The sequence below is a fragment of the Lytechinus pictus genome, chromosome 15 (assembly GCF_037042905.1).
Source record: "Lytechinus pictus isolate F3 Inbred chromosome 15, Lp3.0, whole genome shotgun sequence".
In the NCBI taxonomy this organism is placed as follows: Eukaryota; Metazoa; Echinodermata; class Echinoidea; order Temnopleuroida; family Toxopneustidae; genus Lytechinus; species Lytechinus pictus.
Genome location: NC_087259.1, coordinates 6,241,428 through 6,385,606, shown reverse-complemented (window position 1 = coordinate 6,385,606; position 144,179 = coordinate 6,241,428). Strand labels below are relative to the sequence as shown.

Genomic DNA, 144,179 nt, shown 5'->3' with positions numbered 1-144,179 from the left:
ATGATAATTTTCCTTCTACGAAGCAACTGAAGTTTCAAGCCGGTCGTTACTGACCTTAAGAGAGCCGCGATCAAGGTAAGCGTTTTCGTCATGTTCATTATTGGCTAATGATTAGTCCATGATACATTTTTAATGAAGAAATGACGCATCCAATCAAAACAACTTTAAAGGGTATTAGATGCATTTAAACGGTGAAGGTTAATAAACACTCGTCAGTGGCGGATCTAGTTTTTGGCTATAAGAGGGGGGGGGGGTGACAAGTTGGTTTGACTCAATAACGATGAACTTCCCCGTAATGCGCCCCCCCCCCCCCGTAGATCTGACATTGTTCTACTTGCGCGACTCTCGTACACACACAGCAAAAACTGTGGTGTTAACCGGTGTACATAGAGGACCACACCAGTTATTTTACTCCGGTATTAAATTGATGGTGTTAGTTTAACACATATAGGTGTTATTACAACACCTTTGGTTGTTACATTTACACTCTTTAGTGTTATGTTCAATCTCTAGGGTGTAATTTTAACACCTCGGGGTGTGGTCCTCTATTAACACCAACTGGTGTCAGTTTTAACACCACAGTTTTTACAGTGCAGGAAAGGGGTGTCGGAGTTTGATCCCATGCTCTCTCTTTTTTTTTTAATTATATTTAGGGAGCCCGAGTTGGGTGTGTTTACTGACCCCCTCCTAGATCCGCCACGGCTCGTACACCATTTAAAATATCATTCTTCTGATGTTGGATCAGTCCACCGACATTCAAAAATATTTAATACAATGATAATAAATATTATACATTATTATAATTACTATTATTAGTATTATTGTTATTATTACTATTATTTTATTATTATTATTATTATTATTACTATTATTATTATAATTAATATTATTATCATATTATTATTTTTATTATTATTTTTATCATCATCATCATCATTATTACTATCATTATTATTATTATCATCATATCGCTATTGTTGTTGTTGTTATTCGTTTATTAACATTGTTAGTTTTTTAAGGGATCCATGAATAGAAACTACAGTCCCCTACAAAAAAAACTACATAGTCATACACAATCCCCCTCTTTCTCTTTATGTATATGTTCATGAAATGACGGACGATTCATTTCCGAAAACAGTCCGGAGGCTGTCCCAAGGAAGGATGAACACTGTTATTTTTATTTCATGGCCTGATCTTTGTTTCATCGACAAATATCGCATTTACTATTAAATTTCATATTTCTTCCCGAAGGTCAGTCTACCGTAAGTGATCTCCCTACAGATTACCTTGACGTATCTCAAAACAATCACCAAAAAATATATATTTTCGTTGCTATGGTGATAATTGTTTTGTCGGTATATAACGATGCTCATTTCTCATGCTAAACGGCAAATTTAATATCATTCATCTAAAACGATTGGCCTTCAAAGGAAATTGTCCAATCAATTCATTTCAATAAAGAGCAAACAATATTTTTCTGTGTTTTATATTTTGATCCGTTTCACTGAAAGCACTTGCATTTTTAGTATTGGATGTGCTTAGAAAATTAAATCTATTAAACCAATTTCTGATTTTGTTTTTTCATTTCTAACGAAAGCCCTTCTTAAAGATACAAATGCTGCTATAGTATCCTCTTGTCCTCTTCTTTTACACCTTCTTCTTGTTCTCCTTCTTTTTTCATCTGATTTTCCTTTTTCCTCTTCTTCTTCTACTTCTACTACTCCACCTCCTCCTCATCCTTCTTTTTCTTTCTGTCTTTCTTTTTCTTCTTCTTGTTCTCCTTGTTCTTCTTCTTTTTCCTTTTCAACATAACAACATAAAGAAAAAAAGGGGAAGAAGAAGACAACACGAAGGATAATAATAAGAAAACAGAAGAAAAAGAAGTTTTCCTTCTTGTAGTCTTCCTCTTCTTTTTGTTCTTTATGTTGTTGTTATCATCATCACCATCATCACCATCATCAAAACCATCACCATCATCACCTCCACCATCATCACCATCATCATCATTATCATCATTATCATCATCACCATCATCATCACTATCATCATCATCATTGTCATCATCATCACCATCATCAACATCATCATCATTATCATCATCACCATCATCATCACTATCATCATCATCATTGTCATCATCATCACCATCATCATCACCATCATCACCATCATCATCATCAACAACATTATCATCATATTCATAATTTTATTCATCATCACCACTATGATGATGAAGATGAACGACAACCCGATTATCTCCGACGAAAATAGGCCTTTTTGTTCACCTTCGGTGTACTTTTAAAGAGCTGGGCCCGGATTAATGTATGAGGTTGGGAATTTTGTGCACACACCTGAACAAAAATCACTGTTAAACACACGTCTCGCCTCCCCTATGACATGCATGATGTGGCAACACACGTGCGTACGACACACCTTAAACACTGGCGCCTCATTTTGCTTTTGGCGCCTTATGATAGGCATCACGTGATCAATCCACCTTTTTTCCGGCGCCACGCACGTGGAAGCAACATACCGAGCGACGTGCTCCATTAACATTCACTAATGTCGCACGTGCTGAAGATATTACATGGATAATATCACAAATTCAGCAATTAAAAATAGGCCTAGTTGACTGTAAGGGTAAAGTAGTGGGCTCGTATCCACCCCCGTTTTCACTTTGAACATGACCAGTCTTGAAACTGGGCTTATGTCTTCAATTTGTTTTTCTTTGATGATGAAAACAATATCAGACTGAAAATGCCGCGATAAAAATAATTTATGTGTACAATTGTGTACCTCCTTTCTTATTACTTAGGAGTAAATGCAAAGTGTAAAACATATCTATAAATTCTTTGAGGGAGAGAGGCAGAGAGAAAGAGAGAGAGGGAGTGGTGAAGCGAGGGGAGGTAGAAGTTAGAGAGGTGCGGTTAGAGAATACAAGAAAGAGAGATAGACACACAGACAGACAAACAAACAGACAGACAGACAGTGAGTGACGCCTTGATGCGGGATTAGAGGAACATAGTTGGACACTAAATGTGAACACTAAATGCACATACCCATGAACAAATAAAGTACGAAGGAGACAAGAATGGAATATGGGATGACCCGGGGGAGGAGGAAGGAAGAAAATGGGGAACCGAGAGAAAAGACAGAAAGGAGAGCAAAAAAAATCTAGGTAAAAAAATACAAAGAAGAGAATGGAATACAATGATGATGAGACTGAGAAAGAATGAAGAAAAAGGGGAACAAGCAAAAGGACGCAAAATGCAAAAGAGAAAAATAAATAAATAGGGCCTGAAGAATGAAAGAAAGAAAGAAAGAAAGAAAGAAAGAAAGAAAGAAAGAAAGAAAGAAAGAAAGAAAGAAAGAAAGAAAGAAAGAAAGAAAGAGAGAGAGAAAGAAAGTAGGAAAGGAAGAAAGAAAGAAAGAAGGAAGGAACAAATGGAAGAAAGAAATAAAGATAAGTAGAAAGAAAAACCAACAAAAAGAAAGTTTAAAAAGAAAGATATATGGGAAGAAAGAAAAAAAGAAAAAAAGAAAGAAAAAAGGGGAAAAACAAAAGAGAGAAAAAAGGGAACAAAAAAGAAAGAAAGAAAGAAAGAAAGAAAGAAAGAGAGGAAGAAAGAAAGATAGAAAGAAAGAAAGAAAGAAAGAAAGAGGAACGAAAGAAAGAATAAAAGAAAGGAAGGAACTCATGGAACAAAGAAATAAAGATAAGTAGAAAGAAAAACCAACAAAAAGAAAGTTTAAAAAGAAAGATATATGGAAAGATAGAAAGAAAGAAAGAAAAAAAAAAGGAAAAAGGGGAAAAAACAAAAGAGAGAAAAAAAGGGAACGAGAAAGAAAGAAAGAAAGAAAGAAAGAGATGAAGAAAGAAAGATAGAAAGAAAGAAAGAAAGAAAGAGGAACGAAAGAAAGAATAAAAGAAAGGAAGGAACTCATGGAACAAAGAAATAAAGATAAGTAGAAAGAAAAACCAACAAAAAGAAAGTTTAAAAAGAAAGATATATGGAAAGATAGAAAGAAAGAAAGAAAAAAAAAAGGAAAAAGGGGAAAAAACAAAAGAGAGAAAAAAAGGGAACGAGAAAGAAAGAAAGAAAGAAAGAAAGAAAGAAAAAAGACAAAAGAAAGAAAGAAAGCAGAAAAAAAAGAAAAATAGAAAAGGAAAAGAAAGGGAAGTCAAATAAAGAACAAAAGAAAGAAAAGACAGAAACCAAAAAAAATTAGGAGAAATGATGATAGAAAAAATTAGTAAAGAAAGAGAGGGGTAAACTATAAGAGGAAAAAGAATGTAAATAGATATCGTGAAGCTCGTCGTCCAAAGGACAAATGTGGTGGGTTGCGAAAGGATGAGCACGTCTTGTGGTCATTTAATTGAAGCGGGAATTTTCTACCTGAACAATGGTGAGATTGACAGATTCCTGCAGCCGGCCCAGGGGCGGGAAAACTTATCACTCTCTTAAGACCAAATGCAAAAATCGTCTGCTTTGTATCCACTGTCCTCTGTGCATCTAATGACGCAAAAGAAAAACCCATCTCTTTGAGAATTTTGTAAGGGTAAGGGGAAAAAATTGTTGTCTAACAACATATTGTGCGTAGGCCTCCAGCATTTACGACTCGTTTTATCCACTGCTTACATCAAAATGTACATGGTGTTTGCGTCATTATATGTCATTGACCTCGTGCTATTCTCTTGCTCTCAATATATATATATATATATATATATATATATATGTGTGTGTGTGTGTATGTGTGTGTGTGTGTTGTGAGAGGGTGTGCGGGGGTGTGTGTGTATGTGTGTGAGGGGGTGTGTGGGTGTGAGTGTGTGTTTGGGTGTGTGTGTGTGTACATATTTATCTCTCTCCTTCCCTCTGTCTTAAGGCCACCGCACACCTTACGACCCGACCAGTCGCCGACTGGCTTGCGACTGGGTGAGGGGAGATGTGACGTCACAGCGCATGTCAGCTTCAGAGTCGCAGACCGGTCAGAGACAAGTCGCAAGGAAAATCGGAAGGATTTGACATGTCGAATCCTTATGACTGGATCGCAAGCTCAATCCAAATTCCAGCCAATCAGACAGCAGAGTTGCACGACGCGTATATGATAAACAACGCGCATACGCAGTAGTAAACGCATTCTCTTTGTTGTTATGCCAAAAAGCAAAAAGCGCATGCGTGAGTCGCAAATCGGATCGCAAGGTGTGCGGTGTCGAGGCTTATGACTACCTTGCGATTCATTTCCCCTCACCCAGTCGCAAGCCAGTCGCCGACCAGTCGGGTCGTAAAGCCCCTTTCACAATTGACGTACGACCACTTGCGACCTTTTGGTCGTGCGACAGGCTGCAACAGGCATCAATCGCCAGTCATCTCATAATATCGCACAGAGGCTTTCACAGTTGCAACAGCTGTCGTACAACAAAAACAACCAGTAAAACCCGTTGCACGAGTAAGTCGCTTATGATCCTATTGTGCTCGTGCGATCACATGCGAGTGTTGCACGAGGGATTGCGAGGGGAACGGTCCCACACAACGGTAGTGCAATGTTGTAAGCCGTTGCGATCGGTCTTGCAACAGTCTTATGGCCCATCATATTATCGCACCCAGTCGCAAGACAGGTCTCTGAACATGTAGGTCGCTAGCACATGTGCAAGTGTTGTACGACCTCCAGTCGAGTAAATGCGACTACTTAGTTGTGCCACCTCTCGCACCAAGTCGTGCAACGTTGAACAACACTCCCACGATGATCGCCCGACCGATGGTACGACCCCGGATACGAGCTGATGCGAGTGAATCGGTCGTATTTGATCGCGTTCGGATTTTGAACATGTTCAAAGTTCAGATGTGACCAGTCACGACCACCTCGAGTTCGTGCGACCGTCTACAACGACTGCGAGTGCTCGCAAGTCACCAAGAGATCGATCGTGCAACAGCAGGAAAAAACTGTTGCAGGCGGTCGTAAACTAGTCGGATGTCAATTGTGAAAGGGGCTGTACGGTCGCATACATGCGAATGCAACGGTAGTGGAATGTTGTAAGCCGTAATTTCGATCGGTCTTGCAACAGTCTTATATTATCGCAACCAGTCGCAAGACTGGTCTCTGGAGGTATCTAGCGCATGTGCAAGTGTTGTACGACCTCCAGTCGACTAAATGCGACTATACGTAGTTGTGTCACCTCTCGCACCAAGTCGTACAACGTTGAACAACACTCACACGATGATCGCCCGACCGATGGTACGACCTGATGCGAGTAAATCAATCGTATTTGATCGCGTTTGGATTTTGAACATGTTCAAAGTCAGATGCGACCAGTCACGACCACCTCCGACCACCTCAAATTCGTGCGTTCGTCTACAACCACTGCGAGTGCTCGCAAGACACCAAGAGATCGATCGTGCAACAACAAGAAAAAACTGTTGCAGGCGGTCGTAAACAGGTCGTACGTCAATTGTGAAAGGGGCTTTAGGTGTGCGGTGGCCTTTATAGATAAAAAAGGATATTCAATAGATTTGGTAGATGAGAGAAATTATAAAGGTCAAGTTTTCCTCAGAAAAATGTTCATTTGAATCAATAGAGAAAAATCAGACAAACATAATGCTGAAAATTTCATCAAAATTGGATGTAAAATAAGAAAGTTATGACGTTTTAAAGGTTAGCTTGAAATAGTTATATGCACAATTTAGTCACATGTAAATGAGAGAATCGATGATGTCACTTACTCACTGTTTCTTTTGTTTTTGTAAGTTTGAATTATGCAATATTTCAGTTTTCAGATTTGACTATAAGTACCTATTTGACTAAACCAAAACAATGGTAATTCCACATGTTCAGGGAGAAATAGAAGTTTGTTTCATAGGACAAATGGGAGAACATAAGAAAATTTCATATTCCATACAATAAAATACAAAAGAAATGGTGAGTGATTGATGTCGTCAGTTCCCTCATTAATTTTGAATACCGACCGGGATGTGCATAACTATTTTGTGAAGTTAAGCAAAACTTTAAAAATGTAGTAACTTTTTTTTATTTATACATCCGATTTTGATGAAACCTTCAATGCTATGCTTGTTGGATTTTTCGCTTTGTATTCAAATCAACCTTTTTGTTAAAGAGAAAAGATTACTAAGATGAAAAGGTAACTGCATTCTACGATAAATGGTTACATACTTAAAACCACAAATCAAACAGACAAGCCAAAGTATTAATCATAATCTAACCTGAGGCAACATGGAAAGATGGCTACCATAAATTATAGGGACACGCTCTCTATTTTATTCTAAATTGAATTTTAAATTAACTTTTCGAGAGAAAGATCAATTTAAAGAAAAAATGAATGACGACATATGCCCGTATTCTGAAGTCGGGTTTAACTTAAACTCAGGTTTAAAGTTGTGGTTTAAGTATGGATAGCCAAATGTTACATAAATCACTAACAGTAGAGATATCTTATTTCAGCTCATTTGGCTCTCAAATCTATTGTCTAGGAAGTATAAATAGATGATTGTCTTCACCACTGCAGAATCAGGAAAGAGCACGGTAAATATAAGAAACATACAACTTAATAAAATGTTGACACTATTGGCTTCCCATAAATTTTGGACCATAGTCTACGTTAAACCTGACTTCAGAATACGGGCCATAAAGTTTAGGAGATATGGCACCAAATCATTGTCACCCCTCTTTTATTCTCTTTCCCCTCGCAGTTAGCATCTTTGAATGCATGCCGTGCTAGAAATAGAAAGATCACAGTGTCACACACTGTGATCACAGTGTGTTCACATAGTGGACTATGCGAAAATATTATTCACACTGTTGAAATGTTCAAATTCAACAGTGTGAAGATATTTTCACACTGTGGACACCTCGAATGTGTGACTGTTCACAGCGTGTTTACATGGTCGACTGTGCGAAAATCTTATTCGCACTGTTGTAATGCTCAAATTTAACAGTATGAAGATGATTTCGCATTGTGTTCCACACTGTGAACACACTATGGCACACACTGTGGAACACTATGTTCTTTACATTAGGGCAAAGCTCTAGCATGTCTTTAGTTTTTCCTCGAATTATATGATACCAAACTATTTTCAGTATATTGTGCTTTTATATGCCTACATTTTTTTTAAATGTTCAACTGGTAATTCAAGCATGAAATAGCTGAAATAGGGATATTCCTGACTAAGATTTCTTCTTTGTTCATATATAGCTATATAAACTTCGTTCCTACCTATCAATATTAGGGAACACAACTGCGCAAGTTCAGTGACGTGTTCAGACTAATTTATAATACAATGAAAATGATTTCCGTGTGAACCGAGCTTTGAATAGCTCTCGGGGGCTTTCATATCTGTGCTCGCTGCTCAGACCTTTACACGAATTGTTACATGATCGGCTGCCCCCGAGTAGTTGAATGTCGACCTTGAAAACAAGACGATAGAGAGCAGCAGAAAACTCGTATAGGCGGAGAAGATTATAACAAGAGTACAAGGTGAAAAGAATGTAATTACGAAATTTGATGATGGAGTAACCCGGGGCTTTTCAAAAAGCGAACGCCGACATTTATTGCAGTGTTATATCATCTTTATTTTATGACAAAGGGAAGGTATTGAGGGAATAATGAAAGATAGTGAATTACTAAAGAAAATATATAGGCCAGCTAATAGACAATGAACTGTACATCTGTGCCTTGGAGAAACATAGCAGGAGAAAGAATCGTGACCATATTTCAGCTTATCTCGTATTTTATGGGATATGTAGGCTATACAGCCTCTGAAGAGCTCTCAGTTTTGCTAGACACGTTTTTCTCAGCACGATGAAAACAACATCCAATCAAAATAACTTGGGGCATTCCCTTGTATCATGGTCGTGGTCTAGTGGTTCTGACTCTCGCCTTTCAAACAAAGGGTCGTGAGTTCGAATCCTAGCCATGTCGTGTTTTCCTTCAGCAAAGAATTTATCCACACTGTGCTGCACTCGACCCAAGTGAGGTAAATGGGTACCGACAGGAAGTAATTCCTCAAAAAGCTGTGCGCACCAGAATCGGTAGACTAGCTTAGCCGGGGTAATAATAGGAGCGCCTTGAGCACCTAGCAAGGTGGATACGTGCGCTATACAAATCCTATATTATCATTTATTATCATTATTATATTACACTTATCATTGTATTGGACAAGTACTCAGATGTGTAAACTATTGACTACAGACAGAGGCATAATTATATAGCTTACAATGAGGTATTTTACATCCATCTATTTATTCAGTCTGTGATTCATCAATTTCAAATTTCCACGACGAACATCTCAGTTAAAGTATATGGCATCAATTGAGGTATCCATTTACCCATGCAATAAAGGTGATTTGGGGGCTGATTTTTCGTTGCTAATTGCCTTTTTTAATCTCCTTTCTGATGTGCCCGGGAGGCATCAAAAGGTTACCCTCCAAGATCACCTCAGTATTTCCCACATAGTACGGTGCAAGAGGAGTGTTCATATTTATTATCCCTTCTTTTGATTTTTCATTTAGTCAATGGAACTTCCCCCGGTTACAATAGGTCTTTGATGCATAATTACCAACCCTCAAGAAATTTACGATCCTCATCAACTAATCTCTTACAAATTCAAGTTGCTAAGAAATCATGCGGGGGAACGGGCCTTTGCTCATGCAGGGCCTAGCCTTACCTGTGGAATTCTCTCCCACAGAGTTTGAAAACCCAGACTTCAGTGACCACCCTCAAGGGCAACCTGAAAACATACCTGTATAAGAGTGTTTTTTCCCGGGGGGGGGGGGCCACTTACATTGACGAGTGGATACCATGCGCGACCAAAAAAACACGTAAAAAGGATGTCTTTTTCAAGATAGGGCACGTTACGTACGTAACGTGATAAGGGTGTCAAAACACAAAAATATTGAAAAAAGGGTATCTATTTCGCTCGGAAAAATATACGTGTTTAGGGTCAAATATGCGGGGATGATAAAACAAAATCAAAATGTTTTATAAAGGATGTCCTTTTTGCCCCAACACTACGTGTTTAGTATGAGGCGCCGAATGTACCAATATTATATAGAACAATTATTTGTTATATAATCATTATTTATTAAATAATAACTATTATTTATATATAATTTACATTTTATTTGTAAATAACTACTATTATATAAAATATCATTTCTAATTATTTATATATAATTCCAAGTAATACTTCATTATTTGTAAATAATAATAGTTCGACATTCCATTATTTATAAATAATGATTATTTGTTTTTCATTATTTATAAATAATGATTATTTGTTTTTCATTATTTATAAATAATGATTATTTGTTTTTCATTATTTACAAATAATGATTATTTGTTTTTCATTATTTATAAATAATGATTATTTGTTTTTCATTATTTATAAATAATGATTACTTGTTTTTCATTATTTACAAATAATGATTATTTGTTTTTCATTATTTATAAATAATGATTACTTGTTTTTCATTATTTATAAATAATGATTATTTGTTTTTCATTATTTATAAATAATTTGTTGAGTTTTCCATTATTTATAAATAATGATTATTTGTTAAATAATGAAAACGTCTACTTCATTATTTATGAATAATTTTTTCGAGTGCACCATTATTCTCATTATTTATAAATAATCATTATTTAATGTTCGAGTTTTCCATTATTTATAAATAAAGATTATTTGTTAAATAATGAAATATCTACTTCATTATTTATAAATAATAATTTAGTTTCAAAATCCCATTATTTATAAATAATCATTATTTATAAACAATTTTTACAGTTTGCCATTATATACAAATAATCATTACTTATATACAAATAACCATTATTTATTAAATAATGCCATTATTTATTATATAATGCCATTATTTATTAAATAATGGAAAACTCGCTATAACATGCAAATGTGGGACCGCCCATGATATGAATATTCATGATGCGATTTCCTTTTTCGTGATTTTTCTTCACAAATTTTTGTCCATTTCCTCTTCATAATGACATTTCTTGAAGCAATTTTCTAGGGATATGGTCTGATTGTAATATTCTTCATTTTCTATATAACTTCGTCTTCGTAGAAATATCAAAAAGTGTAATTTTATACGATTTTTCCTACAGTTCACAATCCCCATAGGCGCGCGTGTATCGTATAGGGACAACCGGTGAATCGACGGAGTGCTCTTCATCGAAATACTACGTTGGTTGGTCCCCGGAAGTGGCGGGCGGAATTTAGCCTGAATCCTCGATGGAAGTCGATCAAGTGCATATGAGCTGAGAGAGTGAAATATCAGTGTACTTGTACAGGCCCTTCTACTTTTTATAAATATTTCTTGTTGCTTTTTTTGTTAAGTTAATTTTTCCTGGTGTAGAGATAAGTTTCAGTTCTAATAATGCACTTCAAATACATTTTGGAGTGTCTGTTTGAGGCGTTTGGGGCGATTTCACCCTGGCCCCAAAATGCTCGCAACGACAATACGGGGGCATGATGACCCCTAAATTTTTAAAAACTTATTTTTCTATTGAAAATTATCACAAAATTCACCAAAAGTGTGCACGAAAGCCTTCGTATTTCACTTTTAAAACTCCAAAAAGTGCCCAAATGACAAGCTTGGTCGCTTCGCTGTGTCGCTTCAACTTGAGAACGTTTACGTGTCTGCCCCCCCCCCCCCTCCTCCGAAAGAAATTCTGTATACGGCCATGCTCTAAAGAGCATATATGGCACATTGATTTATATGTACTTTTCATTTTCATTATTTTTATCACATTATCATCATGGCCTTACACAGAATTTTTACCGGGGGGGGGGGGGAGCAGCTAGGACGCGCGTAAAGTTTCTCAAAAAAATCTTGGAAGCGAGACAGCGACGCGACCAAGCTCAAATGATAAGCTTGGTCGCTTCGCTTTTTCAAGATTTTTATGAGAAAGTTTACGCGCGTCCTGCTCCCCCCACCCCCCCCCCCCCCCCCTCGGAAAAAATTCTGCGTAAGGCCATGATGATAATATGAGATAAAAATAATGAAAATGAAGTATACATAAATCAATGTGCCAGGCTCTTTAGAGCATGGCCGTATACAGAATTTCTTTCGGAGGAGGGGGGGGGGGGCGGGAAGCAGACGCGTAAACTTTCTCAAGTTGAAAGCGACACAGCGAAGCGACCAAGCTTGTCATTTGGGCACTTTTTGGAGTTTTAAAAGTGAAATACGAAGGCTTTCGTGCACACTTTTGGTGAATTTTGTGATAATTTTCAATAGAAAAATAAGTTTTAAAAAAATTAGGGGTCATCATGCCCCCGTATTGTCGTTGCGAGCATTTTGGGGCCAGGGTGAAATCGCCCCAAACGCCTCAAACAGACACTCCAAAATGTATTTGAAGTGCATTATTAGAACTGAAACTTGTCTCTACACCAGGAAAAATTAACTTAACAAAAAAAGCAACAAGAAATATTTATAAAAAGTAGAAGGGCCTGTACAAGTACACTGATATTTCACTCTCTCAGCTCATAAGCACTTGATCGACTTCCATCGAGGATTCAGGCTAAATTCCGCCCGCCACTTCCGGGGACCAACCAACGTAGTATTTCGATGAAGAGCACTCCGTCGATTCACCAGTTGTCCCTACGATACACGCGCGCCTATGGGGATTGTGAACTGTAGGAAAAATCGTATAAAATTACACTTTTTGATATTTCTACGAAGACGAAGTTATATAGAAAATGAAGAATATTACAATCAGACCATATCCCTAGAAAATTGCTTCAAGAAATGTCATTATGAAGAGGAAATGGACAAAAATTTGTGAAGAAAAATCACGAAAAAGGAAATCGCATCATGAATATTCATATCATGGGCGGTCCCACATTTGCATGTTATAGCGAGTTTTCCATTATTTAATAAATAATGGCATTATTTAATAAATAATGGCATTATTTAATAAATAATGGTTATTTGTATATAAATAATGATTATTTGTATATAATGGCAAACTGTAAAAATTGTTTATAAATAATGATTATTTATAAATAATGGGATATTGAAACTAAATTATTATTTATAAATAATGAAGTAGATATTTCATTATGTAACAAATAATCTTTATTTATAAATAATGGAAAACTCGAACATTAAATAATGATTATTTATAAATAATGAGAATAATGGTGCACTCGAAAAAATTATTTATAAATAATGAAGTAGACGTTTTCATTATTTAACAAATAATCATTATTTATAAATAATGGAAAACTCAACAAATTATTTATAAATAATGGAAAACTCAACAAATTATTTATAAATAATGAAAAACAAATAATCATTATTTATAAATAATGAAAAACAAATAATCATTATTTGTAAATAATGAAAAACAAATAATCATTATTTATGAATAATGAAAAACAAATAATCATTATTTATAAATAATGAAAAACAAATAATCATTATTTGTAAATAATGAAAAACAAATAATCATTATTTATAAATAATGAAAAACAAATAATCATTATTTATAAATAATGAAAAACAAATAATCATTATTTATAAATAATGGAATGTCGAACTATTATTATTTACAAATAATGAAGTATTACTTGGAATTATATATAAATAATTAGAAATGATATTTTATATAATAGTAGTTATTTACAAATTAAATGTAAATTATATATAAATAATAGTTGTTATTTAATAAATAATGATTATATAACAAATAATTGTTCTATATAATATTGGTACATTCGGCGCCTCATAGTTTAGAGTCCGATTTGCGCGAGGTGTGGAAGGTGGGGCCGTACTAAACCAAAATAATGGTGTCTAAAGGTAAAACCGACGACCGACGGACGCGTGACATAACAATAAAATATCTCTGTACTTGTTTAGGGGTTCATTTCAGGGAATACTTGCTAAGAGTATCGTTTTGTTTCCAATACTTGTTAAGGGGTGCATTTTCAGAATATGGAAAATACATCGCTGTACTTGTTTAGGGGCTCAGTTCTGGGAATACTTGCCAATAGTATTTGTTTCCAATACTTGTCAAGGGTAGGGTTTCACACGCCAATACTTGTTAAGGGGTGCATTTTCAGAATATGGAAAATACGTGTTTAGGGTGCTTTTCAAGACCCCGTGGTCGCGCATGGTATCCACTCGTCAATGGAAGTGCCCCCCCCCCCCTGGTTTTTATTTTATTTTATAGACATTGACTTATTGTTCAGACATGTATTATTATGTCAATAGTTTTTTTTTTTGTTCTGCTCTGAAGCGCCTTGAGCATCTAATCAAGATGGAAAGTGCGCTATACAAATCTCATGTATTATTATTTATTATTTCTAAAAAGGAAACTACATTGTCCAGGAGCTGAATTTTGTTATGTACTTTGGACATTGCAATTGTAAAAGTTTGGTTACACGACATTTGCCCCGGTGACAATATTTGCACCGGGCTTTATTTCGTCTACACTGCAAAAACTCCGGTGTTGATTTAACACCAGCCCGGAATCTATATGTCCACACCAGAGAAGTATTGAAACAACACCAGTTTGGAATCAAACCGATGCTGTTTTCATACTAATTGGTGTTGTATAAATACCTATCTGGTATTAGACCAAAACAATACTGGTGTTGTTTAACACTTCTCTGGTGTGGACCTATATAGATTCTGAGCTGGTGTTAAAATAACACCAGAGTTTTTGCAGTGTAAGATTAAGGGTTATGGTTAGGGTTGCAATAGGGTGTTATGTTAGGTTTAGGTTTAGGATAGGGTATAGTGTTAAATCCAGGGTAGAAGTCAATTAATGTGTGGAGTTTGCAGCGGAGCAATTGTCGCCGGAGCAAATGTCATGGAACCAAACATTAATTCATACACATCAGGCTTTCTATCACACATTATTATGTATTATTCAGATTCAGATTTATGTTTTTATTGTCAAATAATGGATATTACACAAATTTAATTCAATTAAAACTTTAAAAAGGATTCATTTTGAGAATTATACCAAAACGTACTTTGAGTAAGCAATACACAGGAAAAAGTCATATTTTCAATACTCTTTAGAAAATGTAATCATGTCAACTATAAATATTTGGCAAGTTTGGCGCGGATCCATGGGGGGGCCGAGGGGGCCTTGGCCCCCCCCCCCCCCTTCGGCTTAAAAAAAAAGAGAGGGAAAGAAAGAGAAAAAAGAGGGGAAAGAAAAGAAAAAAAAAGAAGAAAGAAAGAGGGGGAAGAAGGGAAGAAAAAAGAGAGAGGAAAAGGGGGGGAAGAAAAGAGGAAAGGAGAGAGGGAGAGGGGGAAAGGAAAAAGAGAAAAAAAAAGAGAGGAAGAAGGAGGAAAGAAGAGAAGAGAGAGATAGGGGAAAAGAAGAGGGGAAAAGAGAGAGGAAGAGGGGGAAGGAAAAAGAGGAGAAAAAAGAGAGAGGAAAGGGGGAAAGAAAAGAAGAAAAAGGAAAAAGAGAGGGAAAGGAAAATGAGAAAAAAGAGACCTACATGTAGGGGCGCCGAATTGATATTCGAACTAGGAGGGCGCCGAAAGGATGTTCGAAGGGATGTTAAAATGATGTTCGAACTGGGGGCGCCAGATTGATACTCGAACTAGGGGGGAGGGGGCCGAATCGATGTTTGAACTAGGGGGGCTCCAAATTGATACTCGAACTAGGGGGGCTCTGAATTGATGTTGGAACTAGGGGGCGCCAAATTGATACTCGAACTATGGGGCGCCAAATTGATGTTGGACCTACATGTAGGGGCGCCGAATTGATATTCGATCTAGGAGGGCGCCAAAATGATGTTCGAAGGGATGTTAAAATGATGTTCGAACTGGGGGCGCCAAATTGATACTCGAACTAGGGGGGAGGGCGAATCGATGTTCGAGCTAGGGGGCGCCAAACTGATACTCAAACTAGGGGGGCGCCGAATCGATGTTCGAGCTAGGGGCGCCAAATTGATACTCGAGCTAGGAGGGCGAAATGATATTCGAACTAGGGAAGCCAAATTGAGTTCGAAGGGATGCCAAAATGATGTTCGAACTGGGGGCGAATTGATGTTTGAACGGGGGGGGCGTATTGATGATCGACCTACATGTAGGGGCGCCAATTTGATGTCCCAACTGGGGGCGCCAAATTGATGTTCGACCTAGGGAGGCCAAATAGATGTTCGACGTAGGGGGGGTTGCGCCGAATTGATGTTCGACGTAGGGGCGCAAAATTTATGTTCGACATCGGGGGGCGCCGATTGAATGTTCGAACTAGGGGCGCCAAATTGATGTTCGAACTTGGGGCGCCAAATTGATGTTCGAACGAGGGGGGCGCCAAATTGATGTTAGAACTAGGCGGCGCCAAACTTACGTTCGAACTATGGGGTGCTGAATTGATGTTTGAACAAGGGGGAGGGGGCGAATTAATTTTCGAACTAGATGGGGGCGCCAAATTGATGTTTGAACTGGGAGGGGCGCCAAATTGATGTTCGAACTGGGGGGCGCCGAATTGATGTTCAAACTAGCGGGGCGCCAAATTGATGTTTGAACTAGGGGAGCGCTAATTTGATGTTTGACCATAAGGCGTTTAGAAGGGGGAGGGCAAAGTGATATTTCACATGGCGCCAAATTGACCTTGAACTTAGGGGGCTCCATGCAAATTCATGTTCGACCGGGGGCGCAACATTGCTCGTATTGCCTGTTTATAGTGAAATTTATTTCCTGCCCAAAAAGGTTAAATTAATGCGGCTGATTTAAAATATCCCAGTTTTACGATAATAGACAAAAATCAATGTGCTCGAGTTTGAAGTTTGTTTGGCGAGATAGGTATCCTGTTCCTAGTCAGAAAAGGGTTTAATATCAAATTCAGCTGGCGCTACGCGCTCGCAATATTTGACTAGTGAGGTGTGTATCCTCTCCATCGATCACACGTACATAAGTCCTTAAAATCTTAGTGTTTTTCAAGTCGATATACATAGGCCGATCCAGGGGGCAAAGTTTTTTGCCCCCCCCCCCATGGTGGCGCAAGAAAAAGGAAAGAAAAAGAGACGAAGAGAAAAAGGAAAAACTTTAAGAATAGGAATTATACCTTAAAAGAGTCCTTCTTAAGTCAGTATATAAAAAATTGAGCTCGCGCTTCGCGCTTGCATCACTGTTTAGTTATATACGCATCCTGACCTCACAGTTTTTTTTATGCGAACGAGAAGCTCAAGCTGAAAATATTTTATATTCTAATCTAACAACTGAAAATTTCATTTCATCATTAAAAAAGTTTTCAGCTAGCGCTTCGCACTCGCATTCATTTCTTAAAGGACAAGTCCACCCCCCAAAAAAAATGTTGATTTGAATAAATAGAGAAAAATCAAACAAGCATTATGCTGAAAATTACATCAAAATCGGATGTAAAATAAGAATATTATGACATTTTAAAATTTTGCTTATTTTTCACATAACAGTGATATGCACAACTTAGTGACATGCAAATGAGACAGTCGATGATGTCCCTCACTCACTAATTCCTTTGTTTTTTATTGTTAGAATTATACAATATTTCATTTTTTACAGATTTTACAATATGGACCAACTTGATTGAACCATTTAGTATTAAACAATGCTAATTGCTCATGTTCAGGGAGGAATTAATCGTTGTTTCACACGACAACGGAGAAAAATGGAATATTTCACATTTCATATACTAAAATACAAAAAGAAGTAGTGAGTGAGTGATGTCATCAGTCTCCTCATTTGCATACCGACAAGGATGTGAATATAACTGGTTTGTGAAATATAGCGAAACTTTAAAATGTTGTGGGCCTACCTATTATCTTTGTGTATTTCATATAAGATTCTCAAAATATTCCTTTTCAGGTGTCTCGATTGTCAAAAATGAAGGCCTATGAGCTAGCGCTGTGCGCTCGCATTTTGATTGGTGAGTTCTGTATACCTATACAGTGGCGTAACTAGAAAAAGAGGGAGAAAGGAAGAGAAACGTAATGGGGAAAGAAGAAATTATTGTTTATAATAATGTTATATTATATCATAATTATGTTACATAAGAAGCATTTTTTTTTCATGACTTTATGAAACAGTTTGCTCAGGACCTATGTCTTCATTGTTCCTGGTGCTCGCTAGACTGTTTAACGAGATGTATAATCCTGTTGTACTAAAACCTCCCGTTTTCAAATCAATATACACCAAATATATTTCCTCGCAATTCGAGTTATTATTGTTTTATGTAGTGACATTTGCTTCTTTTTCATGACTACTTAAAGTGATTGCCCAATTTTAAGGTCTAAATATAAAACATTTCCTGTCCGTGCTAACGTTCGCATTTGTTGATTGGTGAGATGTCTGCTCTTCATGAATTCCTAAAATCAGTCCTTAAAATGTCAATTTTTCTTATCTGAATATCACAAATTTTTAGCTCGCGCTTCGCGCTCGCATCATTTGGTTAATGAAATACGTAAGGACTTAGTGAATTCCTACAAACAAGCATTAGAATGCCCCTCTTCAGATCTGAATTTCATAAATTTTCAGCTCCGCAGTATTTGATTAGTGAGATGCGTATGATAATCATGATTACAATGACTACAAAAAGTGCTTCATATGTTTAGATGTAATTCTAACAAAATCAGCAAAGGATGCCACAATTATTAGATGACTATGCTGAGATATTTATACTCTTAATGGATACATAAAATATAGTCCTTAATATGTCCCTGTTTGGGGTCAATATATACAAAAATTTCAGCTCGCGCTTCGCGTTCGCATTGCTTGTTTAGCGAGACAGGTACGTATCACGATTACAAAAAATTTGCCTATAATGGCCCTTTTAGGTCTGAATATCAAAAAATTTCAGCTCGCGCTCGCATTATATAATCAGTGAGATACTTATCCATTTAATGGCATTGCATGTCCTTAAAATTTCTCTATCAGGTCAGCATACCTGGCAACTGAGCGCGCTCCCTAAGTGACACCAAATTTGTGGTGGTGCCCCCCCCCCCATTGCCGTGACCCACGGTACGCCACTGTACCTATTTATTTTATAACAAATACTTGAATCCCCCCCCCCCATTTAAAAATTTCGGATCAAGATTTGCGCTTTCATTATTTGCTATAAATGTATCAACCCATGAATGCTGTTCATGATTACAAAAAATATAAAATATCCAGTTTTTCAGGCCTCATGCACTGTCAACAAATTTCACGCACTCATTAGGCTTATTAGATTAATAATATGAAATAATTTTTTTTTATGAATTCATAACTAAATTGTCCCTTTTTCAGAAAAAAATATCGACAAGTTTTAGAAAGAGGAATAGAAGATAGGCATCATTTTTATATAATGACAAATGTCCTTAGGCCTAAAATTTCTCGATCCTAGTTTAAAATAATAATAAAATATCAGCTCGCGCTTCGCGCTCGCATCATTTATTAAGTGCTTTCCACATCCACTTCACAATTCCCCTATTTACACAGTGCTTTAAATATTGCTTAAATTGACCCATTTCAAATATTATTTCCAGCTTGCGATCCGCGCTCGCATTATTGATTTTCATGATGAAAAATGAAATGTATTCAGAATGCCCAGATTCTGTCTAACTCTAAAACACGTGCACGCATGTTTATTGAGATACGCATCTTGATCTTATTCAAAACGTGCTAAAATTATCCAGTTTCAGATCAGAATATCAAAAATTTTCTGCTCGCGCTTTGCGCTCGCATTATTTATGTAGGAAGATACCAAAAACTACCCATCATTTTTCATGAGCGACAAAACATGAATCGAGTGTCCCGTTGGGGGTTTGAAATCTAATTTTTTAGGTTGGAATATAAAAAATGTTCAGCTCGCGCTTCGCGCTCGCATTATTTAATATAGTTGAAATATGTATCGTCTTAATGGCTAACTGCAAAACTTCCTTAAGAGTTCCCTTTTCGACCAGGCCAGAACGCAAATTAAAAATTTCTGCTTGCGCTTCGCGCTCGTAGTAATTATCTAGTTACATACGCATCTTGTTCAGGTTCACAAACTTTGCCCAGAATGTTAAATTTTCAGGTCAAAATACATGAAATTTAATTTTTTTTTAAATCTCGCATAGGGCTAATGAGATTATTGCACATTAATGTTGTTTATAAAGTAAGGCTAGGAAATGACTGTTAGGACATGGGCGTTTTGCCCCCCCCCCAAAAAAAAAAAAATCACGACCAAGAAAAAAAAGAGAGAAAAGGAAAGGGATTAAGGTGAAATATAATATTATTTTCCAATTATGTCAAATATATCGCGCTTCGCGTTATCATTATTTATTTAGGCCTTGTGAGATACCTCAATGTGTTTTTAGGAACAAAATTTCGGAATTTCTTTAACTTATACCCCCCCCCCCCCCATTTTATTTATATTTTTTTTCTTGGTGCCCTCTACAAAAGGCGATGATAACCTTTTTTTTTTTGCTTGTCAAATTTTCCCGCCCCTTGTCCTCATATCGGATCCAGGGGGCCGAGGGGTCCGCCCCCCCCCCTCCCCTCTTGGCGGAGCAAAAAAAGAAAAAAGGGAAAGAAAGAAGGAAAAAGGAGGTAAAAGAGAGGAGAAAAAGAAGAGAAGGACGAAGAGAGCATAAACTAAGATGAGGGGAAGACTTGGAAAATAAAAAGAATATTTCGTGCCACTATATAAAATTTTCGCTCGCGCTTCGCGCTCGCATTGCCTGTTAGGTGATTTACATATATTGTTCAATATGGAGTTCGAATATCAAGTTTGGAAGTCAATATACAAAACATATTTCACCTCGGAAATCGAACTTTCATTATTTTGTGTAATTTACCAATTGGTTTTTAAAAAGTGCTCTGTAAAAATGTTAGTTTTATGGTCTGAATGTTAACATTTGCTGCTTGCGCTGCGCGCTCGCAAATTTTGATTTATCAGGTACTTATTATTTTCGTGTATTCCATAAAGTTTTCAGGTCTGATTGTCAAGACGTATCAGCTAGCGCGCTGCACGCTCGCATTTTGATTGGCGAGTTATATAAATGTTTCAATATTGATTATACAACAAACTACTTAAAATCATGACAGTATATCAAAAATTTAATTTCGCGATTTGCGCTCGCATTAATGGTTAAAAATATATTACCTGATGCATCCTATTATGAATAGGATCACAAGAGTGAAATGTCCAGTTTTTATGCCATGATATCCTAAGATTTCGCGCCCTCATTAGGCATTAATAAATATATTAATTTAATAATTAAATTGTCCCTTTTGTTTCATCTCGCGCTTAGCAAGAGGAATAAGAGGATAGTCATCATTTTAATGTGATGACATGTCGTAAGGATGTCCCGGTCCTATTTCAAAACTCAAAGTAATAATAATATCAGCTCTTTTTTAAGTGCGATCCATATCCACCTTACAATTTTTCTACAAAGTGCTTGAAATATGAAGCTGAAATTGACTCTTTTTTTCAGATCGGAATATCAAAGTTTCATGATTTTCATGATTAAAGTTGTATTTAGAATGCCTAGACTCTAGGTCTAAATATGAAACACGCTCGCGCATGTTTATTCAGATACTCAACTTGTTCTCTAATTTAAATCATTATCCAGTTTTAGATCACAATATCAAAATTTTTCTGCTCGCACTTTGTGCTCGCATTATTAACCCCATATTACTCATCCTTTTGATGATTTGCAAAACATGAACAGAGTGGCCCATTTTTAGGTCTAAATCTCGAAAAAAAATTCTGCTCGTGCGTCGTTAAATTATATAGCTATCCTGTTCACGATTACAAAAACTGATTAAAATTTTCCATTCTTTCTTTAGAAAGTTCAAAAATTTTCAGCTCGCATTTTTTCATTGTTGAAATATGTAACGCCTTCATGGCTAAGTGCAAGCAGTCCTTAACAGGTACCCTTTCAACAGGTACCAGTTCAAAACGTATATAAAAATTTTCTGCTCGCGCTTTGCGCTCGCATTATTAATATTCATCCTTTTCAGGATTTACAAAACACGAATAGAGTGTCTCGTTAAGTAAATATTATAGGACTAAATCTCGAAATTTTCCACTCGCGCTTCGCGCTCGCATTAATTGTTTACTTATATACCTATTCTGCTTGAGTTACAAAAAGTGCTTAGAATTTCCATTCTTTAGGTGAAAATGTAAAAAAAATTCAGCTCGCGCTTCGCGCTCGCATTATTTGATTTTTAAATGCTACTTGAACAGGTATCTTTTCCATCAGTTCATTTCTGCTCGCGCTTTGCGTTTGTAGTAATTATTAAGTTGCGTACACATCTTTTTTCAGGATAACAAACATTGCCCAGAATCAGTTCAAATTTAGGGAAAAATACATAAAATTTCCCAAAAAATGAACTCGCGCTTCGCGCTCGCATCATATGAATAAGGATTATATATTAATTTATAAGAATAAAGCTAAGAAGTGAATAATGAGGACTACCCCTTCAAAGAAACAAACAAAAATCATCTTCGAGTTGCCGATCGGGGAAAATATGGCTAAAACAAATTTCCGCCCCCCCCCCTATTGGCGAAGGCTGGATCCGCCCCTACCTTTTGGGAGAGATTTCCGCACCTGCATTTAAGTTAGCCTGGCCGGGAGGGAGGGGCGCCATTTTTCGAAAAGTACACATGGGCGCCAAAAATCAGGTCAAATTTGGGCCCCCCTCCCCACGAAATCTTGGATCCGCGCCTGAGTTTGATTCAACTATTTGTAAGATAAGAGCGACTTATTAAAGAACGACTGGTGATCCTTTCTTGTGGTAAATGATATACACCTTTAAATGTTCATTGGTGATTATTTAAGGCATAAGAAAGGTTCACCAGTCGTTCTTTAAGTCACTCTTAACTTCCGAACATCTTTATGAAACACTCCCCAGGGGTGTGTTTTATAAAGTTGTTCGAAAGTTGCGCACAACATTAAAATAATGTTTGTCTCAGTGTTTATTTCCTGATTTTTTTTTTACATTTTGATATAGTTTTCACTATATAACTGCTTTACATCGAATGTGAAAAAGCAACACGTGTTTTACGTTTTTTTGTGTGAAGGGACCCCCCCCCCCCCGAGCCCGAAGCAGCGGCTACACCCCTGGCTGTGTGTAAGCATCTTCAGTCTTTCAATAGAAACCGGTAATCGTTTTCGACTTCCGCGAAACATGATGTATCTTGGCGCGAAAACAAAATCAGATAGGATCAAAATTCCGTTTCAACAATATTCTTGACATTCGATCCCCGGTTCTTTTCCCTTCTAGCCCTTAGATATTTTCTTCCATCAAAATTTGGTGAATTTGGTAAAAGGTGAGTGATGAGGAAATTCATCGAAAGCTAATGAATTTGGTAAAAGGTGAGTGATGAGGAAATTCATCGAAAGCTAACAGAACATCGCTCATCTACAGGAACGGTGCTTGGGAAAAATTACTTTCCTTTGGCTGATATATCTTAAATCTGAATATTTTAAGGTAACATTTTAAAAGATTGACTTTTTAAAGACAATAATAAAGACAAGGTCTATGTTCTCTCCGATCGCCATTCTTCTATTTTCGAAAGACGGCTATAGAGAGTGAAATTAATGTTCTGAATATCATTTTTGTTATATTTTGTACGAAGAGTAACTAAATCGATGTCTAATCTAAAAAAATATTGTTAATTTGAACGAAAACTTGAAAATTATCCAGTCTCCTAGGGAATATTCAAGCAGGTCTTCTTTTGTGGTATGCAAACCAAACACCAAACGCTGAGCAAAGCCCAGCGCAAATTATGTGATCCGATGCGATGCGATTTTTTAATAAATCACATTTTGCATCAAATGTGAAAGTTTTAAGAAGTAAAATTATTTCATTTGAAGTTCAGCATAATGTTAGGAATAGCAAAATCACAATTTTACTTTGCGGCAAGCCCTGTGGTCGGAGCAAAGTCCAAGCTGGCTTCAAGTAGCAGCCGATGATGACGTCATTACGATTGGGATTTAAATTTGCTTTTATTCGTAAAGAGAGGCTCGAAATACATTGAATTTTGTTTTCCATTGTCCCACCACTATTCTGAATTCCGATCGCTTATATTAATTGGTTGGAATGTTCATATCAAATACTACAATTTCTTTTGAAATTCGGATCGCAACGAGTCGCATAGTGTGCGCCGGGCTTAAGTAAATTGGCAAAAGCAATACACTTCGCATCATGGCCCTTTAGGAAGTGGGGTTTGCTGAACCGAGATTTGCCTAGGGGTGCTGCGTGTGTTAGGCCTATATTTTAACAAGTAGAATTTTTTGATGTCTTTGTTTTTGTTGTTTTATTTTTTTTTGTCTGTTGTTGGTCAATTTTTTCTTCAAAGCAAGCACCCCCTACTTAAAAAAAAACGTTTCCAGGGCCCTGCTTTGCATCCTACCGCTTATCAATGTTTTTTTTTACCATAATATATACGAGGAGGCGGAGCGCATTGTAGACTGGCGCTATTGACCGCAGTTGGATTCACACAGGTGAACATCTACACTGGGACCCGCATTCTGAACGCGGATTCGATTTAAATTCTTTGGCCTAAAGTTGTGGCTGAACTCTATGGTAAGCCGATTGTGACATGCGTGTATCTCTATAACAGTACAAATTCAATTTGTCAGCTCGTTTGAACACTCAAATCATTCATATCCGACGGGGAATAATAAATTATTGAAATAATTTCTCTTCATCATTAAAAGATGAGGAAAGAGCCAAGTAAGGATATGAAACATAATTGTAAATGAAATCTTGACATTTTTAGCTTCCCATAATTTTAGGACAGAGTTGTACCATACTTCAGATTGCAGGCCATTCAGGAGCGCTACACCACATCGTCTCTACGTGCTTCTAGACTATCGAAGTCAAGAAACGACCCCGACCCCTGACATTTGCTTGCAAAAACCCTAAAGCATTTTGGGATTTTCCCCGTGACAAATTAAAACAGAGGGATGTCAGGTGGTTGCTCATTGCCACTACCGGTAATTATTCCATGCAGGCCAACCTTTGTCATTCAAAATGTTCAAGCGAGTTCATCTCGTGAAAAGAGCTAGGAGAATTATTTATGGCAAAGTGCATGTAAGAAGTGCTCTAGTAGTGATATTAATGATGATCAGGGGCGGATCCAGGATTTTGCAAAAGGGGAGAAATTTTTCGGAGGAAAATTTTGACAAGCAAAAAAAAATGTAATGTTTTCAACCACAAATTAATGATATTTCGTACCCGAAAAAAATTGACAAGCAAAAAAAAAATAATAAAAAAAAAATAAATAAAAAAGGTCTTCAATTTTAAAAGAGGGGGCACACTACTGTTTTAATGGCATTTTTACATTTCAAATTTTGATTTTGCTTCTCTAAGGGGGGGCACGTGCCCCCTGTGCCCCCCCCCCCCCCCCCTGGATCCGCCAGTGATGATGATCACAATAGCGCGTTTGAAAAAAAATCCATATTTTATTGTTCGGCCCGGCAGCCGCTGTGCAGCGCCAGATCGACGAGGCTCTATCCCTTTAATCGTTGAACGCCAAACAGGGTAGCAGCAACTCCCATCTTTTAACGTCTTTTGGTCTGACGCGGCCGGGATTTGAACCCCTGACCTCCCGGTTGTGAGACGGACGCTCTACCAACTGAGCCAACACACCGGTTTATACAGTATTTGTATGCGCTGCATACTATTAATTGATATTTCATATTCACCATATCGCTGTGTGAAAATGGAAAACAATGATGCCACGAATTTATGATGAAATCAAGTCTAGTCCAATATTTTCAGGCACACGGATTTGCATCATTTTTGTTTGATATTAACATCTCATTCGTATATGTTTCAATCATAATAAATCGCAATTAATGATATTAATGACATATTCTTGCTTAACAGACTTTTCTTTTTAAAAAAAATCAAAATTCCAAGATGCATAAGCTGGAGAGCCATAAGGTGCAAATAATTTTTTTAATGAAACTATCTTATTCTTAAGCTTATTCTGAAGCCGGGGTAATAATAACATTATCATGTCAAGCAGGGCCCGCTGGGGGAACAGTTTTCGAACACTTATCATTATTATTATCAGTGTTATTACATTTAAACTAGTGAAAACCTTTGAAAGATTATTACTTGAAAAAAGGATGATTGATAAAAAGTGAAAAAGAATCCCCCTTTCCCTCTTTTCTAAATTTTTCCTTCTTTCCCCCCTCTTTCCTTCTTTTTGTTTGATATTAGGGTCACCCCAGCCCCCTCCAACACATTACCCTTACTCTTTCACTGTATAAGAAGTTCTTTCAAGTTTAAACAAAAAAATAGCAGTTATTCCGCGTGGCGTTTCTAATAACGGCACCTGGGGCAAGAGCGAACTCTGCTCCCCTTCCAATATTTCACTCTCGAAATCTGAAATATCGCCCAAAATCTTTACACCCCTTACTTACATAATTTTGTTGCCCTGGCGACCGCTGAACTCGCACCCCACCCCATATGAATGCTGTTTTTGCTTCTCGTCGGATTAAAATCTCTCGTTGTTTTATTAATTTTCTCCCATGATCATATTTGCGTTTTTTCGCCCCAAATCATTGCCCAGGGATCATTTCCTTTGCTTTGTAGATAGGTAAACTGCCAATTCGTCTATTGCCAACTCATCCACTCATCACATGGTCTACCTTCATTTAGTCTAAATGCCATTTCGTCCATCAACATTTCGTCTAGCACCCATTTAGTCCAATATCCATTTAGTCCAATCACTAGTTTGTCTATGACCATTTCGTCTCGTAATCACTTGATCTAATATCCATTTTATTTTCATTCATTTCGCCCAATTAGCACTGAGTCTAATTAGACCAAATGATTTATGGACTCAATGGCTATTGGACTAACTGGTTATTAGACGAAATAGTGAGTGGACAAAATGGCAATTAGACCATGTGGATAGTGGACGAATCGATTGTAGACCAAATGATAGTAGACGACTTGGTAAGCCGACGAATTGGTATCAGACTAATTGGAAATAAACCGGTAGATACGCTAGTCAGGATTCTTATTGTAATAAATGTAAAAATAAACAGTATGCTATATCAATCATTGGTAGATATGAAGTTATGAGTGGACGAAAAGGAAGTTAGACCTTGTGGATAGTGGATGAACTGATTGTATACCAAACGATAGTAGACGACTTGGTAAGTCGACGAATTGGTATCAGACCAATTGGAAATAAACCGGTAGATACGCTAGTGAGGATTCTTTTTGTAATAAAAGTAAAACTGAACAGTATGGTACATCAATCATTGGTAGATAATTATGAAGTTATGAGTGGACGAAAAGGAAGTTAGACCTTGTGGATAGTGGACGAACCGATTGTAGACCAAACGATAGTTCGACGACTTGGTAAGTCGACGAATCAGTATCAGACCAATTGGAAATAAACCGGTAGATACGCTAGTGAGCATTCTTTTTGTAATAAATGTAAAACTAAACAGTATGCTATATCAATCATCGGTAGATATGAAGTTACCACTTTAAGAAAAAAAATCGTACACTCTCAAAGTAAATCAGTCAAAATGACTAGTTAATCGGGTCAGCTGGGTACAACTGTTATTTTTAGTCATTTGACTATTTTCTAGTCGTATTTTACTACAACAGAGTTATTTCTGACTAGAATATAAGTTAGAACAGAAATGTGATTAGACATAACAGTTGTACCAAGTCAATTTGACTGATTTGTTTTAAAGTTTTAAGAGGATATTCGTCGTTTAATAATATAATATTCCATTACTATACATGTGTGGATTCTCTTTATGAGTTTCGTTGCGACATTGCTAAGTATTTTGTCTGTTTGTCGCTACCCCCGCCCTCTGAGTGTGTGTGTGTGTGTCTTACTTTAGCTAGCTCTCACTATTTGCGTGTGTGTCCCACCCCCTTGCCTCACCGCTACTTCTCTTTCCTTTTCTTCCCTCTCGTCTCCTCTTACCCACTCGCCACCCTATTTTATCTTCACCATCTCTTGTATTTTGTTTTCGGTTAGCTAAACTTTAAGACAAATTCTCCCATCTTGACCCCCTTGACCTTGATCTATAGTCTTAACCCCCGGAGAATCCCACTTAGAAAAATACTCTTGAGTGGCATTCACATAATTACATGCCATGGGGTCTCAGAAAACCCAATGCAAAAAAGAGTTGAAACGTCGATGATATAAAAAGCAAGCCCCAACCATAAGTGTGCAGTTCCTTTTTGGTTTAAAATCAGGTGCAAGTTGCGTCTCATTTAATTGTGAGAGATGCCCTCCCACCCCTTTCTCGCCCCTCATTGTTCGCCAATTTTGTCAATTGTCTGGAGCGGATGAAAACGGATGGAGCCAACCCGAAATTTTGCTTGTCCGCTGTATCTGTTCTACAAACGTTTTGCGTCCGTCGGCCAGTGGGACCAGGCCTTATGTGGGGGTGGGATGTTTTATGTTGATGAATAATATAAAAAATAGAAACAGCAAGGAGAAATTAGTAGAGAAAATCAGAGACGAAAGCAAAGTAGAGAGGAGAGAAATATAAAGAGAGTGAGGGAGAAGCAGGGATCGTAGTCTGTGCTACAACTAGGGTAAGTGTTTGATGTATAGCAAATGGAAGTGAGAGAGTGGGTGGGTAGAGGTATAAGAGAAAGAGACAGATAAGGAGAGAGAAAAAAGAAATAAAAGAAAGTGGAAGAGCGAGAGGAATAGTGTGATAAACAAAATGGCCCGTATTCTGAAGTCGGGTTTAACTTAAACTCAGGTTTAAAGTTGTGGTTTAAGTATGGATAGCCAATTGTTACATAAATCACTAACAGTAGAGATATAATATTTCACCTCATTTGGCTTTCAAATCATTCATAATTGTGAAGGAAGTATGAATAGATGATTGTCTTCACCGTCGATGAATCAGGAAAGAGCACATTAAACATAAGAAACATACAACTTAATAAAAATTTTGACACTTTTGGCTTCCCATAATTTTAGCACAGAGTTAGACCATGGTCTAAGTTAAAACTGACTTCAGAAATGAGTATAACATGGGAAGGGAGATGAGGGATGGGGAGAGAGTGGGGGCGGTGGAAAAGGGTCGAGAAAGGACAGATAAAGAAGGAAAATGGCAAGGACGATTGGCCTGTAGGGTATTATACTTTATTTAGCCAAGTATTGGGGCAAAATATATCTTAGAATAGCAGGATGAAAACAAGGATACTCAAAAGCGAGAACAAGGATATCGTGAGAGTAACCTGGGGTTAGCAATTAGAGAAGCTAGGACGTGCAGAGAATCAACAGGGTTTACAGTCACAATTTGGGGGATTCTTAAGGGAAGGGTTTTCAAGAATCGAATTTATCAACATTAATAAGAAGGCTAAAGCCAGTCTCGTCTTCCTCAAACACGTACCAATATCTTTGTTAAATCCCCCTTTTGACAAAAGATTATAATCGTGATAATATCATCAAAAAAGCTCATCCTTACAATGTATATCTTCTCATAAAATACCGGTAATGATATTTTTCAAAAAAAAATAATTTATTGACATTCCATAAAGTAACCTGTAGTGTCTCTTCGGATGAAAAAAAAAACACCCCAACGTTACTCAGTAAAGTCCAGTCCTGCAAATAAAAAGGATACAATTCATATGAAAGCTAATTTTCCAACGTCAGTGCCCGGTCATTGATTATGATGATTTCATGGTTTACTTAGGGTGCAGCGTCTCCTTTTCCTAAAAAAAATCACATTGCCCCTTAAAAACTTATCCCCCTCCCTCTCCTGCAAGTTCACAGCAGACACTGCGGTGTAGGACTTCATCAGTCATTTATTCCGGTGTTGAATTTACAGTGTTAGTTCAAACCAAGTGTGTTATTGCAACAGCTTTGGTTGTTCCTTAACACTCTGTGGTGTTGTGTTCAATCTCTAGGGCGTAATTCTAACATCTTAAGGCCACCGCACACCTTACGACTGTTCGCAATCCGATTTTGGAACAAATCGCATTTTGCTCATTAAAAAACGCCCCTCCCCTTCGTCTCCCTTCAGCAAAGAAAAGCAATACAATGCCAAGGCTATGCGCAGACCCCGGGGTATACACAGACGGAAACCAGATACGGTGAAAAGTGCCAGTGACTGAGCAGATAAAAGATGGTCACCTCTTCACAATCCATATTCATTCATTCCCCTCAGGATCAAATCTTAGATTCAAGAAAACCTTTTCTTCTTGTCTCCCTATATATACATATTACCATCCAGAGATCTTTATTTCGGTGATAGTACGTCAGTACTTACGTTCGGTTGAAACAAGTTGGCTGTTAACATGCAGCAGCTGCTCCATGGGGAAACGGAGGGGGGGGGGTATCGGGGCCGGTTCGTCCCACCCCCTGGTTTCAACGTGTTTTTTGTGGGGGGTATTGTTTGTTTGTTTGTTGTTTGTTAATTTGTTGTTGTTTTGTTGTTTAATGTCTGTCTGCCAGATGGATGCATCCTTACACATAATGGATTGCATTGGTAGTATATAGTATAACACCATACTTTTTTTATAGCCATATACAGTGCGTATCAAAAAAAAGTTTACACTTAGAAAAAAATCCTGTACAATTATACATTTAAAATATCCTGAAGATTTTTCCACATTTTAACATTGGTACAGATCCATTGAAGCAAATGACGATATCACTGTCGAAAAATATTTCCGCTTGAGTGAACACCACTTACTTTTGAAAAGTTAGTGAAAATGATTTGCGCAGAACTTTGAAATAGTTATGCAAATAAAAGTAGACCTTAATCATGAAGAACAAGTGGCATTTAGCTAGTTAAATTGATTTGAAGATATCTTTTACCTTTTTTAACTTGTTTCCTTGCCCAAAACACTTTGAAGAGTGCATTGCGCCCCACCCCACTCCCCCACACAGAGGCCATTGTGACGATATTTGCTTTACACTGAGCTGTGGCTTACATGAAATGGCTTAGGCTTGATTTTCATATTGTTAATCATTGTCAAGCTTGAGAAAAGTGTGGAGAAACAAGAATTAAATGAAAAATGACATTTAAACCAATTTTAAATGATAAAAACTTTGTGAAAAAAATGCTGGAGATGTCTGATATAAACTTTGTTCAGATCCAGTTAATATGTCCTCAGATCCAGCTGGAACAAAAAGGGTAAAGGATGTGATTACTAAGTGTTTAAATTTAAATTTGGGTGGCAAAATCGTTACAAAATGCTTGAATGTATCCGTTTTATTTCAATTGACTAAAAGTGCAGGGGAAATGTATGAGAAATGTTTCGCAGGGTAAGTTTGATTTTGCCCTTTCCCCTTGAACAACGTGAAAACAAGCATTTCTGCGCAAACAGATTTCTGCGAGCTTTACAAAAATGGACAGTGCTCACTCAAGTGTAACATTCTGTCAAAACGTTTACTTTCATTGGACAGATGAGACCCAAACCAAAGATTATATGTAAAAAAATTACCCGCATGTTGTATATTTTTATTCCCAGGGCTTTTTCAAAGTGTAAACTTTTTTTTGATACGCACTGTATAATTCATATTACAAAATAATTACTCAATGAGGGACAAATTATCGTCAATTCGGATGATTAAGTAAGCTTCGCATACAATAATTATTGCAAACGCATTTATCTATAGTCTGCAGGCACAGACCCTAATTGAAACTTTGATCAGCAAGTGTGTCTTCAGACAAGACTAGCACAAATGCAACTTTAATTTGTTAGTGCATGGACTGCGCAAGTTGAAGTCAGGGAATTCGGGTTGCACATTAATTAGATCGTTTTCCTCAAGCGAAGGGTAAAAACAGACTAACATATAACTCTCTATACTTACGTTGGCCTATCCACCATTGAAGGGGAAGTTCTTCCTGACAAAAATTTTGTAGTAAAAAAGCAGAAAAAAATAATTAGATATTGCCAAAGGTTTGAGGAAAATCCGTCGAAGAATAAAAAAAGTTATTAGAATTCTAATTATTTGATTTGTGACGTCATATGCGACCAGCTTTTCTACATATCGTATGGCAAAAAACCAATGAAATGTAATTTTCTGCGAAGATTGAAAATGGTATATATTTTACCTTCAGTATATCAATAGACACATCATTTCACACCCGTTCCTAAAAAGAAAAAAAAGATAAGTCTTCACGAACCATTAAAAAATGAAATTTGTGGATTTTATATTACATAGCATGATGTGCATGGAGCAGCTGCTCGTATATGATGTCACAAATCCAAAACTTAAAATTCTAAATAACTTAATTTCTTAATCTTTAATGGATTTTCCTCAAAACTTCACCAATATTTAGTATCATTTTTTTGCTATTTTCATAACAAAATCTTTTTATGGTGAACTTCCCCTTAAAAGCCTATTTGCATATCAAGTCAGCTTTTTGGCGGGCTTTTTAGCCAGGCAGGCGGCTATATAATCTTAGACGGCGCCTTAAGCATGTTAAGCCGTCGATGATATCGGCGTCCTCTTCAGCTAGGGACTAGTGTAACCACCAACGACAACCAGAGTTCCCTGGAATCCGCAGCTGTTTCCATCGTCAAAATGTATGCCGAGAAAAGACAAAAATTCGGAAGGGATGGTGTTTCGGAAGGGATGATGTTTCGTAAGGGTTTGATTTAAAAAACAAAAAAAGAATGTTTGATAACACAGAGCAGGTGATCAGAAAATACACTTCTCCCGGGACTTCTCCTGAAAATATATGTAATGTCAGGCCAGCAGAGCTGATAAAGGGTAAGGGCGGTGTTAGACGCGGTGTTGCCGAGTAGAAGGACAGAATAAAGAAGAGACCGGGGGCCGATAGCACGAAAGGGTCTTTGCAAGGAACGTCTTTCGTGTCGCCCTTTTATTACGACGCGCTGTTTGAAGCTCCTTTTTCAAATTGATTATAAACTATTAAAATTATGTAACTCGCTTATAAATCGATTTTATATAATGACATAAGGTGTTACATCATTTTTAACCAATGACATTCGTTCGTTTAGACGGATGAATAAACTGCTTTTGCAGGTACTTTATTCATTAAAAAGGCGTTTCAAACGGCGCGTCATAATAGTAAATCGGTGACACGAAAGACGAAAGACGTTCTTTGCAAAGACCCTTTCGTACAATCAGCCCCATATGGGATAGAAAGAGGGGGTGGAAGTTATGAAGAGGGGGAATAGGAGATGGAGGGAGAGAGGACGGGGGAAGGGAGGAGAAAGGGAGGGAGGAGGGGGAGAGAGAAGAGGAGGGAGATGGGAGCACATGGATACGGTTATGACTGTGATAGACATTGAGAGGGTAAGAAGGAGTGAGTAAAGAAAGAATAGAGGGAAGGAAGTGTAGAACACTAAAGACACGGGCGGATCCAGGATTTTCCAAAGGGGGGGGGGCAAATTTTTCGGAGGAAAATTTTCACAAGCCCCCCCCCCCAAAAAAAAAGGTTTTCAACCACAAATTCAGGATATTTCGCACTCCAAAAAATTTGACAAGCCAAAAAAAAAAGGTTTTCAATCACAAAAAAGGATATTTCGTATCCGAAAAAATTGACAAGCAAAAAAAAATAAAAAAAGGTCTTCGATTTCAAAACAGGGGGCGCACCTCGGTTTTAATGGCATTTTTACAATACAAATTTAAATTTTGCTTCTCAAAAGGGATCCGCGCCTGACTAAAGGTATAGGTTGATAATGGGAGATAAATAACAGATTCTAAATAGGGGGTGGAGGCCTGGGGCCCGTTTCAAATACTTGTTATAATAACAAATTTGCAACAACAGTTAAAAGCTACTGAAATTCTTCAATCGGATTGGCTGCTGGTAGTACATTTGTTATAGAAATTGTGCATTTATTTATTATAAAACTTTTTTATGAAACGGAGGCCTCATGGATGTTTCATAAAGCTATTCCTAATATACGAGCGACTGTACGAACGACTGGTGACTCTTTCTTAGGAGCTATAAATCCACACCAATGAAACCTGTGCAAACAAATAAATAAATAATAATAATAATAATGATAATAATATAGAGTATTTATAAAGCGCCAAATCCACATTGATTATGTGCTCAAGGCGCTGAAATATACTTGGTATATTATTATTACCCCGGCTGTAGCTAAGCGGCCATATAGGCGCTAAAGCGTTCAAGGAATAAATCCTACCGGGTACCCATTCACCTCACCTGGGTCGAGTGCAGCACAATGTGCATACATTTCTTGCCGAAGGAAATTACGCTATAGCTGGGATTCGAACCCACGACCCTCTGTTTCAAAGTCCGAAGACTAATCCACTGGGCCACAACGCTCCACTCCAAATAAATACACTTGTTTCGAATTTGTACTGATTCGCAATATTTATTAAACACAAATCCATTATTCCACAAACTAAAGACTCAAACAGTATTTGACGTAAATTCACTTCAAAGTTTACTACTTATATGTTCAAGTACGTATTAAATTAGCATGCTACCACCTTCATTCCACAATTTTTATACTACGAACACATCTACTCATTCTTATCCCACCCATTACTCTTCAAATTTTCATTTGATCAACCCTAAATAGTTTGTTGCACAGAGATCCTTAAGACACCACGGTCCTGATGTACGGAGCTCTCTACCAGAGTCTATCAGAAGACTATCGTCTCTTGGTTTATTCATTTAAAGCAAATGTTAAATCCATGTTGTTATCAGAATATTCAAAGTAAGTTTTCTGTATCAATGTTTCAGTTTTTTATATCACCCTTCTTTTGACTTAATCATCACATTATTATCTCCATCATGACCATTATCATCTCCACAGCTTTCATCTTCACCATTGTCACCAACATCCTCATCTCTATCATCTCCATCTTCATTATGAATTGACGTTTTTGGTACAAAAATATACCCATTCTGCTGTATCAATGTAATAAACATGATAAATTGGCTCGTATTCTGAAGTCGGGTTTAACTTAAAATTAGGTTTAAAGTTGTGGTTTAAGTATGGATAGCCAATTGTTACATAAATCACTAACAATAGAGATATCATATTTCAGCTCATTTGGCTCTCAAATAATCATTCATAATTGTCTAGGAAGTATAAATAGATGATTGTCTTCACCATCGATGAATCAGGAAAGAGCACAGTAAGCATAAGAAACATACAATGTAATAAAAGTTTTGACACTTTTGGCTTCCCATAATTTTAGCGCATAGTTAGACCGTGGTCAAAGTTAAACCTGACTTCAGAATACGGGCCAATGAGTTTTAATCTGAGTTTGTCATTTTTTTTTCAAGCAATCTGCTTAGGATGACGATCCCTCTCCTGCTAATTTTATGTTGTAATATGTTGGTATGTGGATCATAATTATTTTTGTGTGTTAAAATAATGATATCTTTTTAGAACGTTTATTCTATGATTCATGCCAAAAACAGTACATAATTTATGTTTGTTACATTATGACACAATTTTTCATACGAATTATATGCATGTATGAAGAAGAGAACATTAAATAAAAAATAAAAAATAAAAATCAATTTGGTTCGTATAGTTTACCTCAGCAAGAAATCTATCCACATTGTGCTGCACTCGACCCAGGTGAGGTGAATGGGTACCCGGCATGATTAATTCCTTGAATGCACCGAGCGCCTTTAGCAGCAGGAGCTACAGCCGGGGTAATATATAGTGCGCCATTGAATAGGAAACTAGATAAATCGGCGCCTCATAAATGCTATATATTATTATTATTATCACCTTAAAGGATCACCAGTCGCAGTGGTTCGTAAAGTCACTAGTAACTTATGAAAAGCTTTATGTAACACCCACCCGCCTGCGGGTAAGGTTGTCTGGGAACGGAGAATGAGTTTGCATCATAATATGCTTTGAGCGGCAGTTTTTAACCGCACAAAAATCAACTAATTAAAGGACAAGTCCGCCCCAACAAAAGGTTGATTTGAATAAAACGATAAAAATCCAACAAGCAAAACACTGAAAATTTCATCAAAAGCTGATGTAAGATGAGAAAGTCATGACATTTTTAAGCTTCACTTTATTTTTCACAAAACAGTAATATGCACAATTCAGTTATATGCAAATGAGACAGTCGATAATGTCTTCATTCACTATTTCTTTTGTTTTTATTGTTTGAATTATACAATATTTCATTTTTACTTATGTGACAATAGGGACCAACTTGACTGAACCATGTAGTATTGAATAATTTCACATGTTCAGGGAGGTATTAATCGTTGTTTCACTTGACAATGGGGAGAAAATTAGAAGATATCATATAATATAATACAAAAGAAATAGTGAGTGGATGGTGTCATCAGTCTCCTCATTTGCATGCCGACCAGGATGTGCATAATAACTGTTTTGTGAAATTAATCAAAACTTTAAGATGTCATAACTTTCTTATTTTACATCCGATTTTGATGAAATTTTCAGTGCAATGCTTGTTGGATTTTTCTCCTTTTTTTTCAAATCAACTTTTTGTTGGGGTGGACTTGTCCTTTAAAGAGAGGAAGCGATAACGATTGGTGGTTTCACACGCCACATCAAACCGAACATTTCCTAAGAACCTATGTCAGAGGAAACCACGCGTTGTTACCGCCACACGCCATCGGGGAACATTCAACGAAGCAGCTTGTAAGTGATTTTCATTGACTGGTTTGGTTATAGCCAATCAGAAGGAAGGATTTCAGTAATAACCTGTAAGTGCATGGTGTTGGTGTCACGCGCGTAAAACATTCCCCATAGACCTGTGTGTTAAAATGGCACTTTTGAAATATTCATTAAAAAAATTAATCGTGAAATTAGAGGGTCAAATGTTTACTTCCATAAATCACCATTTATGAAGATAAGTATGATGGGATCATTATCAACTGAAACAGTAAAATAGCCCTAATTCTTCCGCCAGTCAAAAAATAGGTCCAAACTCGTTGATATATCTTCCCAATTTGGGCAAAGGAAGTTCAGTAGTTACCATTTCTAGAATCAGTGTTAGATTTTCAATTATATTCATATACTTTTGTCAATCACCAATATCAAATTGAAAAAAAAATCGAATAGGTTGGGTCGAACGAATATATTTTGCCCTCCTGTTGGAACCTGTTACTCCAGAGTCCAGAAGGAGTTACTCCACCTTGGGGGGCAATAAGAAACTTCTAGGATTATTCCGATCCTGATTCAACGCGGAGTACTCAACCATGGACCTACAGAAGAGGGTTATACAAACGGAGTTAATTTTACCTTACTTGAATTACGGACTTGTTGCATGGGGTAATGCAGCGAATTCCCGAATTAATCGACTTTTATTTTTATATATAAAAAAGAGTGATTCGTATTATTAGTAATGCAGCATTCAGGGCACATGCAAGTATTCTGTTTTTGAGAAATAAAGTCTTGAAGGTTAAAGATTTATATTATTTTCAACTGGGACAGTTAATGTGTTTATCAATAACAATTACCATGACCTTTTAACGATATGTTTGTCAAAATTTATATTCATAAGCACTTCACTAGCCAGGCGAGTTCCTTTCATTTACCTCTGAATAGAACATCGTTTGCACAGAAGACATTTGTTTTACTGGTCCAAAATTGTGGAATTCTTTTTCAAAGGATATTATACAATGTAATTCAATACAAAATTTCAAAGGAAAACTCAAAAAATATCTTCTGAATTCATATTAGATTGACGCTTTTCCCAAATTAATGTAATTCAGAACTTAATATGTGAACATGTTATTAATTTATCTTTGTATATAAGCCCCTCAAAAAAAGTTTGGAAATCTGTGTTTGGCCATTAATTTCTCCCAACTTCCAATTTTACACAATAGATATTTTACATCATGCATTTAATTGTCTTTAAAATGATACCATGCTTGTTATGATCATGCCATCACGAAAAGAGCAGGATTCAAAAGTGTTGGATGAGGTCTGAATTGAAAAGCTGCAAAATGGGCAGAAATGGTCATGAAGAACATGCTTCCTTTGTCTGTGTCAATAGAGATGAAAATCCATTCAAATCAAGCCCCTGCTTCTGTAGTGATGGTTCTGTGAGATAACATGGTTTGAGTCGTGGTTTGAAATACCCATGCATGTTTGTTTGTTTGTTATGTGTTTGCTTGTGCAGAGGTGTGTTTGATTCCATGTTAATGTTGATGTTAAGGTGCATGAAAATGATTAAAAGAAACCGCTGAGAAACCCACTCATCACCACAGAAAAAGAACAGTGACTTTCAATATTGTGTAATTTTGCAACTTTTGAACTTTGACCGTGCCCCACATTTCAAGGCACTGCACCTCCATGTGAACAATAATCACATCATGTAGGGTATCATTTTTAAGAAAATCAAATGATCTATTCATTGATACTAATTACACTTTGATATTTACTAAAACCGATGAGAAATTATCGATCAAAGTCAAAAGAAACCGCTGAGAAACTCACTCATCACCACGGAAAAAAGAACAGTGACTTTCAATATTGTGTAATTTTGCAACTTTGGAATTTTGACCGTGCCCCACATTTCAAGGCACTGCACCTCCATGTGAACAATAATCATATCATGTAGGGTATCATTTTAAAGGAAATCAAATGATCTATTCATTATTATTAATTACACATTGATATTTACTAAAACCAATGAGAAATTATCGATCAAAGTCAAAAGAAACCGCTGAGAAACTCACTCATCACCACGGAAAAAAGAACAGTGATTTTCAATATTGTGTAATTTTGCAACTTTTGAATTTTTGACCTTGCCCCACATTTCAAGGCACTGCACCTCCATGTGAACCATATTCATATCATGTAGGGTATCATTTTAAAGGGAATAAAATTTATATTCTATTCATTAATATTAATTACACATTGATATTTACTAAAACCAAGGAGGGATTATCGATCAAAGTAAGATTTCCAAACTTTTTTTTGAGGAGTTTATGTTTAATCGTTTTACGATTTCTGTATACAGTGTATACTAAATCATTTATTTTCATTATTATTTATTTATTTACATTTAATTATTTTTTATTATGGTTCGAACTCGCTTGGAAACCACGGAATCGACTGCGGATACACCGCTGCAGAGCTTGCCAGTTTGAAAGGGGGTGTGAAGTCGGTCCGTAGTACAAGCGTATCAACTCAATCCGGAGTTACTCCGGAACAGGGGCGGATCCAGGATTTACCAAAAGGGGGCAAATTTTTCGGAAGAAAAATTTGACAAGCCCCCCCCCCCAAAAAAAAAAAGGGTTTTAACAAAAATTAAGGATATTTCGTACCTGAAAAAATTGACAAGCAAAAAAAAATGGTCTTGGGGCACGGGCCGGCTCTGCCCCCCCCCCCCCCCCCTTGATCCGCCAGTGCTCCGGAGTAACTCCACTTCGCTTTCAGTATGAAATCGGTCTCTGTAAGCGAGAGTCATTAACAAATCACTGAATAAAAATGGTTCTCTAAATGCCTACTTCATGTAAATGTATTTCTACGCATTGTCAGATGGTAGGTTGTTGCAGGGGCGGAAATCTCTCCCAAAAAGTAGGGGGAGACAAGGGGCTGGAAAATTTGACAAGCAAAAAAAAAAAAAAAGGTCATCACTCCAAATTTAGGCTCATTTCGACGAAAATAAATTTGACAAGCAAAAAAAAAGGTTATCATCCCAAAAGTAAGGTCAACTCGTCCTAAAATACATGTTTTATTTCGATTTTGAATGAAGTATTTCTTACTATCATTAAAGACCAAAATAGTAGGGGGGACATTTGATATTTTGTCCCCCCTACTATTTTGAGTAGGGGGGACACGTCCCACCTGTTCCCCCTGGGATTTCCGCCCATGGGTTGTAGACTGGTCACGCAACGACTTTTATATCTGTCTTTCTGCGACATGCAATTCAAGAGATATTACAGCAAAACCCCACGACCTTTACTCCTGCGACAATTCCTCCGGGTTTAATTTTGTCTAAGATGTAGGGTTTAGGTATAGGGTTGCAATATGGTTTAATGTTAGGGTTAGGGTAGGGTATAGCGTTAAACCCAGGGTTGAAGTTGGTCATTCGATTAGTGTGTGGAATTTAGAGCGGAGCAGTTGTCGCCGGATCAAATGTCGTGGAACCATTTTGGGAGAGAGTCCGTGAGAGAAAGAAAGAGAAAGAAAGAGAGAGAGAGGGGGAGAGCGAGAGAAATAGAGGGAGAGATGCAATAGGAAACAAAGTTTGCACCATAATGAAAACATGTTCACATCTACCAAAGATACCGCGGCTGTGGCACGCCATAGCAAAAGTTTATTCATTTGATTTTATTGAAGCTGTTGATTTATTCATCAATGTTTGAGTGTGTATATTTTTTTACTTCAATAATTACTATGTCTGTTCATTAATTAATTTTATTGATCAATTTTACTTAATAATTTTTTTCATTCAATTTACTTAATTTATTCAATAAGAAAAAAAGCGACAAAATCTCTTCTCTTTCCTGCCCTCACAAAATGATCACATCCTCTTCTTTCCCTTTCTCCTCGTCTCCTCTCCTCCTACTAACTGACCAATTTCTGCCTCTCCCTCCACTCCCCTTCACCCCCCCCCCTCTCTCTCTCTCTCTCTCCAACCGTCCTCCCCTTCAAAGGGGTTGCAAGGTTTCCCCCTGCCGCCTTCTGCGTATAACATTTTGTCTCTTCATTAGTTGATTTCATTGATCAATTCTACTTAATCTATTCAATTAGAAGAAGAGAAGAAAACGTGACAAACTTTCTTTTTTTCCTTTCCTCACAAAATGATCACATCCTCTTCTTTCCCTTTCTCCTCGTCTCCTACCAACGGACCAATCTCTGTCTCCCCCTCCCCCCTCTCTCTCTCTCTCTCACCCCCCCCCCTCCCCTTCAAAGGGTTGCATGATTTCCCCCGGCCGCCCTCTGCGTTTAACAAGGTCAGCCGTCTTTGCCTTCGTCCTCCATATACTATATGTCTTCTTTGGATGTTTTAAGGTTATCCTACCACCTCTCGAAAAGAAATTAAAAACTTTGGGATGAAAAATGCAGTTTACGTCTCCCCAACACGACAACTCCCGTATAAGGTTTATGTAAATCAAATCTCCCACTTTCCCGAATGAAAACGCCAAACGTCATAAAACGCCACTCAATTCATATTCAATTATTCATGTATACAGCAGCGATCTATTACTCAGAGTATCAAACAAACAACACATAACAAAACAAAGCGAAACAAAAAAAGAGACACGTTACGGTAGCAGCAGTATCATTTACAATTATGCCCACTGCGATTTGAAACAGATCAGGGTCCGTTGCAGAAAGAGTTGCGTTTAAACGCAAATTAAAATATCAAGCGCAAGTCCCGAATACGGGTGTTTAATTGGCTGAAAAACAAGTTACGCAAGATTTTTTTGAGTTGCGTTTGATCGCAACCCTTTCTGCAACAGGCCCCTGGGCCCCGTGTTACAGAGAGTTGCATTGATCCAATCAATCGTACCTCTATGGAAATCCAGCAGTGTCATAATTTTTTTATACAGGAAATTTGCAAAATGTCATTTGTAAACAAAGGCGGACACACCAAATTGTCAAAAAAACGATGAATTTATGTAATACACATCATATCTAGAAAACATTTTGAACAAACATGCATTTTAGATGTGGGCGTTGCTGGCTTTCCATAGTTAAGATAAATCAGATCAATCACAGCTCTTTGTAAGACGGGGCCCAGATCAACCTCAACTGTATGGAAATCCATCAATGTCATAAACAAAAAGAAACACCAAATTGTCAAGAAAACGACGAATTTATGTAATACACATCATATCTAGAAAACATTTTGAACAAACATGCATTTTAGATGTGGGCGTTGCTGGCTTTCCATAGTTAAGATAAATCAGATCAATCACAGCTCTTTGTAAGACGGGGCCCAGATCAACCTCAACTATATGGAAATCCATCAATGGCATAATTTTTCTACAAAAAAAAATGCACGATGTCCTTTGTAAACAAAAAGAAACACTGGATTTTCAAGAAAACGATGAATGTATGAAATATACATCATATAGTAAGAAAATATTTCGAACAAACATTCATTTTAAATGTTGACGTTGCTGGCTTTCCATACAGTTGTGAATGATCGGATCAATCTCAACTCTTTGTTAGACGAGGCCCTGGCATTTATTCTGAATGTTAGTCTATGGGACGTTGCAAGAAAGTGTTGCAATCAATTGCATGCCAATTTCTGGTCCCCAAATTAATCATAAGTCATTGTAATTAATTATAAATTTTCAATTGATTTCTGGGTCCCGTCTTACAAAGAGTTGCGATTAATCCAGTCAATCACAACTATGGATGGCTAGCGACGTCAAGATCTATTATGCATGTTTGTTCGAAATATTTTCTAACTATGATGTATATTCATGCATTCATTGTTTTCTTGAAAAATCAATATGCTTCTCTTCGTTTACAAAGGACGTAGTGCAAATTCCCTGTAGAAGAAAATTATGACACTGATGGATTTCCAAAGAGTTACGATTGATTGGATCAATCGTAACTCTTTGTTAGACGGGGCCTTGGTCTGCTTCTTGCATGAACAAGTATAAAATTGACATGTTTTAGTTGAATTTATTCTATCACTTGTACATTTGCAAAATATATCATATATTGATTTTAGAGCACTTGACGATATTATGAATGGAATACTGCATAATTCGATGTATATAATGATAATTGTAATTATAACATTTGAAGGGCGCTTAATACAGGTGTTTCTTAGCGCTCAGTTTTCTGCCTATCAACGATAAATCACCGGGGGAAATTAAATGTAGTCGTAATAGATTACAAACAAAATTTAAAGAAACAAACAAGCGAAACGAAACCCTAGGATGTGCACCTCCATATACATGATATAAACCAACCCATAACTGATATCTAGACATTGAATAGGTGGGTCTACTATATTTATTTTTATCTTTGTGGTAAAAAATGGGAGGGGGGTTGAGTGATTTTTTTTTTTTTTTTTTTTTTTTGGGGGGGGGCAAAGCCCCTTGTAGAACAGCATCTGGTAATGCCGCAGATACACCGGCGAATCCTACTCAAGACAGACCAAACTCTATTACCAATGATATAACTTCGGTCAGTTTGTACACACCAAGAAATAGGGGTTAAAATTTGAACCATTGGGGTTGGTACAATATAGTAGCACCCCAAGTGGTGCTATAACGAGTGGAATTATGCTAATTTCTGCACGTTTAAGGTGTAGTATAGCTATATTATGCACCCTACAGGGTGCAGAGTTGAACCATGCACTAAATGTTCATATCTAAACACTTTTAATGAGTATTATGCACCTTAAAAGGTGAAAAGCCGCACCTTATAGGATGCAAAATGAGCATTTCTTGGTGCAAATAATAATAAACAGGTGCATTTTTGCACCTTCTTTCCACTAAGGGTGCAAGATTACACCTCCAAAAGGTTCGCACAAGGGTTTCGATTAGGGTTCAAAATTTCTTAGTGTGTAGTCGGTTCGTTAGGTGCATGTGACTGGGCAGGAGGTGGGCTCATCAATGGCTATGCCACTTTCATGATTATAACTTTCTACCTCGCTTCTCTTATTCCATTCTTAAAGCTTTTAATGGCCGCGAGGACAAGGAGATGGATTGACTGATTAGTGTTCGATCAATGAATTTTCATCCTCAGGGCGGTTTTTGCTCTTAATTTCTGGGAATGATTGGTTTTTGGACGAATAATTGTAGTATGATATGATATTGCTGTAAAGGCTGAACTCGGTGGTTACAGCCACAGGCGAGTAAGTAGGGATATGATAACATTGTTGATTAAAGACGTTGATTGCTAAAAATTAATGTTTGAAAGGATCGTAGTGTGCCAGTCGTGAAAGAAAGTTTTTTTTTTTTTGGTTTGTTTTTTAAGCTCCCGGGCTGTTGGTGACACGACATTTGCTCCTGCGACAATAGCTCCGGGTTTTATTTCGTCTAAGATATAGGGTTAGGGTTGCAATAGGTTTTTTATTATTTTAGGTTTAGGCCTTTAGGGTTAGGTAAAGGACAGGGCATAATGCTAAATCCAGAGTTGAAGTTGGCTATTCTATAAGTGTGTGGAATTCGCAACGGAGCATTTGTCATGGAATCGGGCTGTTGCCCCCTGCCCTTTGCCTTGATCTTTCATTCGCATTACTCTCTCTCCCAATCTCCCCCTCTCGTTCTCCCTAATTTTTGGCTCTTTCTCCCCATCACACCCTCATTCTCCCCCTCCCCTCTCCCTCCCCCTCTCTCCGTCTCTAACACTCCACCCTCCCTTTCTCTGCTCATTCTCTGTACCCCTCACTTGTAAAAAGATACGACGATACGAAGGAGGGGTTCATGTTTTTCGATTAAAAGATCAAGTTTTTAGAACATGAAATATCACTTTCTTCCCCGAGGCTGATTCTGTTTATCCTAACTTGCCGACAATCGATCGTGTTGTATACTGACGTCATGATGATGAAATATGATTAATGTGGAGATAAATCCAAGGCGAACGCCCTTTGTGAACTTAATTTTTTTTATGAATTCTTATACAATTTGTAAGGATTCGTTATAGAAGGAAATCTTAAAGGCACAGACAGAACTGTTTTCCCCATTTAAGAAGAGGGAGGGTGTCAGACAATTCTGAAGAAATTCACCCACTTTTTTATGACAATATTTTGGGGGCTTAAAATAAAAAGGGCTACCTCAGCAATTTTTTAGGGATTTCTGACCCCCCCCCCCCCCCCCCCCTTCCCCACGTTGAATGAAATTCTGAGTTTCTCACCTCCCAGTCAGTAAAGTACAAAGCTCTACCTTTGTCCTTGAAATGATGGTGGCAAGATTCACCAGTGACAAGACATTTGCTCATGCGACAATTGCTCCGCGCTTAATTTCGTCCAAGATGTACATATAGGGTTAGGGTTGCAATAGGGTCTTATGTTAAGTCTAGGATTAGGTTTAGGGTATGGTATACTGTTAAACCCAGGGTTGAAGTTGGTCACTCGATTAGTGTGTGGAAATTACAGCGGAGCAATAATTGCCGGAGCAAATGTCATGGAACTGCTTCACGTCATCCTCCCACCAATCACCCCCACCCCTTCCCTCCACTTTGCAGGCTCCATTTATAGTTTCCACCCTGGGGGCATTGTGGTCTAGAGGTTATGACTTTCGTCTCTCAATGAGAGGGGCGTGGGTTTGAATGCCAGCCATGGCATGTTTTCCTCCAACAAGAAATTTACCCACATTGTGCTGCACTCAACCCAGGAAAGGTGAATGGGTACCGGGCAGGATTAATTCCTTGAAATGCACTGAGCGCTGGAAGGCTGCTTGAGCTAGAGCTGGGGTAGTAATAACAGCAATGCGCCTCGGAATAGATTATTTGCAGATAGACGGCGCAATATGAATGCCTATTTTCATCATTGTCATTAAAACCAACCCTCCTACTCCAAGTGTAGGGTATCACATCATTCGCTTTGAAAATCACAAACATATAACACTTTAAAGCAATATATGGTTAGTTACTTTCTTTAATAAATCTCTGTTAAAGTAAATTTCTGACATATTTATAACTGATATCATACACAGAATGATAGCAATAATCCACGTAAGTAACTCATTACCACTTGAAATTCATCGTAAAATTTAAGTTTACATAGATTATTTTCAACAAGATACATGTAGATGCAATTTAAGTCATATCTCATCTTGATTGTAAAAAGTTCCACATGACACATATTTCTCTTCTCATGAAATTGAATATCATTAATCAAGGCACATGGATTGTGAATGTATATATTTCAATGCACTTTATCTGCTTTCTGTGCCTTTCGTATAGTAGGGTAAACAACAACTATCAATAAGCAAAACAACAACTGTGGTCTTGAAAAATGACCTCCTTGTACATTATGTAATGAGTGGCATATAGGCAGGGTGGGGGCAAAAGGGCAAAACTTAAAATAAAAACAATGTGGCGGTGTTTCATGAAGCTGTTTGTAAGTTAAAGCGACTTTAAGAACGACTAGTGAACCTTTCTAACGCGCTTAACCATCACTAATGAACATATTGGTGTATACCATTTACCACAAGAAAGGATCACCAGTCGTTCTTAAAGTCACTCTTCACTTACAAACAGCTTTGTGAAACACCCCCCCCCCCCCCAGAGAAGTTTATTGCAATGAATGAGGTGACAATAGGTGTGATCGTGGAAGGAGTTCAATTTCAGCACTTAAAACTAATGATGGGCTAAGCACAGAATTGGCAATGTATACCATTCTTCACGCTAGTGAAGCATTTTTTTTTAATAAGATAATCTAAATATGCAATGTATGAATAATATCACCTATCATCCCTTCCAACAAGCTCTGCTTTTATTTTTTTGCTCCTCATATCCACATCTCTCATTATCTTTCTTTCTTTGTCATTATTTAAAAACCAATTACAAGAATACATTATAGTACTTTTTTTCTATTGTTATTTTAGGTATACATTTCATATTTTACGATATTTATTTATGCTTATCTATGATAATTTATATTGTATAATATTATTGTTTGTATTGAGTTGTTGATTTTGTTGAAAATGTGAAATGTTGATATGAATAAACCTTGAACCTTCCCCATCCCTCTTTCTTAAGATACCTCTTCAAAATACAAAACAAAACTTCAACATCACTGTTTTACAATACCCACACATGTCAAAGTAAAAATATCACACCTTTCTCATAAAAATAGATTGAAAAAATTCAGAAGATGTATATCTCAAAGTGGACACAGATATTTTTTTTTCAATTATTACTTACGTATCAAATAAAACAGGAATGTTCTGATTCAATTTCGACAACATAATAATGCACAGGCTAAAACAACTCATCAGCTCCATTGAATGATGGAGATAACATTTTCATAAATTATCATATTTAAATTTCAAACAATTACTGATTCATGTTTATGTAAATAAGAATGCGAAATAAATGTCCAAAGTATTGGATTATGCAAATTATATGTTAATTCATATTTGTTCTGTGAGACAGTAATTTTATTACATGTATATGCTTAAATCAAAAGCAAAATGCAATTCAACACTGCTTTAATATTTTCCCAGCGATGGCGTAATTTCCTTCAGCAAGGAATTCATCCACATTGTGCTGCACTCGACCCAGGCGAGGTGAATGGGTACCTGGCAGGAATTAATTCCTTGAAATGCATGTGCGCTGTAAGTAAGTATGGCCGCCAAGCTAAAGCCGGGGTAATAATATCCAAGTCCTTTGGAACCGCATAGAGACGTTATATTCTAATGTGATATGCACTACCGGTATACAAGAAGTATTTATTATAATTATTATTATTCCCTGATGCCGCAATAATTAGGTCAGATTATTTGGAATACTGACTTAGAAATCATCATACGAACTGAAATCAAAGAAGACTGCTCAATCATGAAATTGTTTTGTTAGAGATATTAATGAACACATACATATAAAAGGATACATCTTTCATGAGTATCAAAAAAGTAGGAAAATATGACAGTAAATTATATACCGGTAAACCATATAGCACAAGTAGTTGACACGCAACAAGCCATTTTGTTAAAAATATCTATAGCCAATCTTTTTGAAATTTTTTGGATATGATTTTTCAATTCATTTTATTTGTTTTACAACTTTATACATGATATAAAATGGAACAAGATTGTGATTTGCTTCTCCCCTCCTCTCCCACCCAAAATTTTCTTCTGCACTATCCCCAAGTAATTATGTATTTGATGCCATTTTTGTTAATGTCGCAGTCACAATTCCTCTACGGCGGCCATACAGCGAGTCGAAAACAGCGATTTTTAAAATTTTTTGTAGCAGTTAAACGTACATATAGGTGGTTTGAATAAAAATGAATAAAACGGCTGTTTTCAACTCGCCGTACGGCCGCCGTAGGGAAATGCGACTGCGGCAAATATGTTGAGTGTTTTAAATTCATGTTGGGTAAACAACTTCAACAAGCTGGATGTTTTGTAAGGTTTCTCCACATTTCTAATGATCATGATTACATCATGTAACATCACATTTCACTGTGTTACTAAAGAGTGAAAATATAGGAATAACAAGCATTTTCAAAACTATGAGAATATGGACTCATATTGAAAAACAAGTCTGTATGAATAAAAGTAGAAAACAACAAGAAAATTCACAAATCAACATTTCTTCATCGACCTCCCAACGCTCTCTTTTAAAAATGAAGAGGAGTACCAAACATTATCTAGTACTGATTGCAAAATTACTAGAAGTTCATGTTTCTATAAAAAAAAATCAATTTAAACAATTGAAGAAAAAGTACTGAGATAATCAAACAATATACATGATCGCTAATACCAAGCACATATGTCTAGGGATCATAAATGATTTAGAATTGATTGAAATTAATGGTACCTCACCCAGTTGAGGTGAATGGGTACCCGGCAGGATTAATTCCTTGAATGCATGAGCGCTGAGAGGCAGCTCGAGCTAAAGCCGGGGTAATAATAATAATAACAACGCGCCTCGGAATAGAATATTTCAAGATAGATGGCGCTATATAAATGCCTATTATTATTATTATTATTATTATATCATGAATAATATTGAAAATAAAAAGGATTTTATCACTTCATAATTGCTCTTCACTTTACATGTATATCTCCACGACCCAAAGTCAATGCTTGCAGTGGTTTACTGCCTTGATGTAAGTTCAGAAAGTGCAATTTCGAAAATCAATATATTCTTTACATGTATACTTTCAAATGAAGATTTCATAGATATTCATATACATGTAGGTGGAAAATTATCAAAAATTAAAGGTAAATGTGTGATTTTACCATGTTTTTGTTACCATAATAAGACACACAATCATAAATCCACTTAATTAACTATTATACAACGATTCATGGTATTAAAAACAAAAATAATCGTGACTGAGGATATTGTCCATGTACTAATATTGCAAAATACTGGAGAGATTGAATGGATTAGGATTAAGATTAACCTACAGGATCAACTAATCCAGTCTAGGTCATCGTCGTCATCATCTCCAAAGAGGGGCGGGGGTGGTCCAGGTTTAAAGGGCTATATGGGGAAAAAAATTGGAAATATATATTTATTAAAAAAGCTCATTGAAATGAACAAAATATCAATTAAAACAGCTCTGTAAGTGGATACTCCGGGCTGAAGATATCGATATCAAAGTAAATAGAGTAAAATTCACAGAGCAAAATGTTGAAAATTATTTCATCAAAATCGGATAACAAATAACGAAGTAATTGAAATTTAAAAGTTTAGCAATATTTTGTGAAAACAGCTATATGCACGTCCTCATGAGTATTCATTAGGTGGGCTAATGATATCACATCCCCACTTTCCTTTTTCTTATGTGATTACATGAAATCATAATTGTATTAGGTGGGCTAATGATATCACATCCCCACTTTCCTTTTTCTTATGTGATTACATGAAATAATAATTGTTTCATTTTTTCATACATATGCAAATGATGTGTCTCCATTATAATGAAATAAGTTGCAGCAATAAATAATAAATGCACTTAATCAGTTTTCAATCCAATTGTTTTAGTTCTTGGAAAAAAAAAATGAATAAACCTAATTTCATATAATAAAATCCAAAGAACAAGTGGGGATATGACATCATCAGTTTGCTCATTGAATATTCATGAAGACATGCCTAGAAGTGTTTCACCGGAATAATGCAAATCTTTAAAATTTAATAACTTTGTTATTTGTTATCCGATTTTGATCAAATTTTCAGCATTTTGCTCTGTGAATTTTACTCAATTTATTGAGATATGAGTATCTTCAGCCTGGAGTATCCCTTTAATTCTAATAATAAATCAATTTCTACCCTGATCAAAAGATACTTACGTCATCATCTTCAGCTGGTTTAGCTGACATCTTTGCTGGGGTGGGCTTCTTTTTGGTAGCTTTCTTCGTGGATGATACAGGGATGGAGAAGAGATCGTCGTCGTCATCGTCACCGAAGATTCCACTACTGTACGATTCACAATAAAAAATGATTTAAAAGGAGTATGTGAAATCATATGAACTTGTTTTTCAAGAAAACAAAATTCCCTGATTTTTCCCCTGATTTTTTACCTACATGTACATGTATACTACCAATTATAAAGGATAATATCCGACCGATCACATAGGACAAAGTATCCAAACAAAGTGGAAAGTGTGAGGGCATCGTGGTCTAATGGTTAGGACTCTCCTCTCTCAATCAGAGGGACGTAGGTTAAAATCCCAGCCATGATGGGGTGCTTTCCTTCAGCAAGAAATTTGCCCACATTGTGCTGCACTCAACCCATGTGAGGTGGATGGGACCCGGCAGGATTAATTCCTTGAAATGCACCGAGCGTTGGTGATGGTAGCTCGAGCTAAAGCCGGGGTAATAATAGCAGTGCTTTGTATCCTCAGGAAAAAGTTGCTTTATAAATCCAGCTATTATTATTATCTTTTTTCTTTTTCTTGGTCTTCTTAGCATTATCATCTTCATTTTCTGGGGAAAGCTCAAGGAAAGAAATAATCCCAATTGCAATGACTGTGATTATATTTACCTAGTATGTCTTTTTCTTTTTCTTGGTCTTCTTAGCACCATCATCTTCATTTTCTGGGGAAAGCTCAGGAAAGAAATAATCCCAATTGCAATGACTGTCATTATATTTACCTTAAGTCTTCTTTCTTTGTCTTGGCCTTCTTAGTGTTATCTTCTTCGTCTTCTGGGGGAAGCTCAGGGGGGAGTTCAGGGGGCTCCCTGTCCAAGACAGTGGGTAATGGACCAGCATCCGAATTCTCCTCCTCCTCCTCCTCTTCCTCCTCATCATCAGCATCTTCCTGTTTCTCTTCCGCTGGTGAAGGTTCGGGCGGGCAGAATGGATCGGGCTCATCTTCATTATTATCCTGGAAAAAAAATACGAATTTGAAAAAGTTAAAGAAAAAATGCATTATTTTTCACTGCATCGGGTACAAACAATCTCCGTTCAGTATTGCCAAGTGTACTCTGCTGCAGCATATGACAGCCTTTTTGACATACATGTAAGACATCTGCACCTTTCAACAAAACAATGAAGAAATATTCATTAATCTTTAAGCTTCATTCAACCTTAATGTCTATTTTGGGCAAGCTTTTGTACACTCCCGTGGACTTTCTCAAGCCACTTGATCAGTCACAAGGTGGCTTGAGAAAGTCCACAGGAGTGGATGAAAGAGTGCCCAAAATAATCATTAATGTTGGATGATGATTAAAATTATGTAATTTATCATCCCCTACCCGAGGAAAGTCATCTGTACTAATGAAGAAATACTTCATACAATGTACTAATTCTATTCCCAACTTTTGATTTCATTGATTATGGTTAGGAAATCAATGTTGATCAATACTTCAATATAGGTAAAGAAGTTTAGTTGTTGGGAAAATGAAACTCACTGACTTCTGACAAATTTATCCAAGTGCCCAAATCCATTAATAAGGATACTGGCTTCAGACGACCAGGGATGCTGACACCATCATGGGCCCATTACGGTAAATTGCCAATTCGTCTACTGCCACCTCATTCATTCACCACATGGTCCACCTTCATTTAGTCTAATGCCATTCCATCCAACATTTAATCTAACAACCATTTGGTCTAATAATCACCACTTTGTCTAATCACCAGTTCGTCTATGACCATTTCGTCTCATAACCAGTTGGTCTAATATTCATTTTATTTTCATTCTTTTTGCCCAATTAACACTTCAATTCGGTCTAATCCAATTAGACCGAATGGTAATGGACTAAATGGCTATTGGACCAACTGGTTATTAGACTAAATGGCAATTAGGTCAAGTGTATAGTGGACGAACTGATGATAGACCAAATGATAGTAGACGAGTTGGTAATAGGACGAAATGGCATTAGACCAATTGAAAATAAATCATTTCATTAAGAGTTTACAACTATGGTACCCTGTATCTCCTATTACGCCAACTACATGTACTATGGTAACAGGGCTTGGCAGCCAATAACGATCAAGGTTTCCATGGTAGTCAATACCATAATTCTACAAAATTCTTTGTGAAACAAGTCCCCGAATCCTGACTCAGAAAAGAAAGACTTATGATATGACATTTGCTCTTACGACGATTGCTCCTCTGCTATTATAAGTTTCTCTGATAATTAAAGTAAGGTGAGGGTGTGGGTTGTGATATGTTTTTTTTGTTCAGAATCTTATGAGGATTAGGATTGAATTTAGGATTGAAATTAAGGTAAGTTTTTGAAGCTCAGGGTCACGATTGGCTTAACCCTTTGAACCCGATAGGACAGAATACTGGCCTAGCAGTGAACTCGCAGATACCCGATAGTCCGGAAGCCATTTGACTTAAAAAAGTCACATAACAGAAAAACAAGGGTTGTAAATTTCAGGTGATCTTTTAAAAATGATGTCATCTTTCTAGGATGTGTAGGAATAGTTTAATACATGTGATCGATGATTTTAGTCAAGATCAGTATTGATTTTGGAAGGTATTAGCATCCAAAATGGCCAAAATATGCTACTCTACTGCGGTCACTCGTCTCGCATGTGCAGTAAATACACTGCGTAATACGCGGCGAGTCACCTGCTGGCCATAGGGAAGCTAATGATATATTACTTTAGTCAAAGCATCGATTTTTAGCCTAAAACAGACACTAAATATTATATTTCTGTTGGAAGACTAAGTCTAAAAGAAGCAAAACAACTTCAGCCGGGCTGGGTACCAGCAGGGGGAAGATGCTGTTCCGGCTTGAATCATGGGAGTTTGTGAATGTGGTCGATATGTGCAACTAATTCAGGGTATGGGTCAGGCCGCCCCCTCTTAATTTAGGGTTCAAAGGATTAATGTGTGCATTTTATCTCTTTGCCAGCTATGGGTTTTGCATGGATTATGCTAATTCAACTCGCAATAACTTTCGCTTGGTTTATTGTACAGAAAACAATTGTGGATGCACTGTACAACGCGATTCCCACATCGCTATCGTGTATGCGTGCATGCACAATAGATTTAATGCGCTCTGTGCGTGTAGGGAATGAAATGTGACTTGATCCGAAGTTGATCCGCTGTATGTTATTCTACATGTAGTCAAACACAGCAGGCAAAGAGTTAAGTAGGAGCAACTCGTCATGGAATCCTCAATCCTAAACAGAGTGGATTCCCTAATATCTTACCTCTTCTTCCTCCTCCTCCTCATCCACTTCCACGTCAAGATCCGCCGGTAGGTCAGGGATGTTGCTCAAGGCTCGTGGCTTGTCTCCCATGTCTAGGTTGCCCGGTAGCTCCTCCTGGGCCGGAGGCAGCTGAGGAGGTAGTTCCGGGGGTAGCTCGGGGGGTCCAGAGGGTTCCACGATGGTGGGTTTCTCACCTGTGGAATTTCAAACGGAGGAAACTTACTGAATACCAGAATACATACTGTCAGGCAGAAAAAAGGGCTTTTCAACATGCCATCAAACAGACAATCTCCTTCACACAAAAATGTTTGATTGAGTTGTTTTTTCATGGCTAAAATAATAACCAGTTCCAATTCAAATTAGATTCTTTTCCCATTGCTTTTTACTTATTGTAAAGATTAAATTGTGATATTCCAACCAAAAAAAAATCAAGGATCATAAAGAGCTTTGAATCGGCTCATAAAAAGATGCAATGCAATGAAGATTTCACAGAAGTTGTCCGTTGAAGTCAACTTTAATAGCGGGAATGATAATTGACGGCATTTCCGGTCATCGCTGGTTTTGCGTGCCCAATTTTGTGTGTTGTCACCCACATCCGCATATGTGGATGTCATGTGACTTATCTAGCCAATCAGAGACATGTACCCTGCAAGGTACCGTGCATACAGCACCTTGATAGAGTATATAAGGCCTGCTTTTACAAACTTTGCTCATTCTCCTGAGGACGACAAGAACACACTTGTCGAAACGTTAAGATTGGGTGGTCCTTTTCAGGACCAACACTTGCCCAAGAAAGATACATGGTGTACCGTGAAACCTACTACACTATTCTTCTTTGCCATGGAAACCTTCAGAAGTTACATTGAAGTCAACTGTTGTGAAAAGGGGCTCTCATGTAGGTCCACTCTGTGGGCCGAGAAATGGTTTGTAACTCCAAAGTAAATCTATTTTGAATAATAAACAGTATCTCTTCTGAACAATGAGTAGGGCCAATCCACAAAAGCAGAAAATTTAGACTTCAAATTTTTATATTAATAATACTTGGTATCGGAGTATGAAAACTCAAGTTTTTAAATCTACTATTATTTTTTTTTTTTAATTGGGGGGTACAACTAATTAAATACACCAACCCACTAGATAATTTTCATTTTCCAAATGGCCCCTAATTACAATTAATGGGTATATGCCTAAATAGATAATGGGAGTGCAAAGATTTCTAGTTGAATCCACATGTTTGATAGTTATCTGCCCAAATTTCTGCTTCAGCAACGATTTCCTTTTCCAAATTTCAAGGTGTTACCTGAATGACAATAAACTGGTACGTTCTATTTTTACAAGATATTCTACGAAAGATATTGTATCCAAGACTCTTTCTAACTCTTGACAATTATGTCATACATTGTACATGTTTATGTTAGAATGAAGACAAAGGTAAGTGATCTTTAAAAACAAACCTTCATCTTCCCCATCTGAACCTTCCGCAGACCAGAAGTCATCATCTTCATCCTTCTTGGAATCTTTGACACTGTCCTCATCATCATCCTCTTCATCCTCCTCTCTTCCTTCCTTCTCTCTTTCCTGTTCAGCATAAGCTTTGTTATCCGCAACCATTGTACTATCACTCAATCCTCTATCGTTGTCATCTTCTTCTTTTGTCGTTTCTTCTTCATTGTCCTTCTCTCCATCTTGTATCTGTTCTTTCCGCTCCGCCTCTTCAGTCTGTTTCGTGGATGTTTCGCCCGGGGCGAGATCGGTGGAAGCTTTGTCTTTCTGAAAAATGTTGTCCTTCTTTCCTTCACTCTCCTCCTCTGCCTTCTCTTCCTCTTTCTCCTCCTCTTCCTCTTTCTCCTCCTCTTCTTCTTCTTCCTCCTCTCCTTCCTCCTGAGGTTGTCTGGTCGATTCCACCACGTGTTCATCCTCCCTCTGTACAACTTCTTCAATGACTATTGTTGGTGGTGGTGGTGGGCTGGTGCTCTGTGCTGCTGGAGGAGCTGGGGTTCCAGAGGGAGGGGCAGACATCGTTGGAACGGCAGTTTCCTTTTTGGCGACAGCCTCCTTCACAGGCGCCTTGGCAGGTTCTTCTTCCTCTGATGAAAATGAAAAAAGGAGAATAAAAATCAATCATTCGATTAATAACTGCATAAGTAAGCAAATTAATGCTTAAAATTGAATGTGCAAACAAATTAATGAATTAAATAATAAAGAAAAATAATATTATTTTGAATAAACAAAGAAATTATTACTATTAATGATACTACATGTATACTGCACTTCCATCTGAATTAGATGTTCAAGGCACTAATAGATGAATATTGGTCAACAAATAAACTTTATAGACTTTATTCATTGATACTTTTAAAATATATAACTGATATAAATATGAATACAATGAAGATTTCACTATTTACATGTATCAAGAGTCAGGCATACATGTACATGTAACTGTACTTGTGGATATCCATACATATACCAATATTTTGAGGGAAAACGTTCACTGATGTCTACCAGCAATATACCGCAACACTGCTGTATTGGCATAAACGTAAATAAACAGCGTAAGAGAAAAGGGGTAAATTTTCTCTACATGTACATCTGGATATAAAAAATTCAATTTTTTCCATTATACACAACCTCCTATTGTACATGTAGATTGGAATTATGGAGCATAGTCTATCAATCAATCATCTAACCTTCTTCTTCCTCCTCCTCCTCCTCTTCTTCTTCTTCTTCTTCCTCTTCTTCCTCCTCTTCTTCTTCTTCACTTTCCTCTTCGCTCTCCTCTTCCCCCGCTCGTTCTGCCTTCTTAGCGGCTTCCTTCATGACCTTCACCATCGTCACCTGCAATCCAAGACAAAAATTACACATTATTGTTTGCCTCAAATTGGCAACCTTCCATGAACACAGAATGGACATGCAAAAATAATTCATCTTTCTTTCAATAATAATCTTTCCTTATATTTGCAAAAATGCAAATACATGTACAGTAGGTGACATTTTCATGCACAATCTACATGTACATGTATATCATGTGTAAAAATAAGGCAGTTTACGAAAATGCAGACAATACATGTATATGTCCTGTAATTGGCCTCTTGAAATAATATGGCATTCACCAAAAATAAAAGTGTAACATTCACAAAGGAATTGAAAATGCATTCTCTTTTATCACAAACAGCAGAACATGTACTTTTGCTACATATACATATCGTTGCTGGGCTGATATAACCTTGTATCTTAATATTTCGATGACAGCTCAGAATAAGCTAGATATTAGATTTATAACATGGGTAACAACCTTTTTTGCCTCAAAATAGTTCTTCACTGATATCAGGAGACTGTCTTCAGACAATATGAGACTGCCACCATTACTATGATTTTGAAATACAGCCTTTTCTAAGCTGCCCTCAAATATTTTAAATTTTTTAGATACGAGGTTTTATCAGCCCAGCGACGATATATATATATGCATCAAATGGGAAGATAAATAAATGCTTTCAGTACAGTACTTAAAACCATTGCCTTGCAGTTACATGTACATACCCTCTGTACTCAACTTAAACCTAAATGCTACAAAAAAAAAGGAATCATGGATAGTCACTTTCTGTTTCAAGGAGTACTCCTTTTGAGGGAAGTTGAAAAACAATCACTATTAGTTTGTAAGTTCTTTTCACTTAATTCATGAATATTGTATTAAAAAGGTCAAATTATGCAAATGATTATACTTCAAAATCTGTAGGGTTTGTACCTCAACATGCCCACCCCCCCCCCCCCCAAAAAAAAAAAAAAACAGCTGGAATTTTCTGGCAAAACGTTTTGCACAGTCCCACATATGTTATTCTGGGGGCAGTTCATGGAGCTTGTATCATTTTGTTTTTGTCTTCTGATAATTTGATGACAATTAATATTCCAAAATAACATCAAGACGTTTTCCCCCACCAGAATTCAACATCAAGACAATTTTTTTATATCCTTAAGACATGTAAATCACTTAAGAAGGATTTTATCCAAGACACATTTATCTCTACAACTTCTATCAGATGCAAAATGCACTTTTCACAATCACTAAATACATGCTACAAAAATATTTTTCAAACTTTCCTCAAAATGCCACAGACCAAAACTGATCAAAATGCACGTTTTACAGGACCTAGAAAATGTTAATTATCCTCATAAACTATAAGTACTGTATAACCAACAGATATCATTGCTTGGAACCTGATTGCGAGTAAAGGATGAAAAATTCAGGATATCTCCTTTGTCAAAGTCAACAATGGTCTTCACAGAGATAAGTGCATCCCTCCTCCATTTCTTTCATATGACATAATATTTTTCTTATGGAGGAGCAGTTCAGGGATTTCATACAGGAGGGGGTGTAGAATATCGGACAATTTGTTTTTTTAAATCCTGAAGGGCAAAGACAATGTTAAAGGGTCTGCATGACAAAAAAAAAATCAGTTTCGACAAAATATAACAATGAAGCAAAAACAAAGAACAAGTCAGGTTATTACTTCAAAAAATGACAAGTAGGAGAGGAACTTATAACAAAAAGAAAAGAGTATAATTCCAATTTGTGGTTGGGAGGTATATATATTGGGAGGGGTGAAGGGGAGGGGGGATATGCCTCATATACATCCAGATAGATCAGCGGCCCTGTTCTTTATCAACTGGATATGCAAATTGGAGATGCACTTATACAAAAGAAAAGAGTATAATTACAATTTGTGGTTAGGAGGCTTGTGTATGGGGAGGGACGAAGGGGAGGGGGAGTGTGGAGATGCATCATGTACATGTATATCCAGCTTCATGTACATGTAGATCTCGCCTGCTTTGATTTAAAGGTACAAAGGTTCCATAGACTCTACTAATGACATTTAATGCCATGAAGAGTACGAGAAGCTGAAGGTTCACACTGTATAGTATATTCAACAATTCACACATCAAAAGTCAACTAATAAACTCTAGGCCTGTTGCATCAAACATACCATGGTATACCATCCTCAATGCTTTTTTTTTTCTTTCCAACAAGAAGGAAAAAATACCTGTCATGCTTACATGCAATACAGTCAGCCAAAAGGCATTGTCAATAAACAATGACTGGATCATAGCTTGGGAGACCTGGGAAGCGTTTCATGAGAGGACTTGTCGGATGTTTTGTCTGACAAAGTCTGTTTTATCCGACAGTTACTGTTATAGACCTTAGGCATTTGATGTCATAATCTCATAGCGCCCTCCCTCAGAGGACATAGGAATACACATAAACGGAGTTGTCAAAGATGTGCCAACTGCAGAACTCCAATGCATGCAAGGCAATGGCTCCAGCCTCTAAGATGGTGGCACACTGACGTCAATGCACAAGGTTTACTGTAACAGATGGACACTTTAGCCTCTCAGCCCATCAAAACAAGGAAAGTTGTCGGATCTTACAACTAGTCGGATGACAAATGTCCATGGAAAATGTTTCCCTGGGAAGCATTTTCACGAAAGGACTTGACAGATATTTTTTCTGACAGATATAAACTTTTACATCTCTACTTTCCCATCCAATAAAAATGGGAAAAAGTTACATCTGTCAACTTTTAAAATGACGAATATTGATGAAACGCTTCCCATAATGCAGTTCTACATGCAGTCATTCATTGTATCTTCAGTCCATGCTGTTCATGCAACTCACTTGAAATTTCACCATCAAAGCTGCGACACTTATTTACTAATCATTATTTTATGTACTTTTCACCTATTTTTTATTTGATTTCTGATTAAATGACCTACGTTATACTCTATGTTGTGTAAATAAAATAATTGCATCTTGACCATCTCTTTAAGTTGAATATATACGATTGCAATTAAAATGATATAGAAAAAGGTTTCATTCGAATTATTATCTACTTATTACATGTACTTACTTATTTATTACTCAAGTACATGTATAAGCTTCATCCATGGAAACTGGTTAAATCTCTTAAAATTTTGCAGTTATTTTCCAGGTCTTTATTCTAAATGTACTGATTGTTCATCTTACTAAAATAAAGCTTCTAATATATTTTTTCCCTATCCTTTTGTCTTTCATTCTTTCTGTATTTCCTTTTTTTTCAATATCTCTATCCCTTTCTCTCTCTATCTTCTTCTAGGTTTATACCTTGCTATCTCTCTTGCTATATCTCTCTTTTTATCCCTTTGCCTCCTCTTCTACCCCCTCTCTCTCTCTCTCTCTCTCTCTCCCTCTCTCTCTTCTGTGAGCATATCACACCTCTCACTGTATGTAATGTACATCTAGATGTTTCTTTTTAATTCCTCCCCTTGTCCCCCTCTCTATCTCATTATTTGTTTTCCTTTCAAATAAATATATCCTTTTAATTTTCATACCTTAATTGAAGTCCCCTATCCTCATAATATTACTTATAGACATGAGAAGTGAATGAAATATTACTTTACAGTCTAAGTTAAAGAACATGCCATGTATTGACTTAGATATGATTAATGGCACACTTTACAGAAAATTGAGAAAATTGGATTCACATAATTTACTTATCAAATGTATACAAGTTTATTTTGTCATTCATTAAAAAGATATCATTGCACAGATTTCAACTAATATTGCATGCAAACCAGGCTATAATGTTATGTACTTCAATGTAAATATATGTTCATATTTATATATTTATAAACTATTTCTATTGATAATGCATGTTTGCTCTTTTTTCCTCTCTCTATTACATGTACACTAGAGCAAACCATACATACATGTACATACGTATGATGTAAATTATCTGTAAATAAAACTACATGTACCAATAATGCATGTAATTTATATCTGCTACATGTATATGTTTATCATAATTATTTGACATAAAAACATGTAATAATATATTATTGACTCTTTGGTCATATATCTTATATTAAATAGGATCTATAGGAACTTGCATGGAATACTTAATATCATTAGTTAAGCACAAATCAAGCTAAAACTATACTGCAAGATCTGTTATCAAATTATTTGTTACGATCAGTATTCCACAGAAGCAGTGGTAAATATATATGAATTACAATGAATTGAATTTCAGTGTAATAAAGTGAATTATGTTAGTCTGAAATTAAATTGTAAATGACATTAATATTTAGTTTGTAGAATAATATAATCCTCTCTAGATAACAATATGGTAGCAAATAAATGATCTGATAAATCTCCATTTTTTTTTGCAAATTATTCATTTGTATTTGTGTTTATGTACCTTGTTGAATTTTCCATCAAATAATCATGTAACATGCTTTTGAGAATTTCCTTACTCCATAAACCCAAGAATAAAGCACAATACTGAATGATTCAGTACACTGTAATGCAATGAAAAAAACATGGTAGCAATAAAAAATGATCTGATAAATCACCAAAATTATTTGCAAATGATTTGTGTTCATGTACTTTGTTGAATTTTCCATAAAAAATTATGTAACATGATTTCGAGAATTTTCTTACTCCATAACGCCAAGATGTATATAAAGCACAATACCGAATGATTCGGTACACTGTAATGCAATGAAAAACATCTTTAAATTGAATCAGAAAAGTGTGATTTTTATGATTTTTGCCAAAGCTTCCCACATTGATGCAGCGTGTCTATTGTTCAATGGGAGAGGGGGGGGTCTATTAAATCAAACCCATTTGAATATAGGGTTGTCACATATCTATGCCAATGTCTCGGGGGGGGGGGGGGATGAAATAAGAGCAAAAATATGCCTAAAAGAAAAGGATTAGATACATTTAAGACACTGCAAACAAATCAGCCACATGCATAAAACAGTATACCTTCCAGTAAAGTAACAGTGACCTTTCTATAAGTACATTTGTAACGTTTACTAAATGAGAATAACCTTTATTACCTACAGTGATTTCAATTCCTTATCTTAGAAGATTTGAAATAACTGATAATTAACACACACACTCAAAGAAAAGCAAGCTACAGGCGCTATATCAGAAAAACTTGCCATCAACAAGCTTTGCAGCAAAAAGGGTATTACAGTTATTAGTATAACGGAACATACAAAAGACAGATAACGAACATAGACATGGTTTATGGTACACAGGGGAAAGGGGGCAGAAACAATTACAAAAATACAAACTACAATAGATAATTGCAAGCATGAACAATGAAAATGTCAAAGTGGTATTTAGCACATCGCACATTTATCTGAAATACCGTCAGTTTTCAAATAGTCAACTGGATCTTTTTTTGTTTAAATCTCACAATGCCCTAATAAATACATTCAAAGGTACATAAAGATCAAATTAAATCACAGAATGTTTTACAATTGCACTGCATCATAATTGACAAGAGCCCTCAAACTGTATTTCATGCTTCTTTCTTGCTTGTTTTGTGCTACAAATGAAGCTCCATAACCATAAGTTTGAGAAAGGGACAATTCCCCAATCACTAAAATGCATGGCTTGAATAAAAGGGATAAGCAACTAAGCACCATGATTTCAAATTAAATTTTTTTTTTGCGACTACAACTCTATCCTTCTGTTGAGAAAATTAGCTTCATGACTCAGACTGGGCCCTTTTTCACTAAGCTTGCTTTCAATTACAATTATTCAAATTCAATGAAATGTTTGCTCTCAGCCAATCACATAAAATGATTTCAGCAGCTTATAACAGTAACTTGTAGTTTGCAAGTGACAGCCAGTTTTGTGAAAACTGGTCCCTATTTTGAACATCATGCAAGCACAAGAAGGTGAACTATATGGTTAAACCCAGTAAATGTGCGGTTAAACCCAGTAAATGTGCGATTAAACAACTATGGAGGTTTTGCAAGAGCCTTCGCAATCAATTACAAAATTGTAATCCAAATTGATACATCACTTTTTACTACAGCACATCAATTCATATTTTCCAATCGACCACTGGTTGTCCACTAATCAATTGCAAGTTAGCTGTTGATTGGAAGACTTATGATTGATTGGAGAGCCTAACACTGATTTGTGATCAATTGTAAGTTTCTTGCAATATCCCCCATATCAGGTTCGTTCACGGGACTGGTCATAAGCTGAGCATGACTGCAAAAATAACTGGAGCATGAAGAAGATATTTCCTCATTTTTTTTTAAAAGATGATTATAAGTCAAACACTGTCATTATAATCATGGCAAATACTATCCTATCCATTAAAAAAAAATATATTTTGATAATATTAATCAACATTAAGATATATTTGATTAGTGAAATAATGTGATTAAAAATGATTGAGATTCACTATGAGCTTGCCATAATTCAATCATTCGTTGAGTTGTTCATAATTCAATATACAACCTTGTGAAACACCGTATGGTTGAAAGAATATAGTGAAACACAGCCAATATATGTAGTCTAATAATATGTATCATAAAAGAATATAAAGGAAGGCAAACATCATAGTAATGAATGGTAATGTTAACAATGTGATATTAAAGATTAAATATTTTAAAAAATATGGAACCATATCCACCAGGGAAATAAGGAATTGTTGGCCGATTTTAAATCAGTTTTCATAATATATAATACAATAATCAAAATATTGTGTTTTTTCTTCAATTTACAGCAATCTTTATGGCAGTATCAAACCGCCAAACAGTGTCATTTTGTTAGAAATTACTGGCACTCTCAATGTCCAATGCAGCTTTGCGACCCTTGACCTGTGACCTTCCATTTGTGACCTTCATATTACACAACTGATTTTCAAGTGTGCTCGAAATATCTTTTGGATCTTTATATATTATTTTGTTTCATTATGGCAGTACTGACTGCTTTGAAGTATCATTTCTTTCGAAACAGAGACCAAAATTAATCAGTGTGAAAGCTGTACACAAACTGATCAGGACGACAATTGACCCCAAATAAACAGGTTTTGGAAAATCCTGCGTAAGACATTATTATGCTCATTGAAGTGAACACGTCACAAACCTCATTGAAATCATTAATACATGTATGTGGTCACATTTTCAGTGTTTGAAATCAATGTGAATGGGTTACTGATCTAAGTTATGACCATTATTTAATTGACAAGATTTTCAAAAAGAGGTCATAGAGTCCCTTAGGTCAACAGGTCAATGTTTGTGACAGGCTAAAAACAGGCCCTCACCAGCAGAGTCCAGATACACACAAAGAAGCTTATTCCCATTAGGGACTCTATGCAACCTTTCCCAACACCACACTGCAAAAGGTCAAAAGGTCACACTGGGTGATGACTAAGGGTCAAAGGTCATTCCTACTTGCCAACCTTTGCCACGCTCACCTTGATGGTGTTCATGATGATGTTAAGGACCTCACCACCCTTGTAGTTCTCGCTGGTGTCAATCTCCCCTCGTAGAGAATGGTAGACATTGTTCATGACCTTCTTGACCTGGGATAGAGTATAAACATACAAAGGTCAAAGGTTAAGTAAGTTATCTATCTAGAGGGTAGTAGACAATGTTCATGGCCTTCTTGATGCAAAATACTGTACAGTATACATGTAGATATACAAAGGTCAAAGGTTAAGTAAGATATCTATCTTGAGGGTAGTAGACATTGCTCATGACCTTCTTGAACTGGGATAGAGTATAAACATCCAAAGGTCAAAGGTTAAGTACATGTAAGTTATCTATCTAGAGCTTAGTAGAAATTGTTCATGACCTTCTATAGCTTGGATAGAGTACAATTATACAAAGGTCAAGGGTTAAACGTAAGCCGAATATCTAAAAAGTGGTAGAAATTTTCCACAACAATCTTGCTCTGGGATATAGCAGAAACATACCAAGGTCAAAGATAAAACAAAGGTGAATTATGTGACTCAAACCTACATAAGAATGGATGAAATACATGTATGTTGGTTCAAGCCTTAAATAAAAAACTAACCTCCATTATGTTAACAAGCTGTGTATTTACAGAAGATACCACAGATAAAATCTATTGTTTAGATCCATGGTGATTTCAGAATTTCAAGTATGATGAATTGCACATGCACAATATGAATTATTGAAATTTTGTGTGCACTGAGAAGCATTTCATAAAACAAACAGTGATTTTCACTGACTGTTAGAAGCTACTGAAATCCTTGCTTCTGATTGGCTCAGAACAATCATGCAACCTACCTCATCGACGATGTTCGTTGGTCCGATGGTGGCCGACGATGCGGCTGCAGCAGCTTTTTCCTGTATAAGTTCCTTGATCCTTGTTTCGTATCGTTCCTTCATGCTCACTGCACTCGAGTGGAGGCTGTCATACTGATGTGTGCATTGGAAGAAAGTGATAAGAGAGAGAGAGACAGTTAGATAGATAGATAGATAGACAGACAGACAGACAGACAGACAGACAGACAGACAGACAGACAGACAGACAGATAGATAGATAGATAGATAGAGACAGAGAGAGAAAAAGAGAGAGAGAGAGATGCACACAGAGACAGAGGAGGGGGAGAGAGATTATTAGTGATAAGAGAAAGAGAGAGAGAAAAATGAATTATGCCATGTCTGATTTAAATTATGTTGAATATTCTGATATTATTATTTTTTGTGTCCTACATGTACATGTACATGTATGTTTACTTGTTAAATATTGTGGCTGGGCCAATAAAACCTCCAACTGCATTAAATAATTTTTAAGGCAGCTTAGAAAAGGCTGTTTTTTAATATAGCAATGGTGGCAGACTCATATTGCCTAAAAAACAGTCTCCTGATACCTGTAAAGAACTCTGTTGAGGCAAAAGAAGTTGCCACCCAAGTTATAACTCTAAAATCTAGCTTATTCTGAGCTGTCATAAAAATATTTCAATTTTGAGATATCAGCCCAGCAGCGACATGTAAAATAAAGTCAAATTCAAACTCATATACCTATATGTACATGTATGACCGGTCAATAGAGCTACATGTACATGTAGTCATTAGCAAATTCTCCTGTTAGCTAAAAATAAATGAATGGTCAGATGATATAATCATTTGATTAGGATCCATAAAACAGGGGTGCCAGTCATTTTTACTCACTTGGCTTAAAAAGAAGCCAGAACATGTTAATGCCCCATATGTGTTGTACACTATACATGTATAGCCCAAAACTGCCCGAAATGGGAAGTTATCATGGCCTAAACTCAGGCAAAGCCTGAAGATACATGTATTAACATTTTGTATTTTGCAATATTCAGTGAAATATTTCAGATTAACCCTTACCTTCTCTTTCCAGACTTCCATTTCTTGGGCTTGTTTCTTGAGTCCTTCTACATCATCTTTGTTGTCTTCATTAGCCCGGATGTTAAGCATCTACAGATTCAGAAATTTTTATTGTCCGTAATGCAATCAGGTACAAATGGAAATTCAATTTGATCACACAAAATAATTCAGAATGTCTTATGATACACACAAAATTATAATGATACATACATGTATACGTAAACATTATACAAATTACTAAACAAAGAAAAGTGAAATTGAGTTAAAGGCCGGGGGGGGGGGGTAATACCATTTTAGGTATGGCTATTAAATGTACAAATTGAAACAGGAACAAAATAATTTACGAAGCGTGAGGTTCTGCCGGGAGGTTATCTCCGACGTTTGACTGACCTCATAAAATTATAATATTTGTGGAGAGCATGGTTCTCATTGGTCAGGAAATCTTTGGCTTTTTCGAGAATTCTACCATCATGCATCATTCTCATCCTGAAAGCACAAGTTTTCTTTTGTTATTTTAGAGGCTTGCTTTTCAATTCTTTCTAGATTTTGTATATCTTATTTCCTACTTGCATGTATCCAAAGAATTCAATTAAAAAGACACACACCCACTAAACAAAGGATAGGCCTAAACATGAACAAAGTTATAATCTGGGGTCAGTTGCATAAAACTTTTGCCATTAAAAAAAAATGGAAAATTAAAAAAAAACTCTGGCAAGCAAACTTATGCTTCTGACACAAACACATAAAAAAAGAGAGTTTTTCTTTTATGCAGTAGGCCCCAGGGGTTCATTACAAAAACCTGATCTGATTTTCAAAATGCAACTGGAATTCCTAACCAAACGTACAACTTATGATACAGTATGTATTGTGTATTTCTTATTTAGTCTGAATAGAAAAGGTATGATTTTGAAAGAAAAGAGACTTCTATTCATCAATCTAATCTATACAAAAAAAAATTACTGTCAACAGAAAACATAACACGTGAGTTCAATAGCAAAAGATATTATAATATTAATTGTATCAATCTATAAACATATACAGGATCCTTATGAGTAATCTTTTTTCAAGATCTTAAAACGTTACAATTGTTGCCTATACGGAATTAAGAATTTGCCTATACGGAATTAAGAATTTAAATTACTTCTTCTCACTTGGAAAGCTTTGAATGGTATGGCACCCAAATTATTTATTAGACCTATCACGCCTTATACTGTACTCCAGCTCGTAGCCTGAGATCATCATACCAGCTTCTTCTAGAGACCCCCCCCCCCCCAACACGAGTAGCCTATGGTGAGCGAGCTTTATCTGCGGAGCACCTTCTCTTTAGAATGATTTACCATTACATTCAATAATCGTATTAGAGACTAGAGACTTTCAAATCTAATCTGAAGTCTTATCTTTCTAACAGAATCGGTTCTAGGCACTAATGGGGCGTTGCAAGAAACTTGCGATCAATTGCAAGTTCATTTTCGGTCCCTCAATCAATCATATGTCTTGCAATAAATTGGAAATTTGCGATTGATTGCTAATCTGCTTCTTGAAACAAGGAGTGTAATCTGACTTGCTGCAGCTAAAATTGATCTATTGATTGTAATATTGTAACAGAATATTTGCAATTGACTGCAAATACTTTCGTGCAACACCCCCTATGACACTCATCCATTTTTTTTTCTTTTTTCTTGTGCGCCTTGGAATAGAACATTTCTAGATAGATGGCATCATTTAAATGCATATCATTATCATTGTTAATCATACAAGTCGTGTAACAATGTTTTTCCCCCATACCTTTGCTTCAGTAGCAGCTAATTTCCTCTTGAGTTGTTCTTTCTCGTCTCTGGTGTCTTCCATCTCTCTCTCATGTTTCTCTTTGGCTTGTAAGAGGAGTCTATCAGAGCGTTCCCTCCATTGGGTTTCAAGCTCCCTTTCCACTTGGGCAACCTTACCAAGAACAACAATGAATGGCAATGTAATAATAATAATGGATGATATAATGAAACCAGAGTGTTCCCTCCATTGGGTTTCAAGCTCCCTCTCCACTTGGGCAACCTTACCATGAACAGCAATAAAAGGCAAATGTACATGTAATAATAATAATGGATGATATAATGAAACCAGAGTGTTCCCTCCATTGGGTTTCAAGCTCCCTCTCCACTTGGGCAACCTTACCATGAACAGCAATAAAAGGCAAATGTACATGTAATAATAATAATGGATGATATAATGAAGCCAGAGTGTTCCCTCCATTGGGTTTCAAGCTCCCTTTCCACTTGGACAACCTTACCATGAACAGCAATGAAAGGCAAATGTAATGATAATAATGGATGATATAATGAAACCAGAGTGTTCCCTCCATTGGGTTTCAAGCTCCCTTTCCACTTGGGCAACCTAACCATTAACAGCAATGAAAGGCAAATGTTTTAATAATAACAATGGATGATATAATGAAACCAGAGTGTTCCCTCCATTGAGTTTCAAGCACCCTTTCCACTTGGGCAACCTTACCATGAACAGCAATGAAAGGCAAATGTTTTAATAATAACGATGGATGATATAATGAAACCAGAGTGTTCTCTCCATTGAGTTTCAAGCTCCCTCTCCACTTGGGCAACCTTACCATGAACAGCAATGAAAGGCAAATGTAATAATAATAATGGATGATATAATGAAACCAGAGTATTCCCTCCATTGAGTTTCAAGCTCCCTCTCCACTTGGGCAACCTTACCATGAACAGCAATGAAAGGCAAATGTTTTAATAATAACGATGGATGATATAATGAAACCAGAGTGTTCTCTCCATTGAGTTTCAAGCTCCCTCTCCACTTGGGCAACCTTACCATGAACAGCAATGAATGGCAATGTAATAATAATAATGGATGATATAATGAAACCAGAGTGTTCCCTCCATTGGGTTTCAAGCTCCCTCTCCACTTGGGCAACCTTACCATGAACAGCAATGAAAGGCAAATGTAATAATAATAATGGATGATATAATGAAACCAGAGTGTTCCCTCCATTGGGTTTCAAGCTCCCTTTCCACTTGGACAACCTTACCATGAACAGCAATGAAAGGCAAATGTAATAATAATAATGGATGATATAATGAAACCAGAGTGTTCCCTCCATTGGGTTTCAAGCTCCCTCTCCACTTGGGCAACCTTACCATGAACAGCAATGAAAGGCAAATGTAATAATAATAATGGATGATATAATGAAACCAGAGTGTTCCCTCCATTGGGTTTCAAGCTCCCTTTCCACTTGGACAACCTTACCATGAACAGCAATGAAAGGCAAATGTAATAATAATAATGGATGATATAATGAAACCAGAGTGTTCCCTCCATTGGGTTTCAAGCTCCCTTTCCACTTGGACAACCTTACCATGAACAGCAATGAAAGGCAAATGTAATAATAATAATGGATGATATAATGAAACCAGAGTGTTCCCTCCATTGGGTCTCAAGCTCCCTCTCCACTTGGGCAACCTTACCATGAACAGCAATGAAAGGCAAATGTAATGATAATAATGGATGATATAATGAAACCAGAGTGTTCCCTCCATTGGGTTTCAAGCTCCCTCTCCACTTGCGCAACCTAACCATGAACAGCAATAAAAGGCAAATGTCATAATAATAATGGATGATATAATGAAACCAGAGTGTTCCATCCATTGGGTTTCAAGCTCCCTCTCCACTTGCGCAACCTAACCATGAACAGCAATGAAAGGCAAATGTCATAATAACGATGGATGATATAATGAAACCAGAGTGTTCCCTCCATTGGGTTTCAAGCTCCCTTTCCACTTGGGCAACCTAACCAAGAACAGCAATGAAAGGCAAATGTCATAATAATAATGGATGATATAATGAAACCAGAGTATTCCCTCCATTGGGTTTCAAGCTCCCTCTCCACTTGGGCAACCTTACCATGAACAGCAATGAAAGGCAAATGTCATAATAATATTGGATAATATAATGAAGCCAGAGTGTTCCCTCCATTGGGTTTCAAGCTCCCTCTCCACTTGGCAACCTAACCATGAACAGCAATGAAAGGCAAATGTTTTAATAACAATGGATGATATAATGAAACCAGAGTGTTCTCTCCATTGAGTTTCAAGCTCCCTCTCCACTTGGGCAACCTTACCATGAACAGCAATGAAAGGCAAATGTAATGATAATAATGGATGATATAATGAAACCAGAGTGTTCCCTCCATTGGGTTTCAAGCTCCCTCTCCACTTGGGCAACCTTACCATGAACAGCAATGAAAGGCAAATGTAATGATAATAACGGATGATATAATGAAACCAGAGTGTTCTCTCCATTGGGTCTCAAGCTCCCTCTCCACTTGGGCAACATTACCATGAACAGCAATGAAAGGCAAATGTCATAATAATATTGGATGATATAATGAAACCAGAGTGTTCTCTCCATTGGGTTTCAAGCTCCCTCTCCACTTGGGCAACCTTACCATGAACAGCAATGAAAGGCAAATGTAATGATAATAATGTATGATATAATGAAACCAGAGTGTTCTCTCCAAGGGTCTCAAGCTCCCTCTCCACTTGGGCAACCTTACCATGAACAGCAATGAAAGGCAAATGTAATAATAATAATGGATGATATAATGAAACCAGAGTGTTCTCTCCATTGGGTCTCAAGCTCCCTCTCCACTTGGGCAACCTTACCATGAACAGCAATGAAAGGCAAATGTCATAATAATATTGGATGATATAATGAAACCAGAGTGTTCTCTCCATTGGGTTTCAAGCTCCCTCTCCACTTGGGCAACCTTACCATGAACAGCAATGAAAGGCAAATGTAATGATAATAATGTATGATATAATGAAACCAGAGTGTTCTCTCCAAGGGTCTCAAGCTCCCTCTCCACTTGGGCAACCTTACCATGAACAGCAATGAAAGGCAAATGTAATAATAATAATGGATGATATAATGAAACCAGAGTGTTCCCTCCATTGGGTTTCAAGCTCCCTTTCCACTTGGGCAACATAACCATGAACAATAAAGTGAAAGGAACATGAACAAATAATAATGAGTGAGATAATGATGTCAATGAAATTTTGAAATTTTCGGCTTTCCATAATTTTTTAACACAGAGGTAGACCATGGCCTACATGTACACATGTAGGTTAAGCCAGACTTCAAAATAGGGGCCTCAGTATATTTAAATAAGGTCCACACTGGAAGTGTTAAGCTTATCAAAGCTAGTTGTATTGGTACATGTAATCAATGGTTTAATATCTACACGATTTTATGATTCTCTGTGGTCTTACCTGTTCGGCTGTAGCAGCATCTGTTGATGTCTTCTGGTGCCTGATTTTACTCTTCAATAGTGAGATTTCATCCTTTAAAATCAAGAACAATGCAATAATGTGAACGACAAAAAAACAAAACATTACTGCCATCTGCAGATTTAAATCTTATACATGTATAGAAATAGAATTTGATATCTTTGCATTGAATGTAGTATAATATTGCAAATCAATGAATGAATAAAATACAAAAGAATTCATGATTTGACTTTAAATATTCAGCTGTTCAATATATCCTTCACCTAAAATTGTACATTCATATTTTTTCAATACATAATGTATTTTTTTCCTCTCTGAATGAATGATTAAAGGAATGGTCCAGGCTGGAGATATTTATATCTCAATAAAAGCAAAATGCAGAAAATTTGATCAAAATCGGATAACAAATAACAAAATTATTGAATTTAAAGATTTACATTATTCCGATGAAACAGTTCTAGGCATGTCTTTATGAATATTCATTAGGTGGGCTGATGATGTCATATCCCCACTTGTTCTTTTGTGTTTTATTATATGAAATTAGGTTTATTCAGAAGTTTTCTAACAAGAAATAAAACAATTGGATTGACAACTGATTAAGTGCATTAGTTATTCATTGCTGCAACTAATAACTTTATTATTTGTTATCCGATTTTGATGAAATTTTCAGCATTTTGTTCTGTGAACTTTACTCTATTTATTTAGATATAAATATTTTCAGCCCGGAGCATCCCTTTAAGTTCATATTGTTAGCTTCCTTAAAAAAGATCGACAAAGTGAATGAACATTGAAAGTATTACGGGTAATTCACTACAATTCATCATACAACAAATCTGCATCAATCTACGTTAAACAAACTCACAAACAAAAATCAAAGTCCGGATAATCATGCAAAACTTAAATCAAATCAATCTTAAAAATGAGAACTACAAAGCATTTACCAAATGATTAGAATGAAGGAAGTGAAAATAATACTTTCAACAAAATACAAACAACGATTCAATCTATCAAAAACTATTACAAAAATTAAAAAATATTTTCAGGTAAAGGGGGGACTAATAACAAAACTGAATCCTCTAGAAATAATATCAAAATTCCATTTTATCACATATTGTCTTCAATAAATATTTCAATTGAGGATCTATTTCTAATCAAATAATATCTCATTCGAATATATATATATACAAAATGGAAGAAAAGAGGAAAAAGATTAATATTCCTATTCTTTGATTTGTGGAGTATTATCCTACCTCATATGATCTTTTCATATCATCTACATCCTCTTCTGATTTCTGTTTTTCAGCTGCTGCTTTTCGCTTCCTTTCTAACAGATTCTAATGATTAAAAAAAGAATTTTAAAAAATACCTATGAATGATGTCAAAATTTAGAAACAAAGGCAAGTTCTGGTAATGAAAGTGAATTGTGTGGAAAAAAATAATAAACAGCAGTCCCTGAGTTTATGAGAAACGTTGACTATTATGAACCTAAGAATTTAGCGCATGCTGTCAGATCTGGGCCCCATCTTACAAAGAATTACGATTGATCCGTTCAATCTCAACATGTACATGGAAATCAATCAATGTCATGTTTTCCTCAGGAAAATTAGCCCAATTCCCTTTTGTAAACAAAGAGGATCACACTGAATTTTCAAGAAACCGATGAATGTATGAATATACATCATACATGTATCTAGAAAATATTTTGAACAAACATGCATTTTACATGTAGATGTTGATGTTGCTGGCTTTCCTTAGTTGTGGTTGATCGGATCAATCGCAACTCTTTGTAAGACGGGGCCCGTTAAAGGATTGCATGTTAATAGCACTGTACATAGAGATGCACGTATGCATGCACGCAAATATTCCAACAATATATAAAACTTTGAATGTTCGAAGGGACCTATTTTTCCCTCATTAAAGGACAAGTCCACCCCAACAAAAAGTTGATTTGAATAAAAAGAGAAAAATCCAAAGAGCAAAACACTGAAAATTTCATCAAATCGGATGTAAAATAAGAAAGTTATGACATTTTAAAATTTCGCTTAATTTCACAAAACAGTTATACACTGTATGCACATCCTGGCTGGTATGCAAATGAGGAGACTGATGACGTCATTCACTCACTATTTCTTTTGTATTTTATTATAAGAAATATGAAATATTCTATTTTTCTCCTCATTGTCAAGTGATACAACGATTAATTCCTCCCTGAACATGTGAAATTATCATTGTTTAATACTATATGGTTCAGTCAAGATGGTCCTTATTGTCAAATCTATAAAAAATGAAATATTGTATAATTCAAACAATAAAAAACAAAAGAAATAGTGAGTGATGGACATCATCGACTGACTCACCTAGTTGTGCATATCACTGTTAGGTGAAAAATAAGCGAAACTTTAAAATGTCATAACTTTCTTATTTTACATCCGATTTTGATGAAATTTTCAGCACTATGCTAGTTTGATTTTTCTCTAGTTATTCAAGTGAGCATTTTCCTGGGGTGGACTTGACCTTTAATGAATGAAAAGCTCACCATAAAATCATTAAACAAGTGGAATGCCTCTGGCCGTCTCACCTGCATCACGCGATTCAATATAGCAGCAGTGCTGATTTTGAAAACTACTATAACTCGCACAAGATGTTCAGTGATACTTGGTTACTCTTATTTCCACGTTTTATGAACTAGACCAATACACTTATAGAGATATGATGGCAATTCAACAAATACCCCCAACGTGGCCAAAGTTCTTTGACCTTACATGACCTTTGACCTTGATCATGTGACCTGAAACTCGCACAGGATGTTCAGTGATACTTGATTACTATTATGTCCAAGTTTTATGAACTAGACCAACACACTTTCAAATTTATGGCTGTAATTCAACAAATACCCCAATTTGGCCAAAGTTCATTGACCCTAAATGACCTTTGACCTTGATCATGTGACCTGAAACTTGCACAGGATGTTCAGTAATACTTGATTACTATTATGTCCAAGTTTCATGAATCAGATCCATAAACTTTCAAAGTTATGATGGTAATTCAACAGATACCCCCAATTCGGCCAAAGTTCATTGACCCTAAATGACCTTTGACCTTGGTCATGTGATGTGAAACTCATGCAGGATGTTCAGTGATACTTGATTAACCTTATGTATAAGTTTCATGAACTAGGTCCATATATTTTCTAAGTTATGATGACATTTCAAAAACTTAACCTTAGGTTAAGATTTTGATGTTGATTCCCCCAACATGGTCTAAGTTCATTGACCCTAAATGACCTTTGACCTTGGTCATGTGACATGAAACTCAGGCAGGATGTTCAGTAATACTTGATTAACCTTATGGCCAAGTTTCATGAACTTGGTCCATATACTTTCTAAGTTATGCTGTCATTTCAAAAACTTAACCTCAGGTTAAGATTTGGTGTTGACGCCGCCGTCGCCATCGCCGCCGCCGCCGCCGTCGGAAAAGCGGCGCCTATAGTCTCACTCTGCTATGCAGGTGAGACAAAAAATGGTTCATTATTTATTTGAATGTTTAACTTTTTGAACGAAGTAACATGAACTTCCATTTTGAGCTCTTTGTCTATTTTCTATGAAAATAACTATAAAATAACTTTCCTACCTACTGAGTTCCCTGTTTGAATATTGAAATAAGTTTCATGTCATTCTATTTTTGCAACACAGTTTACAACAATATGTACCGTATGGGCACTAGTATTCAACCCGGCATAATTCAAAGATTTTGACAAATTCCCCCAAATACTTAGAAATAGGGAATTTATCTTAATTTCATACCTTTGTTATTTCCAGGGTAATCTGTTGTCGGTATTTTCTTAATCAATCTGTAAACTGTATGCACGGAGGATCGAATTATGTGGCAATGACCTTTTGCACTGAATTGCACTAGTATTCAACCTAGTGATGATAGATAGCGAATCTCAAAATGGTTTAGATTGCTAAACTAGACCTAGATCTATGTAAGTCTCTGGCTTTGACTAATTCCCTGTCTGGTCTCATCTCAAATGGTCTAGTCCATAGTCGGATGGGACAAGGGCAGATTGAGATACAGGCCCATCCTTCATCGCTAGGTTGAATACTAGTGCCAAAAACCATCGCCGTATAATTCGATTGCCCGTGCACATAGTCGACGGGTTGAAGAAAATAATAACGCAAAAAGAATAACCAACATTTGCTCTTGGAAATAAGACAGGTCTGAAATTCAGGTAAATTCCATATTTCTATATATGTGAGGAAACTCTCCGAACGGGTTGAATACTAGTGCCATTACGGTATGTAGGCTTATTAGCTAAGGTTTTTTTTTCATGCAATATATCAACTGTTTTAGACATAACATAATCACTTTTGTAAGGCCCTGTTACCATTCAGTAGAGATACATTTCCCAACCATTTGCATCTTAGGAATTTATCCTACCAGTAAACTGGAGTCCGTCAACCCCTCCTTGTAACGTTACTGTCAGAACATTATGTTTTCTACACTTCATACAGATGATTCATTTTTGTTAATCTACATGTTCATACATCACCAAAAACACATTAGTTATTAATACTATATTATGTGTCTCCATGCACAATCTGTGTAATGTTCTTGTTCTTAATGTTAACTTTCCACAGCAAGCTTTCTGATGTCAAAACACATATCCCTTGAATCTTACAGGAAAATATATGGATTTGAAGTATGCCTTTTTATATCCATACAGACAAATAGAAGAATATTACAGACTTTAAACAATATCATCGTGATCTTGAACTTACTGGTTTAAAGATTATCTTTTCTACATATACATGTAAGCATGAAGGGGTACAACATGTTACCTTGTGGAACACACCTTACAAATTGTATTGGGGGGGGGTTATATTTAAGTTTTTATTTAAACAAATGAAACCAAATTACAAATGAATTAACTTACTTCGTTTTTAACTTTTAACTTACTGGTTTAAAGAATATCTTTTCTACTTATAACCATGAAGGGGTACATGATGTAACCTTGTGGAACCAACCTTTTCAATTGTATCCTTTTCCATCTTCATCTCAGACAGTTCCTCCTCCAAGGTAGTGACTCTGTTCTCCAACTGTTTCTTGACCTGTCTCTCATCCTTGAGTGCCTTCAGAACCTCAGTGTACTTATTGTCATTTTCTACATTGACAGAAAGAATTTTAAGGTGGAGGGATTATTAATCATTGTCATCATCATCATCACAATCGTCATCATCATAACCATTATCATCATTATCATCAATATCATCACCATTATCACCATTACCATCATCATCATCACCATTATCATTGTCATAATCACAATTATTATCATCATCATCATCATCACTATTATCATCATCTTCATCATCATCATCTTCATCATCATCATCACCACCATCATCATCACCACGATCATCATCATCGTCTTCATTACCATCATTGTTACTACTAATATCATCAACTTTATCTTTATTAATATCATAATCATGATGACGATGATAATGCTCATCATCACCATCAATTCATAATCACTGATATCATTCATATCATTCATTGCAATAATGGAACAGAACTTAAAGCTAAATGAAAGTAGTTGCAGTTAAACACTGATTTCATAAGAAAGTCTGTACAACCAAGGTTAAAGGACAAGTCCACCCCAACAAAAAGTTGATTTGAATAAAAAGAGAAAAATCCAACAGGCACAATGCTGAAAATTTCATCAAAATCGGATGTAAAATTAGGAAGTTATGACATTTTTCAATTTTGCTTAATTTCACAGAACAGTTATATGCACATCCCGATCGGTATGCAAATGAGGGAACTGATGACATCACACACTCACTATTTCTTTTGTAGTTTATTACATGAAATATGAAATATTCTAATTTTCTCCCCATTGTCCTGTGAAACAAAGTTTCATTTCTCCCTGAACATGTGGAATTACATGTACCATTGTTTAACATTTCATGGTTCAGTCAAGTTGGTCATTATTGTCAAATCTGTAAAAAATGAAATTTTGTATAATTCAAACAATAAAAAACAAAGGAAATAGTGAGTGAGGGACATCATCGATTCTCTCAGTTGCGTGTGACTAAATTGTGCATATAACTATTTTGTGAAAAATAAGCGAAACTTTAAAGTGCCATAACTTTCATATTTTACATCCAATTTTGATGAAATTTTCAGCATTAGACTTGTCTGATTTTTCTTTATTGATTCAAATCAACATTTTTCTGAGGTGGACTTGACCTTTAAGTATTACTATATCATTGTGGATCTAGATCTGGTACAGTTACATAAACTGAACTTTGTGAAATCATTAAATCTAAGCTGAAAAACAATCACACTGAAGATCGCCAACACAGATAGGCACACGAGGGACAGTGTATATTATTATTGCTGGAAGTGCCCGAATCCACGCTTATTTTGCTTATTTCTCAGCAATTACACAATTTCTTCCAGAATCCTTTGGCACATATTTTTTATTCATACAAACAGGCACTTGGGTGATCATTATATTGGATTCTGTAAAAAGTAATTTTGAGATTGTTACCACAACTGGCATTAATCTTTAAGGGAGTATGTACAAATGGCTTTTACATACATGTACTTGTACATGTATGTTATTTGTAATCCGGGCGTAAAGAAAGAGGATGATAGGGAAACATTGAATAAAAAAAAGATTTAGGAGAAGGACAATTATTGACAAGAGAGAGTAAACACAACGCACCTTTGAGTTGTTGTCTGAGTTGGTCCAGCTCTCCCCTGTTTTCATGCGAGTTGTTGATGGCACCATTCAGCTGTGCACGAAGCTGGCTCTCTCTCTGTTGTACATTGGACAGCTCCATCTGTAGCGAACTGATCTTTGAGGTCGCATTGCTCAACTCGGAGGTCATCTGGACCTGTTTCCAACAAACACGATGCAGTGTAAATATTATGTAAATTCATGGAAGAACCAGGAGCTGAGCATGGCTCATGAAAGCATCTTTTCAAAGGCCCGTATTCTGAAGTTGGGTTTAACTTAAACTCAGGTTTAAAGTTGTGGTTTAAGTATGGATAGCTAATCGTTACATAAATCACTAACAGTCGAGATATAATATTTCACCTCATTTGGCTCTCAAATCATTTACAATTGTTTAGGAAGTATAAAAAGATGATTGTCTTCACCATCGATGAATCAGGAAAGAGCACAGTAAACATAATAAACATACAAGTTAATAACATTTTTGACACTTTTGGCTTCCCATAATTTTAGCACAGAGTTTAGACCATGGTCTAAGTTAAACCTGACTTCAGAATACGGGCCAAAGACTTTTACGGCAGAATTGGTCGCAGCCAACCAGAAATTCAAAGATTAGTAGTTTAAAACAAGTCTCATAGTTGTGGTGTCTTCTACGACCTGACAAAAATAATATGGGCACTTCTACTGCAAAAAGAGGGAGGACAGCATTCCCATAGCATAACTACCAAGATTAGTGGTTCTTGCATTTACTAAAAACTTGGCACCAAAAAGAAATGGTATCAAAGGCCAAATGTACTCCAAATTTTTCCTTTTAAACTTAATTTTCAAAAGAAAACATGTATAATTTTGTAGGATTTGTCCTTGATTGAACTCATGTTCCATGCTGTTTCTCAGCTGAACTGAATACACGAACTAGTCAATAACAAATATTCATATGTTTGATTCTCTTCACAATCCTAACTATATCTGAGTAGATTGAAGCCTCTAAACTCGATCTCAAATTGTCAAGGCAGTAATTTTCTATTCATTTTATATGAACCAACTACAATTACGGGCCAGGGCCCCATTGCATTATGGTGACTTTGCTATCCAATGGTAACTCTCATGGACTCCTTGATTTTGATTTGGCTGATGAGCACTATTACCTAATTACCATTGGATGGCAAAGTTACAATAACAGTAGCTTTTATGCAACAGGGCCCCGGTTGGTTTTAGGGATCATTCTGTTGCATTGACAGTCCAGTGCAGCTCTGTGAATGGGATTCTACATGGAGTATGATAAGCAAATCACTTGTTGTCAATATCAATCACATGAGTTTAGTCTAAAACAGGGAACATGTAGCTCATTTAAGCTCTGGGGGGTGTTTCATGAAGCAAGGCAATGGACAAATTTACGAACAACTGGAATCTTGCAAGTCAAATGTGCATCTCAAGAATTTGTTATCGCATTTATAGCTAAAGTTGAAAATATGGAGGTGATGATCAATATCCTTGATGCTCAAACAAATTGCCAGGGCAAAGTACATGTACATTTTTGTCTTAGTCATATATGGCCGCTTAGCTACAGCCGGGGTTATAATAATATACCAAGTATAAGTCAGCGCCTTGAGCACATAATCAATGTGGATTTGGCGCTTTATAAATACTCTATATTATTATTATTATTATTATTTGAAATACAATCATAGGTTGTTGGTATTTCAGAGGGAAAAAATGACTTTCCATTTTGGCACTTCATACACCAGTCGCTTGCAAGTCAGGTACACTGTAAAAAATTGTGCACAGCTTTATGAAACATCCCCCAAGAGCAATGGATGATTGCAACATCCTCAGCAGGATCATTCTTTGGACAGATGCATCAAGCAAGAGAGGGGATACTACAGGATCGGGGTCCCGTTTCACAAAACTTCTAATACTATTTACGTTTACTATCAGCCAATCAAATTGATTGATTTCAGTAGCTTTAGATTATCATTGTAAATTTGTTATCATAACAAGTTTTATGAAATGGGCCCCAGGGGAGCATTTCACGAAGCATCTTGTCAGTGGTTTTTCACTGAGGACTTTGGTCTCAGCCAATCAGCTGTAAGAATTCCAGTCATAAATAACATTTTCAAGTTAAAACTAGTGACAATTCGCTTCATGTAACACTCCTGTTCTGCCATACGGTGATCCACAAAGTCCACAGACATACACAATCAAGGAAACTAAAGCTACAATGTATCTACATAACTACAGCAAACCGGTCAACAAGAAGTGCTTGAGGAAGTAGCCTTCGGGCGGGATGGAACTGGTAGGGTCAGGCTCCAGGCAACATCGTCATTTATCATCATCATCATCCTCATCCTTGTCTTCAGCAACGGGAAGTTTCCGGGGGGGAGGCATGACCAACAGAAAAAACTTAAACGGGTCAAATTACCAATTCCTGGATGTGGTCCGATTTGTTTACCTTCTCCTGTTCGAGTTCCAAGACTCGTTGCTGGGACTGCGTTGCCGTCATCTTAAATGAATCACTGGTCTTCTCCATCAGGGAGTTGCTCTGTTCCACGTACCTAACAAAGAAACAGCATAAATGGCCATGATAACACAGACCTGCCCAGAGCGGGTCATGGTTTACATGCTGTAATATCGAACTTGGGGGAAAAGAAGTTTTCAAAAAGAAAAAAAAAGAGAACAAAATGAGGGGTGGAGGCTCTTCAAGCATGGTTTCTGTTCAATGTGTTGACCTCTTGGACATGTACATGTACAGTCATGACTGGGTAGAAGGTATTCACAAAAACTCTTGATGAAAAAAATTCATTTCTTCAAAGAGAATTGGAATTAAAAATGTTGATATGAAGGTTTTTTTTTTTTTTTTTTTTTTTTTTGGGGGGGGGGGTAAATTCAGTAATGTAATGATCAAATTTCCTATAATATTGAATTTATGCATTTCACCATATCTTATTAGGGTTAGAACAACAAGAATACAAAAAATGAATGAATTGAAATTTATATAAAATGAATTCCATTATAAGAAATTTATTATTTGAATACATCATTTGATTCATCTTTTCTGACAGCTCATCAACATTTTGTTATGATGTGAACTTTGCATTCTGCATTTAAATGATAACCTGTTTGTGAGAATACTAACATGCACAAATGATGCAATCAAATTCATTACAAAATCATAAAGATAACATAAACCTACATCAACCGGGAGGTCGGGGGTTCAAACCTCGGCCGCGTCAGACCAAAATATGTTAAAAGATGGGAGTTGCTGCTACCCTGTTTGGCGTTCAACGATTAAAGGGATAGAGCCTTGTCGATCTGGCGCTGCACAGCGGCTGCCAGGCCCACGATCAATTGGGCAAAGCAAATTTTCGGAGTATTTCATTTTATGTCTATTTTGAACAATAGAATATGGATTTTCGTCATTTCAGAAAAAAAATATAAAAATATAAAAATAATAAACCTACATCATTCTTTCTATGGGAAATTATATTGATACAAATAAAAAGTGTCATTCTTTAGAAATAGGCAAAATTAGTTACTTGATTATTTTGAGGGGAAAATAAGATAGAGGTACAGTCTATACAGTAGGCCTATGGGGAAAGGATAATGATTGCAAATTTAAAAATTATACAAATGGATGCAGATTGCTTCACAATTCCTCATGCTAATTTATTAATAAAACATGCTTATTCTTGTACAGTGTATGTACAGAGCAATGGGAGAAAAAAGTGGTTCTATTCCAGACAAAAAAATGAAAATCATCATTGGGGGCCCATAACACAAAGCCAAGAGATTGATCATAACTGCTTTGCAGGTTTGATTGTACATAATGATTTATACCCATGATTTAAATGATCAGTCACTATGCTTTGTATCACTGGCCCAGAAGAGCATTACAATTCTCGCTACTGACATTCGGCAAAAGTTCCCAGATGAAGCACACGGCATGAATTTTCCATGCACTTTGTGCACTGAACTAGAAGTTCTACATGTACTTTTTGTTCAGTGATGTGTGACCGAACAAGCTCTGGGGCCCGTTTCATAAAGAGTTGCAACTGTTGTAACTTTGCCATTATGGCAACTACCATGGTAACCTTGATTTTGATTGGCTGCTGAGCCCTGTTGCCATGGTAGTTGCCATTATGGCAAAGTTACAACAGTTGTAACTCTTTATGAAACGGGCCCCTGGTCTACTCATAGCGCCAGTCTAGTCTCATCTGCTATCGCACCGCATTCTCGATCTCTTCTTACAATTTCGAGTAGGAATCATTGTGGAACTTGCTACTTGAGCTATCCCTCTTGCCGCATACCATTCTGACCTACCTGGGGCCCATCTTACAAAGTGTTGCGATTGATTCGATCAATCGCATCTATGGAAAGCCAGCAAAGTCAACATATAAAATGCATGTTTGTTCAAAAGATTTTCTAGATATGAATGTATATCCATGAATTCATTGACAATTTGGTGTGTTCTCCTTTGTTTACAAAGGGCATTTTGCAAATTACTTGTAGAAAAATTATGGCACTGATGGATTTCCATAGAGTTACAATTGATTGGATCAATCGTAACTCTTTGTAAGACAGGGCCCAGAAGTTACTGGTTCACACAAGTTAACGGCGTGAGCTTCACCTTGGGAATGTTTGACTATTTTCGATATCGAGAATTAAAATCTGGGTCCCGTTACACAAAGGTCAGCGATTAATCATACGCTTGATTCTCGCGATTGATTGTACATTGCAGTCAATGCAATCAATCGTGGAAAAACATCCTACGATCATTGCTAAGCTTTGTGTTATAGTTGATGGGATATATGAATTATGCATTAAAATCAGGGGTGTCATTCGAAGGAGACAAGATGCAACCACATTCACACATGCTACCCACTTCTTAGGTAGACCATCATGATTAACTCCTTTGGAATTATGCCTGTAGTGCAAACGTGAACAAGGTTGGTACAGTATATTGGGTTTGTACTTAAACAGTGTATGAGGGCTGTGTTTCTATTGTGACAAGCAAAGTATTATGATTTTTGTTTTTGATGATTTCCTTTTTAACATGCATATGTTGCATTATATTAGGGTTAGTGATGCTCCAACAAAACAGGTGGAAAGACTCTGTCAGTCTCGCCTGCAATACGAGATTTAATATAGCAAAAGAGCCAACTTAAAGCAACTCAGATGAATAATTCTTCACACACTTCACACATAAACACTATTCATATGATAATGAAATACAAAATTCATTGACACTTAATGACTTTTGACCTTGATCATGTGACCTGAAACTTGTGAAAAATGATCAGTAACTTGATCACCCTTATATCCAGTTTTTATACAACAGATTTATTTACTTTACAAAATTGATATGACATTTCAACATTTTTATCCTTGGTTTAAGATTTCAATGTTGATACCCCCAACATGGCCTAAGTTCATTGACGCTATTAAAATGACCTATGACCTTAATCATGTGACCTGTATCTCTTCCAAGATGATCAGTGATACTTGATTACCCTAATATGTGCAAGTTTCTTGAAATAGATCCATAAACTTTTAAAGTTATTATGACATTTTAAAAACTTTTAACATTGGTTAAGATTTCAATGTTGATACCCCCAACATGGTCAAAGCTCATTGACCCTAATGACCTATGACTTTTTACCTGAAACTCGTGCAAGACAATTAGTGATACTTGATTACCCTATGTCCAATATTGTTATGTAGTAATCGGTCATTTTGGAGTTGAATTTTGTCGAAGTGTTGACAGACCAATATCTTTCAATAAATTTTTTTTTTTTATAAGTGTTTATTGTACCGTCCACATGTATGTTGATCTCTTTACATGTGACTATACAAGGATACTATATGTTAATTGCATCATTATTGCATATATATGACAAACTGAAAGTGGAAAAAGAAACAATTGAATCGAATACTCACAGTTGATTCTTTTGTAGCAACTCCGAAATCTTGTTATTCTGTTTCTCGATCCTCGCATTCTTGTCGTAAACCTCCTCCTTGAGCCGCTCGTTCTCCTGCACGATGCGCGAGATGTTCGACATCAACACCGTCGCCTCCATCGCCTGGTTGCTAGGCAACGCCGGCTGGGATGGGGTCGTCTGAATGTCATTGACCTGTTGGCAAATAGCATTACGGATGTTATTGAATCTGTTCCGACTTCCTTGACCGGTGCCATAGATACAAGTAGCCTCCACTCTCATTTTTCTTGTTTCCGGCTGACCTTTGACCTCTGTGATCAATTACTTTGTTACACAACAATGGGTGTATACCGATCAAAGTAAATGATATTCTTTGTTCAGATAGAACGTGAAGTGTTCACGCATGAGGAGTATGTAACGGTGTCCTTAATGGCTTGCGGTTTAACAACATCTAGAAGCTACATGTACTCATACTCAGAACAACTTAACTACATACTGTACAGTAAGTAATGACTTCATGCATTTGATCAACTTGGCAACGAAACAACGTTTACACAAACATCTAACCCCTTTCAAGATTGTTTAATTCATCATTCTCCGATAATAAGAGAAATATTACTAAAGAAATAAAGAAATCCTTGTTAAAAAAAATTGTTGTACATGTAATAACACTAAAAGGAACATCTGTTATTCATGTTAATCACACATAATTAGAGACTGTATTCTTTTGTCTTTACTGGGATATCAAAGTCAATGTATTATTTTTGGAACGACATGGAACACATCCAACATTGTTTGGTTTCCATCTCTTATTAAAAAAAACACACTTTAGCCAAAAATTTTGGCAAAAGGTTTTTCTTTACATTTACATTTATGATCAACAATATTGGGACACAGTCTTTGCATTTTGGCTCTTAAATATCTCAGTTTCACAGAGAAACCATTTTATTGTTTTTAAGTCAAGCAAAAAAATCTCCATCAACAAACTTGAAAGGTTATCTAAAATTGCAGAATTCATCATACACAGGTCAATAATTTCACTACAAAAATGCATTTTCATGTATAATGTACGTTGTGTTGCACTTGTCTCGATATCATAATTAAATATAAAATAGTGTAAAAAGCATTAAATGTCTACAAAATTGATTTAAAAAGTGAATGCATATGTATAACAGAATCGACTTGCAATTATGCATAGAGTGATATCCTTTTCAAGCTTAAAACCCTTTATCAATCTTAAAGAAAGAAACTATGCGTTTGATAAATCAAGAACTATATATTCCCATTATTCTATCAACTCTAAAAAAACACTTCATTATCCTAGAAAATATGGCCTAGGGCCTGTTTCATAAAGGCTTGTTTTAATAACAAGTTTACTATCAGCCAATCAGATTGAATGATTTCAGTAAGCTCTAAACTGTTATTGCAAATTTGTTATTGTAACAAGTTTTATGAAACAGGCCCCTGATCTTGACAAAAAACCCTCTATTCTTCATCCTTTCTCCAGGAACTTACCTTTTTACAGAGGTCATCGATGCGATCCGATACCTTCCCGACTGCCGTTCTGATGTCGGAGTGGTGCTGCCGGGCCTCCGAGAGCACGATGGGGACCATCTGCATGTCGGTCAGCTGCTGCTGGGTGACGAGCGCTTGCTGGTTGCCAAGTCCCGGGTACGGCGACATCTGATGCTGCATGGGGGTCTGTCCTGGATTCTGCGTGGGGATGTGTTGTGGGGGTTGGTAATACGTGTGTTGCTGTTGAGATTGCTGCTGCTGCTGCTGTTGCTGATGCAAGGGATAGTTCTACAGAGCGGCAGTGGGTGGTGGTGGTGGTGGTAGTGGTGGTGGTGGTGGTAATGGCGGTGGTAGTGGTGGTAGTGGTGGTGGTAAAGTTGTGTGGCCAAGAGAGAGAAAGCGGGTAAAGAGAGGGGTGCAGCAAAAGAGCCAAGGGAGGACAGGAGACATTCCAAGCCATTCCAGGAGGAAGCGGACAGAGCAATCGGTGTCAACGGCATGCGGGTCGGTGCAAGACATATCGGAAGCACATGCATGAGACAGAACAGAACAATAGAGATGAGTTAACGATCAAATAAAACATTTGTTTTCAGAAGAGATGAATCTACAGCTTTGAGGAGATGCTTCTATTTCGGTGCAATCTTTCATCTCAAAGATATTTCTCATGCACAAGGCTTTTAAATGCCCTAAAGAACATCACCACCACCAAAGTCAACCCATTACATGTACATGTACCTACTGAAGTCTCTTGTTTCCACAGGATTAATGCAAATTTGCCCATAATTCTCATGGGCGAAGGATTAATGAACTTAGTGCTATGTTGGGCAATTCAAATTTTATACAATCTGAGACCGGTCGCGGGAAAAACTTGTATTACAATTCAGTTGCAAGTCCAAAATGCTCTTTTCTGATTGGTTGAAATTTAAGTTGTGTTTAACCACAATTCTTCCCTGTTATCATATTAATATTTCGATAAATTCTTTGTAAAAAAATTAAAATAAAACTTTTTTTAACAGGAGATAGTCACATTTGATACTTTCGAAGTGTATCTTTATGCATTTGTTTCCATATTAATTTCACTGTCAGGTAATGCACATCAACCCACTGCCTACTGGAACCGAGTTACTCCAGGGGGCTGGAACACAAAACTTAGCAATGATCGTAGAGCATTTTTCTACAATTGATTGCATTGACTACAATGTATATCCAATCGTGAAAATCAAGTGCATGATTAATTGCTAACCTTTGTGGTACGGGCCCCTGGGCCCCGTCTTACAAAGAGTTACGATTGATCCTATCATTCTCCACTATATGGAAAATTGGAAAGCCATCAATGTCATATTTTTTACTACAGGAAATTTGCACAATGTCCTTTGTAAACAAAGAAAAACACACTGAATTCTCAAGAAAACAAATGTTTGAATCGAATATACATCATATCTAGAAAATATTCTTAACAAACATGCAGTTTAGATGTTGACGATGCTGGCTTTCCATAGTTGTGGTTGATCAGATCAATTGCAACTCTTTGTAAGATGGGGCCCTGGACAAAGTCTATTGGGAAATGAATAATTCTTTAGTCAATCGGTTAAAGTACCACACTGCTTTAAGACCTACATGTAGTAACAACATGTATCACCTCCGATTTTACCTGACTATGGCAGGACATTCATGCCAAAATCTCATGATTATTGCTGATTAGGGTAGAAGGCATGATGGTCACAATATGGTAAGAGCAAAAACTAACCAGGGGGCCGTTTCATAAAGCTGTTCGTAAGATGAGAGCGACTTTAAGAACGACTGGTGAACCTTTCTTACGCGCTAAACCATCGCCAATGAATATACCATTTCCCACAAGAAAGGATCACCAGTCGTTCTTAAAGTCGCTCTTAACTTACGAACAGCTTTATGAAACACCCACCAGGATGGCTTTCCACATGTGTACATATTAATCTTGAGAGATTTATGGTAGGGGTAACCAATGGCAAGGACGACTAGCCAACATAATGCCCACTTTTGGCAAAGGTTGGTTCGTTGTAAAAGATTTTTTGAAGGTAAAGCCACGTTCAGACGTGGTGCGACATAGGTAAGCAACATCTTTTTAAAGCGTTAAGAACTTGTGAGACAATCCACCCCACTTATGGTAATAAATGTGCATTATAAATCATCAAATCTCTATGAAACCAGTCCAAAGTGGCAATGTCAAACCCATGACATCAGAATAATTTTCATTTTCACGTCAAGACTCGTGTTCTATGATGTCATAAAGATTTCTCCATGACGTCCCGAGTCTCGTTTCTGCAACCCTTTACGCTATCAAAATTGAAATTTTAAAAAAGAATTTAATTTTCCAGAGCTCTTTATCAAATTGGGACATAACAAAATTGTTGACATGTGCCATCCCAATAACTTTTCAGATAAAATTGCTAAAGTTTGTAGCCAAGTTTTTTTGCTGAGTTTTGTTGCCAATTTTTATTGCCACGTTTTGTTGCTGAGTTTTGTGGCAAAATTTTGTTGCTGAGTTTAGTTGCTAAGTTTTGTAGCTAAGTTTTTTTGTCCTCCTAATCCAGGATTTTATTTACAAAAGTCAAGCATAACACAGACAAATGATTAAAAATTTACAATCATGAACTTTTGACAACGAAAATAATACAATTAAATGTAATAAAACAAACAGTTTGGTAAATGTTTATCTTCTCTTTGTCTTATGTTATTTAATTTTACCTTTTTTTCAATCTCTCTTTTAAGTATTAAAGAAAACAAGACTGAAATTTCTTTGATCGAAACCAAGTGAATTTCTCTCCGAAATCAATCAATGGAATGAATATTACCAAATCTTTAACTGCTCAGTTTAGTTGCTGAGTTTAGGTGCTAAGTTTAGTTGCTAAGTTTTGTTGCTGCAGCACCGTGTCTGAACAATCCTCGGAACTCTTGAGGGGAAACTAGGCCAGTGGATTGATGAATCATTCCGCAGGACCAACAGGCACCATGCTTCATTAAAACCAGATTAATTTTAGCTCCAATCTAAGCCTATTACTCATCAATATTTTGTTCAACTGGGGAAATTGCTAGAACTGCAATGTAGGTCCTAATTGTGTGAGTTAGTTATATTTTGGACCATTTTAATTGGAAACCACTATGTACTTAAACTCATCCATTCGACTGTTACAGTTCAATTCGCAACCATATTATCTTTTCATATCACAGCACCACACTTTTTCACTTCAAATTGAATTAAATAATACCTATTAAAAGGTATGAAAAACATTTTTTTTAAAATTTGTTAACCTCCTTAAAGCTTATGACAGTCCAGAAAGGTATTCGTCCTGGGGTTTTATCACTTAAGACTATTGCTAAAGGACTGAAGGATCGTGGGACAGACTATCCTCGAGTTTATCCTTTCAATATACATGTATATAATAGTTCATTTTTTTCTGAGAATAAGAGGGATATATCCATAAACATGGAGACACCTACTCAATAGCGAAGGAACAAAGAGCAAAGCAAGACGTAAGAAGTGTTTCACGAAGCATCTTGTAAGTGATTTTCACCAACTAATTTGTTCTGAGCCAATCAGATGCAAGGATTTTAGTAGCTTATAATTGTATTCAGTGAAAATCACTGGCTACATGTATATATCTGTTTCATGAAATACTTATCTGGGGCCCGTCTTACAAAGAGTTGCGGTTGATCTGATCAATCACATTTATGAACGGCCAGCAACATCAACATCTATTATGCATGTTTGTTCACAATATTTTCTAACTATGATTTAAAATTCATGCATTCATTGTTTGCTTGAAAATTCACTGTGCTTCTCTTTGTTTACAAAGGACATTGTGCAAATTTCCTGTAGAAAAAATTATAACACTGATGGATTTCCATGGAGTTACGATTGATCCGATCAATCACAACTATGGACGACCAGCAACATCGACACCTGGATCAATCGTAACTCTTTGAAAGATGGGGCCCTGAACTTCTACACCAATCAAAACAATGATTGTCAGAGCTGGGAAGTTACATGTAGTTAGTGCTTGAAACTTGATACTACACCACGGTCCTATCTTACAAAGAGTTGCGATTGATTTTCAAAGAGTTGCGATTGATCAGATCAACCACAACTTTAAGGAAATCCATCATCGTCATGATTGATCCTACTGAAAATTTGCACTATGTCATTTTGTTTATAGCAAAAATGAGGATACTAAACACACCGAACTGTCAAGAAATCAATGAATTTATGGATATACATGTACATTCGTATCTAGAAATAATTTTGAGCAAACATGCAGTGTATATGTTGACTTTGCTGGCTTTCCATAGTTGCGATTGATCGGATCAATCGTAACTCTTTGTAAGATGGGCCCCAGGACTCTGTAGGGGGGGGGGGCTCATGGCATAAGGACATTTTGGCCTTATGGACCTTCAGTCTCTCTGGATCTCTGTCAGTTTGACATAAATATTTGTCAGGGTCGCTGTTTCGTTGCGACTTGGAATTATGGAAACTTGCCAAAACATGGTAATTACTATTGGAAACCTTGAATTTGATTGGCTACTTTGTCCACCTGTTACAACGCAAGTTGCGATAATGACAAAGCTACTATAATGGTAAGTCTTTCTTTAAATAAACGAGTCCCTGGTTATTTCAGTACTGAAGTATAAAGTGCCTTTGGTCTCTTCGGATTTCTTTCAGTTTTACAAAAATAATAGATAGGGGACCTGATTGTGATTGGCTATTGAGCTCTGCTACCATGGAAGTTGCTAGAATGACAAAGCGACCATAATTGTACATTGTAAGTCTTCAATGAAACTGGAGGGTGTTTCCTAAAGCCGTTCATTTCAGAGCGACTTAAAGAACAACACCCGCTAAACCATCGGCAATGAACATTTTGGTGTGAAGAAAGGATCACCGGTCATTCTTAAAGTTGCACTTAAGTTACGAACAGCTTTATGAAACACCCACCCGGTCCCTACTTGTTTCAGTACTCACCGGTAGCTGTTGTTGACCGTGTTGCATGCCCATCCCACCGGCCTGGTTTTGATGTGATAGATGGCCCTGGCCTGGGGGCATGGCCTGGGACTGGTTGTGGGCCGACTGGGGATTATATATTGCCACCTGGTGAACTAGAAGTAACATACACAAATTTTATCAAAATTTCTTTCTTTTTAAAGAAACAAATTTTTTTTAATTTTTTTTGATTAAAAATTTTATTTTTTTTATTTGTTTCTCTTTTCAGCTTCACAACATCTAATTATACTGGACATCATGTTTCAATGGAAGAGCACCACTGGCGTACCTAGGATTTTCCAGGATTTTCCGTAGGTACATGTACGCTAGTGAAGGGCACCCACCTCATGAACAAGAGATACATTTAGAGGAGTATTTAATCTATCATAATTTAAGTTGTGGAGATGTAAACAACAAATACATGTACATGTAGCAGAATAATGATACAGGAATCAATAAATATCATCACAAAGTGAAAGACACACATGATTTGGATCTCGATACAATTTCCAGTATAAGGGATCAGCCATATCACCAATAGATTGTCCTAGATTAATAGAAGATTTATTAGAAGTAAATATACACAAAAAATGCAAGCATATGGCAGCTGTTGATGCTTTAGAGAATAACAAATGAATACTCAACAAATGCACCAACACTTGGAAATGAAAATGATTAACACCACACAATCATACATCCTCAGACTTACCCCTCTTAGTCTTTGCAGGTTTAGTAGCCATTTCAACCACTCTACCACATCAAAGTATACACACAAAACACTCCTCTCCAAAACAGCTCACATAATTTGCAATATGTGGTGCTGCAGTAATATTCAGTAAGAAAAAAGCTAAGAAGGATCTACGAATGTATGGTTTATAACAATCTCATGACTTATCGACTCGAGTCCAAAGCCCGGCAGAGTGTTTACTCATATTGTGAGAATAAATGGACTATGGACTTCACATAAAAGAAGCAAGACAAAAAGGTACTTTCCTGAATAAATTGCTAAATTTTATTTTCCGGTGAATCAGAATCCTATTATTTTCAGTGCAATCAGTTTGCCAGGGTCGGACATTACAGTACCTCCCCCCCCCAAAAAAAAAAAAAAGAGAGAAAAAAAGAAGAAGAAACAAAGAAATAAAATAAATAATAAAAATAGGCCTTTAAATATTTATACTTTTTCATCAAGAATTTATGAATTTTCAATTCTAATCATTAAGAGATAGATATGGTGATCGCGCCCTCTCCTCAATCGCTCCCACTCTATGGAATAGACTTCCTACCCAAACCTACAATGCTCCTTCCGTTGAGGCCTTTAAGAGCAGACTAAAGACATTCCTGCTTTCTTCCTCCTTAATTCCTTAGTTTTATAAATATTATGTAGTAAATGTTAATATATTTTTTCCTTGACTTCTTATTATTATGATTATATTCTAATGTATTAAGTGATATACATGTATTGTATGTATGCTATAATTGTAAAGCGCATTGAAATATTAATGGAATGGACTAAGTATATAAATGTAACTTGGATTGTAATGAAGAAAACGGGGCAGTAATCGAGGTACAGGTATGCTCTTTAATTCAATGAATTACAAATTAATATTGATCACAACTTCATGAAGGGCATCATGATCAATGTTCCATAAGTTGATAAGGACGTGCACTTTCCAAAAAGTTCAAACTCAATATCAAACTCATTGACAAGATTTAATAGGTAAACTAACCATGACATCATCTCGACTATTAAATCAAACTAAGCTCCAATGCGTGTTGAGCAAATCTAGGGGCTATACCCACCAAGGGCGCAAGATGGCTGACAGCCTTGAAAGTAAGAAGACACACTGACAGGTTGACATCCATTTTGTTTTACTGCTTTATTATGTTTATGAATTTTCAATTTTAATTTGATGGTGATAAGGAGACACACAGATAGCATGAAACACAATTCCTTTTACTTCAAAAGTTTATTAATTTTCAATTTTAATTTGATGGTAATAAGGAGACACAATTCCTTTTACTTCAAAAGTTTATGAATTTTCAATATGATGATGATAAGGAGACACACATACATGTATACATGTAGCATGAGACAAAATTCCTTTTACTCCAACGGTTTATGAATTTCCATTTTAATTTCATAGTCATAAAATAAGAAAACACACTGACAGCAGGATACCCAATTTCTTTTTCTTCAAGGGTTTATGAATTTTCAATTTTAATTTGATGGTCATAAAATAAGAAAACACACTCACAGCATGAAACCCAATTTCTTTTTCTTCAACGGTTTATGGATTTTTCCATTTTAATTTGATAGTCATAAATTAAGAAAACACACTGACAGCATGAAACCCAATTTCTTTTTCTTCAGGGGTTTATGAATTTTCAACTTTAATTTGATTATCACAAAATATTGAAGATACACTAACTCATTGATACCCAATTTCTTTTACTTCAGGAGTTTACATGGATGAATTTTCAAATTTTGGTGGAGTGACCCATAGTACACTGCATATCATCAACATGCATTAAATTGTTTAAAAAAAGCTATAAAGAGGAATATTGTTATGAAGTGGCGAAATATGAGACAATAAATGAGCTGTGAGTGTATGAGCAATAAACATCATCTATAGTACTCGACATGAGATCGCATTGTTGAAAGAAGCTGATAAGAATGATAGTGAAATGCTGCATGATTTGGGCAGCACCAAAATGCTCAGAAATTAACTCTATTTCGCTGCGACTGCACGCAGCGTAGTATATGGGAATAAATCTTAATTGATGTGGAAGAGGTTCATCGTGGTGAAGGATTGAGTAGAAGAAATAACCAGTTGTATCATGATGTATCAAACGTAGTAGGAAAGCTTTCCTACTACGTTTGATACATACTGTACATGTAGTGAGACAACTGGTTATTTCTTCTACTCAATAAATCTTAATTGTTCACAACGATTCAGATTTTGCCTCTTTGGATTAGTCATATTTTTAATACATGGGCATCCGAATAGCAATCCTGTGCAATGGAACTTTTTTTTTTTTACAATAGTATTATTCTAAAATAACATGGAAAGTACTTTGGAATTCATAAATACATGTACGATCTTCACCCTTTGAACAACAAACGTTTCCCTTGAACTAGAAACGCAATTACTTCCAATATATAGCCCGTTATTTTCATTGTCGACCTGCATTTTGCTGATCTCAGACTTGGGCCCCGTCTTACAAAGAATTGCGATGGTCCGATCGATCGCAACTATGGACGGCCAGCAAAGTCATAATCTATTATGCATGTTTGTTCAAAATATTTTCTAGCTATGATGTATATTCATGCATTCATCGCTGTCTTGAAAATTCACTGTGCTTCTCTTTGTATACAAAGGACATTGTGCACATTTCCTGTAGAAAAAATTATGACACTGATGGATATCCATTGAGTTACGATTGATCGGATCAATTGTAACTCTTTGTAAGACACGGCCAGGACTATTTTTCCAGTAGCATTGAAAGGGTTAAGCAGAATGCAATGGAATGACTTCTCTTTTTTAACCATGATCTCACAACCAACAGTAAAGGACTAAGAGCATGAGTCAATAGATACCATCCATGACTGTAGCTGAATCACAAGGTGACGCGACGTTTGCTCCTGCGACATTTGCTCCGGTCTTGATATCTCAGAAGGCATATAGGGTTAGAGTTAGGATTGTAATAGAGTTTTTCGTTCAGAATAATGTAAAGATAATGATTAGGGGTTAATTATTGGAACACTGTGGCCCAGTGGATTAGTCTTCTGACTTTGAAACAGAAGGTCATGGGTACTGTACCAGTGCTGAACTCAACCCAGGTGAGGTTATTCCTTGAAATGCCTTCACACTGGAATAGGCTGTGGGGCTAAAGCCAGGGTAATAATATCTAAGTCCCTTGGAAGCACATAGAGACGTCACGTCATAATGTGATATGCCTGCCCTATACAAGAATTGTGTTATTACTATCATTATTGGTCATGATGGTTATCTACATGTACATGTACATTGTATTGGCTTTTACGTGGAGATTTTCCATTGGAGCAATTGTCGCCGGAGCAAATGTCATGGTCCCGAATCAGAAAGGTGATAAAGTCTAATTGTAACAGGAAGGGGGGGGGGGCATTTTATTTGCAAGAAAATCCTTCTTAATTACATTTTCAACTAGCCAACTTGTACCAGGGACAGGGGGGGGGGGATTTCTGGAGGCTCCTATAACTTTTACCTGGGGGCCATTTCATAAAGCTGTTCATAAGTTAAGAGTGACTTTGAGAACGACTGGTGATCCTTTCTTGTGGTAAATGGTATTCACCATTCAATGTTCATTGGCGATGATTCAGTGCGTAAGAAAGGTTCACCAGTCGTTCTAAAAGTCGTTCTTAACTTTATACAAACAGCTTTATGAAACACCCCCCAGGATGGGGTGGTTCTGGGTGACATCTTACCTACATGTACATGACTTCTCCTTCTGTAACATTCCTAATGGAAGTTTCCAATGAACCCAATAGCAATATGAAGGAGCAATTTTAAGAGCTTCACGCATATTCCTATTTTGAAATTGGGGGGGGGGCAATCTTGGGTCTATGCATTCTTAAATATTAAAGGGGAAAAGGAAATATAATGTCATTCATTTAAGAAGACATTCATTTGTGAAATTTCTTATGTAAAATGATAAAAAAAAATCTTGTTATGTAATAATAGGGTGGAGATATGGAAAAATGTAATTTGATTTCAAAGGCATGTTTGTTTGTTTCCTTCTCTCCATGGATGAAATGTGGTTGAATGTTAAACATATAGACATAGTCAAAGGCATACATCATCATATTTCTTCATACCTGGCTTTCCAGCAGTAGTAGGGGCGGAGAATTCTTCAAATTTGGGAGGGTCCTCCATTGCTGAAATGGAGGATTTATAGCCGTACGTATTACTTCATATCAAATCTACTTGAAACATTCCTTTCTGTGGGTCAATGATCTTTACATTTTTTGACAATAAATAATGTACATGTGTCAATGGCGTTCACTAGTTCATAAAAAAAAAAGATGATCAATGCCCTCACCAAAATAGGCATGAAAACTTGCTTTTAAAGAACTAAAATCTACGGATGAACTTTTGTTACAAAATAGATTCAAGTATATAAAATAGTAAAAATTGAACATTTCTTCTTTTTTTTTAAACCAAATTTAGGTCATTTGCTGGATCAGAAGACAGACAACCATATTAGAAGCAAAGGACAAAAATTCTAAAGGTACACAGCATGAGATCAACAGTTAGTAATCGACACCTTCAAATTAACACTGTACACGTTTATGTTAAAACATCTAAAGCATAGGATAGTACAAGTACAAAAATTGTACATATTGTATTACATTTAGATTATATGCATAGATTATGAATAGGTTTTCGCAATGAGTGTGTGCTTGCTATTAGGGGTTATAAAGCAATGGTAACCATGACGATATTCATACCTGGGCCTCTATTAGGAGATGTGTAGGTGATTGAATCATCAATTTCAGGCAATGCCACCATTTCTGAAACTGGATCATTTGGAAACCACAAAGACATGCATAGATTATCAATTACTTGCTAACACTAACAGTTGAATACATGTAATTATATGTAATAATATGTCTGTAAAGCGCTTAGAGACGTCGTTCCGATGTATTAAGCGCTATATAAATGCGGAATATTATATTATTATTACCTCCCCCCCATAAAAAAAAATAATACAAATAAAATAAATAAATAATAATGATAATAATGATGAAATAAAATAAAATAAATTTCAAAAATAAAACAAAATAAAAAACGAATAATAAATTATAATGATAATAATAGTATTCCATCCATCACTTCCATTTATCATTTGTCTATGTTACAAAAAAATACAACTGTTTTGCATTATAATAATAATAATACAATGATTGTATACGGGTTATCAGTGACTGAGTGTCTCATTGCACTATTTGTATTACAGCAATTAGGCATTCCCCCTGTACATTATTATGAAATTAATAGTTTTATTGTTTTGGGTTCGTTTGATCATCCGTATAGAGGGAGGGTTTTGTGTGTAAGTGTGTTTTTCAGGGGTGAGATTTTTCTTTGTGCAGGCTTAAAAGTAGTCTGCTGTGCAAACCTTTCACTCGAGTCAAGGGTCTGAACGTGCAGCCTACAGTACTGAAGGCCCTCTTGCTAAAATGAAACAGTAAGTTTTATACGTGCTAGTCTTTGCAAGTGAGAGAAACATGAAAAAAGGGAAGGTAAAAATCCTCCAAAGACTGGTTGATCAAAGTTTCAATCAGGGTCTGTGCCTGCAGACTAGCTTCAAAGCGAGTCACTCGGTTTCCTTTGATAATCTGACAATGCAATAAATGCATTTTGCCAAATCCTAATTCTAAAGGGATAAAATTTTGGGTAGGATCAATGTTTTTTTTCCATTCTTTTCCCAGCCAACTTTTGGAACAGAATGCTGCCAAAATATTGTACACATTTGGTAGACCAGCATCCATCATTTATACATGTATTTTTGTTTATATTTTTGATATTTCGTAGACAGCAGATAACAGTAATGGCTAATTCATCATCAGGGCAATTCCATAGGTTGGTGGACATGAGCTCAATGTGTCTTTGTACATATAGCCCATCTGAACCGTAACGTGAGTAACCACTTTATCTGCACCCCTAGTAAAAACCATGTGTTCTTTATTTTTTAAATAAAAATACAAATTTGTCTCCCTAATATACTTCTTTGAAATGGATATAATCAACTTTCATAAAAGCCTTGTATGAGGACACTTTTCACTTATGTCCACTTTTCATTTTATGCATGTCCAAATCATGTAACATGAGTAACCGACACATTTCAAAGATTTGCCAGGAGCATAATGCAATTTCCCAAGTTTTGTTTTTATACAAAGGATAGTCAGACTGCGTACTATGTTGTGATAAAGAGATGTTTAGTTCCTATCAATAATAATGGAGTTACGGCTCCAAGTATGAGTCAAGGTGTCTCCAAATGTAACGTGGGTAACCGTGGAATAGCCCATCATCACCATCACCATCACAACCACATTCATCATCACCAACGACACCATCATTTTCATCATTATCATGCCTTAATTTTATCATCATCGTCGTCATCGTTGTCATCATCATTCTCAGCATCATCACCACCATCATCATCATCATCAACAGCAGCGTCAACATTTACCATCATCAAAGCCATTGTCAATAGCATAATCTTACCACCATAAATTATTGCCATCATTGGCCTCCTCCTCTTCATCATCATCATCACCATCAACATTAAAAACGTTACTGTCAACATCATTATCATAATCATCATCATCATCAGTAGAATCATAAACATCACATTTGCAACATTCTTTCAAGTCAAAAACCTAGGGAAGGAATGCCTACTAGAGGGTTAAACCAATCTGGTCCCTAACATAGAGGTTTGCAAATGGATTGCAAATATGACAGAACCGCTCCGATTGGTTCCTGGTAATTGTTCTGAACAAAGTACGCATGCAACGATGATCTTGATTCGATTGACTTTAAACCTTTATTATTATTATTATTATTTTGTTTGGCGTCACCTGTGCCTGGGAGGCGAAAAGCGAACTGAATCACTATGACCCGCGGGTCTCTCCTCCCGATATAACTGATTGGGGGGAATGCAGGTGGACCACTACACTATGATACAGAGCCCATGGCCAGTATTCAATTTGATACTTACATGTAAGCCAGAATTTTAAGTATTTTGCTTAAGTGAATTACTTATCCATCTTTGGTATTCACTTGCATTTTTGGGGCTAAGTATTTTGCTTAAATCTAAGTCTGCAGCCTACATGGGTTAAGTCTGTCTTGCATGCAGTTTACAAACATACACGCACGCAGTCATACATGTACATCCTATGCATACGTGAATGGGATGGTTCTACATTAATTGCGCATTATTTTGGTTTAAATCTTATGACGTCACAATTGTTATTAATAAGTATGTTGCTTAAAGTTGCATTGAATAAAGTAAAATACTTTGATGTGATCTGAATACGAGTTTAAGCATACTGCTTAGCCAAGAAAATATGCTAAGTAGAATACAAAATCAATACATGTACTTTCAATTGAATACCCACCCTCGGGGGTGTTTCGCAAAGATTTAAGTATGACTTAGCTCATACTTAAATGCCAACGCGTACAAGATATGTAACGCGCAATCTTATCGATCAATACGCAGTAGTGCGCGTCCTCTTTGCATGATCTGACCAATGCGGTCATGCCTTTTATACTGCATGCAATGAGGCATTTAAGTGCGACTCTGAAGGCGACCGCACACCTTACAATTGGTGTGCGACTCAATTTTGGAATAAAACGTAAAATTTGATGCTTATTGAGACTTGGAATATCTTACTGCGTAATGTTCAAAATCATCGTACGAATACCTCTGTTCAAATCTGTGACTATGCTATCATCCTTCTTAGAATAAAAACAAATTTAATATCTAGTCATAATGACGTCATAGCAGTCGTACGATTGGCTACGATTTGAAACTAATTTGGCCTTTACTCCAAAATAAAGGCTTGCCATCTCTCAAAATGGTTATATTAGTATTCTTTAAATTAATTTTAACCTCAAATATAATGATACATGTATGTTTTATTCACATTTTCATAAAATGAGCAAAATGCGATTTGTTCCAAAATCGGATCGCGAACAGTCGCAAGGTGTGCGGTGGCCTTAAGTCATACTTAAATCTCTGTGAAACACCCCCCCCCCCAGAGCAATAAAAGGAGCATAGAGAGGGGTAAAAAGGGGGGCGTGTGTGTGATAACGTACCAGCAGGGTCACCGGGCCTTGGGAGCTGGTTGTGCATGCCGTGGCCCATGTCGGATTGGAAGTTATTGGTGTGGTTATTGTGCATCTTCTTGGGAACCTTCATGGCCTTCTTGGCCATCATGTTGGGGTGACCTGACGAGGGCGACATGCCTCCCGTGTCCGAAGACACACTGGCTTCCTGCTTACAGATGGGAGACAGAGAGAGCGTGGGATAAAAAGACAGAGATGAGTAAAAAGAGAGTGATGAAATGGGAAAGAGAGGTGGGAAGGAAAAGAGGAGGGGGAGATGGTTGGAGAGAGAGGGGGAAGATAAATAGAGACAGTGTGAGAAAGAAAGATAGATAGGAGAGAGAAAGAGATAATGAAAGAGGGGAGGAAAGTAATGAATTATTGTTCTTTACAGCTTCAAATGACCAATCTCATTTAACCATTTCAAACAGATCTTTTGAATAGTAAAATTCTGTGTTTCAGCACAGTTTACAAGATATTTGGTAAATATTATTCTTGCTTTACATCATACACAAGGGAAGCTGAATAAAATTTAACAAACTGTTCCAGGTTCTTGAAAACATATTACACTCTTGAATAACAATATGTATAGACATAAACAAAATTAAATTGATAATGATAACTGGTAAAATAATGAGTAAAAGACCATGACAGATTCTTGCTTAGTTGGTAAAAGTTTAAAAGGAATATTAACCCCTTTATACAACAATGCCCACATGTTATTCAAATCATGAATTCTTTAATAGAGACAGATGAAAAAAAACAGCAAGAAAATTAAAAAAAAGCTGCCATTTACTATTGCCAGTCTCTGAGATGCTGCCCGTAACTTGACCGGACCTTGCATAGGGTTCTGAACAGAGTTCTCAAAGATAAGATCACCAAGACTCTTGACCGACTTCAACGGCCGGTCGGCGTATCCCACCCCGAGGATACTGTCCATACGATTGGCCATGGCATCCACGTTCTTCACCGTATTCCAGCGTTTCACCGTCCCCGTGTGGATGCACGTCTCGCGCCTCTTGCTGCGCTCTTCTTCTATCTCCGCGACGTGGATGAAGCGGCTCTTGGTGTTGCCCATCTTGTCGCAGCTAACGCATCACAGTGGCATTTCCTGCTGATGAACGCTTCAAATAGTATTTCACGTGCTTACACATATGGATGTGGATCAGAATTAGTATTCAGTGCTAGATAATCTATACCATAAAATTATCCTGGCAACATCTCCATCAATGGAACAATTGTCCCTAAGGACTGGATTATGAAATTAAAAATCAAATTGATGAATTCCTGATCCAAGTAAAAACGTCAATCATTGAGTGATCTATTTCAATTAGGGTTACTACAATAGCTGCATATCCACAATGCATGTCAAATAATACATCAATGGACAGAACTGTTTCCTTCTCCTCCTTCTGCTTCCTACAGGAGTGGTTGTGCCTTTGAAGTATCACCAAGACCATGTCATAATGTCCATACTAGTATAGAAGTGGAATATGGTAGAATGGATGATCTTACACTCATGCACCTTTATTTAAGGAATGAAAAAAGACTATCATGACATACATATAAAATTGATCACTGGTTATCACAAAACCTTCTGTCTTGAAATTTTCCCTGACAAAATTTTCAAACCATTGATGAAATAGTGCTTGAAAACTTCTGCAAATTCCTCTTCAAGCTGTCGTTACAGACAGTATCTAGGTATGGTGGACTACTTCTGTTCACTAATCAACTGAAAAACATAGTACAGTTTTCAAGTTCTGTCAACTCCGACCGTTCCAATCCCGTGCTATCCCATCTGAAATGTGATTAATCCATCTTCCAAACATACAGAAGTAAAGGTGAAAATATGCCAATGAACATGCACTAATCACATCCCTGCAGGACAGGTAGAACCTCTCTGTGGTACATCCATGTTAATGCCTAATTATAGATCCCTGGGGGCCCATCAACATCCATTCATCTAGCATTAATTCAGTTCTCCTTCACTCAATCATCCAGATAATCTCAAAAGAGCTAGTCCTCAGAACGATTCGCAATGGCTGTAGAAAAGGACTTTGATCTCTAGGACGTTCTCTCATTTTCCCCTCCAAGGAGTCCTTCATCTGTTAAGTCAAGTCTCTCCCAAGAACTGTCAATCTTGTACAGAGTTCATATCCGGAAAGATCCAAATTTCAAGTCAATACCGATTAAAAAGTCCAATCACCTCCATGCATCATGCGTGTAGCAGAATGCACGTTATTTGTCATTTTGCGCAGTTCTTTCACTCATACTGCCGTATCCATCCATACAGTATCTCTCTCAAGTTTAAACCCTAAGAGAGATAGTCACTCCTTTTGAGGTCATTCCTTTCCAAAGATATATTTTCTTGCCTGAGGTCACTGCTGTCAAAGTTTCACAAACTGCATTCCACTTTGATATTCAATATAAAAAATGCTAACCATGTAGCGCTAAGAGACATCACTCCAATGTATCAAACACTACAATAAAATGAAATATTATCATTATTATTACTATCAATGATTTCGAATGAAATCTTGCAAGACAGCTCAACTATTGTGTTTCTCCTCTTAAAAGAAGTCACCCTGTTCGACTCCGCTATTAGCACATCTGCTCCTTTCAAAATATCATATAAAGGTTAAGTGCATCCTGAGGAAAAGTAGAAGAATCCAATTTAGTTCTGTTCTTAGGATCTAACTTTCAGGTTTCATTTCTTGAAAGATGTTTTGTTGTATTTTGCACCTCCGTTCCCTTGGTCGTACCACACGGAGATAAGCATATCCTGAAGAAAGTAGAAGAATGCTTTTCGGATAGCAGACATCAATCATTCGACTCCACAGACAAAGTGAAACTCCAGACGTTGAATACAGTTGCATACCTGTACATGTACATGTAGGTGCTCCCCGATGACATAGGAGGAAACATTTGCTGCACCCCTCTAAAATGTAGTTATAATTTCATTTTGCCTCTGTCTCTGTCTGTTCCAAAATCGTTTCCTTTCTCTCTTCTCTCTATCTATCTTACTCCATCTCTCCCCCTCTCTCTCTCCCTCTCTCATGCTCTTCCCTTTTTCTCTCTTTCTATATATATATCTGTCCCCGTCTCTCTCTCTTAAATCCTTTGGTCCATTTTGGACAATTGGTTGAAACGTTTCCAAGCAGCACAATGGCCAACAGCCTGGCGATTAAGAGAAATCAAATACCAATAAATCACTTTTGGGCAAAAAACTTGGCACCCATCTGGAATTTCACAATGATCTGCATTTTACATATGTTGTATTGAATCAAGAATGGTTATGCCTTAGTTATGCACTTAATTCATGGAAATGGGGTATTAGTGCAATTGATGTACATCTTGCGTATTTCAGAGACATTACACAACTTTTTAATAATCCAGCGTTAAGAAAGTGGTTTCCTGTGGCATTGTCTCATCAAAGTCAAATGTTGGTTGAAATATGAAAGCTCCTTATAGTTCTCAAGATTCTTAAGATTGCACAGGGAAATGCTAATGCATATGACTTGATAAAATTAATATGAATATATGTAGGAGCTCTTAGATTTACTAAGAACAACAAACATTTCTGGATTTTGACAGTTCAATTCCCCCCCCCCCTAAAATGTCTTTGTCAACCTCAGCCAACTTCATATTTCACCAACCACCAAACTTCAGACTCTCTATAAACAAAATATGGAAACTGCTGATAAAGAAAATCACAAAAACAGTATTATTCAACCACAAAACCACAATGCAATCTAACCTAATTCTAATATACACCTGGGCCTGTTGTATACTTTCACTTTCCATCTGGAGACAGGGGAACTGGTTTCACAAAGGATATTTCACGTCATGTAGATTAGACGCACAATGCCTTCAGCATCGCAGCAAGTGAGTGCAAAAATGGCATTCATTATGTAGGCCTGTAAGAGTAACATCTTTTTGGCTCTAAAATCATCATCAATGTGCTGTACGTACGCTACAAGTACATTTATATGTTCTTTCATGATTATCACTGTAATGTGCACACATTTCTTCTTCTGATGCATGCTTAAAGGGATGGTCCGGGCTGAAAGTATTTATAGCTTAATAAATAGAGTAGAATTCACTGAGCAAAATGCCGAAAATTTCATCAAAATCGAATAACAAATAATAAAGTTATTGAATTTTAAAGTTTAGCAATATTTTGTGAAAACTGTCGTCATGAATATTCATTAGGTGGGCTGATGATGTCACATCTCCACTTTCTGTTTTCTTATGTTATTACATAAAATCATATTTTTTTCATTATTTCATACTTGTGTGAATAATATGTCTCCCTTATAATGAAATAAGTTGCAGCAATAAATATCTAATGCACTAAATCAGTTGACAATCCAATTTTTCTAGTTCTAGGAGGAAAAAATTTGAATAAACCTAATTTCATACAATAAAATACAAAAGAACAAAAGGAGATGTGACATCATCAGCCCACCTAATGAATATTCATGACGACTGTTTTCACAAAATATTGCTAAACTTTAAAATTCAATAACTTTGTTATTTGTTATCCGATTTTGATGAAATTTTCAGCATTTTGCTCAGTGAATTCTACTCTATTTATTAAGCTATACATACTTTCAGCCCGGACCATCCCTTTAAAGGGATCGTTTCACTTTGTGAGCAGCTGATTCAAAAAGTTCTCAAACTAAGATGAAACATGTGTATACAGTATTAAGTGCTTGTATTTGTCCTTAAAATCCCTGACACACACCACAATATAGGAGGAAAAACTATAATTTAGACACAAGTAGCAATTTATTAGCCCGATTTTGATAACCATCTCTGAGACACATTTAGCTTATGCCCAGTTTACTCAAATTAAAGAAGTTTCATAAAACTTGTTAAACAAATTTGCAAGAACAGTTAAAAGCTACTGAAATCATTCATTTTTGATTGGTTGATTGTAAATTTGTTATTAGAAATTGTGGATTTTTCCAATGAATCAATAGAGTATAAAATAAAAGTTGAATTTTTATTGAATGGAATATAACTCACATCTGCTTCTGAGTCTGTGCTGTCATGGGCTACGATGGCGCCAGACAGCGGCAGCATGGGCTGTCCCATTTTGGCCATCCGGGAGATCAGTTTGGCCTTACTCGATGAGGGACTCTAAAAAGATAAAAGTATAAACAAAAGTTCTCACTCTTACATGTATGTTGAAAAAGGGATAATTGGGGCGGTAGGTTCTTATACAATTTGCAATGAACTCTATTTCAGTTGAAAAAAATATATATGTATAGCAAATTTAATTATAAATTTTTGCAATATAGAAATTCCAAGGATATAATGAGATTTATGATTTAAAACTTCATTCATTATCATACCAATTACTAGTAATCACATATCTCACGATATCTGGCATGCACTTAACGTAATTATTTCAGGATTATTCATGCGGTTACACGCCAGGTACATGTACATGGATATTTTGATGAACAAAATTGTTTACAAATAATAACAAAAAAACTGTGGTACCCTTAAAATATCACAGGTGGTCTAATTAAAAAGATACAGCAGGATCAAAGTTAATCTATTTGAAATGGTTCACCGACACCATAAAATGTAACAAATTATAGCTTCATTCAGTAATTAGCATTTCCCAGGGTGTGAATAGGGATTGAAGTATTTCAATTTGAAACATTTAGATAATTTCATCAATAACCGTATCAACAGGAAATGCCAAATCAAATCTGGGCCATGTTTCACAAAGTACATGTAGATCCATGATCCGATCAACCACAACTATGGAAAGTCAGCCACGCCAACATTCAAATTGCATGTTTGTTCAAAATGTTTTCTAGATATGATACATTTATTGTTGTCTTGACAATTTGACAAGCTCCTCTTCGTTTACAAAAGGACTTTGTGCAAAATTTTGGTACCACGTCCAGGGTTAAGACTAGACTCCAAACTCTCTGTATGTGTCTTTGGTAGAGGCAGCCAGAGTACATTGTGAATCTAGTCTCACTATTTCAGACCCTGCCATATGCACAATGCGAATGGCGAAAACCATGGGTCTGTGTCTGCAGACTACATGTACATGTAGATCCACCCCCCATTGTTTTGCCCATGTTTACTTTCTTTCATGCACTAGAGCATTTATACACAGAACAGGGGTGAACGCTGCCAGATTACATTCTCTATGGAATTGCCCCTTTTTTTTTTGAATGGCAAGAATGGGATCCAGGAGAGTGTTTCACAAAGATTTAAGTATGACTTAAAGTTGAACTTAAATGAATATGGTATATATGCTACGTGCAATCTTATTGATCAATACACAATACGGTCGTGTCTTTTGTAACGCATGCAACTAGGCATTTAAGCATGACTCCCGTCATACTTAAATCTTTGTGAAACACCCCTAAGTTCTTGCATCACAATGCTTCACAATTGATTATACAAATGACTTTTTTACAATTTTTATCTCACAATGCCCAAGTTTTAATAGTTGAAAGAGCATATATAGGCTTTGTATGTTCTTAGAGCATCACTCGCATGTTATCAATTTCACTTTTTCTATGAAAAATGCTATAAGAGAAGGTTATTATTTTACTGAGTACATGTACCATATATTACGTCCATGCAAAGTGGAATGACCAACGAAATCAAAATACAAAATATTTGACAGGTCTTACCGTTGATAGTTGTGATTCTGAATTGTTGTTGTGTTTTATTCTGCTTTCACTGTTAACAAAAAAAAATAGAATTAATATCAGTTCATTTAATCTCTTTGCAAAGTCTTTAAACAATAATCTGTTAGTACATTATAATAATAAGTACACTTAGGTTCAGTTGACTACCATTATACTTGGTTATATAAAATAAATATATAAAAAATACATTGTATTTTGTGTTAGGTAAAAAGAGATGATTCTCATTCTAGTATTAAGATTTCTGGGAAAAAATATGTAAACTGCAAAAACCATTTCATTATGACAATAAGATCAAGTAGAAGGTAAAGAGATTGAAGAATAAAGAAAAGAAGAACAAGAGATTGGAAGAAAAGGAATAGAAGGAAAGGGAAGAAAAAGTGATAGAGGAAGGAAAGAAAGAGGAAGAAGAGAAGGAGGAGAATGAAAGGAGAATAAGGAGAAGAAAGGATGAAAGGGATATTTAAAGGGAAAGAAGGGAAAAATAAGGAGAAAATAGTGTAGGAGGAATAGTAGTATGAGAAGGAGAAGACAAAGAAAGAAGAAGAAGAAAACAACGATGAAAATAAAGACAAAGAAGAAGATGACAACAAAGACAACGATAAAGAAGAAGATTCAAATTAAATGGAATAACTAATTTGTTGGATGATAGAGACAACAAATAAGATATTAATTTTGTCTCCAACAATACCACAGAGGTAACACAAGCTACTGCTGTATAAAGTAGATCTTGGCTGCTATGAGAAAATCACAGGCACACCGTGTGGGATTTGAACCCACGACCTCTGGATTATTAGACCAGTGTCATAACCACTAGACCACCAGAGTGCCCCAAGTGATCTAGTTTCAAACTATCCCATAGATTCTTTTTCTTCCAAAGAAGAAGATTAACATATAAAAAAGTTTACACCAAATTAAAAGGTTTTCCTATATCCTAAACATTAAGAGGATTAGATAAGATTCCATATTGATCTTACTTGTCACTTGAGACATCTCCTCTTGACCTTCCGACCTTTGGTGACCCGACCCTTTCCTCCGACCTCAAGCCATCGGTAGCATCTGATGAGAGTGAACCGCTTTCCTCCTTTTCTCTTGAAAATTTAAGCTGTAAAAGATTATAAAAAGAAAATGTAGGGTGACCCCTTGATATGAAGTACAGCAAATGGAGAGACATCAAGTGAGTAAATTATTTTCTGTTGGGCATACTTTTTGTATATATGTATGGGTTACAAAATGTATTGAAAATACAGTAAAATTATAAAAAAATCATGTGAAAATAATTTGCCCAAAATACAAAATTCATCATCAATATAGAGATCAGTTTATCAAGTACATAACAGACAAGAGTCTCTTTATAATGTGCTTTACAAAGTAAGACTATTAGTTATCTATTTCAACAAAATATTAACAAGTATCAAAAAAACAATTTGAAGACAATCATTGATATGATGTAAGTAAAACATAGGATAATCAATTAAAAACATGTCAATTATAGAAAACATGTACATGTATAATGAAATTCAAGTTCTTCCACTTCTTAAAACGCACTGTGTAAACTTTTTTCTTCTGGTTTAACAGTAAAATGAAGTGTACAAGTATGCATGTACACGTACATGTACAGTATATCTACAAAAATACAAGTCAATTTCTGTATGTTGATTTGAAATAATGTACCAGTACTTTTATTAATCAAAACAAGTGACAAATTACAAAAATCAATCATAATCATTTACTCTTTGATGAACACTTCAGGGGGTTTATCACAAACAAACAAACTTAAAAAACATTATTGTTACCATATATAAACTAACGCTCAAACACACACTCAGTGTCCACATGCATACATGTATGTACATTAAATGTAACTCACCCCCACAACGTAATGCAAGAAGACTTTTACGCCGCTTCCCTAATCCTATGCTTCGGAACTGAACAAGTGTATTTCACACTAATAGAAGCTCCATTGTAAGAGAAGCATACAGACAGGATGGCATTCCCATTTTCTATTTTTACAACCCGTGATTATACTTCAAACATAATGAAGTTTGGCGATGAGACCCCAGAGGTACCCACCCAGCGCTAATTCTGTGTTGCGGCTTTACATAATTATCGCTAAGAAAGTAAAGACATATCTCCTCCTTGAAGGGATTTAATTGAATCTTTCACAGCCCTAGGAAACACTTGCCTACGCCATAATGCAAGTCTCCCACACCCTGTCCCCACTGCCAAGGGTTGCAATTCCCATACGCACTTTCTGGCGATGCAAAAACCCCTTTTCGTACATCTTGGTGCAATACCAGTTGTGAAATTTCCTGAATATCTTAATATACTTATGTATGTATTGTACATCACTACATTTAATCACATTTGGTTTACATGACTATCAATTTGTGCATATTGCAACGCTTTTACATTTTAAGGATGTTGTTTAAGCACTCTAACAACAAGTTTTTTAAACTTTTAACCAATATTAGTAAACACTTTTTAAAGGACTTGATTAAAACTAAACCAACTTGTTTATAAAAAACTTTAAACAATAGTTGTTAGAGTGATGGAATCAAACAAAGTGCTTAACATTGTAAACAGCTTTTTTACAGTGTGGTCCAATCAGCACTTTATAATTTGATAAACATGTACCCTAAAAAGGATGGGCATGGAATAATATTGATATAGTGGGGATTGGCTTCGTATGTGCTGTTCAAGAGCACCTATACCCTGTAATTATTACACATCTCACAGTGTTGATTTACAAGTCTGCAAGATACTACAGAAATGAACAGGGCTCCACCCATTACACAGATTAAAGCCTATATTCAACTTTGGTACATACAGGTTACAATATTGAATATGGTCAGATGAAACGAAAGACTATAGCCTAGTACAAATTAATCGGGTGGCCGTTTCATATTAAAGCCATCCGTAAGTTATGAGTGAGTGACTTTATGAACAACTGGTGATCCTTTCTTAGCTGCTAAATCAACATCAATGAAAATTTAGTGTATATCCTTTACCAAAGAAAAGATCACCAGTCATTTGTCTCTCGGAACTTTCGAATAGCTTTAGGAAACATCCAGGGGGCCGTTTCATAAAGCTGTTCGTAAGTTAAGAGCGACTTTAAGAACGACTGGTGATCCTTTCTTAGGCGCTAAACCATCGCCAATGAATATACGTATACCATTTACCAAAGAAAGGATCACCAGTCATTTGTCTCTCGGAACTTACAGATACACTGTACATGTAGCTTTAGGAAACATCCAGGGGTTAGTAGAGTGGTGGTCTTGTGATCCGGTAACTCGATACCAAGTTGGTGCGCTAATGACCTTTGGTATCGCCAGGTCCCTTGGAGAGGACATTACAAAATTGAGTCCTCTAGTTGTTTACTTTATACAAGCATTGATGCTTTAATAGCAATCAGATAAAGATCATCACTTCAAAGTATCAAAGCTAACGCTTAATGTACAGTACATGTGTGGGTAGAGTTTACTATCAACATCTTTCTAGCATGGTACATGTACATGTACAGAATTATATATAATAATTCACTGATAAAATTCTCATTTAACCACTCTGGTTAAATATCAATTTTCAAATTCTCAAAAAAATTCAAATCAACCAACTTTTTGCAACCGTCACAACAATTTTTTAAGATAGGATGTGAGAACAACAATTTATTTAAATTCACATTATTGAATCTTTACTGATACTTTAGATAGGCTTTAAGAGGGGAAGGCACTTACTCACAAGCACGAGTCATACCCCAACATGCTTTCTCTCTATACAACGTAAACCAATACCCTTCTCTTGTAGAGAACAAAAGTCTCAATTAGTTCAAGTCGTTACGATATGCTATGAACGATAGTCTGTATGATGACTGCAAGAATCTCATGGTTTAAATTAACGGCATTGCGAGAAAATGCGATTGATTGCAAGTTGATTCTAAGCCATAAATCAATCCAAAATCATGCAACTGTTTGCTGTTCTGCTCTTTTCAAGCATGGATTTTTGTTTCTGCGGGGGGGGGGGGGGGGGGAGTAACTTTAAAAAAAAAATATTTTCATTATTCCAATTCGCTATTTCAACTGCAAATCTGCAATCAATCCAAACAACAAAATTACAAACAATCAACGTTCGGCAACTTATAAAGGTTATATAAAGTGTTAATTCAGTAAAGATGAAATTGATCTACATGTACATCTTGCAAACTTGCCATTGATTTTAGATAAGTTTGTTTTGTGAGTAGACCAAGAGGGCATTGCAATTCAATTGCAAATTTCTAATTAGTAGTTACATTTATGTAGCGCTTATTACACCTTGTTTCTAAGTGCTTTACATTGCTATTATAGTTACCCCGGTCATCAGATCCTGGCATGCCAGCACACAATGTATGCATCTTCTCCGCTCCCTGGGGAGCATTCTAACAAGAGTTCCAAGACTCAGTTGCTAAGCATACTACATAGGCTTTCACATCCTACCGGGTACCCATTTAACACCTGGGTGGAGAGTGGCAAATCGTGGATTGACGCCTTGCCAAAGGACGCTAGGCCTCGGTGGGATTCGAACACACAACCCTCTGATTGCAAGGCGAGAGTCAGAACCGCTACACCACAACGCTTCCGTCAAATGGAAGTTCACAAATAACAGATCAAATTTGGCAATCGGAACTCATTTTAAATTGCTTGTTACAACAAAGAGGTCAGCAATGACTTGAAAACTTTGTAATCAATTGCATGATATATGATTGATTGGGGACCTCATTACCTCAACCAGGTCCCTTGGAGAGGACCTGAAGCCCTCGGTCCTTTGGTTGCTTGCTTACAAGCATTCATGCTTCTTATAGTAATCAGGGCCCCATTGCATAAAAGTTACCATAATGGTAACTTTGCCATCCAGTGGTAACTTTCATTGAGTCCTGGATTTTGATTGGCTGATGAGCATTGTTACCATGGTAGTTACAGCCTATCATTGGATGGCAAAGTTACCATATTTTAAATAGTAACTTTTATGCAACTGGGCCCAGGTCAGCAATCCCTATCATATAAACCACAACTTCCTTTTATATTTCTACATCAAAGTGGAGAGTTGAATTTGGTGGTATTTATCGTTATTACCAGGTCCCTTGGAGAGGGCCTTTTGCCTTTGATTCTCTGGTTGCTTGCTTTTTAAAAAGCGTGCATACTTTCTTAGCAATCAGGTATACAATCATCATCGTCACCATAATCACTTTTTTATTTCAATATCAAAGTGGAGAGTTGAATTTGGTGGTAAATATCCCCATTACCAGGTGAGATCCTTCAGAGAGGACCTTTTGCCTTTGGTTCTTTGGTTGCATGCTAACAGCATGCATACTTTCTTAGCAATCGGGTCAGCAATCACCATTGTCACCATAATCACGTTTCTTTGTTTCTATACCAAAGAGAGTTGAATTTGGTGGTAATTACCCTCATTGCCAGGTAAGGTCCATTGGAGAGGACCTTAAGCCTACGGTCCTTTGGTTGCTTGCTTACAAGCATTAATGCTTTTTTAGCAATCACTACCATAGAAACCCTAATTACCTTTTTTAATTTCTACATCAAAGAGAATTGAATCTGGTGGTAATTAGTCTCGTTGCAAGGTGAGGTCCCTTGGAGAGGACCTTAAGCTTTTGGTTCTCTGGATGCTTGCTTACAAACATTCATACTTTCTTAGCAATCAGAGGGGTGTTTCACAAAGATGACTTCTAAAGAGTTGCACTTAAATACCTAGTTGCGTGCATTATAAAAAATCATGACCGCATTGGTGAGATCATGCCAAGAGGACGCGCACTACTGCATATCAATCAAGAAGATTGCGCATTGCATATCATGCACAATGTACGCGTCAACATTGAAGTGCGACTCTAAGTCATACTTAAATCTTTTTGAACCCCCCGGTCAGCAATCACTGCCATATAAACCATCATTACCTTTTTTTATTTCTGCATCAAAGACGAGAGCTAAATTTGGTGGTAGTTATCTTCATTCCACTGGAGGTCCATAAGCTTTTGGTTCTCTTGACTTCTTAATAAAAGCATGCATACTTTCTTAGCAAACAGGTATTAAACAATCACCATAATTACCTTTTTTATTTCTACATCAAACAGGAGAGTTGAATTTGGTGGTATCCTTGAACCGAGCCCCTTCTTGCCGTACGCCAGTGCGGGCGGGACGATGAGTAACCGACGCCCATTCTTCTTCATACCGACTACGCCTTCTTCCCATCCCTGCAAGAAACAGTATTCAAATTTCAATATTGAAAGTAACGTATTCATTAAATTTAAGATTCAGATCCAGAGTCAAATTAATATTGTTGGTACAACTGGAAATGTATTTTGTTTGCATTATATAATCGTACATATGGAACAAAATGTTATGCATACTACTCTGGGTATAAAAAACAACATAAGAAATTCAAAACTGACTCAAGTCTGCTGAGAGTTACAAGCGATGGCACACACAATACTGCATGAATGGGACTACACACAGAAGTTTAGCCCAATGCATGGGTCAATGCATGTAGCTTGAATGTGAGGGCATCTGAGATGGAATCCTTTGCAACCGCTCTTTTCTCGATAACATTAATGCTATTACAACATGAAAAATACTTGAAAACTCAATTCTTTTCAATCATTAATGTGATTTTTGATAATTAGACAATACTTTTCATCAATGATGATCAAGTAGTGAAAAATATTCCCAATTGTAGGATCCTATGGTTCCATGACATTTGCACCGGCGACAATCTCTCCACCCTAAATTCCACACACTACTCAAATGACCAACTTCAACCCTGGATTTAACACTATACCCTATCCAAAACCTAACCCTAAAACCAACATAAAACCCTATTGCAACCTTAACCCTACATCAAAATTAAGCCCCAAGTAATTGTCGCTGGAGCGAATGTCGTGTCACCGAATATTAAAACTTATAGAATAATTTTACAATATATAATGCACTTACATGTACCATTTCAATAGAAATGTGTGAACTGATGATGGAACAATACAAAAGGTATCAAACAACTTGAAATTGTTATATAGTGTCCTTAAAAATGAATATTCAGAGGTCCACACTCTTGCCGCGTGGTGTTGTGTATTGTGAGAATGGTCAATTAAAGTTTGCTTGGCCACTAACTTGGCCAAAGGATGAGAAAAGGGCTATACATGTTTACACTTACATGTACATGAAGAGGATATTGGAAAGACTAAAGAAATTGGGAGATTAAACTAAGGTTGCGATTAGTGGTAATGAGGAGCACCTCCCCACTGATAGGCAGCAGTATCCGATGGGGAAGTGGTGCTTAGCCCCTATTGGTAGTTAGTCATCTGCATGTAACTTCTACTACTGTACAGATTACATGAAAACAAGACAATGGGAGATAAAATATACAGGTATTCAATGATTTGTTTTATATTGAATGACTTTTGTTATGAAAGGCCTACAGTCTAAAGACATTATAATTTTTCCATCTTTGATGAAATATATATTCCTCTCAACTCATATCAATAATAGAATAGCAAGAAGGTGACATTCAAAACAATAATTTTCAAACTCAACCTCTTAAAAAATGTGAACGAAAATTATAGGAGCCACAACAAATAAATGATCAAACTTGATACATACTGTACATATACCGGGGTATGCAATATCAGACCAAATTTGTTTAACTTTTACTAGTAGTTCATCGTTTTCTTCATTCTGTCCTTTGCAGGATATAATAAAATCTTTACAAATTTTACAGGCAATTGGCTATTTGATTGAGAACTTTTTGACAATACAAGGCATAGATATATCTGATTACAAGTACTATTTTATTCAATCAAGAGGAGTGTTTTCATGGAGCACTGTATGTCAGTGAAAGTTTCACTGACTAATTTGTTCTGAGCCAATCAGATGCAAGGATTTCAGTAGCTTAAAACAGGGAAATCGACCGACTTTTGTTTCATGAAATGCTCCCAAAATGCGAAGGTATCTGGATATACATGTACATACATACATGCAAACAAGAACCCCCATTGTATGAAGTGCAGTGGACAAACAACTTTGCTCAATGTGAACATGCTGCAAGTTTGTGGAAGACGTTGTTTGGGTCAAGTGACTTATGTGGTCGTACACGTCACACTCTGCGACGTACATGTAGGAACGTATATAAGGAAGGGCGTGAACTGATTACTCTACTATGTCAGGTCTATTCAAGAGGCGTAAATTAATGAGGTCCTACCAGTTGGCTCTCTCTACTATCCTATTTTGGTACAGACAATACATAAGAAAAATAAATGGACTAGTTCCAAATATAACGGCAATCATACAGAGAGGGAAAAAGGGATGTTTTCTTTTAGAAATTTGATATTAAACGGGAACTCAGCTTGTTGTGAAAGGTGAAAACGATTATTGAGTTCAGTCCCATTTTGTCGTTAAATTTTTGAAGGATAATACAGAAAGAAAGGTTCAAAGCAAACCATTGCTCTTCAGGGGCCTGTAACACACAGCCTAGCAATCATCATAGAAGAATATATTTATGATTGATTGCATTGACTACAATGCACAATCAATCGTTAAAATCAAGCATACGATCAATTGCAAACCTTGGTGTTACGGGACCCAGGGGCACGTAACACAAAGGTTTGCGATGGATGCAAATATAAAAGAACCGCACTGGTCGGTCCCTGGTCGGTATAAACCAAATGCCCGTGTAACATTGATATTGATTGGTCAGTTCATTTAGCAATTGATCGCTAATCTTTGTGTTACGGAGCCCAGGTGACCTTAAATTCAAAATATGAGAGAAAAAGAGAGCTGAAATATTCAGGTCAAACATCAGACACAGATTTTTTTTAAATGGGATGCTAATTGGGTGACACACAACATTCGCTCCTTCGACAATTGCTCAGGCTTAATTCGTCTAAGATGTTGGGTTAGGGTTGCAATAGGTTTTATGTCACTTACGTTGCCCGGTCTGGCCCTTCATTTTCGGGTATGGTGTAATGTTAAACCCAGGGATGAAGTTGGCCATTCCATTAGTGTGTGGAATTTAGAACGGAGCAATTGTCGCCAGGGCAAATGTCATGGAACCGCTAATTGGCACGATAGCATTGTTATCAAAAATAATTTGAGAAGCAAAGAAAAAATTCATTAACAGATAAAGGGCATTTCATCCTCATTAATAATTCCTTGGATCCCGCCTGTACAAACACTGATATTTTATAGATACCTAATGTTTCAATCACACTATTGAAGAGAGTTTGTTTTCTCATAAGGATTTTTATCTTTAAAGCTCTTCAAGCTAATTATATTCATGTAAATGTATATGAACATGACTATTCATTTGAACATACATGTACAGTGCATATTGAAACCAAATTCAATGAAGAAAAGCTCACAACCATTTGAGTAATACACATTTTTCATTGTGCTAATCTATGAATGAAATCTGATCATTTTAATTTCTTTTCTTTTCTTTTTTGCTCTCAATCACCATGAGGATTTAAAAGGAATATTCTCTGTCTAAACATCTTTTAGTAAACCTATTTCCTAGTTTGAAAAGACATTGCAGTATCAAAATTGATCTCTCATGTATCTTTTTTAATTAAATTTATGTTTTTTAATGCTTTTTATATTTCATGGTGACATATGCCGGCAACATACAATGTAATCACAACAACAAAAAGCCTTCACAAATTGATTCTGATCAGTAAATTGAAAAAAAATAATTGTACGTTTTTTGAAGTTTGGTTTGAAATTTGTATATGTATATATGTATCTATATATATAATCTTCATTCATGACAAAAAAACACTTTCTGAGAACTTCTCCTTTTTCTAAATATAGAAATTTATGGGAGTTGAAACTGCCAGAAAATATCACACACAACTTCCCTTCCCGAACTGCCACCATTTGGCTCTGCACTGATTGAAAAATGTGCAATTTCCCAATGAATGTCATTCCTTAATCATTGCTTCCTGCCGCCCCGATCAGTCGCATCGCCGATCTATAATTATCCCCCTGTCCCTTACCAGCATGCACAGCAAACAGCCTATTCTACGTGTTGGATACAACCGATTCTTTACACGTTATCTCGTGGTTGGATCATCTCCCTTTCCCTTTGGCAAATGCTTAATTACGATCTTCGGTGATTGGCATGGTGAAATTTGAAACAATTACTCATTTCTCTAAAGAATGGGTCTCAAATTCCAGCTTTAATGCTTGGCACTTAATCCCAAATACTGCAATACAAAACCAGGATCGTGATGGTATCTCAACACGATGATTCCTACGTGTATCACATATCACTTATTAAGTTTGTCTAACACTGAAAATGTTTGTTTAAATACAAATGTGCATATCACATTACAAATTTCTTAATTTCCCCTTGGTTTCAATCTCTTTTTCCTTTTTCTTCTTGGTTCAGCTTTCTTTAAGTTTCAACATTCATAAAATAATTGCTGTTAATTAAAAAACTACCTGTATATAAAAACATCGTTAATTTGTAATAATTCAGAATTCTATAAAACAAATCATGCACTGGTTATACAAGTAGTTGTGCTGTCAAAAATAAACATGTTCCACCATGGTACATGTATATACCCTTGAGAGTGCTGCATTGTCACTAAAGCCAAGCTTACAGTGGAACCGAATCAACTGCGAATCCATCCAAATACATGAGTTCGGGGGATTCAGGAGTATTCTGTTCTCCCTCCCCGAATGCGAGAAAATTTGGAAGGGATTCGGGAACATTCGTGGAGGGATTCGGCTCATTCTGAAATGTTCAAAACCAGCCAAATACCCTCCAAAATACTCTGGTTTGTACACTGTAGCCACTACACATTCAAATTTGTTCACAAATTCATTCAGGAAGTATTTGATTGGAATTCGGTTTGATTCTGGGAGGCATTTGGGATATTCTGGACAGTCAATTCTAGGTGATTCTGCTCAGATTTGGGACCTATTCCAGACCTATTCGTATCTGATTCGGGGAGTTGCCCAAATCAGTAGTGAATAGGTTCCGAATCCATCAGAATCAGGCCATATTTGGGCAGAATCAGTCCGAAATTATTCGTGAGAATTCGGTTTTAGTGTAACCCTAGCTTAACACACTATCACCTGTTCATTATTTGTACTACATGTGTAAGTAAAATTTGACCATGTCTTACCTTTATTACTTTGCCTTTGCCAATCTTGAAGCGGAATGGTTTGTCTACACTGGTGTTGCTATCAAATACCTGCATGGAGAAAATAAAAGAAGAGTTATTTTATGATTTCTGATAATAATGGGAGATTACATATTTACAGAGGAAAGGGGTAATTCAATAATCCTTTGTACTCTATACATGTATTTTAACCTTTGTATTACTTTCTTATTTGAATGTTCCCACTTGTATAAAGTAATATAATTGGATTAAAAATTACATATTGTTATATTTATATAACAATTCATATTTTTAGTAATGATTGATCGGATCAATTGCGACTCTTTGTCAGACAGGGCCCAGACATTTGGCTGGAATGCCATGTTTATTCTGCTAATTTTTTCAGCAAATCCTTTGGCACATACATGTACATGTACATAAATATTCTATTCATACATACCTGTACATGTACAGACACTTGGGTCATCATTTTAATGGATTCCCTACTAACTCATTTTGAAACTGTTACCACAGGGCCCCGTCTTACAAAGAGTTACGATTGATCCAATCAATGGTACCTCTATGGAAATCCATCAGTGTCATAATTTTTTCTACAGGAAATTTGCAAAATGTCCTTTGTAAACAAAGGAGAACACACAAATTGTCAAGAAATCAATGAAAGTATGAATATACATCATTTCTAGAAAATATTTTGAACAAACATGTATTTTAGATGTTGACGTTGCTGGCTTTCCATAGTTGCGATTGATCGGATCAATCGCAACTCTTTATAAGACAAGCCCCTGGCATGTAATGTTTAGATCATCCATGAGAATAATCAGTTTCATTAGCAAATTTTATGTAACCATACTCACATCTCCAAACGACCTGCTGGAATAGAGCCAGCCTGTGTATTTGACCTCTACAGAATCGCCACTCTGGACCGCATCTCCTAGACCGATGGTAAGATCTTGGAAGACAAGGGCCTTGGTTGGACTACCATTGCTGTTCACCTTGGCTAGACCAACCTGCAAGTGTAACAATAATTCAACTTTTGAAGGTTTCCATGGCAAATAATTGATCAATATGGACGCTTCACAGTACCATTGTAGTCTGCAGGCACAGACCCTTTGTTTTTGCAATTTGCTTAGTGCATAATGCAGAGTCTGAAGTAGTGAGACTAGATTCACTATGTACTGTGGCTACCTCTACTTATTTGACACAGAGGCCCGTATTCTGAAGTCGGGTTTAACTTAAACCCAGGTTTAAAGTTGTGGTTTAAGTATGGATAGCCAATTGTTACATAAATCACTAACAGTAGAGATATCACATTTCAGCTCATTTGGCTCTCAAATCATTCATAATTGTCTAGGAAGTATAAATATATGATTGTCTTCACCATTGAAGAATCAGGAAAGAGCACAGTAAATATAAGAAACATACAACTTAATAAAATTTTGACACTTTTGGCTTCCAATGATTTTAGCACAGAGTTAGACCATGGTCTAAGTTAAACCTGACTTCAGAATACAGGCCAAAGTCTTTGGAGTCTAGTCTTCACTCTAGACCTGTTATTGGGTTAAGTGTCAAATATGAGTCTGTACTTGCAGACTAGTACCATTGCTGTTAGCATTGGATAGACCAACCCACATGTAATTATATTAGTAACAATAATAATTCAACTTTTGAAGGTTTCCATGGCGAAGAGTGCATCAATGTGGAGGCTTCATGATACACAACAAGAAAAAAAATAACAATTTTTTTCCGGGGGTAAATTTTTAGCTCACCACTCAGATTTTGTAATTATAAATATGCAGGACACAAAATATCCAGTACAACAATATTTTGTTAAAGATAAAAATGTCTTTGATGTTTGCATAACAAACATGAATGCTTTAGGTGCATCAAGTTCATGTTGTATTCATCATCCAGATAAATGGAAATAAAATGAAATTAAATAATTCTTTATTATACACATATACATTAAACATTGACAAAAAGACTATTTTCTATTATATTATTTAATTTTTTTTTTTAATTCACAATTACTGCAAAAATGCCATTTGCTGTCGAATACAATGTGAACAGTGTTATAGCTACAGTGGATGGCAGTGGTCGGGCCCAACCAGCACAGAAGATTTCTGACCACCATTCATCATGGAAAACACAGCTTTCGTCCACCACTAATTTAAAATGAAAAGTGTTTCAAAACTAACTCCTTGCAAAGAGGAATTGCAATTGCGTTAATTTCCATCTTAAATCTTGTTTTATTTTGCATAATTTACATTAAAAATTCCTATATTTGATGATTAGTTTTAGTTTATTTTGAAAGATTTGCTAAATGTCAGATTGTTATTATACATTGATGTTTCTTCACTTTTGGCTTTAAGACCACTAACCCAGCCTGAAAAAAACTCTGTAATGGCGTGTAATAGCGACCACCACTAAAATGGGTCTAGCTAGAACACTGAATGTGAGGTTATCTGCAGTGCAGGGTTCGTCAAAAAAAATAACACATTATGACTCAATACGATCATGCAGCTAATACTGACAGGTGTCATCGAGTTATTTCATCTCTTTGCATGTGTTATGTCACAGGAGGGGTTTTAAAATAGAGCTGGCGTTTCATCGTAAGTAGTGCGCTCTCCGTGCCCCCCGAGTGAATCAGAATCACACGGTTGGAAGTCCTTGACTCTGAGTTGTCTCCAACATACATTATACACCTACATATACATGTATGAATTTACATACATCTGTGCAAGCTACATGTATCCTTCCTCTGCTTTACAATACCCCCCTTCTATCTCTCTCTCTTTCCACTTGACATCTTCTTCACCCCTCCCCTTTTAATCCATTTCCCCATTTCCCCTTCCATTCTCATCTCTTCTTTCCCTACCCTCCCAGTTCTTATTCATTATTCCTTCGCTATTTATCCTCCAAATCCCATATCCCCTATAAAATACCCCCTCTTCACCCATATTCCTCTCCCATTCCCCACCCACCCCCATCATATCACCTTTCCATTAATCCCTTTCCTCTTTCCATTCTTATCTCTTCTTTCCCTACCTACCCTCCCGGTGATTCTTCATTATCCCTTTGCATTTGCCCTCCAAATCCCATATCCCCTATGAAATACATGTACCCCCTCATCTATCTTGCTCTCCCTGAACCCTCACCCCCCCCCCTCCCTCCCTGCAAACTAGCACCTTTCCACTAATCCCTTTCCCCTTTCCATTCCGATCTCTTCTTTCCCTGCCCTCCCAGTTCTTCATTATCCCTTCGCAGTTCCCCTCCAAATCCCATACCCCCTATCCTACACCCCTATTCACCCATCTTGCTCTCCCATGTACACGTTATCCCCTACCTCCTATCCACCAATACATTTCGCCTTCTATTCTGATCTCTCTACTTTTCCTAACCTCCCAGTTCTTCATTAATCATTCACATTTCCCCTCCAAATCCTATATCCCCTATAAAATACCCTATTCACCCATCTTCCTCTCCCATTCCCCACCCCCCCCCCATCATATCACCTTTCCATTAATCCCTTTTCCCTCTCCATTCTGATCTCTTCTTTCCCTTCCCTCCCATTATTCCTTCGCAATCCCAATCCAAATCCCATACCCCCTATTTACTCATCTTTCTCTCCTATACCCCTTCCCTCCTACCTCCTTTCCACCGAACACATTTTGCCTTCCATTCTAATCTCTCTACTTTTCCTAGCTTTCCGACTCTTCTTCCTTTCTTCCTATGTTCTTTTTCAAATCCTTATCCCTCCTACACTATATCCCTCCCCCACCTACTTCACATTGCCCCCATTCCCCCTTTCTTTCTGAACTACTTTCCCTTCCTTCCCTCTTTTTCTCTCTTCCTTCATTCTTTTCCAAATCCTAATGCCTCCTCTACTATATCCATCCCCTTCCTACCTCATATTGCCCCCATTCCCCTTTTCTTTCTGGGTCCCGTCTTACAAAGAGTTATGATTTATCCAATCAACCACAACTATGGAAAGCCAGCAACATCATCATCTAAAATACATGTTCGTTCAAAATATTTGTTAGATATGATGTGTATTCATCCATTCATTGTTTTCTTGAAAATTCAGTGTGCTTCTCTTTGTTTACAAAGGACATTGTGCAAATTTCCTGAAGAAAAAATTATGAAGTTGATGGATTTCCATATACTTGAGGTCGACCGGAACAATCGTAACTCTTTGTAAGACGGGCCCTGATCTCTTCTTTCCCTTCCTTCCCTATTCTTCTTTCTTCCTTCATTTTTTTTCAATTCCTAATCCCCTTCTCTTCTATATCCCTCCCCACCTACCTCATATTGCCCCCATTCCCCCTTTCTTTCTGAACTCTACTTTCCCTACCTTCCCTCTTCTTCTTACTTCTTTCCTTCTTTTTCAAATCCTAATCCCCTCCCATATTATATCCCTCCCCTACCTACCTCATATTGCCCCCATTCCCCCTTTCTTTCTGAACTCTACTTTCCCTACCTTCCCTCTTCTTCTTACTTCCTTCCTTCTTTTCCAAATCCTAATCCCCTCCCCCACCTACCTCATATTGCCCCCATTCCCCCTTTCTTTCTAATCTCTACTTTCCCTACCTTCCCTCTTCTTCTTCCTTCCTTCCTTCCTTCATTCTTTTCCAAATCCTAATCCCTCTACTATATCCCTCCCCTCATCTACCTCATATTGCCCCCTTTCCCATTTCTTTCTGATCTCTACTTTCACGACCTTCCCTCTTCTTCTTTCTTCCTTCAGTCTTTTTCAAATCATAATCCCCTCTTTTACTACATCCCTCCCCCCCTTTCTTTCTGGGTCCCGTTTCATAAAGATTTGTTACAACAACAAATGCACAATTCCTAGAACAAGTTTGATATCAGCCAATCAAATTGAAGGATTTCAGTAGCTTTAAACTATTATTGCAAGTTTGTTATTGTAACAAAATGTCATGAAGCTTTGAAGATTTGCATGGTGGTAAAACTGAATGGAGAGTTTTGCAGTAACACCATGTAGTTTAGTCCTGAAAAGGACTGTTGGTTTATCTTTCTGATAGTAGCTCTGAAAAGAGCTCTTACTCTCGACGTTTCCAGCACAAAAGTTCTTTTCAGAGCTTCTATCACAAAGATAAACCAAACGTCCATTTAAGGACTAAACTACATGGTGTTACCGCAAAACTCTCCATTCAAATGTAATGAAATGGGCCACTGATCTCTACTTTCCATACTTTTCTGACTCTTCTTCCTTCTCAATTAATATTTCTCCTCCAAATGCGCCCCCTCGTCCCTCTTCTTTCCTTCCGCCCTTCCCCTTCACTTCCATATATCCATTGCAGTTTCACTCCTTCCTTACCTGTTTTGCAAAGTCTATAGCATTCTGTTCAGATTCAAACATTATTGACCAGTTTTGTCTCTGTTCATCATAAAATGTTGCATAGTTGTTTGCTTGTACCTGTCGACATATAAATATACAAAAAAGTAAAATAAAATTGCATCATAAGCAAACAGAGGATATGTAGATCTCTGATCTACAAAATATCTAGTATTCAAACATAAAAATAAATGTGGTTGAAGGTTGATTTACATACTCGTTTTTTGTCAAACTTTAAAATTATGATAAAATACAATATTATTTGATAATAAGAACATCTATAAATATCTGGGGTACATTTTTTTTCTTTCTGATCTGCAGTACAGGGGTGTATGTGTATTTAAACTAGTTATACATAATGCTCGATTAATGTTCACCTCATAATTAATGACCTAATCTATCTTATTTAAAAATTACTATGATTATAATATCAGTTTCCAAATGAAACAATCTACCACAATCAAAATTTTAATAAATAATCATCACATTATTAATTCAATATTCAGGAAACAGGACCCCTGCTTCCATGACAATCTCTGAGGGAATGTGACTGAAATTAATCATAACTATGGCAAGCCAGAGATGCCATAATTCACCATCTCACAGGTGTAGACATTGCCTCTTGAAACAAAAACAGCACTAAGCATGACTGGTCAAACCAATGAATCATTAACCATCGTCGCTAAAAGCCTTGTGCTCAGTTCATTCGGAATGAATTAAAAGGGTACTCCGGGCTGGAAATAATTATACCTCAATAAATAGAGTGAAATTCACTGAGCAAAAATACTGAAAATTTCATCAACATCTGATAACAAATAAAGAAATTACTGAATTCTATCAAAGTAGAGCGATATTTTGTGAAAACAGTTATTATGCATGCCATCATGAATATTCATTAGGTGGGCTGATAATGTCACATCCCTACTTTCCTTTTTCGTATGTTATTACATGAATTCATGATTACTTCATATTTTCATATATGCAAGTTTGATATATCTCCCCTATAGTAAAATAAGTCGCAGTCACGGATATCTAATGCATTTTCAATACATTTGTTTTTTTAGTTTTAGCAAGAAAAAATTTGAGTAAACATAATTTCATGTAATAAAGTATAAAGGATGCATGGGGATATGACACCATCAGCTTGCACATACATGTAGAACATTAAAAAACATGCATAGAACTGTTTCACTGAAATAATGCAAATCTTTAAAAAATGTCATACACATAACTTTGTTATTCCTTGTCCGATTTTAGTCAAATTTTAATTGTTTTCTTTGCCTGATCTTATTTCATCTGCTTATATGATATCATTTTCAGCATGGAGTACCCCTTTAAGACCTTCCTGGCTTTCCATACGGCAGGCTTTCCATAGTAAATATCAATCAGAATCAATTGTACTCTTGATGAGGGCCCCTGCTCTCCATTAATAGCTCTTGGGTATGGGGTGGCCAATGCACTTGTACTGCAATTACTGCAATAATACCACTAAGTTTATAAACAGTGGGAACTACCCCTATATATGTAGGCAATCAACAACACAGTTTAGGGATGAGGCATTCCCACTGCCGGGGTTAGAATGACTCATTCCCTGGGTGGGTTCCCCTGGCTATTTTTACTTCTGATCGTTTTGAGGGCCTGCCAGTATTCAGAAATGTAGGGCTATTTTGATGAGAAAAGCTGGCTGACAATACAATGTGTACGTACGTGAATCTATTCATAGTTTTGAGGCACACTGTACAGTAAGTATATTTTTATTGATATATTAAATTACATTACATTATGAAATATTAAATTACAATCCACACCAAGATTGCTCTTTTTTTATATCATTCTTGACAACAAATTGTGACCTACATGTAAATAAGTAAAAAGTCATCTTCATGAAGAGTTGAATGATCGCATTATTGCATAATTAACAAAAGTGGAATTATGTGAATATTTTCATGACCATCCTACCGTGAACATTTGTTATAAATTTGTTAAAGCAAATACATGTACCGTAAGTAACGGTGTATTAACCGCACCCGTGTATAAACCGCACCCCCAACTTTGGACTTTAAAAAAAAAAAAAAAAAAAAAAAAAAAAAAAAAAAAATCCTTCTCACATTTACATGCATGTTTGAGGTACGAAAAAACAAAAACTAAGTTAAAGTTTTCAAAGAATTCAAAGAGATTACCAGTATGCAGAAATCTGCTGTTCTTGATCAATTCATCTACAAATGTTAGCAAGAAAGAAAGGTCCCGCCAATATTGGCAATTTACACACTCACTCACCTCACAGTCACAGTGTACACACACACAGCACTGCCTTTCTTGTACATGTACATTTCAAACTTCGATACGGTACCACTACCAGTACATCTTATCAAATTGTGATCAGTGTCTTTCACATTTCTTGCATCACAACCTCACAATCACTTTCAGAATTTGTCTAGCATTCGATGTCTTAGCATGAATTTTGGATACGGGATTACAGGAAGGTTCAAGAAACAAAGAAATTTGTATTTTTTCCAGTTGTTTGACGGCTTCGCGCCGTCTCTCTCGTGCGTGGTGCACGGTGTACATGGTATCTTATGAAAAGCAAACGGGAAAGAAAAAAATAAGCTGGCGCGAAACGGGACTTTGAGGGGTTAAATTAAATGAATAGCGCCAGCTTAAGTCGCACTAAAACCACAATACAACGCAAGCTAGCTCTTGGCTCTCGCTCAGCTGTGACAAATTATTACTGAGAATGCTTGGCGTCTCTTTGAACTTAGCCAGGGAACTTCACTGCTTTGAATCGAGAATAAAGTCGAAATTAGTGTCATGAAGGTGGGTGCATTTGTTACGACAGTATTTGATCATAAGATCATAATAATCGCTACCCATTACCCGCGGCTCATACCCCTCTAAACGACATTGCACTGGGCGGCTACGCCCGGCCACTCGATGTGTTGTGAACTGGCAGACTTCTTACATGTTCGGGAGGGGTTACGCGGGCGGGCTCAGACCCGTCACCGTGTATAAACCGCACCCCCGACTTTTGCTTATATCCCGCCGAGAAAAAGGTGCGGTTAATACACCGTTACTTACGGTACATGTACATTGTAGAATCAATACATGTATGTAATTATCATTTTCAACTATCAAATACTTTTCAAAGATGTACATGTATACTTGACATGAAATTGGTCAAAATTTTAAGAATTAAACCAGCTTTAAGTGTCTTAAATTTAAGACACTTTCAGCAAAGGAAATAAAAATATTTTTTTAATATATCAATTCAGGAAAAACAAAGACAATCTGAATGATAGTCTACTAATTGAGAACATGTACTGTATGATGCCATAAGTTCAAAATTAAAAATTCTACAATTTTTTGAGAAATTGCAAGAAAGTTAGAAACACTGTTGTTGAAGTAGATTTAAACATCATGACTCCTGAAAATTTCATTAAATTGATACACTGGATACAGATGTCCCTTTATATACTTCATAAAAAATACATATAAAAGTGTAAAATATTGAAATCATACATTAACACATAATTGACAATAACATTGCAGGTAAAAAGATGCAATGTGATTACCAAAGAAAACAGTTTTATACATGTAGTTGATTTGTGATATCCAAAATATCACCTTAATTAGGTTTACTCACTGTAAAGGCAAAGGTCGGTGATATCCTTGCGTGTGTGACTTGCTGTTGTTTACTGATATAAAGAAGTATCTTGTACTAAAATAGAAATATACACAAAATACAAAAAGTGGAGAAAATTATCATTTTATTGCTTGGAAAAGCACGAGAACAAAAATCATATTTTCAGACTGCTCAACTACATTTGGTCATATGATATAAGATATTATGAAAATCATCTTTTTATATTAGAAATACTCTGAACTAAATTTAATCTGCAAAAGAAAAGTATGACAGGGAAACATTACTAATAATCAACTTCCTACTGAAAATGGATACTCATTTGAAGAAAAATGAAAATTATAGAATTCAGTAGCCAGTGGCTTAAAACGGAAAAAAAACTTACACCAGTATACAGATTCATGTTTACAGTACTGAATACTTTCTATTATTCCAACATAACCGGAAAGGATTTGTCCAGGTGATATATTGTACATGTAAACAGATTATTAATGACTAGAAATATATGATAAAACTATCAGTTATAGGAAATGTTAACTACAGCAAAGAGGAAGATCTGGGGCCCCGTTTCATAAAGGACTTGCAACTGTTGTAACTTTGTCATAATGGCAACTGCCAAGGTAACAGGGCTCAGCAGCCAATCAGAATCAAGGTTACCATGGTAGTTGCCATAATGGCAAAGTTACAACAGTTGCAAGTCCTTTATATGAAACTGGCCCCTGTTGAAGATATATGAGAAACTGTACTGATTTAAAAAAACCTTCATTTAATATGGCACAATGAAGCTCAATATATTTCATACTGTTCGGGAATGGTGTGAAAAATGGCCTACTTATTCTTACAAACTGACAATATACATGTGTGCTTCAAGTCTGATAAATTGTCTGAAGTTCAACGGACAAACTCATGACGTCAGAATTATCTCATTGTGATGTCATGATTCATGTTATATGATGTCATAAATGATTTCATTGTGATGTCATGATTCATGTTGTATGATGTCATAGTGATTTCGTTGTGAAGTCATGATTCATATCTTATGATGTCATAATGATTTCACTTTGATGTCATGATTCATGTTATATTATGTCATAATGATTTCATTATCACATCTAGGCAACCATGAGACATCTAGAATGATGTCATTGTGCAGTATGAATAAGTAAAATTGGTACAAGATCACATGCCTCTGCAGACCTGGGCCCCCGTCTTACAAAGAGTTACGATTGATCCAATAGATCGTAACTCTATGGAAATCCATCAGTGCCATAATTTATTCTACAGGAAATTTGCAAAATGTCCTTTGTAAACAAAGGAGAACACACCAAATTGTCAAGAAATCAATGAATTCATGGATATACATTCATATCTAGAAAATCTTTTGTTCAAACAAACATGCATTTTATATGTTGACTTTCCATAGTTGCGATTGAAGCAACTCTTTGTAAGACGGGCCCCAGTTATCTCCATTTCAAAGGACTTGTTCAAAACAAAAAAATTGCTGACTTCATCATGTAACGTCTGAATGAGCCTAATTTACATTATTAAAGGTCAAGTCCATCTCAGAAAAATGTTGATTTGAATCTAAAGAGAAAAATCAAACAAGCATAATGCTGAAAATTTCATCAAAATCGGATGTAAAATAAGAAAGTTATGACATTTTGAAGTTTCACTTACGTGTATTTTTCACAAAATGGATATACTGTATGCATAATTTAGTCACATGCAAATGAGAGAATCAATGATATCCCTCACTCACTATTTCCTTTGTATTTTATTGTTCGAATTATACAACATCTCAATTTTTACAGATTTGAAAATAAGGACCAACTTGGCTTAACCATAACATGTTAAACAATGGTACATGTACATGTAATTCCACATGTTCAGGGAGAAAAAAAACTTTGTTTCACTTGACAATGAGGAGAAAATTAGGATATTTCACATTTCATATAATAAAATACAAAAGAAATAGTGAGTGGATGACGTCATCAGTCTCATTTGCATACCGACCAGGATGTGCATATAACTGTTTTGTGAAATTAAGCCAAAAAAATGTCATAACTTTCGTATTTTACATCCAATTTTGATGAAATTTTCAGTGTTATGCTTGTTGGATTTTTCTCTTTTTATTCCAATCAACTTTTTGTTGGGGCGGACTTGTCCTTCAAGTCTAACATTCATACACTTTAATATTAAAAACTTACATCGTTCGCTGTGTGGTTACCCAGAATAGCTGCACCAAGCTTCCCGTGTTTGATATATGTGCCATTTGAACTGTAAGAAATGAAAAATAGAAATTATTCCCTGAGTGAAAATAATATCTCTAATCTTTTAACCATTTATTTTTGAAATGTACATGTACTTATAAAAGAAAGGAATTATATCTTTTGAATGAAAAAGGAATCACTTTTAAAAAAATCCTCACAATGGCCCCAATGATTTGACAGAGCCGCCGTTAGGATCTTGGCTTATCTGATTACTGTAGTTTGTACAAGCCTTGTTTCATTTGGACATGTCTTTGAAAAGCTAATTTTCACTAATGACTAGGGTACATACGTGTATGTAAAGCCTAAATTGGCAACTTCCCTATTTACATGTATATCACCTTTAGACACACTACATGTAGCTGGTAGAATAATGTATGCAGATCGTGATTAATATTCTGTCCGCAAACATACAGTTAATGTGCTAATTATGCTCCATTGCATTGTCAATTTAAATAAATATGTTGAGAACATAGTAAAATTATGATATTACATTAGGGAAAACTTTCAGCAAAACAATATGCAGTTTATATGCCTTACATTGTTAAAGCATCATGTATTTGCTTTTAATTTAAAGGAAATTATTTGAAATACAGTCACACTATTAAACAAAATTCAGGAGAAAACTTGAAGCTTAATTTTTTTACTTTAAATATCAGTCATTTGTAAAGTTGCCTCAACTAAATTACATTTATAAAGATAAAAACACAACCAAAAACATTAGGATAAAAATATTGGTGACACACTCTGGGACTTCATGTTTCAGTCATTCGTAAGATAGCCTCTACTCAAATAAAAAATATTTGAAATATAGTAATTTTTTTTTAAATCAAAAGAAAACACTTTGACCAACACTTTGGCATGTCATATGCCAGTCATTTGCTAAGTCATTATGATTTTAACACACAGATTCATGAAAAACTTTATATAGGATCAAGTAACACAAAATTCAATGAGCAATCATTAGGACTCACTGATTTTCAAGAACAATTAGGTCAAAAAATATGTCAGAAAAATAATCTTACAATGAACTAAATTTTGAATTATTGTAACCTGGGCCAACACAAATTTTTAGTCAATCCAATCAATAAATAGTGACAGCCAATCAAGATCATTGATGCATGACTATTCTGTTCAAAATACTGACCAGGGACCAATCAAAATCATTCTTTCATTTATACACTGTAGAATCCAATCAATAAATGGTGACAGCCAATCAAGGCCATTGATGCATGAGTATTCTGTTCAAAACAGTGACCAGGGACTAATCACAATCGTTCTTTCATTTATGCATAGGGTACCCAGACACACAAGAAAGATTGCCCAATATATATTACTTACAATCTGTATGCATGGACTGCTACTGCTAGTAGTAATGCTGACTGGCCTCCTTGGCCTTGGGGCTGTTGCTGAAGTTGTTGATCTATTACAAATATCCAATTACATATTGTCATTATTTTCATCCATATTTACATTGCAATTGTTCAAAGAAATTTATTTTAGATCCCAGATGGGGGGGCAGTTGATTCAAAAAAGGTTTTTTTTCTTTGTTTGCCAAGAATCTGACATTGACAAGCAAAAAAAAAATGGAATAACAAATATCTCAAAAAGTAAGGGCACTTTGAAAGAAATGGAAGGATTGAACATTAGGGGAAAAAAATCAAATTAAAAGAAAACAAGTTTATCACAGAAAATTAAAGGCACTTTCAAAGAAATGGGGCACAATTAACATTTTGGTTGAAAAAAAAAACTCTTTGATGTCAACAAAAATATGAAAGCAAAATGCATCTCATACATAAAAGTGGTGATGATTTTCTGTTTTGTGTGTGTGCATTTTTTTTTCTTTTCTTTTTTTCCTCTTAATTTCATTCCCTAAAAAAAATGCTTGCAAATCCTAGATTTGGTAGGTATTGTCTTTTTTACTGCCCCCACCCAAAAAAATTGTAGACAAGTTTCCTTCACACTCAATTCTGTTAATTCATTATTAGTATGGAAACAAAAAAATAAAGCACTGTCTACCATGTACACTTTCTCAGTTATTGATATTACTGGATGATTTTAAGAAAGATCTGAAGAAAAAAATGAAGTAACATTGAATTCATAAACTTCAAACATATTTTTCTACTGTTTAATTTTATTGGGTTTCTTAACTTAGATTTTTCATCAAAGAATGGTTTAAGTAGAATAAATGTCAGAGTATAACCAAAATTGCTACAAATGTTAAGGTTTCCTTCCAAAGCCTCCATAAATAATTTATTGCTACAAGTATTCCTACCCTCTCCTCCCACATACAGTATTAATAACTTGAATTTGAGGTGAGGGCTGCCAAGTAAAAACCACACAATGTAATAGTTTCCTTCCACCGAGTGTATATAAATATATCTATGGTAGAGTGGGCGTGTAGTCCCATCATTAGATTACTGAAGGCATGTGTGAAGAAGATCTTAGCAAGGAGAGATCTGTCAAGGCTGATTACACTAATTCATGGATAGCACTGAACATGAACTCTCCACACAGAAGCCATATGCATCACAAGACACTACAATATGTACAGGTCCATAATAGGAATATAATAGGGGCAAAGACCTTTCCTTGTGGTACTACTCATGTACCATCATTTTTCACTGTGCTCATAATGTATTTTTCTTCAAAATTGTCTATGATCTAGCATAATTTCAGACACTGGTGTCAATCCGTGACGTCATACTATTCAAGTGGAGGGGAATGAAATAATTGATCATCCCTCCTTGAACAATAGATTCACAGCACAAATCGACACCCATGATTTCAGAGTATTTATAAAAGGTCCTACTTGATCCCTTACATATTGTATTAACATGGTACAAAATATTTAATCCAATCACATACTTTTCATATGGATCCACAAAACATGAGCAAAACTTGAAATGCGTTCCTAAACACTTGTTTCTGTCTGCTAATTTCTAAATGTAAGTAATATGCTTCATGTATTCAAACAAATCAGTTCCCACCAGATACGGAGATAACTACTTCTTGGTTGAGTGCAGCACATTGTGGATAAATTCTTGATAAAGAAATTGATGATTATACAGTATAATTTGAACCCTGACTCTCTGATTGCAAAATTAGTCAGACTGACCATCCAGCATATTGCAATTATCATGACTATTACCTTTGGTTTTCTTTGGCTGTTTGGGTGCTGTGAATGTCAGCGACTCATTGCCACCTTGGTTGTTGGTTTTGTCCATCCCAAAAAGGGAGCTTAACTTAGACCTGCAGAGGAGAACAAAGAAGAAAATTCCTTTAATAGTCATACAGGTCATAATAATCACTAGTAAATAAATTAATTTCATTTATTAATTCAACAATTAAAAAAAAGATACATATATACAGTAATATTCAAATAACAATACATCAAAACAATACAAAGTAAAAAAAAAAACGGATAGGGAGCCCAAAGAAGCAAGAGCTTGTATTTAGGGCTCCATACACGTAACAAGGTTACAAATATGAGTTGATTATAAAGGACCACAAAACAATAACAAAAGGATGATACAATCATTCACTTTTTCAGAGAGTCCACCACCAGTTAGTCCACATTTCTGCCAGGAGAAACATTTCATCATGACAATTTCATTACAAATATTTCATAGGCCCATAAATTCTTGGCCCTTGTTAGGCTAAGATCATACAAGAACTGTATTGTACAAAACCTTGCTTCTAGACCAGCTTGGACTCCCATCTCCGAAAGTCGCAGCAAATGAAGCCAAATACCCCACATTCAAACGCTGATGAAAACAGTTACAGATTGAATGGTACACTGCAAGAGACTAACATCAACAATAAGTTGCTTTTCTTAGATTCTAAAATCAATCATAATTCAAATTTCTTGCAAAAGATCGCAATTGACAGCTGATTGCTGTAATATTTCCTGCTACAGGAAACCTTAATTGATTTTCAATACATGCATTCGGAAATGATCTATCAGTTGCAAACTTGCAATTGATAATTGCAACCGATTTCAAACGAGTTTCTTGCATCGACCCGCATCTACTTACGCCATCAGACTATAATCCCAAAAGAAGCGATATTCATACGTGTACTCATCCATACTGCCTCTGAAGCAACAAGACACGGTCCACAATTCTGCCCACAAATATTCTCCAATCTTAATTTCAAAAAAGGATTATGTGAACGCGGAGAAGGTCCTACTTACGTCCTCTTGCCATAACCCTCATTAAAAATGGCCTCCGGAGTTACGTTCACGGCAGGACGGGGTGAACCATCGCTATTATTCTTCCGATACCATGGCATGGTGTTACACTATCAGTGAACTCTTGACCAAATGAATGGTTAGGGTACAGGCCTATCGTGACTAGTCTAAGAATATCTACACATGTACAAGTGAACCACCTGTCTAGTCCAAATCAAACAGACATTCACACCTTTCACACTAGGAAAATAGTGTGATTGCTAATGAACAGTTACTAAGGACCTAATTATCGCCCGACTCCATTTGTACATGGTACGCATTTCTTGCCCGATCAGCTGATCAACAGGGCAATCACCCCCCACCCTCATGAAAAGAGGGATTTATTATTTTTACAGTTATTTTTACGGATTCACTAATTGAGAAGGATACAATATGGTTAATAAACTGTTATATAAGACTGGAATATAATATTATTTACGTCATTCATTGGACCTTTGTGAAAACCTTAGACAGGCTTTAATAAAGCTATATAATACAAGCAGCGGTATCAGTGACAATATCACACACAAAACAATGTGTACTATCAGAATATACAATCAGTGTTCACTGATTTAATAAAGTGAATACTGTTTGTATCAGTTACACAATCTTCATTCACTGATGTTGTCACTGTTATCAGGGAACACTATCAGAGTTAGATGATTCATGACAAGGTCTTGCTTCACAATCAGAAGCAAAATCTTTGGGCACATTATCACTTTTTCAAGCAAAGGGTGTCATAGTCTGCTAGGTGCAAACCCTTCACTTGAGAAAATTAGTCTGAATATACAGCCTATGAAGTTTGGTCACTGCCAATGACTTGTGAACAGAAGATCCCCTAAACTTGAAACAGCAAGTTGTATCCGTGCTAGTCTTGTGTGACTGAAGACCCACTTGATCAAAGTTTCAATCAGGGTCTGTGCCTGCAGACTTGGGGTGTCTATCTCAACAATGCGATGTCTGTGTTACGCTTCTTATGTATACTCTTAATTGTAGACAACATTTCATTGAATTTTACTGTTACACATAAACGAATAATTACAATTTTTTCAAATTCTTATTCATCAACAATCACACTCAGATGCCCCATAACTGCCTGAAAACATTCAGGTTTTGGGATAGAGCCATAAATATTGAGCTCCACTGTGGAATCATAATCACTATTTGTACAAAGGTTATACAATGCCATGAAGAATTTGATTTTAATGTTTCTAGAACAAAGTTACCATGGCAATTATGATTGATGGGATAATCATCATTCATGGTAACAATTTCATATGAAACAGGCCACAGTATTGAATTGTAATGAGAGTATGTAAAAACCCCTCCTTTCTAAGACATCGCCAGGATGCAGTCACGTCACGTTGCTCTCAATATCCAGGCAATTGCCAAAAGTATTTTCAGAGGTTTACAATAGAGAGAGTTTGCAGCTATGAGTCTATATCTTGAGGATGTCAACACTAACATCTGTATTACATTAGAATTTCAATAGCTTTACAAGGCACTTGAAAAGGTTCAAGGATGGAAGGCCAGCACAAGATCATACGGTGACATGCCATTTGCTCCTGCAATAATTGCTCCTAGCTTAATTTCATCTAAGATGTAGGGTTACCGTTAGGGTTGCATAGGGTTTTATGTTAAGTTCAGGGCAGGGTATAGTGTTAAACCCAGGGTTAAAGTTGGTCAATCGATTAGTGTGTGGAATTTAGAGCGGAGCAATTGTCGCCGGAGCATGGACCAGATCATACACATACAAATGTACATTAAAATCTTATTTCATGACCTCTCTGTCCAGACTCCCATAGAAATCCACAGTATGTTATACATCCTGTCATAGTCGATAATCACGATCCTTCCTCTAAATCCTAATTTTGACACATTTATGATGAAAAAACTCAAGCGATAATTGCTCCAATGAAAAAATCTGCATAGCTCAAACTCTACTTTACACCAAACTTGCCAAACCTACTTCCAACCCTAAACCTGACCTTTTCCTTAAACCAAATCATTACATGTACATGTATGATGATGAAAAAAGAGAAGTAGTTCCAAGAGCGAATGTTGGTCACAATCCAAGCACCACAACTCTCATTTTTAGTAGAAAAATAAGCTTGCACCCATAGTTCAGAAATAACAGAACAAAAAAAATCTAGAAACAATAAATACTTTTTCATGTATCTTAAGTAGATATCAAACCATTGCACTTTGAAAAGTTGAATATTTGATTGACCTCTGTAGAAGGGAGGTCAGGATAATTCAGCAGGAGAACTCAGGCAATCACTGTCTGAATGGGAATAGCAGACAATGACATCGTGATTACAGAATACATGTACATTTGAATAGTATCCCGTTACATGACAGTCCTTGACCCAGAGGTTGATGAACATGGTTCCATGACATTTGCTACATGTACAATTGCTCCGCTGCAAATTCCACACATTATTAATAAAATAACAAAATTCAACCCAGGATTTAACACTATACCCTGTCCTAAACCTCACACAAAACCCTATTGCAACCCTATCCCTAACCCTTTATCTTAATAGACAAAAATATAATAATAATAATAATAATAATTGGATTTATATAGCGCTTTTTCCAGAGGATACAAAGCGCTGTTGATGGCATAAGACAAGTTAAGGTTTATGGTTTATAAGTGTGTTTTGAGATGTTTCTTGAAGAGGTCAAGAGAAGAGAGGTTTCAGAGAGATGGAGGGAGTTTGTTCCAAAGGCGGGGGGCAAGAGGTTGAAAAGAGTTGAAACCGGCCTGTTTTCTGATTTTTGGAATGACATAGGAAGGATCAGCTGCAGAACGAAGAGAGTATGTAGATCTTTGTTGCTGAAATAATGAAGAAATGTAAGAAGGAAGTGTGGTTGACAGAGATCTATAGGTTTGAACATGTATTCGATAATGTATTCTATCAGAAACAGGTAGCCAATGAAGTTCATTTAGAAGAGGGGTAGCATGACACCATTTGGTTTTTGACAGATTAATCGTGCACATTTGTCGCAAGAGTAGATGTGGTGTCATCGATGAAAAATAGTACACACACATTCAAGGTAAAACCATGTTCAATGGGGGGGGGGGGGGCAAATCAGATTTGGAAAGGGTAGGGGTGCGCAGCCCCAAAATCTTAAACCCTAACCGAAGTTGCCATGAAATGAGGGGCTCAAGAACTACATGTACATGTAGATGGCCCTATGCAAATGGGGGTGCTTGAGAACTGGAATTTGTCAAACATGAAACAGGGGTCCCTCGAGAACAGACGCCTGAAATGAAGAACTTACATAGTAGGAACGGCAGTTCTAACTGGTTGGCCAATAAAAGGGTGAAAATTATGTGCTTGGGAACGGCCGGCAAGTGTGAAAAGAGGGGGGGGGGTTAAGGGCATCATATACCCATACTTCCATTATGTACGTATCCCCCCCTCCCAAGTTTTTAGAATTCCTATTGGTCAGGAAACAATCAACAACCAAATGACACAGTGGACTTCTGTAAGAAACTACAAATGTGTAGAGGATGGTGTAAGTTCATTCTGTATGGAGAGCACAATAAACTAGTAACATTTAATAAAATCTTTTCATTTTTATTGCATAATAGAAGAACAAGTTTATTCTTTTAGAATTCATAAACATCAATAGTGATGATGATGATATTATTCAGATTCAATTTAATTCAATTCTCATATCAGAAGTACTTTTTAACTACAATTTAAAGTGAAGCTTGTCTTGAATGTAATTTATAATGAAACAATTATGGCTATGACAAGAAACTTTACAGATACGTTTACAGGAATATACATGTACCTCTCCAGGATTCAGCTACAATGCTACAGATCTACAGATCAAGTCAGACTTCATTAAAATGTCATAGATCAAAATCACTTCATTAATGTCTTGTATGTCATCTCCTTGTCAGCCTCAAAAGTCTTCTTTCCATCACCAAGAACTTTCCAAATTGATCAAGTTCTATAAAGAAAACATCAACCTGGCACAACACTCACTGCTATGAAAACAAATTGGACAATCTTAATACCAAATTTATTTGTAACTAGGCATTATCTTAAGTTTTATCATATTACATTTCCTAGATCAACAAAGATCGCAATGCCCTTCCCAAACCTGGCACCATGCCTCAGTCATGAAAGACGTTGTCACATCTGGATTTTTTTTTAGCCAACATACATGTGCATATGCATGTCAACATACAAAATGGCAAGCTGTTTTTAATCGCATACATGTATATCAAGAAGGGCAAGTCCAGTTCAATAAAATGTTGATTTGAATAAAAAGCATAACAAGCATAACACTGAACATTTTATCAAAATCGGATGTAAAATAAGAAAGAAAGTTCTGCTTTATAATATCACAAAACATTTAAAATCTGCCAAAATTGAAATATTGTGTATAACAATAAATAACAAAATAAATAGTAATTTTTTAGTAATTGGTTCTGGGGGGGGGGGGGTTCCAGAGTACACTGTACAAGTACATTAAGAAAAATAATCTTGAATAATTAAATAATTATCCTATAATTTCTCTGTGAACTTTACATAACACTATTCACTTACACAAATTTCCTCTTATTTCCTTACATTACATTCACAACATTTAGAACAATGATATTGCTTACATAATTGAATTGCACCCCTTACATAACCCAAATGCATCCATTGTGCCAGTGTCCCCTCCTCAAAACGCTTCATCTTCCAATGAAGCTGTACATGTATGTATCATTTCCTAGTACCTCCCCACCCTCCTCCCCTTTCTAATCATTACCTTTTGTAATTAAAGGGCTACTCCAGGCCGTAAATAATCATATCTTAAGAAATAGAGAAAAATTCACACAAGGCAAAAATACTGGTCCAAAGTTCATCAAATTCTGATAAAAAAATAAGAAGTTGTTGAATTATAAAGTTTAACAATATTTTATGAAAACAGTTAAATATACATTGTCATGAATATTAATTAGTTGGGCTGATGATATCATACCTCCACTTCCCTTTTCCTGAATATGTTATTACATGAAACAGTGCGCGACACTGGCACCAGTCCGATGGTCCCAGACCAGTGAAAATTGCCAACGGGCCAATAACTAATCAGAAATAGCCAGATTATATAAATATCTAAAACTGATACAAATGGTATTTTCCCCTATTTTGTAAATTATAAAAACGACTCCGGTGTCTTCAAAAAGGGCTCTCATGAATGATGTTGTGTGTGTGTGTGTGTACTGTTTGTTTTTACATGGTTTATTTTTCTGGAGGGGAAGGGGCAATAAAAGCAATAAAAGACAGCAAAATAAACAAGTCTTCTTATGTTTTTCTTTACATTTTGGGGACCAGTAAATTATGGGTTCGGACCAGTAAAAAATTTAGAAAATGGGTATCTACTGGTCCGACATGAACGTTTTTTTAATACCAGTATGAAAAAAAGGATTAGTGTGGAGCCCTGCATGAAATCAGAATTGTTTCATTTTTTCATACACGTGTGAAAGATATGTCTCCAAGGGCTTAAAGTTGAAGCAATGAATATTAAATGCACTAAATCAGTTGTCAATCCATTTTTTTAATTCTTGGAGGAAAAAAATTGAATAAACCTAATTTCATATAATAAAATACTAAAGAACAAGTGATGATGTGACATCATCAGTTTGCTCATTGAATATTCATGAAGACATGCCTAGAACAGTTTCACTGGAATAATGCAAATTTTTAAAATGCCATAACTGATATCTTTGTTATTCTTTGTCCGATTTCGATCAATTTTTTCAGTGTTTTGATTGTCTGAGTTCAAATCACATTATTTTAAGCCAAAGGCCGCAGAAAACCAACATCAATGTACTTTATTATAAGTATTGTGTCGAGTGGCGAGCCAACGCTGGCGGTCCATAATATAATTTGAAAGCTTACTTCTTCCTTACTACACAATTTGTCAGCGAGTTTACAAACAGTCCTAAACCTAGGATGGTCTCCAAAACAAGCTTTAATTTTGAGATACTGTAAGTGTTCAAACTTTGGATGATTTCCCAATTTTCTGATTTTCATAACTTATCGCTTTGAATGAAACCATGATAATTATACCAATTTCAAGCATAAATTCTATCATTTCATAATTATATGCAGTGTCCTGACTTTTTAATAAAGGTTTTATCATAAATTGTACCATCAGCGTAAGAGGGCGACAGGCAATTTTGCTCTCTTCACAGCCAAAATTTGCCCCCGAATTCTTCAAATGGTGGAGCGTTGTGGCCCAGTGGATTAGTCTTCGGACTTTGAAACAGAGGGTCGTGGGTTCGAATCCCAGCCATGGCGTAATTTCCTTCAGCAAGAAACTGATCCACAATGTGCTGCACTCAACCCAGGTGAGGTAAATGGGTACCGGTAGGAAGTTATTCCTCAAGAAGCTGTGTGCGCTATGAACGCCTAGCTTAGCCGGGTAATATAGGAGCGCCTTGAGCACCTAACAAGGTGGATATGTGCGCAATATAAATACCCTATATATATGATTTGGGGGCGACCATCATTGTCAGAGTCACGAAAAGATCTTCCACAGACAATATTCAAGAACATTTAGGAAATAAAGATTCTGTCTAAGTCAGAATGCTGATATCTGCATTTACTGCAAGTGCTTGTTGCGTTAAAAAATAATGAAAAAGATAGGCAAAAAATATATACAAGTTGGAAAAAATAGCCCCTGAAAACTCTGAAATAGTTTTTACCCTACTACCGCTACCCATAATATACTTTCTATCATAATCTTCACATAAAATGTGTTTCAGACAGAACTTTTTCACTCCACCTTAAACTAAAATGACTCATGAATCATAGCCCATACATGATCACTGAAACAGCATACACCGCAAGCTAGAACCAAATCTAACATAAAAGATTAATTTTGAAATAAATCTACAAATATATCAAATTTAAAGATTAAGAGGGGATTAGGGTGGATTAGTCTTATCTGTACCAAGGTGGATACGAGAGTTGGATCAGCTATCATACACGCTGCATGAAATTACATATTTTGGACCAATTTCAGAATGTTTTGATATATTCACTCTACAAAATATAGAATTCTATACTATATGCTTCCAAGCTTGTACCATTAAATTCCATATCAAAGCTCATGGAAGATTAAGAAGTTTGGAACATTTATTTCATATTTCATATTTCCCGAAAATCTAAAAATTTGTATTTTGATATAATTACTTTGCTCACTGCATATTCATGAGGGTGTGCATAGAACTGTTTCACCAAAATAATGCAAAACTTTAAAATCTCATGATTTTGTTGAATTTGTTATTCCTCGTCCAATTTTCATTAATTTTCAGAGATTTGTTTTGTCTGAGTTTAATTCACCTTTTAGAATCATATTATTTTCAGCCTTGAAAACTCCTTTAATATTAGACAGCATATGTAAACTGATAAATCACAGGAATTACCTAACAAAAAGAAAAAGTACTGCTATTGGTAGTGGTAGAAGTAGTACTGTAGAAGTAGCAGTAGCAGCAGCGACGTCGGTGGAGGTGGTGGTGGTAGTAGTAGTAGTAGTAGTAGTAGTAGTAGTGGTAGTAGTAGTAGTAGTAGTAGTAGTAGTAGTAGTAGTAGTAGTAGTAGTAGTAGTAGTAGTAGTAGTAGTAGTAAAAGTAGTAGTAATAGTAATAGAAGTAGTAGTAGTGGTGGTGGTGGTGGTTGTGATGGTGGTGGTGGTAGTGGTGGTGGTAGTGGTAGTAGTAGAAGTAGTAGTAGTAGTAGTAGTAGTAATGGTAGTAGTAGTAGTAGTAGTAGTAGTAGTAGTAGTAGTAGTAGTAGTAGTAGTAGTAGTAGTAGTAGTAGTAGTGGTAGATGTAGTAGAATATACATGTAGGTGTAGTATAGCAGTGGTAGATGTAGTAGAAGTATTATCATCAATATCCAAAAACAAAACATTTAAAGATAAATCGTGGGATATCATCATTGATTTATGAGAATGCAGAATACATGTACATGTGTCCAAAGGAAAAAAATTTGACAACCACAGTTACTTGGTATCTGCAGTAGCAGCAGCAGCAGTAAATGCTAGTACTTTAGTAGAAAACAACATATGAATTGATAAATCAAATAGCTATTTCAAATAGCTTCAGACTTTGGAAATGAATAATAATCTTTAAGTAAAAGAAATATACTTACCCAATCATAATCCTTGTATATTACCAAAAAAAAAGTTATCCTCGCTCTAATTAATTCTGAACTTCAACGAATGGCGGCCATTTTGATTTCGGATTACCACAAACACAGGCAAAGGAATGACCACAACAAATCTGAATCACTCGATCCCGCTGCCTTCTATGCGGTTACTGTACAATCGCTATATGATTGAACAAACCTGTCCATATCAATATGAAATTCATCTACAGTTTGCTCTACGAGTATTAAACATGGAGGACTCCTTATGCTGGACCCTGAAACCGTCTTGGAATCTTAAGTGACAATCTCTTCTCCACACAGAGGATATACAACTCCCGATTAGGATCTCTTTAAATTCCCCGTCGTCAGACCACGGACTACACGCCTTATTACTCAGCAAAGCCCATCGCTGAGCTTTCAAACCTAAGAAGGGGGTACCCTAAACACTTCCCCTTCACCGCTGTATACATGGAGAAGCTTGGCTCGGTCACGTAGGTCCATACGTGTAAGCCGTTAAACCGAGATCGATGTGTTACTAATACATCAGTTGGCTAAAAATGTTTCAAGATAAACTGTGGAGAGTGTGTCATAGGCCAGTGGCCGTAGGACGACTCTCTGCAGAGAGTGAGCTCGCTAATTAATCACTCTTTCAGAAGAATTTTACTCTTTTTGAAGAAAAATAATTTCTGCATCTTAAATTTTAACCATAAAACTGCATTTCAGTAGGCACTACTTCTCGCAAGTGTTTTTCACAAGCTTTCCATTTTTATCTATTGTCATCCCTGTCCATATTGGAAATCATTTTCACCCAGAAAAAAATTAAAAATTGAATGCACAGAAAAAAATTAATTGAATTTGAATCATAAGTTTAGAAATATATGGAATGAATATGAACAAAATTTATATAGTACATTGATTTCAGAAGAGATTGACCTACTCATGAATATTGAATGTTAAGAACTTCTTCCACATACATTGCTTCAGTAAAGCACTGGGTCAATGCTTCGGCACATGATCAGATAATTTTATGCTGCCCAAGCAGTATATATCTATAACCATACATTGAGTGATAATTGAAATATTTGATTACCTGCAGGTCATCACTAAAAGCTATTGCTTAGCAAAATAATTACCCTAAAAAAACATTAATCTATATCTGACACTCTTCATCCAGGTTTCCATTAATAACATAAACCTGTGGAATAAAGATCAACAGCTAACCTTGAACAAAAGGCAATGACTTTAAGGGAATGTCTTGCAAGTGTGATTCAAATGCAATAGAAATAAAAATTTAACAAATTTCTGAACTTTGATCTACAAAAAACAATTCAAACATTCAGTTTCCAATGTTTAAATACCGGTAATTTAGAAAAATGTCAAATTCCAACATAAATACAAATATCCATCTCCTTGAAAATCAAAGAATATGGTATATATATTTTTTTTTTAAACTTTCAAGTATACAGTACACATTTCAACTTGTAGGGGCATATCCTTTTCAGTGAAAGTGTGAAGGTACATAGTCTGCAGGCACAGACCTTTGTGTTTTGCAATTCACAGTCATATAGTGCATAAATGCAGAGTCTAAAGTAGTGAGGCTACATGTAGATTCACTACATGTATGTACTGTGGCTGGCTCTACCTCACAGACAGAGCCTTTTGTGTCTAGTCTTTACTCTAGACCTCTTATTGGTTAAAGCGTCAAATGTGAGTCTGTGTTTGCAGACTAATGTGAAAGCATGATTAACAACACGAGCCAGATGTACATGTATGTGTATTAATCAGCAAATCATAAACGGGGCACCCTGAGGGGGGAGGGGGGGCGAGAGGCCCCAATGGTCTCCTGGATTTAACTAAACCCTCAAACAGAAAGGGTGTGTAATAGCTCGCAGAAAAAAATAAAATGGGGTCAATGGAGGGTGTGTTGAGGGAATTCACCCCAAAATAATTTAGTGAATGATATGACTGACGGCCAAGTGTAGGTTATAAGCAAATATTAGAGTTTTAAGTGTGCCATATGAAACAACAGCAGCACTATTTTCAAACTGTTGTTGTTGTGTTTTCTGGTTGTTGTTGCACTAATGTTGTTGCTGCTATTGTTGCTATTATCATTTTCATGATCAATATTGTCACTATTTAATCATCATCAATATTATCAACATCATCATTATTGTTATTAATATTACTACCATTGGCATTATCTTCTTCTTCTTCATCATCATCATCATCATCATCATCATCATTACAGCTTCTCATGCTTGTCCTCTTCCTCCTCCTCCTCCTACTATTACTAAGATGATGAAGACAACAACAACAATAATCATAACAATAATAATAATCATAATAATAATAATAACAATAACAACAATGATAATGATAATAATGATAGTAATATGCAACATTTTCATATAACAATCAATACAAATTAGCAGCGCCGCCAATAAGGTTTAAAAGGAACATGACAATAAAATATGATAATAACAATATACTACTATTGTTTTCTTTTCTTTATAACGCAGATCGAGAGCGGCCTCCTGAGACACCTCATCAATGGTCTGTTCAGGAAATGAAGGGAAATGAGACCAGCTTGACCTAATCCGTAGACCGCGTATCGTGATTCACTATTAAATTTATCACCGTCCAAAATGCAGTCCTAACACACGTTTAGGGGGATCCTCTGCAGTCAATATCCTACACAAACTCCTTTATTTTGACACCTCAATCAAATGACATCAATGCATACTGTAAATATATTTTTGAAAATTAAAACAATACCTGTATATAAGGAGCAAAGTTTACTATCATGGAAGCATTTCAAAAAGGATTGTCAGACATTTCATCCTGTTTTATCTGGCAGTTAACATTTGAACTACAATTAATGTTTTAGCCAACCAGTCAAGGAAGTTGTCGGATCTGCCGTATTGATGGTAAAGTCATTGCACTGCCAATCAGTTAGATCGGGAGGAGAGACCTGCAGGTCATAGTGATTCAGTTCGCTTTTCACCTCCCAGGCACAATACACCCAACAAGAAATAAATGAAATAATCAAATTCATGTTGAAACCAAGCAAAAATAAGAACAAAATAAAGACCCTTAAACAAAATAAAAGAATAAGAGGCACATTATAAAGGAATGTTACTGTTGTTTGTAATTTTCAATTACAATAGATGCATTTTTCTTGTAATTTGACAATAATGCAATGTAGATGTAAAAGTAGTGCAGGATTGTAAATGAATTTGTTGAAGATAAAATGAAGAGTGAACAAGCCCTAACAGTCATGTGAGTGAAACAACCATATCACAAACACTTTTACAAAGCCAAAACTGTGGTGTTTAATGTATATGAAGAACCCCAGTCATTTTAATCTGTTATTAAATTATGGTGTTAAATCTACACCTAAAGGTGTTAAATAAACACCGTTGATTATTACTTTTAAACACCTTTGGTGTTAATATGTTCAAACTCCAGGGTGTAATTTTTAACACCTCAGGGTACAGTCCTCTAGGGACACCAACTGATGTCAGTTTTAACACTGGTCCCAGTTTACCGGTGTACATAGAGGAGTCATTTTACTCCGATGTTCAATTTGTGGTGTTAAATAAACACCCAAATGTGTTATTAAAACACCTCAGTTATTACTTTAACACTCTTTGGTGTTATATTTAAACATTAGGGTAGAATCTTAACACTTAAGGATGTGGTCCTCAACATCAACTGGAGTGGTGTTGGTATCAATTATACAATGTACATAGAGTGTAGTCACACTATAAAGCCAGTACACCAGTGAGTAAGCCCGAAATCTTGACTTAAATGACTCTGCACTACCTTGAAAAGATAAAGAAATAATACATGAAGATATGATTACGGTACTAACTTTTTGGACATCTTGTGCCACTTTCCACTTCAGATCAGTATAATAATATCCACATGTGGCTTGAAGGAACCATTGGCCAATGCAATACTCCTCGATCAGTCGCCGACGAACTTA

The 144,179-nt window shown here is 36.3% G+C and overlaps 1 protein-coding gene across 22 annotated transcripts; it reads right to left on the bottom strand.

The window, feature by feature from the left end:
- Positions 1-48,199: 48,199 nt before the first annotated feature.
- On the bottom strand, positions 48,200-140,250 carry LOC129277685 (FK506-binding protein 15-like). 22 transcript variants are annotated; one of them, XM_064109930.1, is made up of 34 exons: positions 140,195-140,250; positions 130,944-131,044; positions 129,134-129,215; positions 127,733-127,802; positions 125,529-125,603; positions 121,871-121,969; positions 117,390-117,542; positions 116,539-116,607; positions 111,466-111,609; positions 106,349-106,476; positions 105,357-105,405; positions 103,717-103,830; positions 98,677-98,854; positions 95,307-95,375; positions 94,674-94,733; positions 89,801-89,934; positions 84,808-85,095; positions 83,294-83,487; positions 82,239-82,280; positions 79,809-79,911; positions 77,348-77,519; positions 75,639-75,775; positions 71,862-71,945; positions 70,594-70,665; positions 67,088-67,240; positions 65,303-65,392; positions 64,232-64,363; positions 63,394-63,501; positions 55,822-55,969; positions 54,586-55,218; positions 53,132-53,325; positions 50,614-50,846; positions 49,809-49,935; positions 48,200-48,999 (listed from the first exon to the last, which is right to left on the bottom strand). In XM_064109930.1, exons 1-34 carry the CDS (start codon positions 140,200-140,202, stop codon positions 48,928-48,930), a joined length of 4,515 nt encoding a protein of 1,504 aa, XP_063966000.1. In that variant the 5' UTR covers positions 140,203-140,250; the 3' UTR covers positions 48,200-48,927. The 22 variants fall into 22 exon arrangements, with proteins under 22 accessions (XP_063966000.1, XP_063965991.1, XP_063965992.1 ...); XM_064109921.1 differs by lacking the exon at positions 140,195-140,250 and adding an exon at positions 131,988-132,093; XM_064109922.1 differs by lacking the exon at positions 140,195-140,250 and adding an exon at positions 131,988-132,093 and having other exon boundaries at positions 84,808-85,077.
- Positions 140,251-144,179: the final 3,929 nt, after the last annotated feature.

What these genes read in the sequence shown, in the direction of transcription:
- LOC129277685 (XM_064109921.1), bottom strand. Translation starts at nt 132,085, where the DNA reads ATGCCATGGTATCGGAAGAATAATAGCGATGGTTCACCCCGTCCTGCC. An exon ending in ACTCAGACAACAACTCAAAG is followed by an intron (nt 75,776 to 77,347) that starts GTGCGTTGTGTT and finishes CTGTCAATGTAG; the next exon opens with AAAATGACAATAAGTACACT. An exon ending in AAAAGGATACAATTGAAAAG is followed by an intron (nt 71,946 to 75,638) that starts GTTGGTTCCACA and finishes TTTAATCATTAG; the next exon opens with AATCTGTTAGAAAGGAAGCG.